The sequence below is a fragment of the Canis lupus genome, chromosome 11, assembly GCF_003254725.2.
Source record: "Canis lupus dingo isolate Sandy chromosome 11, ASM325472v2, whole genome shotgun sequence".
Taxonomy (NCBI): Eukaryota; Metazoa; Chordata; class Mammalia; order Carnivora; family Canidae; genus Canis; species Canis lupus.
The window spans coordinates 44,373,806-44,517,984 of NC_064253.1; the positions used below are offsets into that span (position 1 = coordinate 44,373,806).

Sequence of the window (144,179 nt, forward strand, 5' to 3'; positions counted from 1 at the left end):
GGTGGCTGGCAATCAGAAGAGATACTTAAGTGCAATCTACTGTCACAAGGATCACCATTGTTGTTACTGAGCACCTGTTCTGTGCCGTGCACCAACCCATGCACAGTAGCTGGAGCCGGGAAGAAGACAACAAACAAAAACAATAATTGCAGCTGTAGATAAGGGAGAAAATAAAATAAACAAGTTGCTATGGTACAGGAAATGGTGGTGAGAGGGTCGTCTTAGCTAGAATGCTGGGGAAAATTCTCTCAATGAATTAATATTTTAGATGAGAAGCCAATTGTTCTAACACTAGGAGGAAACTTATTTCAGGGCTAAGAAACAGTAAGTGGAAGACTTCAGGAGCAGAGAGAAAGGAACAGGGCATGTTTTAAGAACATGTGTCTGGGGCTGAGGAAGCCAAAGGGAGAATGAGAACGCCAGGCTAAAGCTAAAGACTCCATCCCAATACTGACGTACCCCAATTAAGTCACATGCCCCTAGGAACTGAGGGGATGACAAGTGGGGCTCCCAATCTCCTTCTCCCATCTCTCCATTTTACATATCTGTGAATGTGACAGCAATATCCATAATACAGGACCGAACTCAGGAGTAATTATTATACTATTAACCTTCTATTTAAGTATCTTAAATAATATACTCCTAAAGGTAAACAGATATTTACAACCATTTTGTGAATATCATATTTCATTCTAATGAGAAGGGGTTAGGAAAAAAACATTTATCTAGCACCTTCTATGCATCAAACACTGGTAATAGATACATTAAAGCATCTCATTCTCACAGCTGCTGTAAGAGGAAACTGTCTCCATTTTGCAAGAGAAGATATGAGCTTAACATCAGAGATGTTAAATACCTTGCCCAAGATGGCCCAGCTAATGGCAGAACTTGGATTTGAACCTGTATCTCTCTGGCTCCACCATTCATTCCAGCAATAGCTACTCATTCAATAATAAGCACTTCTCATGACAGGTTTCGTTTACTCAGGTCACATCCGTTTCCCTTTGACATTTGACATTTTACCTTTCTTGTGACCAGGAGCATCACAGCTGAGAGCTAAGACATCAGCAGAGTCAGCTGGAAAAGGCTGATGCTACGTTCATTTGTTGTAAATAATAAACGATGTCACTAAGAAGATCCATAGGAGCTACTCCATTTGGGACTTCTTTAAGAATAAGCATTTTATGATGAAAAGAGAAGTTTAGAGCTCTTGAACACCTTGCAAATAGAAAACTAATTTGCCTTATCAATTTTGTCCACTGTACTTGATCCTTGGGATAATTTGTGAGCCACTATATCAGCCTCAGTTATATTGTAGTCTTTTATCATATGGATGCAAGATATATTTCTTGCTGTCAAAACTAATCAAAGCATCTAAAGAAACCAAAGCAACCTTATTTACTTCCTCAGAGATCACAGCAAATGTCTTCCTGGGAAATTATATATATATATATATGTTAATTTTTTCTTTGGCTGCACATCAAGGCACTTAAATTAAGAACAATATATCTTCATTTCAAATGTTGGTTGATATCCCTTAAATGTTTGCTTAAAAAAAATAAATTCAAGTCTAAAGCTGGCAAAAATGGGCACTGTATTATTAACAATTTAAATCAAAGTTTAATGCCTTTGTCATCACAAAGACACGGATCCCACATTATAATAACCTTTGGTAAATGAATAGTAAACTAACGGTAGGCTTCCAAGACAGCTAATCCTAAAAGGTATGTTACAGATGAGAGTAGTTAAATATAGCGATTATTGATATATGCTCTCATTCCAATATAGGGGAGGGATAGAGGTTGTTTAATTTTAATGTCCCCAGAGGTTGACTTTGCTCGTAACATTTATAAAATATTGAAAGACAAGAAATGGTACAGATGTGAATTCCGCAGTTGGCTTTTTCCAGTTGCCCTTGAAAGCAGCTGCCATAAATCTTAGATGAAGCCAAATAAGGCTGATGATTCTGATCTTCAATTCATTCTTTTCTATCCTTCAAAAGGTAAATGATCCTGATGGAATTAGAGCTAAGCAGAATGGCTTTCTTCTGTGATGTGCATAGCCAATGATGCGCTCTGCCATCATTAGCAAAGTGGAGCTAGCTCCCTTGTGCGGCTGTGCATGTGCGCTCGAGCTTGAACTGCACGTTGAGTGAAAAAGACACTTAAACACTGAGCTCAGAAACCTTCCATTTCCCTTTCCTGCCGCCTCCCGCCCCCCCTTCCTTTCACTTCTCCCTTCTGTGTCAGCTCAGCAGAAAGCCAGTGCGAGCTGAACGTGTGAGCATCAAACACAAAGCTCTGCCACCAATTCCTGGGTTGGTATTTGAAAAAGTCTCAACAAAAGATTTTTTTTTCTTCAGTCTGACTCTGAAAAGGGGACTATAGAAAAGTTGTAGCAGAAGCAAGATTCCAGGCGGTCGGAGGGTTCCCTGACAAAAAATACTGAGGCCTCTCTGCTAAAACATGGAAATCAGACAAGTCCTCCTCCATCCCTACGGTAAAAACGCAATGTCATTTTCATAAGTCCCACTCAGTCATACAGAAGACATTGTATCCTGTCATTAGGGATGGCAATAAATGTATTTGTGTGGGCTTGCAACTCTGCTCCAGACCGCGAGGCAAACCCAGTTAAAACAACCACAAAGAGAATCATCTATCTTCATAAATTCAGTTGCAAAGAGAAATTCATCATGTTTACTGTCTTTAAGAAAGGAGCGAGTCTTGTAATAAAATGTTCTCTGGTCCAGATTCCTTGTATTTATAGGCTTCTTTTCTTTCTGCCTTTCACAGAGCACGGCAAATTCTAAACCACGGGCTGTACCTTCATTAACATAACGTAATAAGTAAGTTATATGTCTTGAAATGAACGTGCTTAGAGAGGGTGAGGAAGGGGTGTCCCTCCCTTGGTAAGTGACATCCTCCAAAAGCTTCATGTATAAGAAACTGCAGAGCTGAGCATTTTGAACTAAAATGCAAAAGAGACAAAGAGCCTTTGTGAAGATATACCCCACTCTTTCCTCCTTCCCCACTCCAAAATACGTAGAATTGTGGAGGGGATTTGTTCATTCATTCAGCAAACATTTACTGAGCACTATCCTGCCCCAGCCATTGGAAAAATAAGAATATAAAAAGAATGAAATGACTCAGGAACGCTTTTTTGTTGTTGTTTTACTTTGAAACATTTTGGTATTGTAGGCACTCATACATTCTCATGATATGAAACTGATCACTTTTCTAAGAGAAGTGACCCAGAAGGGTCATTTTAGGTCCATTGTGGTCTTTTTCTCCCTTCCTCCCTGGGCCACAGAAAAGTGATAGCAAATGTTGTAAGCTATTGTAGGAGCCAGAGAAGTTCAAGGGCTAGAAGAATGTCTCTGAGCCATAGTGGTCTTTGAGCACTTTTACGGCCCATTTGTCAGAAGCATTGAGAAGTGTCCCTTAGCTTTGTCCTTTAAATTGTGTAATTCCATCAATTCCTGCTAGCACCCTAGAAAATTTATATTACCTTTACTTTATTGCCTAACTTTAAATGATTTTCAAGGAGGAGGAGTATTTTTGAACTCCGCTTCTTTCATGTCTTTTTTTTTTTTTTTTTTGGTGTCGCAGGCTTCAAATGAGGATAAAACTAAGTTTAGAAAGTTAGTAGGACAGAGTAAGGGCTCTAGAGTTCCAACTGCCTGGGTTTGAATTCTGTCTCTATCTCTTACTAGCTCTGAGGCTCTGGAAAAGTTACTTAACCCATGATAACTCACTTTCTTTACCTATAAACAGCAGTGCCAATCCCTACCTCACAAAGTTATGATGAAGATTAAATGAGATAAAACTTGTAAAACACTTGGATACCTAGCATACTGTATACAATAAACCAAAACTGTCATCGCAGGTTCATAAATTTAAATTTCCTTCCCAAAAGCAGAAGGAAAAAGATCTTGGATTATTTGAAAACATTTAGAAAAATGCATGAATACTGGGAACAATGAGATTAAGAACAAATTTGGCAAGTAACTCTCATTTCATTGTATGAAAGAGCTCATGAATATCATTAACCATAATACTCTTCAGCCAAAGCAGAATACTTTTGCGTGTACACCAAAACATAACCACGTAAACTGGGGACACTCCTGCACAAACCAGTCCAGATGGTCACCCTGCCTATACCAAGGCAATGAGCTTGGGTGTCTAAATTGACTCCTGTCTAGTTAAACAATCATACCCCAAAGGAGACGATGTGTAATCCTCTGGTGCTCTGTCCTCCTACCTATCTCTTTAGCATTTTTATCAATGACCTGGGTAAAGATATAGACAGCATATTAATCAAGTTTACAGATAGCACAGACTGGGACAGAATAGCTAATATGAGAGACGTCAGAATGCAGGTTTAAAATGATCTTTAAACTGGAACATGAAAGCAAAACCAAATCAATAGAATTTTAAAGGAATAAATGCAGAGTCCTACTTTTAGATTCAAAACAATCAATTGCACAAACAGGATGCAGAAAAGGCTTGCAACCTCTTATATGAATAATATTTTTTAAATGCCTAGGGGTTTTGAGCAACCACAAGCTTAATAAGAACATTTAAAAGCCTGTTGAGTGAGACAGTTTATTTGCCCTGTTTTGTACCAGGGAGCTATAATAGAACCAATAGACTAAAAATTAAAAAAAATAAAAAAATCAGCAAAGCAAATCAAGACCCTGTGAAGGTGGCTTATGAGATTCTTGCACTGAGGAGACTAGCCCACATGATCCCTAGGGTCCCTTCCAATACAAAGCTCTAACTAATGTCTGCATCTTGATTCACACTCCATCCCTCCTGCCATGCATGCCAAACACGCAGACCTACTAACAGTGGCTAAATTTTAGGAGTTCACAAAGACCGAGCACTAGCATCTTTTCTTCTCACTAGGATGTACCCTCCTTCTGGTGGATATCATTCCCTCCTCTTTGTCCCCAAAGCATTTTGTATTTTCTCTACCTCTTAGTGCTTACCACACAGAATGGTAAAGATGTATTCTCTTTCTGGCCATCTACCACCAAGCTGAGAACTCCCCAAAAGGGAGCCTGGCTCTTGTGGGTACTTATTTGTTTGAAGAATAAATGGTTGGATAAAGAAATAAATGAATGGATGAACATAAATATATACTATCCTGTCTTTCCTAGAGGATATTTCTACCATTGCTGTTAGGAAAAAAAGGCTTTTTCAGAAAAGGAAAGAAAAATGTAGAGTGGACTTAGGCAGACTTCTGCTTAAAATGTCCCCTGAACCTGGTATAATTCAATCTAAGTGTTCTCCTCTATGGAATCAAAAGTTCAATTCTCTCACAAATTACAAACTAATGCAACTATTTCCCCCTCTATATAGAATCTCTTTTACCAAGTGAAACAAACGCATGGTGATAGGAAAGCTAATGTTTCTGTTGTATTGCTTTTTAGAATTTAAAGCAATGATGACCAAACACACACTTCCCTTGGAATATCGGGAAAGGGTCACACATACACCTCCCCAGTGAGTTAGTTATTGTAGTTGTAAAAACCAAACCCTCTGCAACCTACAGTAACACTGATTTAAGGCCCAATTCTCTGAGCATACAATATAAATCCTTCCAGCCAAATGTCCACTGATCTGGAACTAGAATCCACAAGACAATCATCTTCAAAGAATCTTATAGTGCAACTAATGTAATGTAATAAATTTAAAAGACCAGCTTGCTTTTTCCTTCTTCTGCCACAGTGGAAAAAAACAACTGCAATATCACATGAACTGAGAATATTGCAAAATGGAGCTCAATCGGTAATATATGTATTTCTCAAATTCTACTAATTTGGATATCTGAATTTTATTTTTTCTCTTCTCCAGTGGTTTTTCAAGAATGTTACAAAATTATACAAGTTGCTAAGACACCCATATTTATGGCCCTATAATGTACACAACAATATTGATATCTGATCATATCAACCATGTATAACAGCACAATTTCTTGGTTTTGGTTGCCATAAAGCATCTCTTAAACTTTTCATATGCCTCACTGACAAATGATTGATTTGATTCCAGCTGCCTAATTTTAACTGACCATCAATGCAGTCGTTTTTCTACCTAATCTTTCTTTCTTTATCCCTTTCTTTCTTCCTTTCTTCCTTTCTTTCCTTCTTTCCTTTTTAAAAAATTCTAGCCAAGAAGAAGAGAAGGGCTTTAATCCTCCACTTAATCTTTAAATAAAATGTTCAGTGATCTCAGGCAAACAATAAGTCATAAAGTAGACACAGTGATTCAGGCAGTAATCTATGGGCACATAGATCATCCTGCAATGGTGCATTAATCATTACACTTAAAGACAGGGCAAAAGGGATGACGTTTTTTCAATCGTGTCTGTTGCAACAGAGCGACATTCAAGTATTTTTAATCTGGGCCATTTCTGGAAAGAGAAATGACTGTATGTTAATCTAGAAACACTTTCAAACCACACCCTGTACAAAATGAAAGCAGTACTAGAAAGGGAGAAGCATTCCTGCCTTTTTAAAAAATATTTTTTGAAAAAATGGGTAAGAAAATGATAGGAATCATGTCCCTTTACAAAAAGATTCAATCCTAAAAACAAAAACACTCTGTGACAAAACCCAAGGCCAGCCATCTATAAACAATATGATCTTTACCAAGTTACTTAATTTCTCTAGCCCTCAATCTACTTATCCACTAAACATAAATAACCAGATCAACCCCATAGTATGCTAGTGTTACTGGTTATGTATGCAAAGTCCCTAGTAATGTGCACAGCACATACAAAGTACTCAAAATATAATCCCAAATTATTGTTGCTTCAAAAAGCTTTATCTTAGATACACCTTGTGCCTTTGATATGCTTACAAAGGTTTCTGATTCCACAACAGACAACATATACAAGGACAGCTGTAGAACATCAGAAGCCCCTTTCTCTCTGGAAGGATACCTTTGTAATATCCCCTGCTCCCTTCACTAAAGTGCCCTGGTCTTTTCACAATGGAATCTGAGACTGAATGCCAGTACCTGGCACCTGCTCCAATCTGATTGACAGCTGTAAGTCTTCTAGTAAACAAAAAGTAACTCCTCCCCACAAAAACTTCAGGAACAGCTGACCCATGCTATGCCAAACAGGTTGTTTGTTCCAAATATCAAAATGTTGTGAATCATGTAGCCAAATCATTAAATGACCAACTTCTTCGCATTATATGCAGAAGTCCCATAAAAATGTAGACACAGTTTATTGTAAACATTATATTAAAGATATTGAGATTCTTTTAATAGTTCTTTTTGTGTTACAAAATACTTGGTCACTGATTCTAATGTCACCTTAGATTATGTTAGATGTTTTAAAGTTAGTGAATTCATCAACTGTGGGGCTTTAACCACCATTCTGACTCGAATTACAGCTTCTGGAACAATCCCAAACTCTTTACCAAAAGAGTTTACCAAACTCTTTGGTAAAATCAGAAGACCTACATGGCTCCTAATTATTTGGAATCATATTGTATCTCCTAGGTCTGACCTAGAATAATTTTGAGTCATCCAAAACTGAAAACTGGTCAGTCATTGACTTACTGAGGAGCAAGTCATATTATTTGTAAGTTTCAAAGCATAGGAGGAGTGGGAAACACAGCCATCCATATCCAGGCTTTGGAGGACAATCAGCATTTAGTGGTTGACCAAGAGAAGGCTTAGCAGATTCTGAAAATAGTTATCATAGAGAGAAGTGAGAATTGCTGGATTGGGCTAGAGCGAGCAAAAAAAATGCTTGTACTATTGTAATAAAAGAATGGGTGATTCTAGAAAGAAGATCCTACAGTGAAGTGAAATGAAATAATGTATGCAACATGGTTAGCACATACTTGACTCAGTGAGTCCTCAGTAAACAACAGTGGTGATGATGATGATGATGATGATGATGATGATGATGATACTGTGCCTAACACTATAAGGCTCCAAGGACTTCCAAATATAAGGATTCACTGTACATATTTCTCTGTTCCTAGTATCTAGCTCAGTGGCTGGGAGATAGAAGATACTTAATCATTATCTGTTGAGCTGAACTGAACTGAACAGAGAATTGCCACTGACAAGGAATTAAGAAAGGGGAAAGGCCAGAAAAAAAAAAAGTGAAAGAGCTCATGGTTAAAATCAAGGTATGTAAAAAGAAAGCAGAAGAGGAAAATATCAGGTCCCTGTTGAGGAATGTTCTAGATAAACACTGCCCACCAGATAACTCAACATCCTTCCCCTCCTTTGAGTTTCACAGTCCGCAGTGACCTTAAAACATGACATAAAGCATTGTTAAAAACCTGAATCTCTTTCCTTTTCAAAGTGTGAAACAAAATTTCTTCAAGCAGGATGAGTCTTAGTAGCTAAGTAGAAGTTTGGGGCAGGGGGTGCAGGGTGCAGAGGATGGGCATTCAAGAGTGTTCAAAAGAGAATGGCAGTGACAACTAACAAGCAAGGAAAGAAAGGATGCCCTGCCTTAATCAAACCCAGAATAACACTCCCCATCTTTAACAACAGTGATAATCAAGGGACATCTGGGTGGCTAAGGGCGTGATCCTGGGGTCCCGGGATCGAGTCCCCAATCGGGATCCCTGCATGGAGCCTGCTTCTCTTTCTGCCTATGTCTCTTCCTCTCTTTCTGTGTGTCTCTCATGAATAAATAAAAATAAAATCTTAAAAAAGAACAATGACAATCACTAATATTTTTTTAGAGATGATTGTCCCAAGCATATCTCAGCAACCCATTGAGGTAGATGTTATTACCCTCTTTTAAATGAGATAACTAAAGCTTATACTACCTAAATAACTTCTCACACAGCTGGAAAGTAGACTCAAGTCTGCCTAACTTGAGACTAAATCTTAGCCATTACCATAAAGCAGCAATCTGTTATTATTCTGCAACATGGTGTATTCATAAATCCTAATATATGCTTTAATTTCCCCACTGTTTCATAGACATTGCATTTGACCACAAGTTTTTAATCTGGGACCGTGGACTCCAGAAAGCAGTTGCTTTAAGGTGTCCATGAATTCCCTAAAATCAAAAGTAAAATGGCATAAGTATACATTTTCTGGAGAGAAGGTTATTTATGACCAATATTTTTAGAGAACTGCTTTTTAATATATTTTTGTGTTTCTTCAAATTTTTTTATCCAAATATAATTAATATACGTGTCATATTAGTTTCAGGTGTATAGTGTAGTGATTCAACATTTCTATACTTTACTCAGTGCTCATCACAGTAAGTGTACTCTTATTATCTATTTCACAAATCCCCCCCCCCCAGTTCCCCTCTGGCAACCACCAATTTGTTCTCTGTATTTAAAAGTCTGGGTTTTTGTTTGTCTCTGTTTTTTCCTTTGTTTGCTCATTTGCTTTGTTTCTTAAATTCCACATATGAGTGAAATCACATGGTGACAGCAATTCTTAAAGGGTTTGGGGTGCAAAAACATCCTAAGAACCACTGCAATAGACAACCCATTCAAGAACAAAGGAGGCTTATTCCCTATCATTCTGTTAAGATAGTAACTCTTAGGATATAAGTAAGGTTAGATAAACACTAAGGAGGTATAGACAACAGATCAAAATAAATTTAAATCTGTTACCACAGTCTTTATATTCCTGAACTTAAAAGTTCAGGAAAGAATGAGAAAGAGAAAGAAAGAAAACAAAGGTTAAAAAGGTTGTTGTTGTTGTTTTTTTCAAAGAAAAAGAGGTGCTATTCAAGGAAAGCCAACTTTGTTTGCTATTCTTAAATTATTGTGAATATTCTAAGGAAAAGAAACAGTTCCACTTGCTCATTTCAAAGTCCATTCCCATTTATGCTAAGAACTGTTTAACCACTAGACACAGTTAATAAAGATGAGGAATGTTCTAGATAAGCACTGCACCAATAGCTTGAACCCCATCTCTCAGCACAGAGCCAAAAAGGACTCAGCTCACAGTACCTGGTAGACCGCATTGCAGACTCATCACAGAAATCTATGCAGGTTTCTGCTAATGGCATTGATTGTGAGCAATGGAGGGCTGTGGCCAGTGATGGTAACAATCTCCTTCAACACCTGCTCTTGCATCCATGGGATTCAACTACCCTAGTGTCCTAGACATTTTTTTCCTCTCTGGACTTTTTATCATGGCGATGGAATACTCTCCACATTTACCTCTATAGAAAAATTATTTTCTTTTAGGAGAATCAGGAGTTTTCTCTGGAGGCATGTAGTCAGTTGTGTCCTTTTTTTTTAACTAAAAAAAAAAAAAAAGAAGAAGAAGAAGAAGAAGGTTAGGCATAAGCATTTTAGTTCTTATTTTATTCGGGATCAAAAGATCTTTTTCTCTCATTGAAAAAATAAGATAAAGTGGTTTGGCCTTTCCAATCTCATACCAACCCTGAGGTCCTGAGTTCAACCTTTCTCCAAAAAGAAAAATGTCAAGGCTGAAATGCACCCAATTTCACCTAATTTTCTGTGCTTCACTCTTCAAGAAGATGGATTGAGATGGCTCACCTCACAAAATGGGCACAACTTACTTGGGAAAATAAGAAATATAAGACTGGTTTAAGTAAGTGCACCATTCTGAGGCAAGTTTTAGGTGCTCTGTGCAATTCTCATTTTATAGCTCACCAGGGCGGATTGTGTAATTATACAGAGCACCCTTTCTATTGGCAAGACCCATTGATCCTTAAGTGTACGTTTTCTGGCATCCAATAAACTAGGACGATGAGCGAGCAGTGTTTTCTGCTCCTGGAACAGTGAAGGGCTAATTAGTTGCATTTGCAGATTAATGACTTTCAACTAGAAAGGGCGAATGCAACGGGATAAGCCACAACCACAGTGACAGAATGCAAATAAAAGTATTTATAGGGGCAGGAGGAGGGGTGGGGGCCAGGAAGGACCATCGATTGCTTTTATCCTCTGCACCGTGACACATTCCAATGAGGGAGGGCATACTGCCAGCCCAACAGCCTTCACTGAAGCTAAGGCATAAACAGAATCTGTTGATAGATACAAGCAAGGCCAAGAGGAGAGACTGAGAGAGAAATTCTCTGCAGAAAGAGCAACAGGGATCAAGAAAGCTCTCCCTCTCCTTGACCCAGCCAGCCTTTGCCTTCTCTTTGTCAGTGCAGCCTTCAATTTCAACTCGCTCTCCTTCTGCCCTGTCTCTCACCCTCATCTATATAAAGGTTGACGTGATAGCTTGCTAGGAAACTTCCCAGCAAGTATACAAAATAACATGCTTAAATTCTCTGTTTATTCTCATTTCCTGAAATAACATTACGCTTCTGAGTTTGTGTGTCTCGTTATTTTTAATCCCATCTCCCACATAAGTACAAAGGCACTATCTTATTCCTTTGACTTATTAGGTTAGTCAAAGCAAAGATCTTCCCTCCACTCATAAAATAAAAGGGAAGTATGAGGTGGGAGTTGCAGCAGGATATAGATCACTTGTTCCCAGACTTAGGATGTCACCAACTAAAAATATTTTAAATAAAATGGGAGAGATGATGTAGGATTTGAAAATTTTATAGCCCCAAGTAACTCACTAAAACAAATATTTATTTACCATAATAATCACTGTATAAAAGAAAGGGTACTTTAAAATCACAAATAAGGAAAGACAGTCTCAGGAATAAGACAGACCTTTGTTTTAAATGTATTTAACTTGATAAAAAAAAAATCTCACCACTCATTAAATTTCTCATTTGTCCATCTAGTGCTAGAACCAGCCTTCAGACCACAGTATAGAGCCCACTGTTGTTGAACCCTAATTAAATGAGGATTCTCGGGATACTGGACTGGGAATGTAAATGCCATTCATTTGAGCCAGCCTTTCCTCATCCAGACCCCATCTCCAGACAAGGTTATGACCCTCTTATAAATTCTCATTGCAAAGTGCACTTTTCATGCATTTGCACCTATCACAACTGTCATAAACATATTTTTGTTTGTTGTCTATTCCTCTCTTAATTCACTCTCTCTCCAAGAACCAACATAATGCTTACCCATAATAAGCACAAAGTAGACTTTTTAAAAACCAGATGAACTAAAAATCTCATTCTAGTTTCCATACTGTCATTAACCAGACAGGTGACCTTTAGTAAATCATTTAATCAAGCCATTTCTTGCCTTGGTAAACCGGTTTGAGGATCAAATCAGATTTTCATGGCAAAGAGCTATGTTAACTGCAATACTCTGTGTAGCTACAATTTACCAAAAGGAGTAAGAATCTTCTCTTCAGGTTATACTTCTCCACCTAAACACTTTTGTTACTTGTCTTTTGCATAAGTCTTGTCAGTTGAATTTCTCCCTCTGGTTAAAATATCACGCCAATTTAGACCTCAAATTTCTAGAAGAGAGTAAAAAGAACACAAGACTAATCACAATGAGACATCACCTCACACCAGTCAGAATGGCTAATATCAAAAAGACAAGTATTGGGGTGCCTGGGTGGTTTAGCCAGCTAAGCATCTGCCTTCAGCTCAGGTCATGATCCCTGGGATCAACCCCTAATTGGGCTCCCTGCTCAGCAGAGGAGTCTGCTTCTACCTCTGCTCCTGCTCGTGTTCTCTTTCTCAAATAAATAAATAAATAAAATCTTTTAAAAAATAATAAAGACAAGTGTTGGTGAGGATGTAGAGAAAAAGGAACTGTCGTGACTATTGATGGGAATGTAAGTTGGTGCAGCTACTATGGAAAGAAATACAGAGGTTCCTCAAAAAATCAAAAATAAAAATTCCATATGATCCAATAATTCCATTTCTGAGTATTTACCCCTCAAAAATAAAAACACTAATTTGAAAATATAAATGCACCCCTATGCTTATTACAGCATTATTTTAAAAAGCCAAGGTATGAAGCAACCTGAAATGTCCATCTGTAGATGAATAAAGATGTGATATATATATATATACACATATATATGCACACACATATATATGTATATATACACACAATGTATACTATATACACATATATATACACACAATGGAATACCACTTTGTCATAAAAAGGAGTGTAATTTTGCCATTTACAATAACATGGATGGGCCTAAAGGCGAAATAAGTGAAATAAGCCAAAGACAAATATGATGTCGATTATATGTGGAATCTAAAAAAACAAACAGGCAAGCAAAACAGAAACCGACTAATAAATAAGGAGGACAAAATGGTGGTTGCTGTGGTGGGGGTGGTTAGGCAAAATAGATAAAGGGGTTTGAAAGGTACAAGCCTCAGATAAGTCCTCGGGATGAAAAATATTGCACAGGGAATACAATCAATAATATTGTGATAATTTGTATGGTGACAGATGGCAAATATACTTATCATGATGAGCATTTTGTAATGTATAGAATTGTTGAATCACTACATTGTACACCTGAAACTAATATAATATGTCAACTATGCTTCAATTTTTTAAAAAAAATTCAAGATTGGATATAAAGCAACCCAGTTTCCAGTTCCTGCAGATCTACACCAAATAGCCATAACATCCTCTTTGGTTCTCAGCTTTTGATCAATAAAACTGAGGACATAGATCAGTCCCAAAGATCTAGCCCATAGGAATGGTTTCATTGGAACAATTATATAGGAAATAAGCACCACTCAGCAAAGATTTTATTCCTTGCCACTTAATAAACAGTCCTGAGCATTTTCAATTTGTTAGACACTTCTACATAATGTAACTCACTTTAAATTATTCCAAATAAGACCATTTAGCTATAGAAAATGTTATTAAGAGAGAATATTATCCCATTCTTCAAACTACATTTGGCTGTCTTTCTGGAATGGATACCGTGAGCCATCTAGCAAATCATTTTGCTTTGTTTTGTAACATTTCCTCCGACATTGGTATTCCTTACAAAGACTTTTATTTTTTCTAAACTGATGCTATCCATGACAATAGAAAGTTGAAGTTCTTCAAATTTGATTCAACAAATCTTGACTGAGCTCTAGGAAAGAAAAATTACTCCACATCAGTTAAATAGGCAAGGGAGACTTTATTTCAAACTATTTCAATAAGATAGAAATTGAACTCAATTCCTCTGAAAGGTGGGAGGATTTTTGAAACTGGGGTGGCCTAACAGAAAAATGCTAGAGATTTTGGTGTGGTCCACTGATTAGGCCACCTGTGTTTCCTAATCGTTGATCATCAGTGTTCGGTTCCTATCCTCCCACAGACATGGGGTGATAGGGGCCTTATCTTTCCTGATTACATTTCAAAGGGATAGCTCCCAGGTCCTTGAGAAAGACATTCCTGGATTGCAGAAGATTATCTCAAGAGGACAATGAAAGAATTTACACTTGCAAACTTTCTAAAGTAAATGCTCTAAGGAAAAGGAAGTCAGGGGACTATAATCAGAAAGAAATTTATCTAAATTTTAGTTAGGCTGAGAAAAATGTGAAGCCTGACTTTGTCAAGCATTCCCAGGGTTAGATAAGATACTTTCTAAGACACATGGTCTTCTGGGGGGAGTTTTCCTTATGTCTCATCCCAAAAATATTCAGTATAGAGACCTGAATATCTGCTCTTCCTCACAGAGAAGTAAACTACCTTATCATTTATCTACAAGTAAGTAAACTACATCATCATTCATCTGCATGATCCAAATTCTGAAAAGTGTCTATCTAGTAAGCCAAATGGCTCTCTGCTCCAGTTGGCCAATGGTCTACCTCTGGGTCATTCATCTCTCTGGCAATGTGGTCTTTTTTCTGTTCTCAAAGCAACAGAGTGTGATGGTAAGGCTGGAGACAGGATCTCAGGGTTGAATTCAACCAAATTTTTAATCAATAATGATATTTTCTTTTCTTCCTCAAGTATAGGTATAAACCATGTAACTGCTACCCAGTGATATATCCTAACTTCAGGGTTTTCTCCATTCTACTCAAATCCCTCACCATCTATTACTGATCCCCATCCTTTTGAAATATTTGCCCATCAATATTCCATCAAATTTATGAGTAGCATACTGTTGAAGTGTCAGCTTCCTGTGGCGTTTTTATTTCTGTCACTTGCAAATCCAGTTCTCCCTGGTCTCAGACCTCTGAGTCCCCATTCCTTACCCAAGCAGTCTCCTGGCATTTTAAATGCCCCCGTCTCCCTTTCATTACATTTAATCACATGGTAAATTTAAAAGATGAGTCCAGATAAAGAAGGCTCGTTAACTTTAATGGGTCACTTTTTATATTTGGGTGAAAGGCCTTAAACCCTTGTAAATTAGGCTGGGATTTATAAACCATGACAAACGTGATGACAAATACTGATTTCCTAGTAAATTCCTTCAACACACTATATCCCCATGCATGATGAATTGGTAGTGCTCCTTTCTGTTATTATTTACACAAATGACTTTGGCATTGTCTTGATACGTGGGCAATATACTTAAATCCATGACAGATCTCACAGATTAGGGTAGAGCCATATATTTCCCTTTTGAGTTTGACTTCCACTTAAAAAAAAATCTGATTGTACTATATACATGCATGCATGCACAGAGAATTAAAAACATACTTTATACCCTGCTTTAAAAAAAATAAAAGCAGTCCAATTTGAGATAGATTCTGAGTTTCCCACATAACTGCTCAAATTACTGAGACTGTGTGGTTCTATTTCACAAATTATACCTCTGCAGTAAGATTCCTCTTCAAGAAAACTATAGAGATCAATCAGCTCCAGCCATAACACCCTTAATCCCGCTGTTCGACTTTTATAATTTTCTGCCACCGGTGAGTTATTGCTTGACAAGTGTTTAAATATTACACATTGTGAAGTTTAAATAAAGAAATTATTTACACGGGAATATAAAAAAAGTGTATTACCAATTATATAGTTCCCTGAACACTTAATCATGCAGCCGAGTGGAAAACCCTTCAGGAAATCTGTCCTCTACCATTTCACCATAATAAAGGGTGCCTCAAGAAATACTCATTTAATCTCTGCAGTGCATTTCAAGCACCTAATCTCACTTTGCAGTGCACTCTGCCACTTCTTGTCATCCAAACAAAATGCAGGTAAATGATGGAGAAGCTGAGCTTAGACCCTTAAATATTTACTGGCTAGTCTACTCTTAGTAATACATGCTGTAGTGTTAGACTCAATTTCATCCTCGAGTGGTTGGCAGACAATCTGGACAGGCTTACTGAGAAGTGGAGGATCTTTCCTTGCTCTGCCTTTGAGGAGAAGCCATTCCCTTATCTTAAGTGAATTAGTTTAAAAACTTTCCCCGCTAGTCCAGTGTATCAACAAATCAGTCAGGTCCGCTGCACTGACGGCTCACTTAGCCCAGCTCAGGGAGCTAACGGGAGAAGAGTGGGGCGAGGCTGCCCCCGTGCAGCAAGGGTCCCCTCCGCCCCACCAGGCCCTGACAGATGTGAAGCCTCAGCACACAGCTTTCCCTCGTTTCCCAAAGAGAAGTTGATGCAATCGGCTGGAGGGCAAACCAACCCGATGAAGGGGTCATTTTCTTTCACAACGGGGGTCTGAGGCTGTCCTTAAAACAGAACCATTTCTAAGGTCAGGAGGGTCAGAGGCAGAGGGCTCTGACTGCAGGTGGTGGCTGAAGCTTCCCCCACCCCATCTCTGCCCGTTGTCTAGGCTGTTATTATAAGCCAGAAGGAGTTTAAAAGTCCCCGTGAAGTGTGATTCTCATTCTTAAAGGGGAATAAATCTATACATAATAACATGAAAAGATACTGAAAAAATGATATTAGGTAAAAAAAGAAAATCCCTTTTCTACTTTTAAACTATATTATGTGTGTTATGTACACCTATGTGTGTGCATATTTATTTCTATATTTGTATGTACATATGAGTGTGTTTGTCTACACAAAGAAAAACTCTGGATGGGTCCGCTTTCAGCTATTATGAGGGGTTACCTTGAGGAATCGGACTCAGGGAATAAAAAAGAGAAAACCAGGTTTTGCTATGAATTTTTGCACGACTAGAACTGCTGACAACAAACCTATGTTGCCATTATCATTTTTAAGCGTTATTAAGACATGATTCTCCCATTTATTTACTTTGTGATCACACTGGTGACCCTAACTAAGCACTAGGGTTCAGTGGCGCATTATACACAGGAGAGGCAGAGCTGACCCTGCATAAGGACAGCAACCATCCACCACCAGAGTGGCTGTAGAACAGACTGTAGACATTAACAGGAGCCTCCACATGAGATTTTTGAGATCTCGTCTGAATCTTTCCCCGAATGTTCTCCTAGCATTACAAACCCAGCTCTGCACGCTTTACGGCTATGAAATTAAATGCGCTTAGAGCTTGATCTTATCCCTCTCTTTTCAAAGCATCTTTTCTCAAATACAATCCATGTTTTACTTGGTATTAGCTTATTTGTGGCTTTGAGGAAATATTTAAATAGTGTTTTGTTGGGGGGTTTTAAATGTATTTATGGATAAGAAAAGCAGATTAAATACCCCAGTCCCTATTCTGCTTCCAGCGTATAACCCCTCTAGACTTTAGAAAGGCCTGCCCATTGCTTTTTCTGAAAGCAAAGAAAGGCCCATCATTCCATAATTACTCTCTTGTGCAGATTGGCACAATATCAGAGCTAACACAACGGAGTACATAAAAGACCAGGTTATAACATCTCTGCTGTCGTAAATTGAAATAATAAACTTTGGCAAACACAGAGGACAGCAAATTCAATTTGACAGTCCTCTCAAAGCAGACTAAGAACAACAGAGGCAAGCTGACTAAATAGGATTAGGATCTATTTTATTAAATTATTATATCATTGGATAAGGCAATGTGTAATGTGATTCCCCCAAACCATTAATTCGGCGTTCACAAAATAATGGTAAAAATCAAATTATCATTATGTTCTACATTCAAAAATCACTGACTTTCAAGCTGCAAGGGAGTGTTCCAACTTCTCCAGCTTCAAGCACTCTTTGTTTAAATAAACACTTGGGTGAAAGTCCACTGTGTGAAACAGATAGATGGGAGCTTGCTCTCTTAGACACGTGAGGAAGGGCTGTGTGGCTGTGCCCACCAGGGCTACCTCACAGGACTTTTGCCTTCCCAGCCCCCCTGGATGATCCTTTGCAGAATCCTACATCTTTACTATGGAACATCATTTGGAAAAGGACCGATCCAGGCTATCACCTTCATTTAAAAGATACACATGTTAAGTCTTAAGATTTCTAGCTAAAGATAGAGTTAGGGACGGGGGGAAGAAAGAGAAACCACATCCAAGAAAAGATGCCTGTTGGGAAATCAATAGGAAATTCATCTTTTAAAGGCACTAACTGATAATAGTTAACTTTCATTGACCATTTGTTACATGCCAGAAATAGTGCTGAGTGCTTTATGAGTAAGCATTAACACATTTGATTTTTAGAAAATTCCCATGAGGCAGATACTGTTATTATCACCATGAAACAGATGAAGAAGCTTAGGCTCAACAAAGTTTCCTGCTTAACCTAGAGTCACACAGCTAAGAAGTGGCAGAGATCATTCAAACCCAGGCAACCTGGCTGCAATGCCTATGCTTATGCTCTTCCAACTTCTGTCCACGCTCCTTGCCACGATTTTTTTCCACATTACTTCACTGATAAAATCATAGGAAGGCAGCACTTCATTGGCTTTACCACACTCTGGGGACAAAACTATGAATATCTACTGAAACTAACATCCTACACAATACGTATGCAGAGACTGCCAAAGCTGCAATCTCTATTCTAGTCAACCCAGCCATAAGACAGACAACTTCTATTAGAATAAGCTCCTCAAATCCAAATATGTGACCAAATGAGACAGGACTGCAGATACTATGAAAGACAAGAATGAGGCCAGATCAAGCTGAAGAATTTGGGGACAAAACTGGACATGGATAAGTACAAGATGGGAAGAGACAACCAAGGCCCAAGTCACAAATAATCCAGGCAGGCATCAGAGTAGACAAGTTGAGTCAGAAATGAAGTATCATCATTTGGGAAAAAAAAAGGCGGGGGGGTGGGAAATGTTCGTGGAAAGCCTTGGGAAGAGTGTATGTGACTCACAAGGACTCCAAGGCAAGCCTTCCAATGTTCCATTCATCAACACACACCTTAGATGTCTTCTGTGTTGGGTACTGGCCTTTACACTTTTTAAATAATGGAGAGAAAGTACATAAAGACCAAAAAGGCAGAGCAAAGCAGACCAGAAAGAGGAGAAAAGTCCTTTGAAGGAAGATTAAAAGATGCAGTGTAATTTTACCTATATGAGATTATAGGAGGGAAAAAAAGGCAGGGGGAGGGAGAGATCCCAACTGTACAAATACCCTTGCAAGAGAATGCTGATCTCTTGCCTTCCATTTATACAAAATAATTCACTCACTGGTTCACTGAACAGTTATTTATCAAGCACCTCCTGTGTCCTGGGACATGAATGTGGAAAACACATCTAATTCATAGGCTAATGGAGAGTTAGACGTGTAAAATAAATAACTGACATTTCAGTGTGAGGGCTACCATCATAATAGAGGCAGGACACACAGAAAAGGGAGGTATAGTGAAAACACTGGTTTGGGTGGAGGACACAGGGAGAGGGGGTAAATGAGCAGAGCCTCGAAGATTAAGAGATTTTTCAGAAATTCAAGAAGATGAAGAACATCGCAGGCAGAGGGAATAGTATGTGCAAAAGCACAAAAATGAGAAACCAAGGAGCACATTCAGGGAACTAGAATTATTATACCAATACAGGAGAATGGGGTATCAGAGAAAAAAAGCAGCAGACAAGCCTGAGCAGGCTAGGGCCAGACAGTGGAGATGCTTTCACTGCAGCTAATAAGCTGAGTTTATAACCAGCTTCTTCCAGTGTCTCGCTGCAAAATTAAAAGGCTTCCAAATCAATTGGAATGGGCCCCCTGGATGCCATTCTCCACTTCGGACACACTGTCCCTACACTGGGAACTTCAGAGCATCCTCACAAGCCAGCAACTGAAGCACAGTGTCTGGGACTGGGACCCCACACTCTCCTTTCCAGTTCTGCACTTGGGTGCATTTTGACGCCATATCATTGTTTAAAATGTTCAATATCACCCCTACTAACACTGGGACTTTTTCCATAGGCAAAGGGGAGCCACTGAAGAGTTCCAAGCAAAAATGTCACATGATCAGAATGACATCTTTTAAAAAAAGATCCAAAGTATCCGCACCCCTCCCCCCCCACCGCCCCCTGCCCTGGACAAAAAACGAAGCTTCTCTCCATGGAGACATTTAAGAAGACACATAATGTTCTCTAGCTTGTAGGCTGGACAATTTCAATGCTGCTGATCCCATGGATGACTGCATGAAGGGTTTTCATTTTCATTTCATTTGTGAGACTATTGCATTGTCAAACACTGCGGAAACACTGCCTGGGTAAGTCTTCCTCTCACATCTTTAAGAGAGATGAGGAAGGTGGAAGAGTTGGCTGCGGACTGGCCTCTGAGTGACAACCTCCAACGCATAAGCCATAGAGGCATGAGCGTTGCACGTTGACATTCTTTTCCTGCTGGTGTGCCAGGTAACCCCTGGCAGCAGGTAACCCCTGGTAGCAGCCTCTCCTCCCAAGGCTCTCCATGCTGTTGCTCTTTCTTCATCAGAGACAGCTGCAAGACTGAAGCTTGGTGCTGACTTAACATTTCAGGAGTCATGCAAGCCAACAGGCAGGAACCACCAACAGGGAGGAAAGAATTTCAAGGTCACCCAGCAAAACAGGTGAGTGCTGGAGGATCAGAGTCCACATTTCAGCTCTAAATCTCACCACTTAAGTTATATCTTTCCAAATGTACTACATTTCACCTAAACTCAATCATTTCCAAAAAATATTGTAAAAAATAAGAACTCAGGTTTTTCTTTTAAAAAAAAAAAATTTGCATTTCCTGGTCAATCACATTACCCTAGTCTTGAATTTCCCCCTGCTCATTTTTTCTCATCTTTCAATTACCTGCTGATCCACTACTGTGCAAGCGTTTTTCTCCTCATTTACTAAGGATACCACTTTCTTTTTTCTTCTTTTTTTTCTCCTAATGTTCACCTAATTAACAGTCAAGCAGCTTTTCATACAAAATCTCTAAGCTTTAACATTTTCCTTTTGATTAGAAGTTTAAAGAAAGAGCTGTTAAGTTTCAAAAATTCTTTTTCCAAGAGTTTTATCTGCTCAACCATCAGACCATCCATCCTGAATTAGGCCAGTGTTGAGTAGCAGGCTATAAACCTCCCAGAGCCTGGGAGACCTATGGTCCCTGGGATGATCATTGGATGTTTCAGGGGTGGGGTCCTTTAAAGCCATGCCATGGCCATCTGAGCTTGATCACAGGTAACACACTAGAACCATCTTCTGAAAAAGTCCAATTGATTTGATCCCTTTTTATTGTTCTGTCCTCAAGATTTAGAAGAAGCCATGTTTTCAAAATTTTATTAATTCTGTCAATAACCATTTATTGAGCACCTATAGATGCTAGGCACCAAACTAGGTGCTGGAATATTATGGTGAGCAGAAAAAGATGTGGTCCTCCACCTAATGTAGTTTACAGCCTATAACAGTAGTTCTTCACATTGGTTTCAGGTTGGAACCACCCAAGGAGTTTTGACAATTCCCCGTGCCTAGGCAACCCCTGACCAATTAAGTCAAAATTTGCCAAGGTGAGGCCCATACATGAATATGTTGTAAAGGTCTCCAAGTGATCCCAAAGTGTAGCCAAAGTTGACAACAGTCAAATAATCATACAAATAGATGCACAATTATAATATTATTAAATACTGTAAAGAATTAGTCACACTTTACAAGGGCTTCAATGTCTGTCATTCATTTATACGTGTAACCAAGATTTGCTGAGCACCCGCTGTTTGTCAAGAAGCTACAAGGGTCACAGAACTATGGACCATAACCTAAAGAAACACTGGCCATCCCGGTCATCGTTTATGGTAATGGGTCATCCGTGAGTACAAGGGGATTTCTTGTCATTTCCACCAGCTTCAGTGAGTGAACCCAAGTGACTCATACCAGGCAAGCATCTTGACCACAGGGCACAAGGAAAACCAAGAGCATGACCCTCCTAGACACTGGCAGAAGAGCTAAGCAATGCCACTCACTTGAAATTCAGTGCTTTGGCAACCATCTGGAGCAGAGGAAAGTGGTAAAATAATCTGGACTGACAAGAGATGTATGGGAGGAAGAAATAGGAAACCACGTCCACTAGGTCTGTTTGCAGATTTAAAAAGGAAAATAAATTCCATAGGGCTCTAAGCAAGATTGTCTCAGATTTGCCAAAGGATATGTGTAGAGTCCATACATAATGAGTTTCTTTAAATAAACAAACAGCATTCTAGCTTTACAAAAGCTTCTAGATAGAGAGCTTATTTAAAGATAAGAGAAGTGGTGATTCAGCCCCACAACTGCCACCCAGACAGGCCTTCCAGATTTGAATGCCCTCCTGCTCCTACTTGTTTGAAACACTGTCCCTCAAGAGGATGCAATTTTTTCTTGTTTCATTTTGTGATTTTTTTTATCACTGTATCAGATAGAATTATACCTAAGAATGCTCTTATTTGTTCATTATATTCCTCTCTGTTTTTTGATCCTTAGTCTGTCTTTAAGCGGAAAACTTGACTTCCTACAGGTCACTACAGTGATCATCTAATTGGCACAAAGCAGTAATGTTCAATATTAAGGATCAATGATATATGGATATATACATACCTTTAATGGGAAATGATTTTTAAAAATCCTTTGCCATCCATTTTTAATTAGGCAACGACGATATCCTACTTGGTTTCTTTAAACATGCACTTAAAAAATGCTTTAAGAAGCAAATGGGCTGAGAATTTGCCATACTTCTTTAGATCCCAAGAAGAGAGTAGCTACAACAGTATTTGATTCCAAAGGGGAAGAGAGCTTCATTTTTAATAAGTACAGAAGATTTGTATTTAATTTAAACAGAGCACAAAATCCACACTGTGAACTTACTGGCTTTATTCTGATGCCACATCATTTGTCTGTCCTGTGAAGGATTAGACTCTAAGTCTGATTTTTCTATGAAGAACTGGCACAAAATAGAACCCAGAAGCTTTGCATGATCATACTGTTATGCAAGACTCTCCACTCACACAAATCCTCTCTTAATAGAAAATTTAATAAATAAATGTAGAAATGGGGGGAGGACAATAAGATAAATCTGTAAGGTTAAAGACCCAAAGCTCATGCTGTAAGATTCTATAGTAAAGGTAGAACCTTTGATGCAGAGCTTCCTAAGAATTAGCCAAGTCCATAAGGTGATACTTGGCAGAGTTTTCTCAGGCTAAGAAAGCCCTATCTGTTCTGCTAAAGAGCTCAGAGACTTCTCCTGCCACATCTCTTAAAATGTCCCTGCCAACCCCATGCCATCCACCATAACATGTACTCAGCTAGACCCTGAGCCAGATTATATCATTCAAAATAGAGTTTTATTAATTATATGTGGTATGGATAACATTAATCACAAATTCCAAGCAATTTTCCCAAACCTTACTTCTAACAGAGTGCTAATCTAATGATTTTAGGATTGTCATAAAAAAGGCTTTGTTCATCAGGCCATGTTTTGTAGAGCAATATCTGAACAATAAATATGGAATTATTTTAAAACATCGGGCCTAGTTAGGATTTCACAAAAAAAGGTATCTCCAAAGCTGCAAGAAACTGTAAGAAAGCAAACCAATTTAATAGGACAAACTAGAGCTATTACACTAAATCCACAGAAGTTAAAATGCAAATATTATACATAAAATTTTTCTCAGCTTTTCCTCTCTTTTTTTCAGAGGATACCGGTTTCATAACTTGACTTGTGTGTGGCAGATCACCTAACCTTAAATCTAAAGTTCTCCTTTAGCTTTTTTACATATCACGATTTCATTCAGAATACAGGACCAACCTTTCTTAAGACCACTTTGTTCAAAGGACAAGAGGGAGCTCACCAGTCAGCCCAAGCACACAGAACTGCTCAAAAACCAAGTCATTGAAATGAGATTGGGTTTAGGACGCAGTGCCATGAAAACAAACATGACTTCAGCTTTTCCTATTTCCCAGTTGTCTTAATATTTGCCTTGCAGGAAAGCAAACAAAAACAATAAACTTTTAGTGAACTTAATTAAGCAAACCACTACACTGGAAAATTCTGACTCAATGATACTTCCATAAATAATTTTCAGACTAAAACTAAAGCAAAGTAATGTACATTAAGACAGAGGTTGTCTTAATTAAATTTTAAAATAAAGTAAAGACAGAGTGGGATTTCTACAGAAGTTTGGAGTCGAATATGTCAAGCCTATTTATGCAAAGATATATGTGAAAAATCTTAAAACTAAAAGAATCAAAAGAATTCCAGTCAGCATTTCTCAGGCAGAAGAGGTACACATCACAGAAGCGATAACCCTCATCTCTTGGGATCACTGAGAATACTGCCTTCCTCCAAGTAAATTCCACTTTACCAAATCCTAGGAGGGTCTTATATGGCAATAGCAACCTGCTCTAAAGTGATTTTTCACTGAGACAGCTACTTTAGAAAGATCCTATAACACTGACCCTCTCAGCTAGAGAAGTCACCAAGTATAGATGAGGAAGCAGAAAACTTTCCTTTTTTGAGTAGAGTCAAGGTCTAGATATCTGAGTGTCTTAAGATAATAATCAACATATATACTCCAAGCACTTTGGTCTTCTGAGAAACAGTACCTTAAAAGAAAATAAGAAAAGAAAGAGAAAATAAATGTGCTTAGGACTTTGTGCATGAAAGCAAGAGTAGATAGAGCTGAAGAATAACAGCTTCTACATGTCAGGCATTTTGCCCAATATGCTAGATATCTTCTGTTGGCCTCTCCAGGTGTTATTCACCAGCCTGCTTAGTGACCTAGGAGACTAACCCATATGCATTGCATCAGTGGGACCTGTACCCTCTAGCTGGATTTGACCAATGGAATTTAAGATCTGGAGCTGGGGGGGCAGAAGGAGAGTGGGGGGAGAAGGCTTGGGGCAGGATACAAATTAATAAGTAGGAACCAAGTCAGAAAGATGGAAAGAGCTGAGAAAGATAAAGATAGCAAGTCAGAAAGAGGAACTAAATATGATGCTGAGAGTTTCAAGGGGGCAACAAACCTAAGGATAAGAAACCCAGGAGGTAGACTTAGCTCTCCAAAGGAGCCAAGACAGACAGAAGAACTGCTCGATCCATGCTGCACAAGGGGCAGGGCTGTGTGTGTGGATTCATGTGCCTGAATGCCATCTGATAGTTATATTCTCAAAGAATTGGGGTGAGGTATGTCCGTTTTCAATGCAAGGTTTTTATTAGCCTCTGAGAGCTGCTTTATTATTATTATTATTTTTTTTTTTTATGAAAGAGAGAGAGAGAGAGAGGCAGAGGCAGAAGCAGGCTCCATGTAGGGAGCCCAATGTGGGACTCAATCCTGGAACTCCAGGATTACAACCCGAGCCAAAGGCAGATGCTCAACCACTGAGCCACCCAGGCATCCCTGAGAGCTGCTTTAGTTATGACTTTAGAAGCCTTGTTATAGGCTATAGTTGAAGAGAAGTGTTTCTGTATTTCCAGGTGCAAAGAGAGCACAAGAATAAATGCTTCATGAATCCACTGCAATGCGACACTTCAAATATTTCATTTTAATACGATCTATTTAGAGAAAAGATGAGAGAATTGGTAGGTCATTATGTCCAGAAATATTTAAATGTTTTAAGATGAATGGAGATATAAATCCATACTGTATTCCCTGATTTCTTCCATTCACCCAAAACCGTTATTATTCAAAAGCATTCACCAAATTCTACTTCATGAAAGGGAACATCTAGCACAAAGGACTATTACATATTCCCAACATACTCCACCCCCAACAGACTTGATGATAAGCAAGTGTGTTCCTCTCCGGATGTGCATATGAAGTCTAGCAAATAAGAACATAAAACAATGACAGGAAGAAAACAAATCAAAAGCTAAAATTATCGGTGGAGCTGATTAGCATATGTATAAGCGACACTTGTGCAGATGCAGGATGCTTTCTTTAGAAGTAAGTTCTCAGAGCAGTGATCCTTACTCGTTTTTGGAGTTCTGACATCTTATGATCATTTATTTGCCTTTTATGACCATCACCAACCTCCTCCTGAAAGTTTATTTTTAAATAAGAAGGACTAATTTTATTTTCAAGCATTTGCTTTTATTTTTACTCTCTTTGAGAATCACCCTAGAGGATCATACCAGTTATCAGTGGTCAAGAATCCAGAGGCTTCTGTTCTTTGTCTTCTCTCCTTAAGAGAGAGATTTAAAAATATCCACTGTCTTGGGGCACCTGGGTGGCTCAGTTGATTAAGCATCTGCCTTCAGCTCAGGTCATGATCCCAGGTCCTGGGATTGAGCCCCACATAGAGCTCCCTGCTCAGCGGGAAGTCTGCTGCTCCTTCTCCCTCTACCTCTGCTGTGGCTTCCCCTGCTTGTGCACTTGCTCACTCTCTCTTTCTCTCTCTCTCTCTCTCTCTCTCTCTCTCCCAAATAAAAATAAATAGTCTTTTAAAAAATAAATAAAATAAAATATCCACTGTCTCAGCACAGAGTGTAGACAAAAGGAAGAAAGCTGGAGTGGGAATTGTTACTCCAAGAAACCTTCAAAGTCTGGACTGGACATTTTAAAATAAACCTAGAAGAGAAGAGGACAGACACTGGCATATTTTTTCCACATACACTTGCATACCATTCCATTTAGACAAATGTTATGAATATTGAAAATCAGTCTCCACAGAGGTTACTTCAGTGATTTACCTCATTGCAAACTCCATTATGCTAAGCCATTTCCATAGTCCTTATTGATTATTTGTGCGAATGTGAAAGAAAAGCATCCAGATACAGAACCTTTGGTTCTGCAATTGGTTTTAAGGTAAGGTTTAATTCTTCCTATAAGATTGTGCTAGAAGCTTCCTGTACAAGCCAGAATGCAGGGCATGATGCCAAGGAATTCAATTCTTCCAGGAGAAAGCCAGTAATCTTAAACAGGTTCCTTTGGGATTTTTTTGTGGGGGTTTTTTTTTCTTTTTTTTCTTCTTAAGATTTTATTCATTTATTTCAGACAGAGAGAAAGCAAAAGAGAGCACAAGTGGGGGGGGGAGGGGCAGAGGGGGAAGCAGAGTCTCCGCTTAGCAGGGAGTCTGACACGGGACTCCATCCCAGGATGCCCAGATCCTGATCTGAGCCAAAGGCAGATGCTTAGCTGACTGAGCCACCCAGGCACCCCTTAAACAGGTTTCTTTGAATCAGAATTGGAAGGGACTTGTTCTATTACATGGGAATAAGTCATCCATAAATATAACATATGACACAGTTATTTCTTCCAATGAATTTTAAATTCTCATTAATTTTCATGTCCATTTTGCCAGGTGTATAGCCACCAGATATTAACTGCAGTTACCTCACAAAGGTGCCACGAGAAGAAATTTCAAGTCCTAGATCATGAAACAAGCAAAGCACCCATTGCCCTGATGGTCTCTATCCATGCTTTTTAGCCATTTTTTTCTCTCAGTAGCAGACTGATAGGTTCCAAATGAGCCAGGTAAGGGGATGGTGTCAGTGCACAACTGATGAAACCAGCTATGGGATATACCCTGGAGCTGGAGTGGGAGCACAAGAAGCCCATCTGTCTACACAGCAACCCACACATTGGCACATCACAACCTAAAGAATGAGAAACAGGTGTCTACCCATTGCCAAAACCAGGTTATCTGTTTGGTCCATTTTGAAGGAGGAACCTATGAGGGAGAAAAGGCCCTTTGATTTGCCTCGCTGTTGGCACAAACTGGCTACCCAGTCTGGTCCAAATCACTAGCTTTGTCATTCCAAATAAATTTAGATCAATTCTGGTTTTTTATCTACAGAACTATTTATGTACCCAACACTTCCGCTTCTCTCCTAAGGGGGTAAAAAAACACCCAAAACTTCAAATCCTTTAAAAATAAAGTTGGCATTTTAGTCATAGCATAACACAAAAACAGACAAGGCATTATAATACTATTGCGAAGCAAATGCTTAATTTCCATTCAGAGGAAATGTCATCACTGTGTGTCCTATTTCCGGTTGAGGGCTACATGGGTCTAGTCAGAATTATGCCACCAAGACAAAGAGCAAGGAGAAGGGCGGGCCGAAAGACAGGGAAGGAGGCTCAAGCCAAATATAATGAAAAAGGGAATAACCTTACAGCTAAACAGTTTACTTTTCAAAGGCAGCACAAGGGCAAAATGCTTTGTGCAAAGAGAAAATTAGTTTCCAAAGTGTATGCATTCTACAAAGAGCCAAGTTAATTATTCAAAGCAGAGGCCCATGAATTCCCACAATTTAGTCATTCTATTCTGACACATTCAGGCCCAGCGAGCTGCTTCTTATCACTAAGACTTTGATAATTGGCTTAGACATATCAAATAAACTTTCTGGAGAATTCAGTCGTAAGCAGGTATGACATCCTAATAGGGGTTTTATTAGGCCTTTCTCTGTGCAGTAATGTATTAGCAATCACTGTGACATTTTCTGCTCTGGGGGGTTTTGGCCTTGCTCATTTTTTACACTTGCTAGAAAATAAATTTATTCACGGTAGAGATCTAATCCAATACACTACTCTGTTTACCCTGGTTTCTAAAGGAACAGGCCTCTCAGAATTAATGAAAAGTGACATATACATCATAGAAGAAAATGCACTGTCTTCAGCCAGGCATAACTGAATTGCAAGAATCCCTTCTGAGTCTACAAACTTGGGAATTCAGTTAGTCCGGCTTTAGTGTCTGTCCCTTTCCCTGATCACACTTTTGCATCCCATTTCATCCTGGAAAACAAAACACATAACCAATAGCATGGGAGTTTACATTTCTCCTCTTTAGCAGCCATTGTAGTTAAAAAAAAAAATTCCCTGAGGAAATGTCTATTGGATATTATCTAGAATGTTGCAGTTTGCACCTTTGCACTTAATATTCCTGATAACCAAAAAAGAAAAAAAGAAAAAAATTGAAATCTAGCACTGTATATTTACATACTGAAAGTGAAGTTATTATTTCGGTGGAGATCAGTGTGGAGTGAAAATGAGCCTACCTGCCAGCAAGGGATTAGGAGGCGGAACAGAAGGTAACATTCAGCTTCCTTCTACATTCTTTCATTCTTTTCATTTGTATGAGAACATTCCTAATGGGAAGACACATAAAGCACCATCAAAGTATTTGTAATTTGCCCAGAGTGAGGAACATGATGAGATAATATTAAATACTTTTATCACATAACAAAGAAACATCAACAAGAGTCATCTATATGAAATCTCTGTACTCAGGGACGCTGGGTGGTTCAGCGGTTGAGCGTCTGCCTTTGGCCCAGGGTGTGATCCTGAGGTCCCGGGATCGAGTCCCACATCAGGCTCCCTGTAGGGAGCCTGCTTCCCCCTCTGCCTGTGTCTCTACCTCTCTCTCTCCATCTCTCATGAATAAATAAATAAAATCTTAAGAAAAAAACAATCTCTGTACTCCAATTCTAGAAATTTTACCACCGACTTCGCACTTTCCTCATTAATGAGGACAAAGTTAATAATGAAAATGGATACAGACACAGGAAATCTAAGTAACTCATTTTAATCATTGGTCTTCTGTCTCCTCATCTAAGCTCTTACTGGCCTGACATAGGTTCCAATTCAGAAACATTAGCTAGGTCTAGGAATGCCTGGATGGCTCAGTCAGTTAAGTGTCTGCCTTTGGTTCAAGTCATTATCTCTAGTTCCTGGGATCAAGCCCCTCTTCCCTATTCAGGAGCGAGCCTGCTTCTCTCTCTCACTTTGCCCCTCCCCCCTACTTGTGTTCTCTCTCTCCCATATAAATAAGTAGAAAAAAAATTTTTTTAAAGAAACAGTGGCGGGGCAGCCTGGTGGCTCAGCGGTTTAGCACCGCCTTCAGCCCAGGGCGTGATCCTAGAGACCCGGGATCGAGTCCCACGTTGGGCTCCCTGCGTGGAGCCTGCTTCTCCCTCTACCTGTGTCTCTGCCTCTCTCTCTCTCTCTCTCTCTCTCTCTCTCTCTCTGTCTCTCTGTCTTTCATGAATAAATAAATAAAATCTTTCAAAAAAAAAAAAAAAACAATGGCAAGATCTAGTATCTCTCTCAAAATACCTCCTCTACCTTCTGGATGATGTCTGAAATTTCCTAGTTAAGCCTTTAACTGGATGCTTTGTTCAACGTGAAAATTCAAGTATTTCTGTGAAACACTACATTAGTTTGTTCAGTTATTTACATCTTCATCCGCACGGTCCATTCACCCTATCATTCCAAAAGCCTGACTCCGTAGGCCCGGAGGAAGACCCAAGAAATGTTATTTTAAACAAACTTTCTAAATGATTCTGCAGTACACAAAGTTTGAGAAGCACTTCCTTGTTACGAATGAGTTGTGGAACTTTCAGGTGAACAGGATTTGAGAAAAGGAAGTGAACTGAATTCAACTGATGACTTGCCATACATACATCAGGAACTACTCTAGGCAATAAATAACATGCTGTGTCATTTCATCTTTTCCTCTTCTGCAAAGAGGGTTTTATTATTCCCATTTTACAGATGAGAAACTTAATCTCAAAAAAACTTAATAGCCAACCAATTATTAGATGGCTAGGAAGGCTAATATTAGAATCCCTATCTTTAGTAATAGAAACAATGGTTATAATATTCATAGGCTTTCAGAAATGAAAAGAATGGTGATGATGTCATCTTACTGAAGATACATTCTTAGCTAGACACTGTGTTAGGCATTTTCCATATATGGCCTTACTAAAATCTTATAACTATCCTTTGAAATAAACAATATTAATTTCATTTTATATATGAGGAAACCATCTTAAATAATTTCTTTCTGTAACTTGTCAAATATGCTTAGTCATACAGTGTATATACTATGTATAAGTGGTGCAGCTGAATTTTGAATTCCAAGATTGTGTTCCTTCCCACAGACAGTGCTAGGGGCCACAGGAGCCCCTAGCATCTGAGAAGTAAAAATGGTATCTGTGGTAGTCAGAATAATACCCTCTGCCCTGCAAGATGTCTACATACCTACTCTTCAGACCTGAGAATATGTTAGATTTTGTGACAAAGGTCAACTTACAGGTGGAATTGAGGTTGACAATCAGTTGACCTTGAGATAGGAGATGATCCTCAATCATCCAATGGGCCTAATGTAACCACAAGGGTCATTAGTGGAATTGGGAAGCAGAAAAAAAGAGAACCAGAGAGAGGGCAGCATGAGAATGCTGTCTAATGTTATTGGCTTTGAAGATGGCCACAAGCCAAGGAATGCAGCCTCTAGAAGCTGGAGAAGACAAGGAAATTGGTTCTTCTCTAGAGCCCACAGAAGGAATCCAACTCTGTGGACACTTCAGTGTTAGCACAGTGAGACTCATTTCGGATTTCTGACTTCCAGAACCGTAAGATATTAAATTTATATTGTTTTAAGCTGCTAGGTTTGCAGTAATTTGTTACAATAGCCATAGGAAACCAATGCAGAATCCCACCAGATTAGAGAAAGAATGCAGACTTACTTCACCATTACGCAGGGTTGTGTCAAATTTACCTGTGTAACTGGTCATTTGTAGCAGACACCCTTGGTCATTCTCCCCACTTCTCCTTTGCTTTACAGAACCTCAACTGAGGTTGGCTCTCAGGCAGCTGGGTGCTTCAGAAGTAGACACTCCCAAGACTCCGAGGATGCCTCAATTAATCTTAGCTAATTGTGTTAGTTCCCTTTCTCTTACCAGTTAATGGTGTAGAAGAGGGAATTTAACACAATCCTGGGCATGGGTCAGGATGGAAAGTCTGAAAGGGGGCTTCTGGAAAAGTTTTCCTTATTCTTCAACAGATCCATGAGGAAAGACTCTTTCTCTTATGGCCTTTGGATACTGTTCTGTGTTTGAATTTACTGTAGAAAGCTGGTCATACTAGCAGACAAGATTGACAACATAGTAAACACACTGGGAGCAACTGAATAACAAAAAAGTTCTGGGTCCTCGATGATGTCATTGAGTTGCTGAGTTGGCCAACTCTGAATTAGGACATATCTCATTCTAAACTTTTTTATCAGGTAATAAATGGCTTATTGTTTAAGTCATTTGAGTTGGGATTCTCTATTACTTACAATAGAAAGAAACACAAATGACATAATGAAAAGTAAATTAGTCACCAGTCTTTGTGTAAATTACTATGTGTGGTTTGGTCCTTTCCTGTCCTGGCCAACAGTGACTCCATGTTAGTCCCAGTGGATGGGAGCACTACAGCTGGCCTTCTTAAAAGATCAGTGGTGGTAGGATTACTCAATTCCTGGATTAAAGCTTCCTCCCTAAGATTTCTTACCCTTAAGAGTTTGGATTCATTCAGTAATTATGGAAGCACAACTTCATTGCCACTGATGTCTATTAGAAGTAAGAAGGAGGTCTGGGTGCCATTAGATAACATATAATAAAGGAACCAAGAATTTCCAACTCTTACCCACCCTTCTAATTAGGTGTTGAGGTTATGTGTACTCAAGCACCAATGAAAAAGAAAATGCAATACTCCTTTATTCATTAGGCTTAGGCCCCAATCCCCAAAATACAACTCTTTGATAAACTCAGTGGGAACCCCTTGGTTTGAGTGTAAGGGCCTAGAGGAAACCTTCAAAGTCGAATCTCACCTCCAGCCTTCCATCTGGAGAAAAAAAAAAATGAGTGTAGTGCCCCTGGGTACACACAAATGGGAAACAAGAGGTGAACACTGGATGTCCTGAAGTTCTGCTAGCAGCGGAGAGCTTAGCCACCTTGCCAAGGTGCCACATAGGAGACAAAAGCAGAAAAGAGTCACACCTATGTGCTTGATCCTCTAATGTAAAGAGGCCCACTGGCCTAATCCATACATGAAATCTGAACAATAAGATCAGCAATTCCTCTTCCAAAGGAAGGGACAAGCACTGTGGGATCTCACTGTGAAGTGGGATCTGTGAGAATATAAGTGAAGTTCCTTCTCAGAAAGCCTCAGTATTTAATCTTTGACCATCTAAGGCTTTCCTTTCATAAGAAAGTCAATATTAGGGACACCTGGGTGGCTTAGCGGTTGAGCGCCTGCCTTTGGCCCAGGGTGTGATCCTGGAGTCCTGGGATCGAGTCCCACATCGAGCTCCCTGCATAGAGCCTGCTTCTCCTTCTGCCTATGTCTCTGCTTTTCTCTTTTTGTGTCTCTCATGAATAAATAGAATCTTAAAAAAAAAAAAAAGGTCAATATTGCACTACTCTTAACACTTAATGCCAGCTTCCTTCATAACTGACTTTTACTTTCCCCTGTGGCTTGAGCCTCCTCTTATGAATTATTATATTTATTTATTATTTTTAATTTTTCTTAAGAGAGAGTGAGAGAGAGAACACTTAGGCATGTGAGTGGGGTTGGTAGGGGCAGAGGAAGAGAGACTCCCAAGCAGGCTCCATGCCCAGCAGGGAGCCCAACACAGGGCTCACCACCCTGAGATCATGACCTGAGCCAAAATCAAGAGTTGGATGCTTAACTGACTGAGCCACCCAGGTGCTCCGAATTATTATGTTTATAAGCATTCATTTCCCATGGCTCTGCTAAAAAAGTGAAAAATCATAATTACAACCAAATCCAGACAACATGTGGAATAATAACGCAGTTTAAAATCCTTACCAGAGCTCTACCTCATTATACACAGATGGTGTCTATGTGGTGGTTAGCATAGTCATGGGATGAAACAGCTGGTCTTACTGATTTTTTGGCAAAAACTCACTTTAGGGGATTTGGTGGGAACTTTTTGGCCTCCACAAATTCAACTACCCTAGAGTTCACCAGTGTGCAGTTTGAGCTCTATCCTAATCCACAAAAGAGGCCAAGAAAACTCTGTGCTCTGACATCCAATCTCCTCCCTCAGATCTTACCAGCCATGCAAGGCTCTTTTACCAATGTCCACAAAAGCTCATTTTCTCATTCCCACTTTTCTTTTCTTTATAGTTTTTGCAAAGGTGAACAGCTAAAATGAATATTCACCATCTTGGCATGCAAGTCCTTCCTCAATTTTGTTCTAACTTACCTTTCTAGAGTTAGATCATATTTCTGAAGACTCTATTCCAACAAAGTTATTTTTCTTAACATATTCTCCTGTATCCCACAAACAGCTTCTGTGTTCTCACTTCCACGCTTTTCCTCACTCTATTCTTTGTAATGCCTTGCATACTAGCAACGGAAACATCCTTGCAGATGACTCACTCCAAATTATTCATTTTCATCTGAGAAAACTTAGTTCCAGAATTACTGGAACCAAAGAACATAGTGTATCAGGTTAGCCTTTGCTTTTTAACAAATCACCCAAAACTTTGTGAATAATGACTTAGAGTTTTTTTTATGATTATGTGGGTTGGTGGGCAGTTATCTGATGATTATTGCCTAGGTCCATTTTCAGCTGCAAAGTCAGCTAGACTAGAAGGTCTAAGAGGACCTTACATACATGTGGAAGTTGGTATTGTGGGCAGAGGTGTCTTGGTCTCCTCTAATGGCTCATCTCTCTGCAAGCTTCCTTATATGGTGGTCTTAGGGCAGTGGTCCATGAAGACGAAAGGTGGAAGCTACCAGGATTCTTGTGACCTAGACTGCTTTCACTCTCACTACATTCTACTGGCCAATGCAAGTAACAAAGCCAGCCAAGATTCAAGGGTATGGAGAAATAGACTCCAACTATGGGGGAGAGGAGCAGCAAAGTCAAATTGCAAAATGGAATACATACCAGCATGGGAGGAATTATGGCCATTAAAAAATCTTACACACAAAACAATGGAGGGACCAGTTGTCAAGTTGCACTCAGAGTTCCTGGAATTCTGGGCAAGGACTTAAACTTAGAAAGTTTCTACCCTATGGGTTTCTACCCTATGGGAATAGTAGGATGGGATCCAGGGCCTAATATAGATAAATATATCAAGAAGCAGCCAACCAAATCATTACAAAGCTGCCCTGCCATTGCTGAATATGGTGGGTGCACTCTGAAAGGGCAAAACCACAAGATAATGCTATTACCAAGGGAAGGGCAGGGAGTTAGCTATACAGACAGCTCCACCCATGTTGGCAGTCTAAGTAAGAGCAGCCCCTATGCTCCTTAGTCAGGTTATCTGCCTTTTATGCCTCCAAACTCAATTGTCAGTATGCCAAGAGATGATTAGTACCCTAGAGCCTGGACCATACTAATCAGACCCATGAATGGCTCTTGTGTAAAGAAGATTGCCCTAATTTGCAGAGATAAAGAGTCTATTAGAGGGTTTGGCTGCTTGAGTTGCTGCTGTAAAGCAACATGATGATCCAACTCGTATTTAAAAAATGACTGAGTAACAATAGGATTCCAGTGAAGGGAGCCGTAGGGTGGAATGAAAAGATGATGGACTAGGTTTAAACTGCTTCCATGCCAATGACAAGCTCTAGGACCTTTGGCAACCTCTCTTTAGAGAAAATTTCTCTTTCTCAACCCTCAGCTTCCTTATCTGTAAAATAAGTATACTTATACCTGGAAGAGTTGCTATAAAAATTAGAAAAGGTCCTAGGATACAGGAATGTGCAATAAACCTTCCTGGGAATCTCCTATGTTTCTATTCTCCTACTACTACATATTTGTTTGTGAAAGACTTGGAAGCAGAGGCAGAAATGTACTAGATGTGCAAATCGGTCTCATAATTTTCCATGACCTGGATAAAATGTATTCACCCAGGTGTAAGAAACAATTCAGTTAATCTCCCAAGGATGAAGATGTCACTAATGAGGTTTTATTGTATAAAGCTATAACTGCACTCTTAATAACAACCACATTGGAGGCAATTTGCCCATCTTAACACTAACACATTGCAATTAAGAATTTAGATTAATTTCCCACCATGATTCCAGAGAAGGAAGACCAATGCTCTGTCAAATAAAAGAACAATATAAAGCGAGGATGAGATAGAGAAATACCTAATTCTCTTTAAAATAAAAAAGACTTGTCTAAAATAACATTTCAAGTATTACTTTATCTCATTTTTTCTAAAATAATTAATTAGATATTGTATCATCCCTTCTTTATCCTCCTTCAATAGTTGCTCTCACTTATATTCTTGCTGAAATAGCAGACCATGCCAATCATTTGGATGATCACTTCAGCTATCCATCTTACCAATGGCTAACAGAAAATTTGGTCCTTTTCAGTTTGCATTTATCCATTCAAACAAGGAGAGGGCATACACCTCTGTATATACCTTCCTTTCAAGGGAAACTTCCCATAATTCTCAAAATATTGATCATAAATGAGCTCTGCACTGAGACATACTGGAAATTCCCCTGAGCAAGAGATTAACCAAGACCAGGTGACACAGAATGAGGAAAAACTCACCAGCCAGCAAAACTCAGCAGATCACAGAATCAAAAATGAAGAGATTTTGCTCCCTATAGACCCACATCCCTAAGTAGGTCCTTGGCTTAGCCTGCTGAGGCTGCCATAGCAAAATGCCACAACTGGGTGACTTAACAAGAAAATTATTTTCTCGCAGTTCTGCAAGATGCAAGTCCAAGATCAGGGTGCCAGCAGGGTCGGGTTCTGGTGAGGCTTACAGATGGCAATCTTGCTGTGCCCTCACTTCTTGCTGGGTCTTCTAGGGTACCAACCGTATCAGATTAGGGATCCACTTTTTACCTGATTTAAATTTAATTACCTCTTTAAAGACTGTCTCCAAATACAGTCAAATTTGAGGCTGAGGCTCCAACATGAGTTTGGGGAGAGGGGGAAGACACAATTCAGCCCATAGCAATACTCAATAAATATTTAAGTAAGTAATTTACAAGCAATTCAAGGTATGAGCAAAGGCATAGAAGCATAGAATAATGAAACAACAAATAATCCCATTTAACAGAAATACAGGCTACTTGAGGGGAAGAGTGAAAGGACTGGAAGGTTAGGTTGAGACCAGATGGAGAAGGACCTTGAGTATCATGATAAGCACTTTTACTTTACCCTACAGATAACAGATACAGGTTTTAGAGCAGATGAGCCAAGGTTAATGTAGAAAAGGTATCATGGCAAAAGTTTAGAGAACTTTGTAAGGCGGAAATCAAGGAAAGGAAAACTGATTAAACATCACTACAGTGGTCCAGTAAAGAATTACTTGGCATGATTGGTCTTCACAGAAAGTTGTGTCTAAGATGGAAAAGGCAGATTCTTCTCTCCTTGGCAGGTGAGGAAAATGAGCCCCTGCCTCCAAAAGGCTCAGTCTCCACATTAAGAGACAAGTCATGATCACATGGATCAGACTGCAGAACAAGGATGCCTAACTCCCAATCTAATCTCTACAGATAAGTATTTTCCAAGTTAAGGGTAAATTGGGTAATTTACATATGGTTTCCATGTCTCCTAGGAGGGCAATCTTTGCTCTCCTCCAATAAACCCGAAGCTTGTAAAAGAATAAATCTGCTTGGTTTTTCAGGAAAAATGGAAGATGGAGATAAACTCTACATTGTCAGAAACCAGAGAGGAAGTGTCCCATGATGGTTAAGAGGGTGGTTTCCAGTGGGCTAAGCCTTGAGCTACGGTGATTCCATAAGCCTCGTTCTTATCTAGAAGATGGGAGAGTTTTAGAATATACCATGAAAAGTGCTGGTTGCATAGCAAATATCCAGTAAATACAAGCCATAGTAATTAAATGTGTTCTTCTCTGTATCTGATTTTCTTAACTACATATCAAATAGGAAAACATATTTTAATTGTTTAAGTAGCACAAATTTGTTGAGCAGAGTTCCTGCTAATCTCTAGAACTAAATGTGTCTCATAACTGGAAGGAATAAGTCACCTGCCGTGAGGGAGAGGGAAGGAGGCTTAAACAATGAAAAAGGAAAATGTTACTCTGAGCATTTTTGTCTAATTTCAAATATATAGTCAGAGAGGGAAAGAAAATTCTGTCTATCCAAAAAAAAAAAAAAGATCATGTACTAGAAGGTCAAGCTTGTAGATTCAGTTTTTCAATGGTATATGTTTATGCTAATTTATGAAGGTACATTCTGTTGATTACAAATGAAATGATTTTGCTTGGCAGTCAAGTGCAGGAAGACAAATATCAAATCTCAGTAGCTACACTTCCAGCTGTTTCGCAAACAGAGATAAAAGATAATCCCTGACTAAATAGCATCACTTTCAAGATAAAAATCAACTTTCAAGTGCACTGTACTGAATAGGGGAAGCCAGGTTTATTCTAAAAGTTTCCAATAATTGGGGTTGAATAATATTTATTAGAAGAACTTGTGTACTGTGTTGAAATTGACAGGAGTGGTGCTTTTTGGCACAGCATGATGCTAATATCTGTAATTAAGGAAAAGCTTAAAGAGCATCTGCAAAGTGAGTGCTTAGTTTGACAAATCGCTCTGCAAGTAAATTTATTGCACTTCATTATTTGTTTCCAACCAAAGATACTTAAAAAATGTAAAGGTCATGTGACATCATGTCACTTCATAAAGCCCCACCACCACTTTTAGAGTTATCAATATCATCACTATCACTTTCCCCATATCCCCTAACATTCTTACTTCCAACACCAATTCTACTCCCACCTCACCCTCTCAACCCCTACAACCTCACTACTACTTCAACCACTGCAAACATCATCAGCTCTACCACCAGTAAGAAAAGTTCAACCACTAATGTTGCCACCTCCACCACTATCACCATCATCCCTATATCCATCTCCATCCACATTTCCCTCACCATCATTATCACCAACCTCACACACCAACCAGCACACCATGTCCACCATCCCCTCAATGCTACCTGCTGTAGCTAGCACTCTATCTCTCCATACTTCCACCATAGCCATGACCATCACTATCACCACCATAGTTCTTTGCAGACCTCTAGTTGTATGATACGCTACAGACCTTTGTGGGACAAATGGGAATATTGCAATCTAGTCATTAAGCAGTTAATCAACTTACATTCCTATGGTGAGCAGAAACTCAGTTTCTGAGAAGTACTCACAATTTAGGGTAGAGAATAACATGCAAAAAAGCAGGACATTTTTATGTTTATTTTATTTATCTAGCCACTTTACTACTATTTTGATTTTTTTAATGTGTTTTTTTTAAATGTGGCTACCATTTTTTGAAACTCATCCATCCCTCACTGTCACTCCACAATATATTACTGAGAGTGAAGTTCAGAAAGAGTATATGGCTCAAGACTAGGACAAAGCTAGTTTATGCATTTGGCAGTATTTTTAATAAAAGCAGAAAGTTTAATTCTTCAATCAAAAGAGCCACATCAAAATCACAATGTCAAAAATCCCTGGAATGAAAAGGCTTACACTGAAATGCCCACTTTGAAAAAAGCTTTATTCACCTGCAGACAGTTGACAATATATCACAACGATTACCAATAGTCTATTTTCCTGCAAAATACGTTATCCAAATAATTTTTTTATGACAAAGAACACAAACTCATGTATAAAATATTTTCATCTCATTAGGAATTCCCCAACTCCAGCTTGCCCATATGGAAAGGTTTGATTTGACTAATATTTCTCAGGTCAATCATTACACTCATGCATTATAGCCAAAAATACTCTAACTTAAAGAACCAATAACTCAATGTGTTGCATTATAAAAAGATATTACCTGATTTAAGAAAATGGGAGGGGTGGATTTTTGGTCAATGCTAGAGGACAATTATACTGCTATCCTTAATCAGCTTCCCTATTCCCAGTCTGTTCCCTGCCTGTCTGTGTTCTGTGTCTCAGGAAGTTGAAATTTGCTGACTGCATCAGCTGGGCTTTCTGACCAACTGGATTCTAGTTGGGTATAGCCAATATGAGACAGTGGAAAGGGAAGCTGAGCTCTCTCTCCTATTCCTTAACAGCTCCAGTCTCTGTTTCTGTGTCCTTCCAACTATCGCAGCTAAAGCCAGATGGCCTCTCTTCGTGGCTCTCATGGTTACTTGACTAACCACAACACCATTTCCTTCCCTTGTTCTTTAGGGGATTTGACTGGCAACAACTTTCCACTGTTGCTACTGTCTAGGTGTCTCAACTCTTCTAAACCTGAAAATAACCACTCCATTACAATTCCTTCGTTTGAGCCATCTAGGCTGAATTCCATCTCCTGATAGCAACTTGATTAAAACAGCATTGAAGAGAAGGAGATATCCTTATGCTCCTCTTAGAATCACCTTGAGAAGAGGTCATCACCAAAATCTAGCATATAGATCAAACTGAGCTGTTTTCTTAAACAGCTTAAAATTAGCATTAAGGAAAATAGCCAGGCAAGACATTTTTTTCCCAGATATCTCTCTCTCTCTCCACTTTCAGCTCCACCCCTGGCCCTGAATTTATAGAAGACAGAGAAATGGAAACATTACATTCTAATTTGCTCATCTCAAACTACCAGGACAGGAGGCAGAAATTCTGGGTAGGGTTCTTTTTAGGCAGAGAATACTATGTAATTAGAATTATCCTTAAAATATTCCCAAACCTCAGAGCGCCTGGGTGGCTCAATCCGTTAAGCATGTGACTCGATTTTAACTCAGGTCATGATCTCAGAATCTAGGGATCAAGCCCGTCATTGGGGTCCACGCTCATTGGGAAGTCTGCTAAATCTTTAAAAAAAAAGGGGTGGGGGGATCCCTGGGTGGCGCAGCGGTTTGGCGCCTGCCTTTGGCCCAGGGCGCGATCCTGGAGACTCGGGATCGAATCCCACGTCGGGCTCCCGGTGCATGGAGCCTGCTTCTCCCTCTGCCTGTGTCTCTGCCTCTCTCTCTCTCTCTCTCTCTCTGTGTGACTATCATAAACAAAAAAAAATTTTTTTTAAAAGATACTCCCTAACCTGTTGAGTACCTAGGCATGACACTACAGAAGAGGGAGTCTCCTTAATAACCTCTTACATTTTTACAGTACTATAGTTTCCAAAATGCTTTTACATCCTTCATATTATTTGACTTGAATATTGCATAATTAGAGAATCAAACTCTTAACGGTCTGAGTGGAGAATGTAAACCCATGAAGATAAAGAGAACAGTGAAAAATAGCTGTATTGTAAAGAGTAAATAACATTTGGAGAGTAGGTATTCAGGTGTAGAGCAATCTCATCTAACGCAACTGTCTCAATTCTGGTAAAAAAAAAAAAAATTTTTTTGACCATAAAGCAATTTTCTTTTAATCAAAACCTATTTTTTCATTGACTTACATTATAAAACCAAAGATTTGCTCCCCACAGGAAACATTTTAACCCTAAGTCTAAATAAAAATCACATTTAACAATGCAATAAACCCTTCTATAGTCAATTAAGTAAAGTAAAAGCTATAGTTTTCTTTTTTTTTTTTTTTTTTTTTTTTTTTTTTTTTTTTTTTTTTTTTTTTTTTAAATTTTTTTTTCATTTATTTATGATAGTCACACAGAGAGAGAGAGAGGGGCAGAGACACAGGCAGAGGGAGAAGCAGGCTCCATGCACCGGGAGCCCGACGTGGGATTCGATCCCGGGTCTCCAGGATCGCGCCCTGGGCCAAAGGCAGGCGCTAAACCGCTGCGCCACCCAGGGATCCCAAGCTATAGTTTTCTGATGGAACGATTCAAAAAATACGAATAAAGTCTCTGGAACAACATTCTCTTAAGGACAGACCCACCGAGAGGCAAAAATCACCCACCCAGGCTTTACTATAAAGCAGCCTGTGATGTCGTGACGTACAGTAAGAAGGCCGTGGTCTTCCTCCCCTCCCTGGCACAGTCACTGAAACCCTCAGGTTTTCTGCTGGAGGTTGGGGGGGGGGGGGGCTGACCGCCGGCGACCCACCCGTGGGCCCGGCCTCCCAGGGGCTCCTCGCCCCCACCTTCCCACAGTGGGGCCACCTCAAGGACACAGAGCCTCTGGACAGTCCCTGCGGCCTCACCCCTTTAAACTTGGGAGACTCTGGCCAGTGGGTAGGGGTCGTCCCGCTCCGGTGCAGCCCCAAGACTGGCGCCGTAACCCCTCGCTCCTTAAAACCTCTAGCACCCTCCACCTACCTGGAGCGGTGGCCCTTTTTTCTCGGCATCTCCTTGCACCCCCTACCCCCGGCCGGGACCTCCAGTACCAGGCCAGTTTGCAAACAGCAATTTCCTAATCGGTAAGTGGAATATAGGTGAAAGGGGGCGTTTTTTGGTATTCCTAACAAGCCCCTTTCAACCACCACTGAGTTTAGGTTAACGAGGTGACTTTTGGAAACCCCCCTGGGGGGGCGGGGCTAGTTGCCACGGGAACCGACCCGGTGATTAGAAGGTTGGCACTTACGGCCCCGCCCCCACGCGCCCTCGCCCTCCCGCTGGGGCTTAGCTTGCAGGACCCCCGGAGAGGTGCCTCGCAAAACTTTCCTACAAGGCAGCCTGGCATCCATCCCTGGTGACTGCCTCCTTTGGCTTACTTACTTACTTCTCCCAGTCTTCTTTTAAACTGAAATATCCTTCAAAAGGAGAACTTATCCCTTTGAGGCCATGCTCTCCGAATTGTAATCTTTGGGCCATCTACATCAGAATCACCACGGATGCTTATAAGACATGTACCTTCTCACCCCCACCCTAGACCTTCCGAATCAGTATCCCAGAGATTGGTCTGGGAGTCTGAATCTTAACAAGCTCCCAGGGGCAAGTTAACATTTAAAAACTACTATTTGGTGTGGATAAGGTTATCAAACCCTTTGCCTCAGCACTGTTCCAGAAGGATATTATCCTATCCTGTGCATATTTTGTACTCTGGGTGCGCAAGTGTTCTTTATTCTCTGAGATGCTAGAGCCTTAGGAGGATGCGATCACAATATCCTCCAGCTGCAGAGGCTTTACAGTTTGTAAAGCATGTTTTTATGGACTCTCTTTTTTAATCTTCACAGCAGTCCCGTAAGGATTACTTTTATACCAATTTCTTATATGAAAAAAAATGGATTTTCAGAGAAATTAAGTCTCTTTCTCAAGGTTACACAGAGCTGAGATTCAACACCAGATTTTCTAATGCTAATTCTCATGTTTTCAGTCTGGCTTGTATCACTTGAAAAGTTAAATAGCCCTTAAAAGAAAGAAAGGGAAAAAAAAAAAAAAAAGAGGGTAAATGGGACTGAGATTGAAATCTCAAATAATCAAAAGATGAGAGCACAGAATGGGATTAAAAAATTCTTATGTTGGACATTTACAATTCAAAGTAAATTGCCCTGACTCTCCATAGCACGGTCAGACTGTAATACCACAAAAACACTTGACTCTAATCAAAGGCCAACAGAACACTGGTTGTTCTCAGTCATTTGATTTTACACAAAGCTCTAAGGATCTTTTCTCAGTCTAAAGTGGAATTTTATATATTCTGCAATGGACAGAGCACAGTGAAACAGGCCATATTTTGGCTCAGAAAAATATCATCTTTTAATCTAATTTTTATTAAGCAAAATTTTAAGCATGCATAAGGCAGAGAGTATAATGATCCCACACGTACCAATCACCCAGCTTCAACAATTATGGAGATCTTTGCCATTCTTGGGGGAAAAGTAGTTTTAAAAAAGTCCTGACTCATGTAACAATGTATAAATTCAGAGTTCCCCACGGCAAAACTCAAAATATTTTTTAAATAAGGAAGCAAATATGTATATTAACAAATAAACTTATACATACACACATATTTTTAAGGAGAATGAATTGTTTCCCTTGTGGGGATGCATACAAAATGCCTGCTTACAGCTCAAAAATGTGTGCGTTTTCACAATCTGTTTGATGGCAGGCACTAATGGTCAGAAAAAATAAAATTTAGTCCTTGCAGTCTGTCCTGTCTTTAAGCAAAATGCGTTCCATTTACTTGGGAGCTATATAACAGATGTGGATTTAAAAGGAAGAGACCAGTTATAAAGCACTAGGGGGAAGCTGTGCAGATGTCCCTGTTTTTAACTTGCTACTATGTGGGGCCAATTTATCTCACTGCAAGTGATCTAGGACTTCATGAAACAGCTCCAGCTTACAGATCACCAATACCCGTTAAAGCCTTATGTTGTAAAAAGAAAAAGCATTCTTAAGCCTGGTCATTAAGGCACACAGGGTGGTGTCCTGGACACATTAAATCTGATAAATAAGATGGAAGGAGGACAATGTTTGAGGGAACCACCATGCAAGGATACATAATACAAAGGCATGTGTGGACAGGTCTTAGCCCTTTGTGGGAAGGCGATTTCTAAGATCCCCTTGTAGAAAAGAGCATTAGATAGTTCATCATACCAGAAGCCTGAAATAGCTTCATTATTATGAGGGTGAAAAATTGTTCTTGTTGCTTTCCTGGAGCTGTAGCTTTCTATAGATCCAGTAGCTATCATATAGTAAGTGTTTTGTACCAAGCACTCTACTAGATCCTTCAAAGGATACAAAGATTATCTCACTTAATTTATATAACCCTTTGAGATAAGTGTTGCTAATAGATTTCAGAGACCAGGAAGCTGAATTTTAGGTATAAGTAACCTGAGATAGAAAAGTGGCTGATTGAGGATTTGCCCTTGGTTCTTTCTGATTCCAAAGTCTTTTCTGGAGTTCTCATAAATGACAGGAGTTGCAATAATCCTTTTTAGGACAATTGAACAAGATTCCAAAGCAATATACACAAAGAAATCTATTGCAATGTTGTTTATGATATAAAAAATTGGCAACCACCAAAGTGTCCCCTGAGACTAAAAAAACTGATTTTTATAAATCCACATACCGAGATGATGTATATCTGTTTAAAAGGTTCAAGGTGGGGTGCCCATGTGGCTCAGTAGGTTAAGCATGCAACTCTCAAATTCGGCTCAGGTCATGATTTCAGGATTGTGAGATTCAGCCCTATAGGGGACTCCTTGCTCAGCAAGGAGTCTGCTTGAGATTCTCTTTCCCTCTGCCACTTCGCTCACTCATATATGTGTGTGCTCACTCATGTATGTGTGTGCTCACTCATATATGTGTGTGCACTCTCTCACTCTCTGTCTCAAGAAAAAGAAAGAAAGAAGAAAGAAAGAAAGAAAGAAGAAAGAAAGAAAGAAAGAAAGAAAGGAAGGAAGGAAGGAAGGAAGGAAGGAAGGAAGGAAGGAAGGAAGGAAGGAAGGAAGGAAGGAAGGAAGGAAGAGAAAGAAAGAAAGAAAGAAAGAAAGAAAGAAAGAAAGAAGAAAGAAAGAAAGAAAGAAAGAAAAAGAAAAAGAAAGAAAGAAAAGTTTCAAGTAAGGTATATATTGATATATAACTCCTATTTATTTTGAGATGAAAGAAGCAAATTATAGAAGAAAATTATAATAGAAATAAGCATATGTATATGTATATGTTATATGTGTGTGTGTTAGGGGAGAAAGACACAGAGCAAACTCACCAGTGGTTTCATTCTCTTCAAATTGTTAAACAACTATAGTATCATATAAAAAAGATAAAATTTCTCTGTTTGAAACACTAAGTTCCCTGCTCTTTTTCCCTCAAAAGTCAAAGTCCTGCTACAATCCTGCCCAGCTTTTGACAGTGACATCAAGGGATATTTGTTAGAGATGAAAGATTTGTCTTTATTCAGATGTGCAAATCTAATTTGCAAAGTCTTCCCTGACCACTGGAGGCAGAAATAGATGCTTCTTCTTTGGGCTTCTGGGATATCCTGAGTACATTCCTCCTAATAAGTTAGTTATCTCACTGTTGTAAACATTTAGGTTACACCCTCACTTGACTCTGAGATCCTCTGATGAATGAGTGAGGGAAGAAGGGAAAGAAGGAGGAAAGGAAGGAACTAAATAGCCAATGGTTCATGGATGATGTTTAACTTCAAAACGCTGGTGACATTCAAAGTCACCATCACATAACTATAGTATTGTGAATCAATTAATCAAAGCCCAAGCTAAAGGTGCTGCTGTAAAGAGAGAGTCCTGGGTCATGAATCTGGGGATAGGCAATGGATGTAAAACCTGGATTTTCTACCTAGAGGTTTTGTGAGAAAGTCTCTTCATCTGAGTTTTAGATTCACCATCCTTAAAACTGATAGGATAATACTGACGTTTGAGGACAAAATTAGATAAAATATGCAATATGCCTGGCACATAGCAGACATTCAATAAATATTCGCTGTCACCATTATCACACAGCCTATTAAGTCAAGAGTTAGTATGCTATAAGTGGCTTACAGGAGCGTGAAAGTGCAAAATTAAGGATTGTTCGTAAGCTGCTGATAATTCACTTCAGATCTAACACCAGTCAGTGCCTATAACAGTAATGAACCCATATCCTCCAAGTGGTCAGATGGATCTCCTGGGTAATCTGCCTTGAAAGGCGTCTACTAGACTATTTTGGCTCTTGGTCAAGAAAAATGACACTAATGTAGTGTGTGTCCCAAAAACTGAATGTTGATGTCTTTGGTGACCTCTTAGTTTCATGTAATCAAAGAAATTTTCTGATTTACAAAACAAACAAGCAAACAAAAGTGAAAATATTAGGGACTCAGATACAGTACTAATGGAAGAAGAATCTTGAAAAACTTTTCTTGGGGGAGGGAGAGGGGCAAACTGACAGTGTCTATCAACATGTAGTGTATGCATTATACTTTGATTCAGTAATTGTTCATCTAAGAGTTTATCCTATAAAAATACCCACACAAATTTGCAGTTATAAATGAATAGTGTGAAACACTGTTTGTAGGAGTGAAAAACTAGCAACAACCCAAATCAATAGGGAAATGGCTAAATAAATTATGATACATCCCTCCAGTGGTATATACTGCAGCTGTTAGAATGAAATTGATCTCTGTATATTTCCATGATAAAAATGTGCCAGATGTATGAATAAGTGACAAAAGCAAATTGCGGGGCAATAGGAGCCCAATTTTGAAAAAAAAAAAAAAAGGTAATAATAACCTTTGTATTTACATAGAAAAAACCTGGAAAATGTATTCAAAATTATTCTATTTTAGGGTTCTATCAGGTGCTTTCACTTTCTACTCTATGCAGTACCTTATCATTAGATATTATAAATGAACACGCATTAATTATTTTGGTGATTAAAAAACAAAAAATGTTATTTTTAAAATCCCAGTTATTAATGGGAAGGACGGTAAAATACAGAACAAAGAATGAGTTTGTTAAAAATTTTCAACTATCCTTTTTGATGATTCTTGTCCCCAAAGCCCTCTAACCTTGAGCCAGAAAACTGGCCATGCCCTATAACTCTGTTAGCTAACCTGATAGGTCTGGCTGATGGTAAATGGGACAGGAGACTCCCTAGAATGGTCTTTTTTTCTTTCTTTTTTTTTTTTCAAAATGAACAAAAGCCTAATATACAACCTGGCTGTGAAATATGTAATTGGAAAAAGTATTGCCCCTTGGTTAAAAAAGTGACCTCCAATGGGCAATAATTCCTCTAGATTGAACATTTTGTTACAATTGTCCACAGAAACTTAAAGAGGTTATTTCCTTGATCTGCAGGGCATTCATTTTCTACTATAAGCATCCCACAGTGTAATGTATATACCCTACATATAGAAGATTAATAGCATTTCTTTAGTGCTTTTCCCCTGAACTTCTCAATACAAGTGGTGCTCGTGAAAATGATTTGATCTGAATCACTTTTGAGCCACAGCATTCAAGCATTCCTAGCAGTTTTGCCCTCTTATTTCCACCACAATTGCATATTCTTTAAAAAAAAATCATCCAACTCACTTAAAAATGCAAATAAAAAATATTTTCCACCTACCATATTGACAAAGATTGAAGAATGGGCAAAATTCAGGTTTGGTGAGTGCATACTCAGGCACCATCTTGGGAATGTAAATCAGTATACTTTTCCCAGGAGATAGTTTGGTAATGTGTATCAAAATGGAAAATGTATTATGCTGAGTGAAATAAGTCAATCGGAGAAGGACAAACATTATATGGTCTCATTCATTTGGGGAATATAAATAATAATGAAAGGGAATAGAAGGGAAGGGAGAAGAAATGGGTAGGAAATATCAGAAAGGGAGACAGAACATGAAGACTCCTAACTCTGGGAAATGAACTAGGGGTGGTGGAAGGGGAGGAGGGCGGGGGGTGGGGGTGAATGGGTGACGGGCACTGAGGGGGGCACTTGACGGGATGAGCACTGGGTGTTATTCTGTATGTTGGCAAATTGAACACCAATAAAAAATAAATCTATTATTTAAAAAGATGGAAAATGTGAATCCTTTTGACCCAGCTATCTCCCACAGGAGTGAAAAGATGTATGCTTCATGAAAAACTATATATAACTTGTTCTGTTATTAGTACAGAACAGGTTTAAAAACTGGAATAATCAGACAATAGAACATGTGTTCTGAGTCAGTTAACAAAAGGATACTATAGTGGATGGAATAGCATCCTCCAAAAATATAAGTCTACCTCAAACTTCAGAATGTAACGTTATTTGGAAATAGAATATCTGCAGATGTAGTTAAAGGTCTCAATATGAAATTATCCTGAGTTTTTGGGTGGGCTCTAAATCCAGTGACTGGTATCCTTATAAGAAAAGAAGAAGATATTGAGAGATATACAGACACACACACAGGGAAGAAGGCCATGTGGTGACAGAGACAGAGATGGGAGCGTTGTAGGTCTATACTAAAGAATGCCAAGCATTACCAGCTACCACAGGAAGCTAAGAGAGAGAGAAAAAAAAAGAGATGCCTGGATGGCTCAGCGGTTGAGCCTCTGCCTTTGGCTCAGGACGTGAATCGAGTCCCGTGTCCAGCTCCTTGTGAATAGCCTGCTTCTCTCTCTGCCTATGTCTCTGCCTCTCTCTGTGTGTCTCTCATGAATAAGTAAATAAAATCTTTAAAAAATAAAAATAAAAAATAAGAGAGAGGCATAGAACAGATCTTCCTCAAAGTCTCCAGAAGAAACTTGCCCTGTCAACACCTTGATTTCAGACTTCTGGTCTCCTGAATGTGAGAAAATCAATTTCTGTTATTTTAAGCCACTCGGTTTTTGGTCATTTGTTAAGGCAACTCTAGGAAACAAACCCAGATACAATGTTGGGATTGGTTTAAAAATGATCCAGTGATGGGTGGTTGGAGTTGGAGAGAGGTAAAGGTGAGAGAAATTGATAATAATACACGGGACTTATACAATATTCTGAATGCGTTGTATATATTTGAATTTCCCATAATGAAAGGTAAAAAGAAATACTATGTAGATTTACATATTTATTGATGTGGAAAGATATATAAACATATGGCTGAGTACAATAAAATAGGTCACCAAACATGCTGGTATCTTATGATTTATCCTAAAGAGAGATTCCCAGAAGAATGTTTATTAAGATGTTAGTTATTTCTAGGTAGTATTATTTGAGTTGATTTCTTCATGTTTTGAAGAAATCTATTGTTGGGATTTTTTAACATTAAGGATGATTGATTTTTATTTTTAAACATAAGCTATTTTCAACAAAAATAGTAATAGTAATAATAGTAACAGTGTACCCTTAAAATTACACCATAACAAAAATTTCCTTCTTTACCCCATAACAAATATTTCCTTCTTCACGCTCTCCCCTGTTCACCATTATTACAGTGCCTATGATGAATCTGATATTTCTATTTTTATTTTAAAGAAAATGGAGGGTCAGGGAAATAACCATTCCTAATGTCACTAAGAATTTTGGATCAAAATTCCAAATTAAGCCCAGAGTTTGCAAAAAGCAAAGTGTCATTTTCAGCCATTACCTTAGACATTTCCTTCTATCAGCAAGAGGCTCTAGGAAGTTTGACTCCATTCAGACATCACCAGATACTATCCTACCTGATAGGTAGAACATTTACCAGCCCCTGGCTGTAACAGGATCTCAAGACCAGAGTTCCCTCCCCATGTATCAAGAGGTAATCCTTAGCTACACTGACGTTCAAGTTATGCTAGAGAAGTAATGAGATTCAGGAAGAGATTCTCATCCTTCTAAGCTCCCTCTGCTCCAGTCAGCCAAGCCTTGGGAACACAAGGGAAACATCCAAAGGGGGTTAAATTCCAGTGGGTAAAAGAAGTAACTCTAGGATAGAGAGCAAATGCATGGTGTACTTGCTCCCTACTCCCAGGTCTGTGAAAGTCATCATCATTGACCATGGCAGTCGTTCAGACTGGAGACTAGATGACAATTTGGCAGGGGTCTGCTCCCTACAGAGTTGATTCATGACCTGAAAGGTATTTGCCATCTTTAGGTCCTATTCTGGAACAAATTCTGACCAAAGGCCAAAGGAGCAGTTTGCTGGCAAAACACCAAAGGAGAAGTGAGGGAAATCTAAGAAAAAGAATGATAATAGGCATATATTTTATTTAGCACCTACTAAGCACCTACTGTGTGCCATCCCTGGCAATACAAAGAAAACTAAGACACAGTCTCTGGCCTTAAAGAGTTCATAAAAAGAGCGAATTAGTTTAGAAATTAGGAAGTTAGATTTGAGAAAGACCAAAAAAACAAGATGCACAAGATTCTATGGAGGGCTCCTTTTCCTTGGCTAGAGCTACACTCTTCCAAAGGTAAACTCAGAGCTTAGATTTCCAAGAACTACAACCCAGGGGCTGTTGCAGTTAACGTACATGCTTTGTTATTTGCTATACCCCAAAAATGTGAGGAATGCAGGGAATCCAAAGATGCTGACTCTCTCCTAACTATAGAAATAGTCAGCAATGTCATTTGCTGTGCAAGTGTCCAATATTTTCATTTACAAACTCTAATCCTCACAACAGCTCCGCAAGGTAGATATTATTATCCTCATTTTAGTCATGAGAAAATAAAGTTCCAAGAGCCTGAAGTATGAAGACCAGGAAATTGTCTTTATGAGGTAGAAATGGGATTTAAACTTAGGTCTTTCTGAGTCCAGGTGCTAATTACAGCAGGGCAGCCCATCTCTGAAAAGGGAAAAAATATGCATATGAGTTTGTGTGAACAGGTATGCTCACAAGTACACACACATATATATGGTGCATACATGGGCATGTACCCAGTAAAGGCCAAACACCACACAGTTACTGAGGAAGAATCTGCATTTCAACAAATTACCACTGAACAGGAATAGATGCCGTCAACACATTGATTGCAGACATAGAAATTGAAGAAAGCAGCTTCTGATCATAGGAAATGCTCTCCAAAGCGTTTGATTCAATGGACTCAAATCAGGAAATTTCTCATTGTACACCTTCTCCGCTGCTTATACAGCAACCAAGAACCTAATCCTATTATTTGAAGATCTCTGAGAGCAAGCAGTGTATGAAAGAAACCCTTTCAACAGCACAGCAGCAAGCATATTTCTGCCACCTTGGTCATGGTTTTGTCTAAGTTATTGTGAAGCCTAGGAACTGCAAGTGGAAGTGGGAAAGGCAGAGAAGAAACAAAGAGAACTGAATGGAACCAGCAGACTTTGGAGGATGCAAGGTGAGGGACAGGACCCCACTTCGTCAATCCAAAGGCCTCTAAGAGAAAAAAAAAATCTAAGAAAACTAGGCCAGTTTGATTCAAAGGTACTGCAAAATGAAAAACAAAACACTTTGCATCAAATAAGAGCTTTCTTCCCAGAATAAATGCCTCAGATTCGTTAATCACCTAAAATTAAAACACACGGTTCTCATATTTAGTTTTTTTGTATTGCCAACATGTTCCAGTGTTCAAGTCGAAGCCAAAGATTAAACATCCTTATATGTTTGTTGTGATTTTACTGCCAAATGCAAATATCTAAGTGTAAGTAAGTCATTACTCTCCCGCTGTTGTGGTCTGATTAATTCTCACAATATTAGCCAGCAATTCATTTTATCCTTTGGCATCACAAGTCCAGTTGAAGGAGATAAGTGGCTGATAAAAGATCTCTGAGAACAGTTATAAATGATTCACTTTAAAAGAATAATAAAGCAGCCACTGGATAAGCGCAGCTGAGTAAACCTTCCATACATTGCACGAAAGTAATTTAGTTTAAAAAACTTCAGCAAATTATAGTCAATAATCTTCACTGTCACCCTGCTGCTCACAAAACTTTTGAGAAGAAACTTAATGCTGAAATGCAAATATTTAATTAGATTTTAATGGTGAGGTTTATTTTTCCTAAATCTGGTCATCTGTCTCAATTATGTTCTCCATTTTTTACAGTTAACCAAGAATTGTCATCCCCATGGGGCTTTGGGAGATGTTTTCTCTTTCCTAATTCCTGTTTAGCATTTGCTTCTTCACAAGCATAGTTCTCGTGGAAAAGGCTTTGGATTTGTTCTTTTCTCTTTTGGAAAATAGAAACATGGAGGGGTGGGGTGGGAGGAGAAAGCACAAGTTCTGAGCAATGCTTTTAAAGCCAATTGTCCTTCTGTCCTAATAACAGAGAATCTTTAATAGCTAAACAATTAATCGTCTTTTCCTACCTCACCTCACTGCTCAGGGCAATTAATATGCATTTTTATTGTTTAAGACCCAATTAAAGCAGCTCTGTATATATGTGAACATTCTAAAGCTATGTTTTCTTCCAAACCTACTCTCCAGTTTAGATTTTACATTGATTTGCAGAAATTAGTGAAACGTGGCTATTCACGCCCCCTTTCAACAACACCAGTATTACAAATCGGTCCTGAAACACCTCCGAATTGTTCCAGGGGGTGAAATGTTGAGGCTGCGTCTCTGCACCCCTCACCTTTGTTCAGGCATCAAGCCCCGGCCCCTGCCCCAGACCATGCTGGTGCCTGGGCGTGGGGACCTGGGTCGGAGCCCCTCTCCGCTTGGCCGCCAGGGCGACTCCGCCAACAGGGGGCGCTAGGGGCCACCCGGGGAGGAAGGCAGCTGCCCCCAGCCCGGTCCGCGGCCAGTTCTGCGGAGCGCCACCCAGCCCCGGGGCAGCCGCTGCTCCAACACACGCAGGAGCAGCTCGTCTCACTTGGTCACACGCGGCAGCCCCTGGCGGCAGCGCACCCCCCGCAGGCCAGGCCCGCACCTGCCGCTCTTCCTCCAAGCCTCCAGCTCTGATGGGTCCCATCCTCTTTCCGTCGTTCTCCCAGCCCAGGGGCCCCGGGTCGCCGCCTCCTGCAGCTGCTATTTCTCTAAATACCTTACTGTCCACGTTTTGCATTTTCAGTTCTTTAATACCTCTCATACAATATTTTTTAAAATGTATTTATTCATGAGAGACACAGGCAGAGGGAGAAGCAGGCTCCATGCGGGGAGCCCCAAGTGGGACTCGATCCCGGGACCCCGGGATCCCGCCCTGAGCCGAAGGCAGACGCTCAACCATTGAGCGAACCCAGGTGCCCCTTTTCTATAATTTTTAATGTTGACTTCTGAAACTTAATCAGTGTGCTTTCAGGCTCCTGGCGGCACCATACTGGATGTGCCTTGTTTCTTTTCATTTTTTTTTTATTTTTTTACTTTTTATTGGTGTCCAATTTACCACCATACAGAATAACACCCAGTGCTCATCCCATCAAGTGCCCCCCTCAGTGCCCGCCACCCAGTCACCCACACCCCCCGCCCTCCTCCCCTTCCACCACCCCCAGCTCATCTCCCAGAGTTAGGAGTCTTTATGTTCTGTCTCCCTTTCTGATATTTCCCACTCATTTTTTCTCCTTTCCCCTTTATTCCCTTTCACTATTATTTATATTCCCCAAATGAATGAGAACATACACTGTTTGTCCTTCTCCGATTGACTTACTTCACTCAGCATAATACCCTCCAGTTCCATCCACGTCGAAGCAAATGGTGGGTATTTGTCGTGTCTAATGCCTTGTTTCTTTTCAAATCAGAGAGACCACTTAAATGACCTGTAGGACATTGGCACGTTACTTAAACTCTCCCTAAGTCTTCCTCATTATTCAAAATGGGTGTAATATCCTAGAATTGTTAGGATTCAGGAGATAATTCATGCCAAGTGACATACATAAGAAGGGGCAAAAAAGGCAATTCCCTACCTCCTCCCCCTCCACTTCTACAGTTTCAGGTTCTCCCATTTCCAACAGATAAAAATTATGCTCTTTCCTCCCTGAGAATAAATTCATTCTTTATCCCTCTTGACAACTTATATTGTGCAATTGTATTTCTCAAATCACCCCTGTTAGCTCCTCCACAATGCCTTAATTCCAGGTGCAATCATCACAATAACTCCCCCGATCCTGTCAATACTTTTTTATGTTAACCATATTCTTTTCCACTGTCTTCTGTCAGCCTGTCTTCGAGTTATTTTGCCAATGCTCCTGACATTTTTCTTTCAGACACTCCTGCATCTCTTGTTCTCTCCCTATATGGTTTCTGGAGCTGTCCTTTTCCTTGTCTTAGTCTGCCATGCAACCTCCCTTTGCCCCTCAGACCCCACACTTATCCCCTTGCTCCCTAGAAACTTGACATGTTGGTAAAATAACTGCACCTCAGGTCATACTTATCTTTTATCAATATGAAATTCCTCTTTGCCCATCACTTTTCCTTTGTGAAGCTTTTAGACTATGATTCATAACAGGCTCTCGATAAATATCCACTGAGTGAAAAAATTAATGAAATCTCCATGTATCCCAATCATCAATGTTTTATGTTCTAAACCCTCTCCAAATGCCTTGGCTTTTACCTTTTGAAAGCTGCTATTTTCTCACTCAGAGCAAGGAAGAATAAACATGGGTCACATTCCCCATTCTGTTCTACTCTCCATTAATATTATAACACAAAAACAAAACTTCAAAGATGCAAAGGGATATGAGATATTTCAAGATCTGAGGCAGTGTGTCCTTATGTCTGATCTTCTTTCACTCAAAAAACAGTATTTTTTGTATAATCTATTGTTTGGTAAGGCATTTAGGCACAGTCTCTGCATGGACAAGCCATATTTGGTTATTGATATCTAATGATAGCTTCTGTAGCCATGTGCTTGTGTTTATATATATAAAATATTTGGTGAGTTCATTTTTCAAAAATCTATTTATTTACTTATATCTACCTTGTTGTAGGTTGTAACACAAGGAGACACTGATGAAATGGACACACTTTCCTTAAGACTATTTTTTAAGGACATGTGAGTGGCTTAGTCAGTTGAGTGTCCAATGCTTGATTTCAGATCAGGTCATGATCTCAGGGTCCTAGAGTCAAGCCCCATGTCAGGCTCCATGGTCAGTATGGAATCTGCTAGAGAATCTCTCTCTCTCTCTCTCCCTCTGCCCTTCCCAACACCCTCCCCTACAAAAGCACATAGGTCTGTGCATTCTCTCTCTCTTTCTTTCAAATAAACAAATTAAATCTTCAAATATATATATATATATATATATATATATATTTAAATTGTTCAATGTGACAGATCTCTTTTCCTATGGTTAGTTAGGTCACACTGAACCTAAAGATTCACAGTTTAATATCTCCATATTAATATTCCTACTAAAATGTTATGGCACCTTTGGTTCCTAGTTTGCACCCTCACTGTCTCATCTTAAAATAGAATCCTCATATCATGGATTTATTATCCGGTTTTTCCACAGAACTCTATTTTTAAATCTTTAGCAATGAATTCCCCAGAGACTTAATGAATTGGGTGTTGATTTTGTTTCAAGACCCAACTGAGACAATGGAAACCATTTGTGTAATGGCCTTCCTACACCACCATTCTAAGAAAATGAAAGTGGCAGGGGGGCAGGGGGAGGGCCTGGATGGTGCAGTCAGTTGGGCATTCAACTCTTGATTTTGGCTCAGGTCATGATCTCAGGATTGTGAGATCGAGCCTCAAGTGGGCTTCTGCTCAGCATGGAATCTTCTTAAGATTCTCTCTTTCTCTGACCTGTTGTTCTTGCTTGCTCTCTCTCTCTCTCTCTCAGATAAATAAATCTTAAAAAAAGAAAGAAAATGGAACCAAGGCTGAGAGGGCTGATACAAGTTGGCCAATTTACAAAGCAGGAATGGCAAAATTGAGAAGTTTAGTTCCCCTGAAAGACAAGCCAATGTTCTTTCTCTTCACCTTCCTCCTGTAACTTCTTTGGAAATCTCCAAGGCTTCTTTCAAATCTTGAATATCTGGAGGGAACTATTTTATTATTTCTAATCTCTCTTCATTCCACTTTGTTGTATAATTTTTCTATATTTCTTTCTACCTCATAATTTAAATATACCCATGACTCTCAGCACCACACTGCCCACCACTGTCACTATGCACAGCCTTCTTAATTGAGAGGGAACCTGAGGCAAAGCAAAAAAACTAAGATGTTAAAAACATGTAAGCCTGGGACTTCCAGTTTCAAGATGATATGGACTGGGCACATTTCCCTTTATGTATCAAAAGAATAAATGTTTTTAAAATAAACACAACAGGGTGCCTGGGTGACTCAGGCAGTTAAGCCTGTACCTTTGGCTCTGGTCATGATCTCAAGGTCCTGGGATCAAGCCCTGCATCAGAGCCCTGAGTCAGGCTCTGTGCTCAGCAGGGAGTCTGTTTCTCCCTTTCACTCTCCCTCTTGCTCTCTCTCTCTCAAATAAATAAATAAAATCTTTTAAAGAAAGAAAATAAACATAGAATGGATATATATAGATGGCTAGAAATGAAAAGAGGAACTTTCAACAGACCACAAACAATGTAGGAAATCCTTCAAATATATAAAGTTTCTTCGAAGCTACAGAGCAATTCTGTATGCCCACTACAATACTTCATTAATTACCTCGTGACTAAACCACACCACTCTCCATTATATTATTTGACCTTTAGCTTGGAGCTAAAAGGAATGAGAAAGGAAATAATATTTATACATTTTTTCATTTAATCCTCAAAATAACTATAAATTTGGTGTTATTGTTCCTACTTTGCAGATGAGGAAATTGCATTCCAGAGAAGTTAGAGTCCTCAGAGCTAATAAGTGACAGAATGGAAATGGGAACACAGGTGTTTCTGGCTCTAAAGCCTGAGTAATTTCCATTACACCAAGTCATCCCCCCACATAATGGGAAGACAAGCACTTTTTACACACTACCATACAGCAGGCATGGGACCAGGTGCAAAATTATTAATGCACTATGCAGGTGGTTTGGTTTGAGTCAGGAATTTCCAGGAAGAATTTGAGTAAGACAAAGATGGCTAATCTGGTTTATAGTAAGAAACCCTGAAGAATGTAGGGGACATATCAATTCCTTGGGTCACAGAAGTCACAAGAGCCATTCAAGAATGGAAGTCATCTCATCACCACTTACTATAGTCACCACCCACAGTCTCTCTTCTAGTCCCAGCTTGGACCTAGAGTGCACATTTATCAGATGACCAATCAGAGATTAGAACGGTGAGCTATGGCTCTGGGACTGAATCAAGATCAAGTCCAAGTCCATGGTCTTGCTCTCATTAGCACATGCCCTAACACTATGGGTGCTCTCAGACATAAACTACATTTTATTTCCTTGAAGACTTAAAATCATCACTGAGGTAACTCTGACAAGTCCCACGAGAAAAGCAAACCAAGAGGCACCAATGCCAGTCATTCTCCCACCTCCTGGAAATCTCAGCAGCCTTCACAGAGGTTGATCATGTGTGCCTCAGTCTCTGACTTCGAGCTCAGAGATCTCACAGGTGGATCCTCAGGAACTCCTGGCAGACTTCAATAAACATTTTTCCCTGTTGTGATTCATCCCATTAGTTTGACTTTCTGCTGTAGCAACAGATTCTTATTTTAAAATACTCTTCTCAGAGAAAGAGTTCAACAACATGGAAAAAAAGAAGGAAGAAATGAACTAACATTTATTAAATGTCTACTAAGGACTGGACTGTGCAAGATGAAGTGCTTTCATTATTTTATCTCATTTAATTGCTACAAAACCCCCATAAGGTAAGGTGAGTGTCTCATTTTTGGCAGGTGGTGAAACTGAAGACATGTGAAGCTAAGAAACCTACTCAAGTTAATGGTAAGGTTGTGAACCTGAGATTCAGACATGGGTCTATTTGACAATGAAATCCATGTTCGGGCAGCCCGGGTGGCTCAGGGGTTTAGCATCACCTTCAGCCCAGGGTGTGATTCTGGAGACCCGGGATCGAGTCCCACGTCGTACTCCCTGCATGGAGCCTGCTTCTCCCTCTGCCTGTGTCTCTGCCTCTCTCTCTCTGTGTCTTTCATGAATAAATAAATAAATAATCTTAAAAAAAAAGAAATCCATGCTCTTTTCATTAAATTACCTTCTATAAAAGAGAAAAACTGTGAATGTAATCTATACAACAGCCTATCCTTAATATCCATGGACTTGTATGTAAAAGAAAATACTGTTAGGTAACCATCCTTACACTTTTGCTAACTTCTGTTTAGAAATAATTTGATATAAAATATCATTTGCCTCTTTTTTGATGGGGGGGATAGTCTGTCTAAATACAGAAAATATTGCACCATTACCTAGTAAATTGTTTTTTTTACATGCCACAGTTTATCATCTGCAGATACTGTCAGAGCCTGATGTTTGAGTCATTATGCTTATGGGATTTAATTTTTAATGATGCAAAAATTATGCACAATATACCATCATTTCTCTCCCAAACCCAGAATCTGATAGCTAATAATTGCTCCTTACTTAGTTTGCTGACGCTCCGTGATATTAATTAGAATGCAACTGGATTCAGAAAAGTGACTCTCTGAAAATGGCCTTTATGGATTCTGTGCTCATTTTCTTCCAATAACTTCAAGATTAAAGTTGTTGGGTACACACATCAACAATTTTTTCCCTGACAGATTCTTCTACAAGCAAGTTATAAGGTCTGGAAAAAGCTAGTTGGTGACCTTTCCACTTCTTGCGACTGCAAAGAACTCTACGGTTGTATTAGCATAATACTAGCTGGTTAGTTTCATAAAAAATAAAAATAAAAAAAAGACCCTGCTGAATGGAAATGATTTTAATATTGAGGAATTGGTACAATAATAATACATGAAAATCTATTTTAACTTTGAAGAATATTTTCCCTGTAACAAATTGCAACTCCTGTCTCCCATTTGTAGGCTGCCCCTCTCTACCACATATCATGGACAGGAGTGCCACTCTTGGACCCAGGAAGAGGTGCATGCTCTGGATCCCGGGCTTAAAAGACACCACTCTAGGGACACCTGGGTGGCTCAGCGTTTGAGCACCTGCCTTTGGCCCAGGGTGTGATCCTGGAATCCTGGGATCGAGTCCCACATCAGGCTCCCTGCATGGAGCCTGCTTCTCTCCCTGCCTGTGTCTCTGCATATCTCTCTCTCTGTGTGTGTGTGTGTGTGTGTGTGTGTGTGTGTCTGATGAATAAATACATAAAATTTTTTAAAAAGACACCACTCTAGGGGCCCCTGGGTGTTCAGTCTATTAAGTGTCTGCATTCAGCTCAGGTCATGATCCCAGGTCTTAGGATCGAGCCCCACATCAAGCTCCCTGCTCAGCGAAGAGACCACTTCTCCTTCTCCCTCTTCTACTCTTCCTCCTTGCATGCATGCATGCTCTCTCTCTCTCTCTCTCTCAATACTAAATAAGCTCTGAAAAGAAAAGAAAAAAAGGCACCACTCCAGAATCCTTCTTCAGCCACTCCCCTTCCCATGAGCTAAGAAATCTACATGGCCAAGAAGACATGCCTATCAAAAAACAATACCTTCCCTCTTACTACACCACCAGAATGCACAGGTCTAGGCCTAAGGGGTGAATGCAGAGAAGGTACTTATTTGTGGAGCTTGGGGAAGAGCTTGCACAGATAGCCTGGGATGTACTCGTGAGTGCCTCTGAGGCCTCTTACAATATAGGAATATGTGAAGGAGGGAAGGAGGTGGACTGCCTTCCAAAAATTGGGCCTGCCCTCCTTGTACTAACCCATTCTACAGTGGAGTTCCATGGAGTCCAAGAAGTCTGAATGCAAACCTGTCTTCCATGTCATTATGAAGGCATTTGCTAACTAGGCTTACAACTTTAAATATTTAGACATATGATATCTAGGCCTCTATTTATACTTGGTCCCGAGCCTCACAAAAATCTGGGAAAGCCTGCCAGACAAAAGAAAAAGACAAGAATAGAAGGAAAAATTTATTCTCTCACAGTTCATCATCACTTTTTCTGCTAGTAAATCTTCAAATAAACAACTTGCATTCTCTAAATGTCTCCATCAAATAAATGATTTCCTAAAGGTGAAAATTATTTCATTTGCTGACTACATTTCAAAATTTGCTTAGAGCAAGTAAACATTAAATTACCCATTCCACATCTACCCACAGAGTATGGTAAGAGGGCTTGATGAACCATACCGAAGATCTCCCCAGAGCCCCTTAGGTAGTTATACATTCCATCACATTCCATTCCAGGACCATGGTGCACTGGTCACACCAGCAACTGCTTCTGCTACGAACAGCTATGTGAGCCACATTATCTTTGTGGTATTGAAGTCCAGGTGAATAAGAGAGTGAAATCACAGCCCTGAAACCACATTTCCTGGAAGTTCATTTCTCAAGGTACATTTTTTAGTATTTTTGAGAGGCAATTTAGACATACAGAAGGCCATGAATTTTCAAATTGGATAGATAGAGAGTTGAGATTTAGCTCTGAGTCATTAGAACCTTATTTGTCATGTACACCAACTTTCTGAACCTCAGATTCCTCACCTGTAAAATAATATGACCTAGTTCATCAGGCTATCTTACAGGTCAAATGAAAAAATGGGTAACACGCCCACTGAAATCTTTGGCACATAGCAAGTGCACAATAAATGTTGGTTCTCACTTTTCCCTTTTTTCTCTTCTACAGCTGAGTTTGATTCTTATCTGGATTTGCTATCTTTGACAAACAAATTGAATTTAGTTCTTCAATCTGCAAGTAATATTTGGCTCCTGAATATCTCTGTCCTCTGACCTATTTTGGATCTCATTACTTTATTTCAATCCCCTCTCTGTGTCTCATATCCACCCTCCCACAAGAGTCGCAAAGCAAGGGAGGAAGAATGAAGAATGGGAGGAAGGTCACTCATCCTTCATCACTGCCATGTCCAAATTGCTATCAAGAGTTCTTGACGACCCCTCACATCAACATGAGTGTCCACCCTCCTCGAATTTGGTACATGCTTGCAAATTCACATATGACAGGAGCTCTATAAATTTCATTCTTCCTATAACCAAGATAATTTGCATAACAATTACAGCTACCAGGAGACATTTGACTCTGCAACATGCACCATTTGCAAATCCCTGCAATGGAGAATCACTTTTGCACTTGATGGAAAGGAGAAGGTGGGGGAGTTGGTCATTTACCATAATGACTTTTTCATGATAAGCAGCCGGCATCTGTGATTATTTCCAAAGGCAGTGAATAGGTTCAAAGTCTTACATTATTGGACTTTAATTAGGAGTCTAGTTTGCATACATTTTAAATGTTAATCACTGTTCAGTGAGCCGGTGAACTCAGATAGGTCACCCACAACCTACTCTCTCCATAAAGAACATATTCTATTTTTCCTTTTGTTGAGATGTAAAGTACTGTGGGGCAGTGGCACAAGATTCTGTTTCTCAAAAGAAAATGGCAAAGGACAGGAAGAGTTCAGAATGATGACTGAGGTTAGCAAATCTCACCACTTTCAGCTACAGTCTTATAACTTCCTCCTTCCTCCCCAAAATGTGGAACAATCCATACTGCCTATAAGTTTTGTTGATTTTGAACACTATTTGGGGACCTCTGGACATAATTTCAGGCACAGTGGCACATATGGAAACAGAGTCAAATATTTTTGGCCGAAAATTAGTCTGAACTGTATTTGAGCAAGTCATCTGAACTGGGAACCCTAAACCTAGCTCAATTTGCCAATTTCATCTCCTGGCAAAATGATACTAATGCAACAATTGTATTTTCTTGGATAAAACAGTCCATTATTATAAAATTATCTCCTTCATATTTTTCTGGTATTAAAATGTCTCTTTTATAAGATTTGTTTTTAGTAGGTAATAGTCATGTTTATTTGTATTTTAATGTGTCCTTGCTTAGTAAATTTAAAAGTTGGTAGGTCTCTTGAATTAAAAAAGAAGGAGGAGGAAGAGGAGGAAGAAGAGGAGGGAGAGAAGAAGAAGAAGAAGAAGAAGAAGAAGAAGAAGAAGAAGAAGAAGAAGAAGAAGAAGAAGAAGGAGGAGGAGGAGGAGGAGGAGGAGGAGGAGGAGGAGGAGGAGGAGGAAGAAGAGGAGGAAGAGGAAGAAGAGGAGGAAGAAGAGGAGGAAGAGGGGGAAGAGGGGGAAGGGGAGGGGGAGGAGGAGGAGAAAGAAGAAGAAGAAAAATCCCTGGTGGATGGACGAAATTCTCAAACCTGCAGAATGCTGAATTAGCTGTACCCCAATTTCCAAGATTCACCAGGTTAGAAACCATGTTGCACAGGTCTGCTAAAGACCGATATCCTGACTCTACTATTTTGACTCTACTATTTTGAGATCTTTCTTTTCCATCCAAGACAACGTTTAAAAACCAATATTTCTCCATTTCCTGCTTCTCCTTTTTAATGAGAAAGGACAAACACTTGAAAACAAAAATGTACGCAAGGTGCTTGAAGATAGAAATTATTTCCTTAAAGTGCTTTAATCATGCTGTTGAAAACCACTTCCTCCAGTGGCCTAATCACATAAATCATAATAGAAGGTTAAAGACGAAGTTCAACTGTACCAATTGCCTGAGATAGTTTCTCAGAAATGGATTACTTGCTATTAAAAGGTAAAGTCATTCTGCTACATATTAGTATGTTCAGAGGGTTTCTACATTGTAGCTATACATTTCTTCTTGATGGTGAACATGGATGTTTGGTTTGGAGATATTGGGAAGGAAAAATTTTTCCTTACCCTTCATGATTGTTTGGTTTAATAATCAGATTAACATAAGACAGATTAACAGGAGAAAAACAAATTTAATTTTGTATGTATGGGAACCCCACATAAATGAGAGATTCAAAAACAGGAGGATCAAAGGAGGTATATATGCAATCCTGAGCTAAGGAATGAGATAGAGACCCAGGACCTCAAAAAAAGAGGAAGGCAATTCACAGAATGATCAGAGGAACAAATATTTGATAACTACATGTCTGTCTGTCCATGCAGATCACTCAGATAAAATTTATCTCCAATAATAACTTTTACTCTATGTTACTTTTCAAGTAGTACCCAAAATTACAGCTAATTTATTACATTTTTATTACAAATCAGGATATGAAGTTAAAACTATATAAACCAATCCATCTATTTGTCTTAGATTTATTATATATCCCATAATCTCCTCTGTGACTATATATCTTTCAGTTTACAAGGCTCTGAACCTCCTCTCCACATAAGAATCTTTACTTGTTTTCCAAGGCATGTTTCATCATCCTCATTTTGGAGAGAAAGCACATAAAGCAGAGTTTCTTTAATTTCCTCAAAGCTCTCTCACTCAATAGGCAATGAATATTCATATCATACGATCCATCAATCCCACTTCTGGGTATATATTCAAAGGAAATGAAAACAGAATATTGAGATATCTGCACTCTCATGTTCACTGCAACACTATTCACAATAGCCAAGATATGGAAGCAATCTAAGTGTCTGTCAATAGATGAATGGAAAAAGTAGGTGTGATATATATAGATAGATATAGATATGGATATGGATATAGATATAGATATAGATAGATATAGATATAGATATAGATATATAATGGGATATTATTCAGCCATGAGAAAGGATATCCTGCCATTTATGACAACCTGAATGGACCTTGAGAACATTATGCTAAGTGACATAAGACAAAGACAAATACTGTATAGTATCATTTACATGTAGAATCAAACTCATACATAGAGTCAAGCCCATAGAAACAGAGTAGAGGGGGACCTGGGTGGCTCAGTTGGTTAAGTATTTGCCTTCGGCTCAGGTCATGATCTCTGGGTCCTGGGTTTGAGCCCCACATCAGCTTCCTGCTCAGAAGGAAAGTCTATTTCTCTCTCCCTTTCTCTTTCCCTTGGCCCCTCCCCACCACTCATTCTCTCTCTCTCTCTCTCTCTCTCTCTCTCTCTCTCATAAATAAATAAATAAATAAAATCTTTAAAAAGAAAAAGAGATGAAACATAGAGTAAAAAAGTGGTTGCCAGGGGCTGGGAATGGGGATATAGGAAGAGGTTGGTGAAAGGGTAAAAGCTTTCAGTTATAAGATGAATAAAATCTTTGAAGATCTAATGGATAGCATGATGACAATAGTTCATAACATTGTATCATATAATTGAAATTTTCTATGAAACTAAAACTTAAATGTTCTCACATACAAACTAAATATGTGAGGAAATGGATGTGTTGATTAGCTAGATGAGAGGAATCTTTTCTTGATGTATATGTATCTCAAATCATGATGAGGTACACTTTACATATCTAACAATTTTGTCAATTATACTTCAATAAAGCTGAAAAAAATACCTACTCTGCGTGAACCACCATTGTAAATGATGATAAGATGCAAAAGGGACAGAACATTGCCCTCAAATGGCTTAGAATCTATCAGCCAATCTAACTAGACAATCTGATTTCTAGCTGACTTTAATTCTCCTACAAAGAGAGGAAATTAACCACATTGTTTTAAAAAGGGATTCTTAATCTTATAAAAAATTTGCTATACATTTCCTAAATGACAATAGACATTTAAAAAATGAGTTGATGTGCATACAACTATTGGAAAACCATATCTGTTACTCTCACAATATTGGAAACAGTTTAGTAGTTATTTTCTGTTTTCCAACAGTAAGAAGTAATTTTTATTACATAAATTCTTGAGTATAAAACAGTAGGAAATAATTTCTTATTACATAAATTCTTGAGTGTTTTTTGTTTTTAGATAAAAAGTGGTCTTGAAAGCAGGCTATGTATTTACTGTGAACTTTTTAAAACAGTATCACGAATAATATTCACTTTTTTCCTTTTCCACAGACTCTTTTTTTAATATGGCTTTAAAATATTTGCCAAAATGCATTTGCTTTATAGACTATCAATTTAATATGACCATTTCCATATAAGCTGTAAAAACTACAACACTATTATCATAATCAATATGATATCAAGAAACAAAAACGAGATCTAATTACACTTTACTGTAGTCATATATCCACTTAATAACATTCATAAGTTACTAGTTACATAATTAAATGCCAGAGGTGTTATCAAAGATACATTTTAAGGTCTAATTAACTGATAATAATTATGGTTCAATGCTAAGTCTACATGGTAATTAGTGAGACATTAGCAGAGAAAGTCTGCTAATCTGAAAATTATGAAGCTATTTCTCACCTGTTGCATCATGGATGGAGCTCTGCCACCACAGAAATGGCTTCAGATTCTCAGGTTGGATTCAGAAAGATAAGATGTGATTTCACGTGCTGCTGGAATAAAATAATGTTTATTGTTCCTGGACTCTTCTCTTTTTATTTTTAGTTGTGATAACATACACATGAAATTTACCATGTGAACCATTTTTAAGTATACAGTGCGATGGTGTCAAGCATACTCATTGTTGTGCAACCAGTCTCCAGAATTTCTTCACCTTGCAAAGAAGAACGTCTGTCTTCATTAAACAACAATTATTTATTCCTCCTGCCCCCAGCCGCTGGCCAATCATTCTACTTCCTGTCTCTGTGGTTTCCACTTGTCTACTTATCCTATATGAGTAGAACTGCATAGTATTTGTGTTGTGTTCCTAGTTTATTTCACTTAGCATAATGTTCCCAAGGTTCATCCATGTTGTAGGGTGTATCAGAATTTCCTTCCTTTATATGGCTGAAAAAATATTCCATTGTAGGCATGTTCCCCATTTTCTTTATCTCTTTATCTGTCAATGGACACTTGAGTTGTTTCCACCTTTCGGTTATGTGAATACTACTCTACAAACATGTACTTCTCTGTTGATTTGTTGTAAACAGACACATTTTCTGGGTCAAAAACTTGAGCCTTACTTCAACTTCTGATTGCTTCCATTGCACTGGCAATGCACACCCCTGTGATTACAAACCAGCCTTCTCCTTGAGATTGACGAGCTTTCTCCTAGGAGACAGATGGGGAAAGATCAAATGTTTACTATGTCCAGTCCATATCAGGCTCTGGAGGTGGCCTTTTGCTTCTATTTCTAAAAAATCTTTCAAATAGATATTGACCTCTCCATTTTACAGATGCAGAAACTGAGGCTTAGAGTTTAATAATTTGCTCAAGATCTCAAAGTAGGAGGGAAGGAAAACTTTTCCTCTATTCTCTGAGGTTCAATGTATGAAGGACTACAAATTAAACATAAGATACACTGACAAGAACAAGCACACAACTTTTATTGATATGTACGTGCACAGGACTCTACAGAAGTGAAACTCAAAGAAGTGGTCAGCCTCTGGGGAAGGAAGGGGGCTTCAAGAGACATAAATTGTGGGGAAGTGATGAGGAAATATATGGAGGAAATAAAGGAAGATAAAGGTTTTTTTAGTAAGGTCTGGTGACACAAGCTTGTCTCGGCGTTGACTCTCCACCTCGGGTCATAAGAGTGCCCTCCTCTTCCTGGTAGAAGGCGGACACTCTCACAAAGGGAAATCTATATCCTGCTTTTAGACAACTTAAGGAGAGGGTAGAGAACCCTTCCTGCATCTGCCGATTCTCGACAACTCAAAATAACCTTCATGCAAAAGTGACATATTTGGGGGTGATATGTTGTAAGTCTCTTCAGTAGTAAACAGTGAAATGAGATTAGAATCCAAATCTTTTGGACTCTAAATCCCATGCATCTTCCCACTACATAAATAGTAAATAGAAACAGCATTTGTAGATACAAATTATATCATTTGTGGGGGCAGGGGTGTCATTCTGCATGCCAGATGTGGCTTCCTCTCACTGCACTGCCACTCCCTCTCACTGAATCACCCCATGCCTAGCCCCTTTGTTGGCACAGTGGGATGCTGAGGTACAAGATGAGGTGTTTCCTATAAGAAACTTACAGCCTACCTGGGAAGAAACAAAAAAATTTCAAGGGGAGGTTCCCTAGGTGGCTAAGTCAGTTAAGCATCCAAGTCTTGATATGGGCTCAGGTCGTGATCTCAGGTTCCTATGCTGAAGCCCCACATCAAGCTCCCCATTCAAGCACAAAGTCTACTTAAGATTCCCTCTCCCTCTTCCTCTGCCCCCATCCCCACTTCTGCATTCTCACGCATGCACATTCTCTCTCAAATAAAATCTTTAAAAAAAATTTCAAGGGAGTGAGTCTCTACAGACACATAGAAAGTCAATGAGGATATATGAATTATGATCCCTGCGCTGTCCACCACGGGTTCTCTGTTAGACACTTCATCCCTCAACCTCTGTGGAAAATGAGGGCACTGGATTAGATTTCTTTCAAACTAAATTTCTGATACGTCATTACATACATACAAACAAATGAATATTATCATGTGACCAAAGGCAAGTTGCATCAGCCCTTGATGCCTTAGTGACCTCATTTGTAAAATAGAATACCTGCCTTCCAAGACTTGGTGGAAATTGGATGCAATATTTCTAAAAATGCCAAGAATATTCTTTGTATAATTAGTGGCAGCTGGTCTTACTATATAGGTCTGCATGGTATATTGAACAAATCAACAACAAAGATAGTGATGTAGCAAAGTACCTAAGGTGTAATTTGGGGACTTCTGTTTCCCCTCATGGACAAAAATAACCCATAAGTAGGCACAGTTTGGTTTACCATTCTGACTCCTTTTGTGAGAATTAGATAGTGAGCCACTCTTAAGATTCTGTTTTCCATCTGCCAGGGAAATATCTAAGGATTTCACAGATGCCTATAAGTAGCAGGGGTAACAGAGTTTTATACAATTGTAAAGTGGAAAAAGATCTTGAAAATCATGGAGTTCTATGGTCCCCAAGCCTAGCTGGTCACCAGAATTACTCCGGGTACTTATAAAAATACAACTTGCTAGCCCAGTTCTTGAAAGATTCTTATTTGATAGGCAGTTCTCCAACTAAATTTGGGCTCTACCCTCTTACATCTTGCTTCTATCTCATGGTAGGCTACAGCTATACTTTAAAAAGTAGCTTTCTGAGCATTTCCACTTCTAAGTATATACCCCAAAAAAAGTGAAAGCAGTCACCTGAACAGATATTTGTGCATTCATGTTCATAGCAGCATCATTCGCAATAGCCAAAGGGTGGAAGCAACTCGAGTGTCCGTCGACAGACGAAGGGATAAACCAAATGGAGTATATACTACAATGGAATATGATTCAGCCTTAAAATGGATGGAAATTCTGACACATACTAAAAACATGGATGAGCCTTGAGGATGTTAAAATAAGTGAAGTAAACTAGTCACGAAAAATATTGTGAAGTTTCAATTATATGAGTCATCTAGAATATTCAGAGTCATAGAAACAGAAAATAGAATGCCAGGGACTTAGGAAGAGGAATGGAAAATTATTCCTTAATGAATATGAAGTTTCAGTTGAGAAAGATGAACAAGTTCTGGATATTGATGATTGTGATGGTCGCACAACAAAGTTAATGTACTTAATACACTAAACTATACACTTAAAAAATGATTAAGATGGTAAATTTTAGGGGTACGAATTTGCTGTGGTAGAGCATGTGGCTCTTGATCTCTGGATTGTGAGTTGAAGCCCCATGTTGGGTATAGATATTCCCTAAATAAATAAACTTTTTTAAAAAAAGAAAGATGGTAAATTTTATGTTATAGATATCTTACCACAAAGAAAAATAAAAATAAATTAAAGCAGTAAAACAACAAAAAAGTTCATCAGTGAGCAGTTCGGCCTTGTAGTGAACTCTTTTCTTTATACCTAATATTCTGAAGCTATTTTGTTTTGCTTTGCTTTTTTTGTTCTCATCGATATATATCTATCATAGAAAAATGTAAAAGTAAATAATAAAAAAGAAATGAAAACTAAAAATGACCTATAATCCTACCACTTACCTGCAGAAACACTAAGTGTGCATGTATGGGTGCACATGCACACTCACCCACACACGCACACGCACACACTTCTTAGGGTGGCACTCTGCTATTGTATTGTCATCTGCCTTTTCCCCTTCACTATGTTTTATCTTAGGTGATGACTCCTCTAAATGTTTGTGGTTGGGGAGAGCATTGAAGCCAGATTCCAACATTCACCATCCCCCATGCAGACCTGCAGTTCCTGCTGAGCTTCTCCAAAGGGCTTGACCCCTAAAGGGTAAACCAAGGTCTGCTGATGCAAGGGGCCAGGCAAAGCAAGCAAAAGCAGCTTCCTGCAGCATGTCTCCTGCCACACCCCCACCCTCCTCCACCCTCCCAGTCATCCCTCCAAACACAGAGCACTGAAACCCCAGGCCTTTGGAGCATGCCCGCCCTGCCAAGAATTAGGCACCGTGCCATCCCAGCAGATGGACTGCAGAATAGGTAGTCAATGTGGATTTCCGTGGACAAATAGGAGTATCAAGTGTGGATGTTGATAACAGGACTCCTAGGTAGAAATTTATCCTTCAACACTCAAATCAAGACAGACAGAGTCAGAATTCTAGCTGAGGGACAGATTCACCGGGACCCAAGAGGAACAGCTGTCAAGTCCTGGGGAAAGCGCTCCTGTGGAGAGGGGACAGAGACAGTGAGGCCGAGGAGCTCTCTGGTGGGCTCCCCTCACATTCTACAGAATCTTTCTTCCAGCCAAAACCAGCTTGCAGGCCCAGCCGGTGGGTTAAGCGTGTCATTAGAATGCAGAGCCGCACTTCGCAGGCTCTCCAGATACATAAAGAGTCCATAACATTTGGGCTGCAGCCCCGACTCATTATTTGCTATGAAAGTTGATGCAGTCACAAAATTAAATGGGAAAAGCGCATTAGGAAAGGTTGGAAACCCACTTAACTCATGCCTGACAACAGCAGAAGACCACAAGGCAGCTGCCAGCTTAGTACTTCTCCCCACTTGAAGTCACGACTAGTCCTTCTGGGAAAGTTCCACACAGATAGAAGCCTCTCACACGTCCTCTGGCCTGCCACCTGCGGCCTGGGATCCCCCGACAGAGGTAAGCTAGCCATGCCTGTGGCCATACACAGCTGCCCCTTTACGAAAGTCACAGGCTGATTTCTACAGGCTCCCATGAGTCATTTTAAGTAAAGCCCAAAAATCCTCATTGAGCCACAGATACTGTCTCCCTACAAGATTTTTTTTTTTTTTTTTTTTTACAAAATCATGGTTCAGCCAACTATGGTTCCCAGGCCAAATTCAGCCCCATCCCATCTGACTTTTAAATAAAGTTTTATTGGAATACAGCCACATTCTCATTCACATATTGTCTATGACTACTTTCACACAATCTGACAGAGCCAAAAGGCTGCAACAGAGTCTCTGTGTCCAATTAAACTGTAAACGTTCACTAATCTGGCCCTTTACAGGAAAGGTTTGCCAACTCCTCCACTAAACCATTGTTTGTATCAACTGTTATTTGTTATTGTTATGTAAGAATTACTTGCATCTTGCAGAAAAGACCGGAAAGCAGTGGTTATTTGGGGGATGGAAGAATTATGGATAATTATTTTTCCTTTCTTTTAGATATGTGTATTTTCTGCAAATGCTATGTGTTTTCTGTAAACACAAAACAAGGAGAGAAACTTTTTTAAGAGAAAAATGAATGGATGCTCTTACTATGGAGAAAACAATCTGAGAGACCAGTTGTAGTTATACACGTAATATTAAAACCAGACCCAATTTTCTATTTTCTTCCATGGAGAGAGGTGAATTTTTTATACCAAATATAGGTTGTGTATCAATGCAGGTCATCAAGAAGCAGTATCCAAGATGTGGGTCATGCTTAGGAGAGAAAATAAAGAAAGGCTCGGTGAGATTTGTTCTACAGGTCTGACCCTAAGTAGAAGAGGAAAAGGAAGAAAGGAGGAATGGATGGAAGCATTTGGGAATGCAGTGCAGTTCTAGGAGTTCAGCAAGGTGGAGGGGGAACTTCTTGAGCCAGTTACTTATGAGCAGAGCCATCACATTTCCCAGTGATGAGCATGATTTGTTTCCTAGCCATTTACAGTCACTGACTGGGAACAGGAGGCAGGGTGGCTGAGCAGGGGATAGCGTGGCCACGAGAAAATGTAGGGATGGATTTCCAAGGCCAGAAGAGGGGGCCTTGAATCATTGCACACCTTACACTCAGAGATAGATGTGTCATCATGGTCACCCTAAAGAAAACTGTAAAGAACACATGCACAAAAGTGGTGATGCTATAAGTCATTTTATTTTTTTAATTATTTTTCTTTAAGTAGGCTCCATGCCTAGGTGCCCCAAGATAGATCATTAAAAAAAAAAAAAAAAAAAAAAAAAACAACCCAGTTCGGCATATAAATGAGGTTCCAAAGAGACACTTTCTTTTTGGAAACAGAATGAGAGCTCACTAATTCAACCTCCTTATTTTATAGGTATGAAGAAGGTATTTCAAATAGTTCACCCTATAGAAAATGGCCCAATGTCCTACTTCTCAGTAGATTATATCTTATATTCTATGTATCACTGATTTTAGAGCTTGGGATATTCTTGTATGGCTAAATCCATGAACAGAGACAAGGAGGTTCAGAGTGAAAAGTGGCCCTCAAATGTTGGGACCACTCTTTAGGCATGGGCCCAGATTCATCAAGATAAGGTGTTCAAGCAGAAATCAGATGCAATCCCCTCCTTTATTTCTGAGAGTTGCATGCAGTATCAGATGAAAGCTTGATTTTAAAGCTATTTAGTCTAAACCTTTCAGTTTACCAGATAAAGTCACTGAAGCCAAGGAAGTAATGAAGTAGCATGTATTGAGCAACTACTATATAAAGTAGTGTTACTAGCAGTATCATGAGTCCACCAGTAGAAGTTAGTTCTAGCAGCCGAATGAAGGCTGGTTTGGGGAGTAGAGAGATCAGTTAAGTGGTTACAATAATCATCCAGGCAATGATAGCAGGAACCGGGAGTGAGGGGAGACGTGTCTCCTTATCAAACAAGAGAGTGCAGAATTCAGGAATTAGGGAATCTGGCAAAGGAAGAAAAAGGTGTTTCCAGATTGAAGGAGTCAGAGGAAGGTGAGGCCTTTAATCAAGAGGATCAGTAAGAACTGAGTAGATGAGGACAGAAAATGAGAGAACAGTAACTAATGAGCAAACCTGGACTTCATGGTTTGTGAGGCTATGGGAACGTTGGTGTGGAGCCATGTGGTGAGTGCGTGAAAATTCAAGTCAGATCCCATTAGCAGAGACAGGGCTAGAGATAACAGGCTTCAAAGTTATGAATACAGATGTGACCACAGAAGCTGGACAGGGAAGGGAGCCTGGGGAACAACAATGTTCACAGGGCAGATGGAGGCACGGGAGCCAGCAGAGCACAGAGGGGAGAAAGACAAGGAAAGAACCGATTTCCTGCCTCATGCTGAAGAAGCCAGAAGAGAAGAGAGCTTCTAGATTGCTATAATTGGGCAATAGTGCTAATGCTACAGAGACCTCAAGTCTGAGGAATAATTTGGAGAGAAGTTGGAGGCAGCTCCAAACCCAGGCCAGAAGAGCAAAAGTCATACCCCGAGCTTGAAGCAAGTAGGTTGTGAGGAAGCAGAGCCCAGCAGTGAAGGGTCGGGGAGTGGTGGAATACCCATGGGAGAGATGAAGGCTACAGCTGGCCAACCTTGAGTTTTTCTCAATGGATTCTACTGTTTTCAGGTGCTCAGATTCTTGGGTCTCATCCCCTTAGTTCTGCATTCACTCTCATTACTGACACTTAAATTTGCCTAATCTGGTCTCTAGGTAACTGTACCCCATAGAATTCAACTGCATTAAGGATTAAATAGGATTTTGTGAGCAAGCCTCAGCACAACTATTTGTAATAACCTGCTCCAAAGGAAGCTAAACTATTCAGGACGTGGTCTGGCTCTGTCTATGTTCACAAAGGCTTAATTTTTGTCTTTTCTGAGCCTATGCCTTAGAGGAAGGAAGGGATTGCAGTTAAAAGGCTTGTGCCATGAGAAAAAAATATTTTAAAATTTCTTAGTAAATTGATCCATAAGTATAGTCAGTCATATCTTAAAACTCTGATGTGTGTATGTATGGGGGGGAAGGTCTGTGTGTGGGTTGTACGTGTCTCTCTCTGTCTCTGTCTCTCTGTCTCTTTCACACCCAGGAAAACACATAGCAGATGTTATAAAAGTTACACGAGTTTTTCTGGCTCTTGGATCATCATTTTAAGTAGTAATAATATGGTTTCCAAAACATTTTTGTGTTGGCTGTGTAACAAATCTTAACTGTAAAGATGTTAAGCAGTAACCATTATATTACAAATAAAACTTACACCTGTCTCTGTCTAAAATGTTACAGTTTATTATTATTGTTGTTGTTCTAAGAAAAGGAAAAGGCAACCCTATAGGTATAACCCTTCACAAAAGAAAAATATCATGCTGGCAACTCATTATTCCAGGTTGTTATTATGTTAGATGGTAGCTTCTAGGTACAAGGCACATACCTATAATGATCACATTAGGCAGAACCTCATTAATAATAGATGAGATCTGATTATATCCATTCCTGATGTTAGTTTAATAACCTGTGGCATTTTTGCAACAACAAATAATAATTTGAACTTTTTTGCTTTCTTAAAAAAAAAAATCATTCTTGGCACATCTTAGTACCAAGCTGGAGAAAATAGGCTGCTTTTGATTCAAGGAATAATCCCTGAGATGGGACTTTGTGGGGACTTTCAACAATAAAAATTGACATTTCAAAGAAATAATAACAATAATAATAATTTTAGACTGAATTTCTGACCCCTAGAGATTTGGGGAGAAGGGACTTGATCATTTTTCACTGTTGTCTGTCATGATTTCTTTTTTTGAGATTTGTTTTTTATTTTAGAGAGGGAGGGATTGAGAGCATGAGCGGGGTCGGGATGGGGGGGATGAAGATGGAGAAAGAATCTAGAGCAGACTCCTCACTGAGTGTGGAGCTGGATGTGGGGCTCGATCCCACAACCCCAAATTATGACCTGAGCCAAAATCAAGAGTCAGATGGTCAACTGACTAAGCCATGCAGACACCCTATGATTTTGTTTTTCTAAAATAAAATACATCAGCTCCTGTGTTCTCACCAGACCCAAGTGCCTTGTATTTCCAGGACACTTGATCCGGTACAGTTAAACTATGTAAGAACTGAACAGATATTCTTATAAAGTACTTAGTTTGTTATTTCACATTACCAGAAACTTTGTTGCTTTTTTTTTTTTTTCTTGCTCAGTCTTTGCTTAATCCTTCACCTTTTAATAAACCCTGGCTGTTCAGCTGAATGACAACATCGCATTTAAAGATGTCCGTACGTTTCCTTAGATGGCAAAAAGGACTTTGCAGGTATGAATAAGGATCTTGAGATGGGGAGATAATGGCAGATTATCCAGGCACGTCTCCTTCTATGGAGAGAAGGTGAAGGCAATGCCAAGTGCAGACTGAAACCATGGGCTTTGAAGACAGAGAAGGAGCCACGAGCCAAGGAATATAGGCAGCCACAAAAAGCTGAAAGAAGCAAAGAAATGGATTCTTCCTTCATATCCTCCAAAGAAACAGCCCTTCCCACACCTTGAGTCTAGACTCATTTCAAGACTGTTCATCTCTAGAACAGTAAGAGAATATATTTGTGTTGTTTTAAGCTGCTAAATTTGTCACTTGTTACAGCAGCAGCTGGAAACCAATACAGCCCTTAACTGCTTTCCTCTCCAAAAAGAAAGCAAGAAGGACAGATTGTATGGAACAAAGGAAAAGGAAAAGGAAACTCTATAATCAATATTATTATCATCTATGTTTGCTCAAACTAGGAAATATGTGTTCTGTAAACTATAATGTTCCTATTGAAAGATAATGCTTGCCTACACAGAAAGTTGGAAAATACAAAGAGGAAAAATAAACAGCCATTGGTGACATTCCATCCTTTTTCATGTATATTTATATACATAAACTATTATGTATATTTTTATATACTTGAGCTTCTATTATCAGAATGTGGGAAATAACCAAGAGAGACGGGTTTCTGTTGCTCACTTTGTAAATGAGGAATTTGAGGACCAGAGAGGTTATTCAGACTGGTGGCCCAGTCACACTACTCATGAAAGACAGAGTCTGGATTCCAACAGAGATCTTGGTTATCAACACACCTCTGTGAAGTTCCAAAGTGGGAGTAAAACTACAGGTGGGCAGAGGGGGGAATCCATCAATTTTGATGGAGACTTTTAAAATCCTCTACTGCTGGGATCCCTGGGTGGCTCAGGGCATGATTGGTGGGGGAGGGGTCCTGGGATCGTCCCACATCAGGCTCCCTCCATGGAGCCTGCTTCTCCCTCTCCCTGTGTCTCTGCCTCTCTCTGTGTCTCTCATGAATAAATAAATAAAATCTTTTAAAAAAATCCACTACTGCTCAAGGTAACCCACAAGAGAACCAGAAGCTTGGAATGTGGTGCTGAGGAACCTCCCCTGGAGAGCCAGTCTTCCTTTTTCCTAAGTTGACTCTCCTAACAAGCCAACGAGGCTGGGAAAACATTAGTTAGATGTAACTGATACTGAGATGAGATGCACAAATTAAGTTAAAACCCCCTTTCATAACAGCAGGCAAACTGCTCTCATCCATAGAGCAGAAGGGAAATAGAGTATTTTTCTTTTAGAGATAAGGGAGAGCAGTAGAGGGGGAGAGAGAAAGAATCTTAAGCAGACTCCCTGCTGAGCACAAAGCCAGAGGCAGGGCTTAATCTCACAGCCCTGCAATCATGACCCGTGGCCTGAGCCAAAAGCAAGAATCAGACGGTTGACTGAGTTGCCCAGCTTGCTTTCTTTCTTTCTTTCTTCCTTTTCCTTCCTTCCTTCCTTCCTTCCTTCCTTCCTTCCTTCCTTCCTTCCTTCCTTCCTTCCTCCTTTCTTTTCTTCCTGCCTTCCTTTCTCTTGAAATCCTCCAGATAAAGCCTTTCACATTCATGCATTTTATCTACTGTGTAAACAATACTGTACTACTCTGTTTTGTTCCACCTAAATTACTTGCTTTGTCTTTTCAAAAAGAACTTAGAAATGAAGAAAGAGGGGAGAGGAGGAAAGAGAAAGGGAGAAAGGGAGGGAGAAAGAGAGAAAGAAGACTTGTTGAGCTGTATGCAATGAGAAACATTGATTAACATGCTCTCACAATTTTTGCATATCGGCTTCATCCATAGGCTCCTTTTTTATTATTATTCATTAAACATTTCTATTTGTGCCAAGCAATTGGGAATTGCTTGCATTTAACAGTTTTATGCCTCGTGCAGTCAGTGATGTAGAGAAAGTAATGTAAATGAAAATAAATTGGATATTATGCCCAGCAAGAAAGCACCCCAGTCTGTATCCCGCCTCTAATGCACTGCCTAAGCCACAGTGCAGAACTTCTAATGCACTGTAATTTCCTCTTCGTAAGGTGCAAAATACAGCCCCCACTAATGGTCAATTTGAAGCCTGTTTCATAAACGGAGAGAATATCTGCCTCCCGTGAGCTCCTTGGAAAGCTGGTGTCCTCTATGGGTTCTGGCCATGACATTCATCCTGAAGGCAATTTGGAGAGAGAGACAATAGCCAATAAAGCTAAATCATTCCAGAGACATCAGAGAGCCCTCCTCTGTGCCTGGGTGGTGGAGCTGGGCTGTAGCCAATGCTGTTCTATCGACTTAGAGTGCAGTTGTTCCTCTTTCAAGGTCATTTCCCCAGTAAAGCAGAGTAAGGGAAATAGGATTGGAACTGAGATGAGATCCCTGACCCCTTTCATACAGAGTCTATAGCCACAGAAATGTGCTGCTCACTCTCTTTATTCCATGTATCTGTGGCTCACAGTCCCAGGGCTTGGCTGTTCCAGAGCAATCTAACTACATGGTTCTAGTCCATGAGAGGATTTGTTCATTCTTATGTTAGGATCTGAACCCAGTGATGATATGGTGGAAATGGTAGAAGCAGGCTTGGGATGAACACTTCCCACACACCAAACACTACTGCAAAAGCCATATATTTTCTCTCTCATTTAATTCTCAAATCAACCCTAAGAGTTAGAAACTATTGTTACCTCCATTCCCTACATGAGAAAACTGAGGCATAGAGAGAATACATAACTTCTTTGAGACAAGAGTAGCTCTTACAAGGAGGAGTCAGGATTTGAACCCCAGTTATCTGCCTCCAGAGTCTTTAGCCAACATCCCTTCTGCCTCTTACCCATCTATTTTTGCTAATTCTCACAGCAACCCCCAGGACTGGTAACACCATCTAGATTATACAGAGTGAGGACAACTGACCTTGCCCAAGCTCACTCAGCTTCTCATATTTGTTTCTAATTCCACAGGGCACTGGTTTTGCAGACATTTTTCTTCTGCTGAAGTCTTCCTAGAGGCGAAAATTTATAGGAAGCTTGGGGCCAAATAAAACTTTTCCGTTCGGAGCAAGAGAAGGGGGAGCCCTGCCACTCTCTGCACCCCCACTTGCAACAGAGGACCAACATCCTCTTTGTTCCTGTCACAGCACTTATCATAATTTATAATTATTTTATGTCACAATGTGATACTTATTCACTGACTATTGGCATAAGAAGCCTGTAAGGGCTGTGAGGACAAAAACTAAGTCTATCGTACCTGCCATTGTAGCACCCGGCCACGCTCCAGGCGCATGGCAAGCATTCAGTAAATAACTACTGAGGGGCGCCTAGGCAATGCAGTCAGTTAAACATCTGACTCTTGGTTTCATCTCAGGTCGTGATCTCAGGGTCTTGGGATCAAGCCTTGCATCAGGCTCTGAGTTGGGTGTGTAGTCTGCTGGAGATCCTCTCTCCCTCTCCCTCTGCTCCTCCCCCTGCTCATGCTCCCTCTCTCTTTCTCTCTAAATAAATAAATAAAATAGTTAAAATAACTAGCTAAATAATTAATTACTGAAATGTACTAGTAAGGTAATATTTTTTTCCCCAAATCTTATTGCAGAGTAAATCAAGACAAGACAGGACTTCCAAAAACTGGAGAGCAGAGGGAAATGTTAAATGAGGTTTTCGACTGATTGAGGCTTTCGTTGACATCTGCTATATATCACTTTGTGGGGACCCTGGGCCTAAACTATTGTTGCTGCCACTGTCCAGAGAAATTGAGTCAGTGAAGCCACCATGTGGCTCAGTTCTCAGCCCAGTGGACCCCCAATGAGCGGGAAGAGAGGATGAGCCCAGTGAGCATCTTTTAGGGAGGTCGACAGCTACACTGATGCACAGAGGGGTTTTTTTCTTATTTCAGTGTGAGATGTCTACCCACACCGTACCTGATGAATTCCCAGAGTAGCATCTACTGAAACATTTCAGTGTTCCAAAGGTTTTTATCAGGAAGTTCTGCTAGAAACATAAAGCAACCATTAAAGTAGAACTCAATAAATGTGGCTAGGTCAGATAAAGATGTAAAGTATTCACAAAGTGAAAGGAAATCTAGAGAAATATTTTTAGCAAGTTTGATAGACAGTATTAAAAAATCACCCCGATTAACGGGAAAAAGGCGCAAGACTCCCTAGACAATTCTGCAAAGGAATAAAAAGACAATTTTCCAAAGAAGGAATATAAATGGCAAATAAATATAAAACTCTTCAACTGCACTCCAAAGCAAAAGAACTGTGACTTAAAACCACAAGGCAATGTCATTTTTTAAAAGTCAGGTTTATTGAAGTATAATTTATGTACAGTAAAATTCACCCTTTTCAAGTGTATAGTTCAGTGAGTTTTGACAAATATATACAGTCATGAAAGCACCAGCAAAATCGAGATATAGAACATTTCCATCACCCCCAAGAAATTCCCTCAGATCTCTCTCCTGTCAATCCTTCTCACACACAAACCCTGTCCAACATTTTTCCCCCCGATAGTTTTTCCTTCTCTGGGATGTCACATAAATAGAACCATACAGTAAGTGGCCTTTTGAGTCTGGCTCAATGTCTTCTTCAGTCTATCACATTTGTAAAGGTGTGAAAGGTAATAATACTGCTGGTGAGCGTGCTCCAATACAGCTAGCATGTGTATAAATTGGTATAAGTCTCTTGGACATAAACTGGCAATATGTATCAAGAGTCTAAAAATATCGATGCACTTTGATCACTAATTTCATTTCTTTCTTACTTGCATGAAACTGCTTCCAGTGTTGAGACACTGGCAAATGTCCAGATTTGTTTTACAACTTGATTTTATAGCAAAGAAAGACAATTCCAATCCCATGCATCAGGAACTGCTTTTTGGTTGGCCTTTCTCCATGGAGTAGGATCTTCACAGATACCCACCAGAATGTACTCGAGCTTCTAGGTCAACAGAAACATTATGGAAAACTTTGGAGGCAGAAAAACAGCAAATATTTTTGCCAACAAAGAAATTTAGCTCATTATCATCCCTTCATTTTTCCCTTGTCCTTTGCATTACCTACCAGGAGCTTTTCTAGAGCACACACAACATATACATTCTAGCCATCTTCTGAAAGAGGAAAATAAGAGAAGAAAATTTTCTTTTAGATAAAATTGTCCTTATTTTGCTTCAGAAACACTCGTCATGAGCAGAATGGTGTCCCTGGCTAGATCACTGGCCTGAGCAGCATAAACTGACCACGCAAGTTGAATGAAGGCAGATAGCAAACACCAATGTTAACTCTCAACCATCCCAAAGAGAGAGCTGAAGAGAAACTCGAGTCAAGGAAAGGAGAGGCACAATGCATATCCTTATCACCCAGGAACGAATTAGATCCATGTAACTGCTTTCAGTGGGAGATAGAACAGCTTTCTCTCTTTCAATATGCATAGTCAACATACATGATCTTCAGGATTCCTGACCTTTCCTTCAAGAATCCCAGTTATTTGGGCGCCTGGGTGGCTCAGCCATTGAGCATCTGCCTTCGGCTTAGGGCATGATCCTAGGGTCCTGGGATCAGGTCCCATATCGGGCTCCCTGCTTCTCCCTCTCTCTCTCTCTCTCTGTGTGTGTCTCTCATGAATAAATAAAATAAAATCTTTAAAAAAAATCCCAATTACTTCAGCAGTAATTTCCAAACAGCTTCTGTCAACACTTTGATCCCAGTTTAGGGAAACACTGCTATCTAATTTAGAATCCTGGTCCTTCTCATCTTCACATTTTTCTAATGAGCATAATTCACAGAGGCTTACTTATAAATGAGTATGGAAAGTCACAATGGACTGACAAAGCCAGCAACATCCCTACAAGTGGCCAAGCTCAGCAGAAGCTCTGACCTGTCATCTCTAGTCACCTCTTCCTCCTAATGAGAGCACAGGAGGTAGAAAATGTAATACATGCTGGGAAACACTAGTCACAAGAGAGGTTGTGACACATCTGTCCTTAGAGATGGTGAGAATATAAAGAGGCCCATCCATCTTGGATTGAGATGGTGAGAATATAAAGAGGCCCATCCATCTTGGATTGCTTTGATGCTTTCCTGTTTTAACCATGAGGCTGGTTTTGAGACTTTGCTCACTTCTATGATTTTACAGAAGGTAAGTTGGGTTATTCTGAAGAAATTGTCCTAAGTAACCAACTAGACAATGTGTCACATTAATGTATGGAATTATTCAGTCCTAGAGACAATTGCCCATGTAGAATAGGAAGACCGTGAAGTGAAAAACACAGCATCCATTCATGAATCTCTTTTCCCTAATTCCTAGGACCCACTGGACCTTCAGGATGAATATTTCCCATTTCAACTCAGCCAACCTACCTTGGCCCTGAAAAGAACCAATAAATCCACCTATAATTTATTTAAAAACCTTCACAGCACTCCATTCAACCAGTTCATACAACACGTTCTCTTAAAAAATGGTCCCATCACTGGGAATGAGAAAATACAAGTGAGGGCCACACTAGGTTTAGAGTGACCACATTTAAAGGTTTGTGGACTGGAATTCCAAGTGCTTCTTGTCTAGATGCTGACAGGGCAAATACTCTGCATTTAGCCACAACTGATGGAGTATGTGTCCACAAACATTTCTTAAAGAAATGATGAACAGAATTTCATCCACAATTTTCCCTTCATTCAAGGAGCCCTCAACTTCTAGAGTAAAATTAAAAGCAATAAACACTCAGATTTTCTTTATAATTACAGTATTTTGTTAGCAATAACGAAATACTTTTTTTTCCGTTTGCATCTTGAGTCCCTTTAGAAAGAAATGTTTCATGAGCACATGATGTGGAAATGACCCTACTGTTAATGTATTGTTTCTATTCCGTGTGTAATATATTTTTACCCATGGTGAACAAAAGAAGAAATGATGCACAGGTCTCCTTAAGGGGAGTAGGAAAGAGGGAGACACTGAGAACACACAATTTTACTGTAAAAAAAAAATTCTCAACTAGTACCTGTAGATAGCTGGGAAGAATTTCTATAACAAGATGGGGAAAAAGTTGGAACCTTCATTCACTGAACTCTTCTAAACTTCTCAGGGTTGCCAATGACAGAAGCAGAGGGGGCTCTCAGATTCAAAGTCAATGCACTATCTACTAGGCACTGTGCTAGATGTGATCACTTCCATCATAGCCACAGGCAAAGGGCCTACACCTTTGTAGAAAGATTTGGCTGCCCTTTGCTAACCAGAGAATGCAACAGGACCTAAAGAAAGAGACTATCAGGATTGAGAGGCCAAGTGTCAGAGACCAGGGAAGCCAACGGTACAGCTAGCATTGACTGCTACTTTAGAGCAATTGATAGAGCACTGATATTCAGAAGAATTTCCAAAGGCTACAGAAATCCAAAGAGATGAAATGAAAGCTCAAGTTCAAGAAGAGTTTTCATGGTCACCAAGGTCTTCTCCCAAGACACCTCCTTACCATAATATTCCTTGCCTTGACCGTATTGCTGTGGTCCCTTGCAGGACAAAGTCGGAAATTAAAATTTGTCAGGATCCTAAGAATGAATCCACATCTCATGTTAAACAAGCTAAAGAAAATAGTATGTCAAACTGAAATACCAGTTTATTTTTTTTCAGTGAGAAATCAAAGAGAGTGTATAAGGTCCATGCAATCATTGTTTTCTGGCTCTGTACAGAGATATTTATGAATAATCTATTAAAATGTACCTAAAAACAAATAATAGTGGGGCACCTGAGTGGCTCAGTTGGTTAAGAATCTGACTTTTGGTTTCAGCTCAGGTCATGATCTCAAGGTCATAAGATTGAGCCTTGTGTTGGGCTCTGTGCTGGGTGTGGAGCCTGCTTAGAATTCTCTCTTTCCCTCTCTCTCTGCCTTCCTTGCCAAACTCCTCCACTCAAGCTCTCTCTCTTCCTCCCCCACCGCCAAAGAAACAAGTAATATAAAACCCAGCTCACGTTTGGTTAAGCAATAAATAGAGTTTATTGACTCAAGAGCTCAGAAAGTCTGTGGTAGGGAGTATTGCAGGTAAGGCCTGATCCAGCAGTTTTAGACTATCACCAAGGATTAAATTTCTTTCCATCTATTCATTCTATTTTTCATCATATTGGCACACTCTTAGGATTACTTCTTTTCATGGCTACAAAATGATTGCTTGCAGCAATAAAATGTATGCACATTTTTAACAATTCAACTTCAGTAAAAGAAAGATGGCTTCTCTCTGTCCAGCTAACAAACAAAGTCCTAGACTTCACTTTGATTGGGTCAACTTAACCCTGGATTAATCACTGTAGCCAGAGGATTGGTTTAGGCCTAAGTCAGTGTCTACCCCTGAGCCAATCACTATGACAGAGAGTATGGGCTTAGAAGAATTGGTTTATGGTTGATCTCTGGAGTTAAAGGATAGCAATACCACCCAAACTGTGATACAATGGTGTACAGGATATATGGAATGAGATGGTTGCTTGGGGGGCAACTTATTGTATCTGTCTACTGTAAGAAGCCATACCATAATTAAAGGGTTGCTTTGTGACATGGAATCAGAATGAAGAAAAACAGAGATACACAAGTGCTTAATGGTATCAAGGTAAGTAGTAAGATTCACCCAACTTTCTACATGGATTTCCATTTTTTTTAAATTAAAGTTTGTTGGTTTTTAATTTTGTTTTTTGTTTTTTTGTAATCAATGTGGGGCTCAAACTCATGACCCTGAGATTAAGAGTCACATGCTCCACTGACTGAGCCAGCAAGGTGCCCCTTCACATGGATTTCCTTACTAAGGGTTCTAGAACATCTTCTGACTAACTTATGATTCTATCAAAGAGTGAATGGAATACAGAGACAAATAGTATGTGATTCCACAGACATGAGGTACCTAGAGTAGTCAAATTTATAGCCACAGAAAGTAGAATGGTGGTTGCCAGTGTCTGAGGAGAGGGAATGGGGAGTTATTCTTTAGTGGGTATATAGACTCTTGGTTTTCCAAGACAAAAAAATAATTCTGGAGATGGATGGTGGTGATGATTGCACAACAGTATGAATGTCCTTAACACCACTGAACCATACATTTAAAAATGGGAAAGATGTAAATTTTATGTTATGTGTATTTTACCACATTTTTTTTAAAAAAAGGAATAAATGGATCCATCAGATGAGTTTCAAGCATATCTCGCAGATCTTGGGGTTGAATTTAGGTATCACCACTCTAAAGTGTTATGTGCTTGTTTTTAAATCAAACTATGAAAAAAAAAAACAAGTAGTATTTTCCTGTTGCAAAAGAGATGGGGTCAAACACCACAATGACACCTAATGATGAAAATGTCAACATTTGGGCTCAAAAAACAGGATGGAGGCAGTCTCCTAGTCTCCGGCCATCCCAAGAGCTAAGCTAAGTGTGTCCAGCTTCGACTGGTTTGGCTGGAGACAATTTCAGTCATGTTCTAGGAGAAGGACCCCTCCACCCCACCCTGCAGAGCTCCGGTCACCTCACACAGTAATAGCCAGAAGGTGATGGAGATCACCTGACCCAGGTACTCTGAAAACAAAGCCCAACCTTGCCAGTGTGAAAATCATTCTATTCTCAGTGGCTATCTTCTGCGTAGTTTGGGTTATGAGCATTGGTGCCAACCCATAGAACTGCTGGCTCTCCCTGCAGGACCAGCCCATTACTGGGCCACCTGAGAGAAAGCTGCTGGAGGCATCCAGGAGGGAAACTGGCTTGTTTCAAGGAGAGAAAAACCAGTTTCTCTCCTCGTAATCTTACATCCCAGTGCTTAGAGAAGTTCACTCTACTCCCCAGGTATCTACTGAAAACCCTGATTTTATTTCAGAAACAATAGGGCAGAGGAAAACAGATCATTGGTGGCTAAAGCAGCACCTCCAGGGGCCTGGAAAGAGAGCTGGTGGCAGGAGAGCAGGGAGAGGGGGAAGGAAGTAAAAGGAGTGAGAGTGCCTGCTAAGGTTTAAAAGCCACACAAAACTGCAGCCGGGCTGCAGTCGCCTTAACATGAGCAATGGTGTTCTGCAGAGCTCTTTTCTTTTCTTTTCTTTTCTTTTCTTTTCTTTTCTTTTCTTTTCTTTTCTTTTCTTTTCTTTTCTTTCTTTTCTTTTCTTTCTTTTTCTTTTCTTTTTTTAAGATTTTTTATTCATTTGAGAGAGAGACAGAGAGAGCCCAAGCAGGGGGGAGGGCAGAAGGAGAGGGAGAAGCAGACTCCCTGCTGAGAAGGGAGCCAGACTTAGGACTCAAGCCCAGAACCCGAAGATCACCACCTACCAGACCCAGAGTGAAGCAGATGCTCAACCTCTGAGACCCCCAGGCGCCCCTGCAGAGCTCTTTATCACACTTACTTTGATTTCTTTACATCATGTGATTCCTGCATATCCAATCACAGAACTCTTAAAAACTCCATGCGGGTGCTCAGCTGATGTGGTCCAACAGCAACCACAGACACTCCCTTCAAAGAATATTTCTAACTAAAGGATAAATTTACAACTAAAGGGTAAATGTTTCACTGGCTTAGTAGTTTCTATAGAATTAAAGACCACTGGGCAGACGGGGTGGCTCGGCGGTTTAGCGCCACCTTCAGCCCAAGGCCTAATCCTGGAGACCAGGGATGGAGTCCTACGTCAGGCTCCCTGCATGGAGCCTGCTTCTGCCTCTGCCTGTGTCTCTGCCTCTGTGTGTGTGTGTGTGTGTGTGTGTGTGTGTGTGTGTGTGTGTGTGTGTGTCTCATAAATAAATAAATAAAATCTAAAAAAAAAACAAAACAGAACAAACGCTGGCTGTCGGTGGATTAGTATTTCCTAAAGGAGGGAGTAAGACATCAGCTAGTGATGAATTTGTGTTTTATTCAGGTTTCATAGTGAGTGAGAAGCTTAACACACCTATTATTAGGGTGGTTATATATTATTATTTGTGATGTGGTAAACAGTATTTTGGGAATACATTAAGTATAGGACATTGTGGTAAAATCTATATGTACATCAGCTCTAACCCTTAAAACACCATAAGGTCAGTATCATTCAATTTATGGGCAAACATATCAAACTTGTAACTTGTCCAAGATCACATATTTAAGAAACACTAGATCTGTGATTCAAATGAAGACTGAGTCAAAAAAAAACCCCTCATATTTGTAATTATTGTGGTTAAACAGTCTTTATTGGACCAATGAAGCTTTGGTGGGCATTCTACACTTTGAATACCTCTCTCAGAGGCATCTAGACAAGCTGGATGTTGGAAAAACAGAATTTATCCTTTAGGCAAAATAGACACCAAAACTTAAAGTTGCATAGTGTCCCCTGTGAATGGTGATAGCCTGTCTCATCAGGAGAGGAAATGGATGTATTCCTGAATAATAAGTGAGTTTCTCTGCTTTCAATCTTGCTTGTGAAGCCTACTTCAAAGGACTGTTGCTGGCCTAGCATCAAGATTATGCAGCCAGGTTGGGGGCTGGGGGCGGAGGGCACCTGGGTGGCTCAGTCAGTTAACCATCCAACTTCTGCTCAGGTCTTGATCTTGGCAGGGTCCTGGGATGGATGGAGCCCCCCATTTGGCTCTGTGCTCAGCAGGGCGTCTACTTCACCCTCTCCCTTCACCACTCCCCCTGCTTGTGCTCTCTCTCTGTCTCAGACAAATAAATAAAAATATTTTTAAAAATATTAAGCAGGGATTAGCAGACCCAGGTTCAAATTCAACTTCTACCACCTCATAGCTGGTCAACCTTGGTCAAGGCACGTAATTCCTAGAGCCTCAGTTTTCTTATCTATAAAATGGGCATCATAATGTCAAATTATTAGCCTCCTTTTGATGTTATTTTTTGAATAAGCATGCCATTGCACTTTTAATTCTCATTTTTCTACTGACTAATGATGTTGAGTATCTTTTCATGTGCATATTTGCCACCATGTATCTGCTTTGGAAATTATCTATTGAAATCTTTTACTCATTTTTAAAAATTAGGTTGTTGGTCTTCTTAGAATTAAGTTTTGAGAATTTTCTAAAAATAAATTCTGGATGAATACCAAGTAGAAGTGAGGATATGCAACAATTAGAACTCTCATATATTGCTGGTGGGAATGTAAAATGCTACAGTCTCTTTGGAAAACTGCTTGGCTGGTTCTGAAAAAAAATTAATTATACACCTACAAGATGACCCAGCCATTCTAGTCCTAGGTTTTTAACCAAGAAAAATGCAAGCATATGTCTAAACAAAGCCTTGTGCATGAATTTTCATAGCAGGTTTATTGGTAATAGCCCCAAACCAGAAGCAACCTAAAAGTCCAGGAAGAATTGAAAGAATAAACTGTGGTGTATCCATACCATGGAATATTACACATTCATAAAAAGGAGTGAAGTACTGATACATGCTACAACATGAATGAATCTCAAAATCATAATGCCAAGTGCAAAAAGCCAGACAAAAAAGAGTACATATTACATTTATACCCATTTATACCCAATTCTAGAAAATGCAAATTAATCTATAGTAAGAGGCAGATCAGTGATTGCCTGGGAACACTAGTAGAGGGGCATGGAGAGGTAGGAGGGAGGGAATACAAGAGAGCACAAAGAAACTTTCAGCAATGATGAATATAGTCATTATTTTCATCAGTCATTGTTTTCCAGATTAATATATATATAACACAAATATAATTGTATATAATTTTATGTATATTTCAAAATGCATCAATTTGTACATTCTAAATATGTGTAGTTTATTATATGACAATTACATCTCATTAAAGCCTTAAAAATTTCTTAGCTCCCAATATTCCCCTTGCCTTGTTGCCCCTGATACAGAGGAGAAGCCTCCAGCAACCATGTATATACCACACAACCCATCTTCCTAGCCAGAGCTGGTCCATCTGATGCTGCAGGTCACTAAAAATGAGAAATTCAAATGTCAGTGTCCTGGAGAAGAGGTCCATAATTTTCTTTTTCTGACGTCCCCGGAGTTGCCTGGATCTAGTTGATCCAAAGACTGGTTATTTTAACTTATAGATTTCAGGATCTGAGTGTCCCATCAATATATTCCTCTCATGCTAGCTAGCTGGAGTTGGGTTTCTGTTTTCGGCAATCCTGGGGAAGAAATGAAATTGACAATTTACTCATGGCATTGAGATTTCTGACACGTTGAATCACAAATGGCCACACTCCTATTTTAAAAATAGGGTGTTCAACTGGCTCCATGAGTCATTCATCCATCCCTTCATTTAACACACTTTTATTTGATGGCACACTATGTGCCAGGTGCCCAGTACCAAACATTTTCACATCTTCTTCAAATTATATAACAGCCTGTATAACAATCTCATCTTTACAGTTGAGAAGGGTTTAGAGGGTCTCAGTTACTTGCTTAAAGTCAAAGAATTCTTAGTAAGCATTGGATCCTATCAATTTGAGCCCAGGCCTAACTTCAGAGGCTACACTCTGCCATCTTCGCTACCCATGCTCTGTTGCCTGCTTGTAGTAAGCCCCAACATCAACAGTGTGCTAAGCGTCCAGCCACTGTGGCTACGGAATGCAGGAGCCAGGGGCCCGAGATGCTCCCCTCATACTTTCATGGCCAACAACAGTATCAGTGGATGGCAGCTCCGGGCCTTGCACCTGTGGACCTTAGTGTCTTGGGAACAGATGAATTATCTATTCTAAAAGGTAGGAACAATCAGAGGATCCCTTTTCCCCCTGTGTTGCTCTGTTACCTAATAATGAATCTCTCAGTAACAAATGAGCAGCTAAATCCTGAAAATAAAAATGGTCATCCGCAACTATAGGAAATGTCCAAGGAATGGCATCTTTAGCCACAAATCAAAAGATAACGGGGCTAGGATATTCTTCCTGAGAACCCTTGGGAACTTTGCACACTTATAAAAAGCTCAGGTTTGAAGTTACATTTTTATACCATTGCTGGAAACACCCCTAATAATTTCAGGAGCACAGGTTCAAGTGAGAGCCAGAGACCTCATGACACTGTTCTTTTCCTCAGGGAAGTAAGTCTACCAGAGTAGAAGATTTTCATTTTCCATTTTAGAGATTTCAGTATAGTTTAAATGTGTAGCTCTTGAATTTAAAAATATAATAAAAGATGTCTCAATAAAAAAATAATAAAAGGGGAAAATCCATAGATCTTCACCTTATATAGTCTTCCTTGTCATCAACCTGCAGAAATATGAAAGCTGCCCAGGGCTCATGTGTACTGAATATCATCACAGTGACATTCGTAAGAGGGAAAATGGATAGGAGTATTCAATAATCTGGTAATGTTAACATAGCTTTTGTTATCATATCCATATGGTAAAAATTATATACACATTAAGCATATTTTCAAACACTAATAACATAGGGTAATATTTATGATTTGTTAAATTATAAAAATAAGAGTACAAAAACAGGTATGCAGTTTGATCCTGACATGCATGGTGTGTGTTTACGTGAGTGTCTCAGGAAGAAATACACCAAAATATTAACAGCAGTCATATCTGAGTATGGGTAAAATGCTTTCCTTCCTACTTTTATATAGTATCATTATTAAAATACATATATGCTAAATGTAATGTGGTATTGTCAGCAGATTGGATCCTGGAACAGAAAAAGTATATTAATGGAAAAACGTGTGAAATCTGAGTAGTCTGTACCTTAGTGAATAGTTACATACCAGTGGCAATATCCTACTTCGATGACTGTACCATTGTTAAGTAAGATGTTAACACTATGGAGAGCTAAATATATCTCTGTGCTATCATTGCAACTCTTTTATAAATATAAAACTATTTTTCAAAGTAAAAAGCTTTTAAAAATACATATATGGCAAGACAAGAGGAACAACAGTGACAGATAAGCCATTTGTCTTTATTTGTTAGGACTGCATAATTTAGTATGCATAAAGTGTTTTATTTTTCAGATGTATCTTGTTTTGCCACCTAGATTGTAACTTTTTACAGCCAGTGCTACCCTGGGCTCCTCTGTATCTATCCCCCAGATAGCACTTAGACCAGCGCTGGGCTAAGGATGAGCAACCAAGATCAACAGGTTCATCGATTAGTTAACTTGTTCTGAGAAAAAAAGGCACTAAAAGGGACACCCTAAAATTCACTGTTACGCTGCTTTTTCTCATTTTTGCAAGTGCTGATAGCTCAGTTCCAAGTGCATTTTTGATGAACAACAGAAAATATTAATAAACTAGTTAGTTCAACTCCTATGAAATTGCATTTTTAAATAAAAATGTCTCATATCTGCATTCATATAGTTCAACTTAAATAATAAGTATTTTACATTAGTCACTGAGGGAGGCCATCAAGGCAATATCTTACAAGCCACAGTGTACATTTTAATGCAATTATCATTTCCATGAGTTCCTCTCCTACAGGGCTTGCTATTTTGCACTCTCAACTCATGCATTTTCTTCTTCCCCAGAGGTTACATGAGCAATAAAATTCTCCCCAGTGGTTTGGGATTAATTTCTAAAATACCATTCCAGGGGCACCTGGGAGGCTCAGTCAGTTAAGCTTCTGCCTTTGTCTAAGGTCATGATTCCAGGGTCCTGGGATCAAGCCCTATAGTGGGCTCACTGGTCAGCAGGGAGTCTGCTTCTCCCTCTCGCCCCGCCCCTCTCTCCTGCTCTTGCTCTCTCTAAAATTAAATAAATAAATAAATAAATAAATAAATAAAATCTTTAAAAAAACCCCACCAATTCAAAAATCACATCATGACACACTGATATGTCTTGATCAGTTGTGAAATAGGTAGCAGCAAGTAACTCATTACTATTTTTTTCAAACCTCCAAATTTATAACTGGTTTATCTTTTGCTTTTTAATGTATATCAGAACAGATTTGAGCTAATCCTTCTAGTAGCCTTACATTCATACTCACTCACTCACTTGCATCCCCAAATGGTTTCTTGAGTCGGGGAGAAAGAAGTGCAGGAAGAGCCAGGGCTCTGGGAGCCATGCACAATGCTGGCTTGTTCACATGGCACAGGTCAATAGAGCATCAGCCTGTGTGCAGCTGCAGACAAAAGGAGGTTGAGAACTGCTGTTATAAAGGCTTAGCAACTGCTGTATGTTCTGAATTCAGAACCCTGGAGTCTTAAACTATTTCACCACATACAAGATGCTTATTTAGCAGGTATATGTAACCTGACATCCGTACGGATATCTCTTGTGCTATGGCCATATTCACTGAAAGTGATGCTTTTTAAACTTTTTTAAAATTAGATATTTTTTTTCCAAACACACTCTTACAATTTATTCATTTATACAAAAATTCTCCCTGAGTGTCTACTGTGTGCCAAGAAGAGAGCTATATTACAGTAATTAATAAAACGGATGCTATCCCCACTCACAAGAAATTAGTTGTGGAGACAAACAATAAATCAGGCAGAGACTTAAATAAAGAATTATAGAGTGCCAAGTGTCTTGAAAAAAAATGAATGGGATACTGGGAAAGGAGGGAGTCTAATCAGAGAGGGCAATCAGAGAGAAGGTTTCTCTGAAGCTTTAAGTTTAGGCTAAGCCCTAAAGGCTGGGGAGAGGTCGGCCAGGCAAAGAACAGGGAGATGGTGCATGAGGCCAACAGCTCTTGAGGTTGACAAGTGAAAATGTGCCCTGCTGCTGATCTGCAGGCCATACAATTTCTCCCCAGTAATACTCAGCAGCTCAGGTAAACAATACAGGGGGCCTATGTTGGATTGACACAGAATTGGAAATTCTGGGCATTGGGTGTCACTGAGCGTCTAGGAGATGGGAGAGATGAAGGTACTTTAGAAATATGAAAATGTTAACATTCTGCAAGAGATTGGAGAGACCCAATATTTACCAATGCTGACAGTTTTTTGTTTTTCCTCCTCTGCCATCCTTGCAGAGATCTGAATGCCTCTGATCCATCATAGGGACTCGGAAATGTCGAGCAGATTTCGCTAAAATCTGGAGGTGCCTGGAATAGAAGTGCAAGTTCACATCATCAGGATTATATCATTTCTTAGAAGACAGCCATCATCTATATATCAACAAATGGAGCCTAAGGCAGCAGTTTCTCCAGTACTTTTCTATGATTCCATCCCCAACTTGGGGAATATTGTAAAATCCGTGATAACTTGCCATGTCCCACATATTATCCACCATTAACATAAATCAAGGTTTCGTGTTTGTAATTTATGTCTCAGCACTTAGAGAATACCTTGCTAGTTATTTTACATAGATAAATCAAATCAAAACTTTGTTAATAAAATATTAGAAATGTCATAAGACCTCTGATTTATTTAAAGATGTCTAACATTCTCGATCTCCATTTATTTCAAGTTTTAAGAAGAAAAATGGTTAGCTGGATCATCCTGCTCTTATTTTTATTCCTTAATTTAGGAGATTACATCTCAGCTCCAAAACCATTTTTAATAATGAGATATGCAATTTTTAACTGTTGATGTTTTTAAAAGAATAAACATGATTAAGATTAATTTATGTAGTCCCAGATATACTCGAATAATGGATTAGTCTGTAGAGCACATTTGATTCATGTCTGATAGTCAAGCTTTTATTTTAGTTGACTCCAAAATTTACTCCTTTGTTTGCTTAAAAGCCAGAACTGCTTATGCAATAGAAGGAAATGAGTATAGACTGAACACTTCTGGGGAGTACCCAATTCCCCAGATTACCAATTGTATATATTCACAGGGAATGATGAGGATACAGCAAGTTAACATTGTAAACAAAGAGCAAAAGGTATCCATGGATTATAGAAAGGTTCTTTTCAAGATAAGAATTAAATAAATGAGAAAAAATAAGAGGGCAGCAAAAATCTTTTGGGTAATGGACAGATTTTTGGCATAGATTGTGGTGATGGCTTTACAGTGTATACTCCTCTCCAAACTCAAGCTGTGTACAGTATGTATGTACAGTTTTCGTATGTCAATTATACCTCAGTAAAGTGGTTTTTACCAACACAAGCAAACAGAAGAATTAAATAAATAGAAGATACTGAAAGAAAAAGACAAAATTTGGATAAGCTCACAGAAGAAGAATGGAAGGGTTGCTTTTCTTTTCTAGCAAAGAGTTAAGTCCATACCAGATCTCAAGGCAGAAACTGATTGTCCATTTTTGGTACTTGTCCACTAATGCTAAGGATTTATCCAGAGTGTAAAAATATAGGAGGTTGGAATAGTCAGGCAAACCAGGCGGACGATCTCACTTTGCCTAATGACCTAAAGGGAAAGCCACACATGCCTTACAGTTTTCTGGGACCAGGAAGATAGGAGAGACTCACTCTGCCTCTCCCAATTCCTGGACAATTCTGGGAATCTCAAGTCTTGGACATCTCTTTGTTCTGTCTGGTGGGACTTTGGGTATCATGTGTGGCCCTGAAGAGGCCCTGAAATGCTGTATCTAAAATACAAGGTGGGATGTGTCCTAGGAAGAAAAGAAAGTGTCCTACTCTCCTGCTCTAGCCAGGGCTCCCTCGTGGTGCCCAGAGATTCAGTATGATGGAAGCAGACCCATTAGAACTTAGTGGTTCATGATAATGGCCTTAATACTCTAAGAAAGAGAAACCTCAAACTACCCTAAGCTTAAATAGTGTAGAAGCATAAAAACAGATGTAGGTCTCAGGCCTTCTCTGACATGTGAAGTCATCAATATAACAGTCGTGCCCCATATACTTGAACTTAACCTTTGAACCAGAACATTCAATGTCTACAATTGAGGCATGCTTCCTCAATTCTCAATTATTTCTCTTTCAAATCCAGGCTTTCTTGGGCCACTAACTGCTTTCAAAAGTATTTCAGGCAATTCCTAGTTTTCTAATAAGGTTGACTGGGCTACAAGGAAATTGGTTAATGTTAACACTGGGTCCAGTAGGTGGGACAGAAGAGGCTGGGATTAGCAGGGATCTAGTTACATGTGCCTGACGTGAATGGGCTTGTATATTAATAAATTGCCTATACAAGAGGCTTTGGGGCAGAACAAGAAAGAAAAGAAGCTTGTGACCTGGTAAAATGTTCTAAGAAGTTTGACCTCAAAGTGAAATGGACAGCACTTACAAAATATTTTTCTTAAGAAATTGAACCACCATCTTATTGAAAGCACTCACATCTATCAGTTAAAACAAATAGAATAGATAAGGATAGCAGTTGAGGCTACCTTGAAGAAACCACTAATCTTAGAATGTTGGACCTTCTACAGAAATTCTGACATAGCTTCTCCAACAAATTGATGGCATTAAAAAATGAGTGAGAGTGTGTGTGTGTGTGTGTGTGTGTGTACCATTTAGAATAAATGAAACTTTAATGATGTTAACAACCAATTGCAACATGTAGACTGTATTTGGATCCTACCTTGCACAAACTTAATGTGAAAAGTCACTCTGGAGATAATCAGGGAAATTTAAACACAGACTATTAGATGACACTGGGGAAAGTCCTTATCAGTTACAAGTCTATCCTGAAGTGCAATGACAAGATACTTGGAAATTTTCTTTAATGTTCTCCAAAAAAAAAAAAAAAAAAATGGTGTTGTAGCTGAGACAACATGAGCAAAATGTTAATTTTTGTTGAAGCAGAGTGACAGGTAGACGCAGGTCCCTTCTAATCTCTTGTGAATATTTCACAATTTCCATGATAAAAAAGGTTTTAAAAGCCAATGTATTACCATTAATCTTAAAAAGTACATAAATATCATTATTATAACATAATTTATCACAGCACAAAATGGAAATAACCTCAAAGTTCTGCAGCAGGAAAAAGATCTTTAAAAGTATGATAAACCAATCTGACAAAAATTATGCACCATTAAGATGACAATAGAGAAAAGAGCAACAAAGAAAGTGCTTATGGAATTATTTTTAGAATAAGGACTATATCCATATTATGATCTTAACTCTTTAAAATATGTGTAAAGATACACAGAGCAGAAGACTATGAAAGAAAAAATAAAATAGCAAGTTGATGTATTATAAAATGCAGTGGAACGTCTTTCTCTTTGGTGAGACAACACTGTTTCTGAAACACATAAAGAGCTGACATGAACAAAACAACAAAAATTGACCTGGGCCTCCATATGCTGAAATGTAACATAGTGCAGCAGAAACAGCACCAGCTTTGGAGTTGGGCAATGTGGGCAAGTTATTTAAACAATCTGAGACTCAGTTTCCTCATCTCTAAAATTAATATAAAATATCTACCCTTGGGGACACTGCAAGGATCAGCAGTGTAAGTAAATATCTATCACCTGCAGTAAACTTTCTGTGATCAGAACTATTTACTAACTGTCATATTAAGTGAGGTGGATTCTGGAAAAGAGAAGAAAAGGAGGTGTGCTGATGGTGAAGCAACTGGAGACGTTTATGGCAAAACAGTTTTTTTTTAAAGATTTTATTTATTTGTTCATGAGAGACAGAGAGAGAGAAGCAGAGAACAAAGGCAGAGGGAGAAGCAGGCTCCACACAGGGAGCCTGATTTGGGACTTGATCCGGGGATTCTGGGTCACACCGTGAGTTGGAGGCAGATGCTCAACGGCTGAGCTACTCAGGCGTCCCAATGGCAATACAGCTTTAGCACAAAATTGAAGACAGGGCATTTTGCCATGAGGCCCTAAAATCCCACCTGGGCCAGTTGCAGTGTAAGGACTAGCTGGAGAGGTGCTAAGACCTGTCTGGTGCAATGAGGTAGAGGCAGGCAGTGGGGAGGCAATGAGGTTACCCTACAGGAGGATGGGAGGGCTATGTAATATGATGTTCAACTATTCAGCAGCTCCAGGGCAAAACTTACAAGTCTAAAGGAAGGGGGAAGAAGAGCATGACTAGAGGAAACTAAGAAAAAGAACCTAGAGGACCCAAAATCTGCATAAGGTACAAAAAATGGGTAGGTACCCTTATATAGGGCTAGAGCCAGGCCTCCTTGGCAGTGACAGACGACCCCTAATGGCAATTGTTATGATGGATAATAGGTTTCCAGAGCGTGAATGACCTGAAATTCATGTAAGACTATTTTGTCCTTTCTCTCTGTTCTACAAGATGAGAATATTAAGGCCAGAAGGGGGAGCTTCCACAGACTGTGGCTAGGCTCTGTGGCAAAATTCTGCCTAGAACTCTGCCAATGAACTTGCTATACCTCACTATGCCATCTTCCAAGATGGTTTGCCCCATAATCACCAAGTCAATTATTTTTACCCATATTTCATAAATATATGTTGCTCTCCCTGTCTCAGAACAAACAATAAAACATAAGCTCTCATTCATTTCACAAATCTCTTTTACATCAAATGCTCCCTGCTAACTTTGAATTATTTTGTTGTATATAACAAAAGAGAATGTACTGAACATTTGTTCAGTAAATGTTCCATCAGCACTACTATGGCCAGGCCTATAAAAATGAGTGCCTCAGGGGTGCCTGGGTGGCTCAGTAGTTGACCGTCTGCCTTTGGCTCAGGTCATGATCTCGAGGTCCTAGGATGGAGTCCTGCATCAGGCTCCCCGTAGGGAGCCTGCTTTTCCTTCTGCCTATGTCTGTGTCTCTCATGAATAAACGAATAAAATCTTAAAAAAAAAAAAAAAAAAAAGTGGTTCAGGCCGGTGGTCAAGGAGCCAACAGGCCAGGGAAGAAGACAAGTTTGCCAACAAATAAGCTTAATCCTACAAGTACACTTTGTAATGCTCAATACACTGTGGAATGAAAGAGAATAGAACTCATCAGACCTCGAGAGAGAGAGAGGCAGAAGGAAAAGAAAACCTCCCTGATGGCTGATCCTGGAGGAAACCCCGAGACAGAAGAGTGGATCAACAAGTAGGGACAAGAAGATGGCTGTTTCCAGTAGGTGCCCAGCACAATAGCACGGGGAAAGGACTGAAATCACGAGAATTACCAGAAAACATGGCAAGTAAACACAGGGGTGGGAGCCGGGTTGGGCTTGTGCAGAGAAAAATCCATCAGGCAACCCGGCAGCAGAGACAAGGCCAAAGTAAAAACCGACTTCTTTTAAGTCATAAGGAAATATTTTTTTTTTTTTAAGATTTTATTTATTTATTCATGATAGACAGAGAGAGAGAGAGAGAAGCAGGCTCTATGCCAAGAGCCCGATGCGGGACTTGATCCGGAGCCTCCGGGATCGCGCCCCGGGCCAAGGGCAGGCGCTAAACCGCTGAGCCACCCAGGGATCCCCCATAAGGAAATATTTTTAAAAAGAGAGTGAAGAAATGTATATCTCGTCTCTGAGCTCTTAACTATAATCAAGCGATTAAAAGGGAATCATTAAAAAAAAAAAAAAAAGGCGAATCATTACCAGTGGAAGTATAAGGAAACTCCAAGAACAGAACTAATACTGGCCTTGTACAGATCCTGGCAGCTGCTACCAAACCTATGTCTGATGGTGTTAGTCCTGGGGTGAGCATACCAGTTCCTGGCAAAACACTGCTTTTTCTCTCCTTTTTCTCTGGAATCCTGCCTCTTTTATTTTGGCTTCTACTTTCTTGCGGTAGAAACCAGTTGTGGTATTTAGATTAGAAATACCAAGTGAAAAATACTCAGTCTTTGTGATGTGGTCTCCGGTCCTGTAGAGCCTCTAACAAATGATCCTTCAAACCCGTCCAGTAATGAAGTGCTGACTGACAGCCTTCGAGAAGCAGACCCTCCTTCTCTACAGAACCACCTCTGTGGGTGTCAAATTATAGGAACATATTATTACAAGAGGGAACTATCATTACAGCTTCAAATCCAAAGTCGACTCTGAGGAAACGTTTATGAGTGCTGCAAAACATGTTGTGAGCCACATAGGAAGGTCAAGGAAAGGTCGTTGTAGAAAGGGGCCCCTTGGAAGCAAAAAGAGTGGGAAGCCAGTGTTGCTTGTGGACCTCCTTTGAGTGAGGCACCACCATAAGTCCTTTACATGTGTTATTTAACGGTTTTCTTCCCTTCTCTCCTTATTTCACTCAGATTTATTCTTCCAAGTATCTCACAGTAGTTTGCACACATTATATCATTTCTACTAAGGAGGATCTTGGATCTTGATTCGAGCAAGGAGACTGTCAGTGCCAGAATCAGAGGAAAAACCTACTTCTTCAGACTCCCAGGATATATATTCTTTGTAAGAGTTCCTACTATTTTTTCAGAGGACACGACATTGAAGGATACACACTGACACGAACATTAGTATTTCTTAAAACACATAGTGGGCATAAAGAATGCTAAATACTCTGTGGGGTTTGCCCTGTGCCAGCACATCCCTCTGTTCAAAATTAGTACATTTTCTGAAACTGGGTGCTGATCTGTGAATGAACCCAGGAAGAAGAAAGTCGTACGAGGACTTCACTCTCCTGCCTGACAGACTCTCTCAAGATGGCCGTGCACCCCTGACCACTGATTGACATTCTTCCCTGCTGCATGCTTGCCTGTGCTTCTTAGACTATTAAAATATTAATGGGGTCTTGGTATCTGTCATTATTAATTTTAGAGAGTAACAAGGACATGCTATGCCCTAGTATTGATAGATTTGTAGAATATGTTAATCCGTAGCACTCATTACTCAGCTAAGTTTACTTTTTTCAGATGGTTTTTCTCCACTAATCATTTCCAATATTTAACAATTTGTCATCTCCAACTATGCACGCTCGTTTCTTAGAAGTATTCATATATGTATTTTTATAATGTCTTTATAGCAACAATTTATTAAACAATTGTTGTGCACCATCACGTAATGACAAAATCTTCTGACAAATACCTAGAGAATTCAGCTAAAAAATGAGGAGATTATTAAATCTGGCAGAAAATAATATGTTCCTGCTATCGAAATAGAAAAGCTAAGGCAAAAAGTTAAATGACTTTCTAACAACTAAGATGCATGAAGATCTAATCTTTTCTCATTCCTGAAGCTTGAGATTTAGATTTGGGGTGTGCATTTAACAAAGGCAGACTCAGGTACTTCCCTTAGAAAATATGACTCAAATATAATTGCAGAAGTAACTGAGAAGTATCTTTTTCTTGTCACCCAAAACCTTCAACACAAATTATGTACAGAGGAAAAGAACAAATCACTCAGTCCTTAAGAAGTAATCCCAAATTCTGTCTTCAGGAAATGATTCTTATCCCACTTTACAGTCAATGCCATCACACATACATCTTTTTATTCTCCTCGATCTATTCCCACTATCTTTTCTACTGATCAGTACTTTACCTGCCCCAAAATGGGATGATGGTGGCAAAATGCATAAACCACAGTCTTAAGTTAGAAAATTATGCATCATACCCCATTACATACAGCATAATCTCTACCTAAACACTTGAGATGAATCAATGCTCATGCCATCCTTCAGATAACTGTGTTACTACTTACTTACTGTACTGTTTTCCCCCTCCAGGAAGAAGACTGAGGAAAGGGTGAGGAATGCAAATGGAACCAGAAAATAATTTGACTGGTTGCATGATCATCTTTACTATTTATTAAATACCTCTTAATGGAGCTTCAAGAAGAAGCAGAAATGTTTTCAATTTAGAGGCTGAAATAGCCCCAATTGTGCTTTATCTAAGGCCATCTCTAATCACAAATCAGATAGTGATACATCTCTTTTTAATGTGACTAGCATGGCTTTTCATGGCCCAGACTCACCAAATGACAAGTTAAAACAATAGGCTGCTTTGCTTGTTCCTCTCAGTCCACAACTAAAATGCAAAACAAAGCAAAAAATAAAAGCAAAAAAACAAAACAAATAAACAAACCTCTGGGGGAGGTGTTTTCAATTTTCAGTATTGTGCAGTTCACGCTTCAGTTGATAATCCAGATCTCTTCTAATGACCTTGAAGGAGTTTACAGTTTTTCAATTGTAAATGTAAATCTCAGCCCATCTCCCAAAAGCATTCAATAATGAATAATTCTGTATAAGAAAACATTATACAAAATGGGATGCTCTGAAAAGAGGGGGTTGTAACTAACCCATGATTCCCCACCAACTCCTTACTTCCACTCAGGTCATCAGAACTCTTAAAAATTAGTTCCCTTTTTGGTATTTATAATATATTGAAAACTTCTTGGTGAATGAAGCTCCCTTGTGGGTTAATTCATCATTCTTAAATCAGCGATTAGTCCTTATTAACTGTAAAGGTGGAAAGTATAGTAGAAAAGATAAGAGAATGTTGACACCATAAACATCCAGAAAGTTATTACATTTCTACTTCATCCCTGACACAGCACTTACTCCTTTTTCTCTCAAGTCTAACGTGGGTATGGCAGGGTGTGGGCGTGTGTGAAAAAAGGGATAACTCCCTTTTTTGCTCCATCTTGGATTAAACTACTAACACTCTTCAAAGTCAACCTTTTTGGCCAGACACTGGCTCTCTTTGTCCCAGCCTTACGAACACTGCCACGATAAAACTAGTGGGTAATACTATGGACTGACTTGTGTCCCCCACCTCCCGGTTCCTATGTAACCCACAATGTGATGGTGTTTGGAGATAGGGCCTTTGGGAGGTTATACATGTTTAAACAAGGTCATAGGGAGGGGCTTGTGGGATAAGTGTCATTATAAGAAGGCACAGCAGAAAGCGTGTTCTCTTCCTCTCTTTCCAAAGAAAAGGTCATATGAGCACATGCTGAGATGGCCACTGTCTGCAAACCAGGTAGAGAATTCTCACCAGAACCCAACCACCCTGGCACCCTGGTCTTAGACTTATAGCCTTCAGAACTGTGAGAAAATAAATTTCTGTTCTTTAGGTCACCCAGTCTACAGTATTTTGTTATCACAGTCTGAGCTGACTAAACCAGCCAAAGAGACAGAGATATTTTGGGAAGAGTGATTTCCAAAAAATAGAGTTGCTCTAAACTCAATGGACATTTATTTCACCTCCTTCATGTCCATACTTATGAAATTTTCATTTAAACACACACTTTTTGAGGTGCCTGGGTGGCTCAGTCACTTAAGTTATTGCCTTTTGCTCAGGTCATGATCTCAGGATCCTGGGATAGAGCCCCACATCACATGGGGTTCCCTGCTCAGAGGGGAGTCTGCTTCTTCCTCTCCCTCTCCCCCACTACTTGTGCTCTCTCTCCCTCCCCTCTCTCTCTCTCACACACATACACACACTCTCAACAAATAAATAAATAATTAAAATAAACACACACCTTTGACTGGTGCCCAGGGCTGCCACTCTAGAAAAGCAAACAAAAGCATCAGAATTGGGGAACAAGAGAGTGAATACAGCTCTTCTCAGAAGATGAGGCAAGTCCATTTTCTACACATGGTATCCTACTCCAATTGCAGCAGATAAGAGCAAAGGCGCTTTGTGATCCCTCTGTGAAGGAGCCGGAACCCTGCCATGGAAGGGGTCAACATCAGGGCAGAGTGTGGGCCAGGTTATGTTTGCTAAACGGTCCTTCTGTACCTGGGCCCTGCCCACGCCTTGTATCTTGCACTCCCCATTTCCTCAGTGGTATCTGATAAACTCAAGGGAGTTCACTGAAGATGACTGGCCTCCAACAAAGAATAACTTAAAAGGAGAGGAAAAGTCCTAAGCCCCACTGTACAGACCACAGATTTGTTCAGTTCTGACTTGCGAATCTGAAGCTTTCTATATGACTCCATATGGTTGTGTTATATTAGGGCTCACACAAGGCTAAGATACACAGCTAGGTTTACCAGCTGCCAGTGGCCAAAAGTGAGGAAGTTCTCAGAGACAAATCAGTTTCTAATAAACTGTTTTCCCCTGCTTTAAAAAAAAAAAAAAAAAAGAATAAAATGTCAATGCCATGCAGGCAAGTACGGAGAGGGAAATGAAAGCTCTGTCTATCACTGCAGGCTTTATTTTTATTTTTAATAAAACTGATTTGGATCAATTTGAGATAACTGCTGGGAGATGCAAGGCTTTACTTTCGGCTACGTCATTTGTTTTTGTTTCTGATCTGGGCTCAAAAGGAAGATTGCCAGTGTTTTTCCAGTGGCACAAAGCAGTTCCAGAAGAGTTAAAATAAGAAACCCTACCTGCTTAATCTGGCAGAAAACACATGAGAGGAGCAATCAGTTCTGGGAAGAGTTGCTCTGAATGAGGTATGCCTGGCTGCTTTAGGCCATGCTGTTTGTCAGTCTTTCAAAATTCGAGTCATTACCAGATGCTGATCTACTATAATATTGTGATATTTTATCTGATTACACTTCCCTGATTGTGCCTTATCTGCTATCTGCCTTCCCATTCTTCCATGTATATTAAATGCAGGTGCTTTTATTATTCTGAGAGCTAGAAAGTGTTGACTGCTCTGAATATAAATGGGGATATTATATCATTAACTTGCTCCGAAAGCAGGGCCATTCACTGTGTAAATCACATGCAAGGTACCTAGTGGAGACACAATAAACCATAATGTCTTGAGAAAGAAAGCAATGAGGAATGGATAAGGAGATAAAAATTTAAGGCATTGTTAAAGAAGGGTAATCTTCAAAATCCTATTTGGTTCTTTCAAACTAGCATTTGTTGATAATATAACCTTTATATTAGAAACTTTTCTAAGTTTGTATAAAAAAAGTTTGGGGGGAGGCATGATAATATGTAATGTTATCACTCATAGGATTGCATAAAAACACGATCACTAACATTCTATGGCTTATCTAAGGTAGAAGAACAATTCTAATCTTTTAGAAAAGTACACTATGCTTTGGCAAATATAGTCTTATCCTATCTAGGTGTATAACTTAAACAAGGTGAACCAATGGCCAAATGCTTTATGCATTTCCAGACATTAAAAGGTGAATAGTGTAAAATCTGGCTGCAAATTTCAAAGGAAGTAATATGCAGTGAATTAAGTCAGAACCGTGACAATGTGCTCCTGCCCAACAGTCTGGGGTTATATGCTCTGCTTAGTTCCCACTATGTTGGCCTCACTAAAAGTTAATCCACAGTTATTTAAGTGGAAAGTTTCAGAAAATCCATTTCTGGAGCAAATGTTATGTGTTATGTGAGAGTTGAAATGAGCCACTACCCCGTGTTGGATAGAATATCAGATGGCCTGTTCACTTATCACTGTGTCAGAGTCCTCTACCAATGTAACAGCTGGGAGCCAAGCCTGCAAAGGAACACACGTGACTCTCTGCCTCAAGCAGTGTGGCCAGAGTCATCTCCTGACTCTCAGATCTCAACGTGTGCAACAGAAGAAAACAAGTATGGAGACAACTGGGAACATGTGGATAAGGTTCTCTCTCCCATGTAATCAAGGAGGATATGGTTTCTGCTCCTCTTCTTCTTGGATTGCATACATAGGGTGTAGGACTACTACTCCTCTCTCCCCACCATTCACCATTATGTACAAATGCATAAATAGTCAATTTCTTTTAGCTCACCAAACATATGTTTAGAACACCTCCTTAATTCAAGGCCGCTCTATAATCAGAGAAGCCATTCTTCTTAAATTATATGTTTGAAAACAAAACAAGAAGGGATGCCTAGCTGGCTCAGTTGGTAGACCATGGGACTCTTGATCTCAGGGTTGTGGGTTCAAGTCCCATGCTGGGTGTAGAGATAGCTTAAAAATAAAATTTTATTAAAAAAAAGAAAACATGAACATGGAAGATGGTCTGATCTTTTCAGTAATTCCACATTTGTGCCTATTTTCTCAGGAAAGCCATTGTAATAGGTTTCTCATAACATGATTCAGCTTCATTTATTTGTTTATGTATAAAAGTAACATTAACTGGATATTATTTTTTAGAAGATCTAGTCTTGAAAACTTGTGAAAAGGCAAAATAAATATCTCAAACATAAAAGGTGAAACCCTAAGGCTTTCTAAAAAGAATGTATAGGAGGGGATCCTGGTGGCGCAGCAGTTTGGCGCCTGCCTTTGGCCCAGGACGCGATCCTGGAGACCCGGGATCAAATCCCACATCGGGCTCCTGGTGCATGGAGCCTGCTTCTCCCTCTGCCTATGTCTCTGCCTCTCTCTCTCTGTGACTATCATAAAGTAAAAAAAAAAAAAAAAAAGAATGTATAGAATATATTCATGACTTAAAGATAGCCAAGATTTCTTAGGTCATAGAAAGCAATAATCATAAAAAAATTAGGCTTCATCAAAAAATTAAAAACTTCTACTCATCAAAAGACACCATTAGGAAAATAAACAGGCGAGCTGTAGACCTGAAGGAAGCATTGGCAAAATCTGCATCTGACAAAAGGACTATTATCCAGGATCTACAAAGAACTGTAACAATTTAACAAGAGAAAGACAAACACACGAATTAAAAATGGTAAAGGACTTAAAGAGTCAAAAAGTATATATACATGAATGGCCAACAAGCACATGAAAAAAATACTCAATGTCATTTGTCATCAAGGAAATGCTAATTAAAACCAGAAGGAGATGCCACTATACCCACCCCCCATATGGCTATAAAGAGACTGACTCTGCCAAACAAGGATGAGGTAACAGATCTGGCACAACATGGTTGATGGCAGGGTAAGATGACACAACCACACTGGGACAAGGCCTGGAGGTTTCTTCTACCTTATGGCCAGCTGTCCCCCACACCAGTATTTATCCATAAAAGAAAACACATCCACAAGACTTGTGATGTTCATAGATGCTTTATTCCTATAGCTCAAGCTAGAAACAGCCCCAGTGTCCATCAATTGGGGAAGAGATAACGTGGTGAGCAATGCAACTAGCAACAGAAAAGAATGAGTGTTCATGTTGTCTATGGATCTAAAACTCAGTTGGGCATCAGAATTACCTAGGAGTTTCCTAAAAAATACAGGTTTCTTGGCTACACTTCAGGGATTCTGATTCAGTGATTCAGTAGTTTTCAAAAAGGTTCTCACATAATTTCAGAGCAAACCTACGTTTGACATTCCATAATCCTGTTCATATCTTTCAACTACTTCAAACAGATATTCCAAAAAGATGGCAAGGGAATATCTTTTATTCTGCTTCTTTTTTTAAAAGATTTTATTTATTCATTCATGAGAGACACAGAGAGAGAGAGAGGCAGAGACACAAGCAGGCTCCATGCAGGGAGCCGATGAGGGACTCTATCCCGGGACTCCAGGATCATGCCCTAGGCCGACGGCAGGTGCTAAACCGCTGAGCCACCCAGAGATCCCCTTATTCCGCTTCTTTTACACACCAGGTTTTGTTCATGTTATCCCATTTAGGTTGCATAACAACTCCTCCAGGTGAGTATTATAAACTCTACTTTACAGTTTGGAAAATCAAGACCAGGCAACAGTAAGTGACTTTGTCCAAATTCGTTATAGTTTACAGGAGAGGAACCAAGATTTAAAGGCAGACAGATCTACAAAGCTGTCACACTACCACAAACCTTTTCACAAAAAATAAGGGGAAAAGTTTCTGGGAAATTTTGTGATGGCGAGAAAGAGAGACAGAGACAGAGATGGAGACAGAGACAGAGAGAGCTCTAGATCTTTGTTCCCTGATACTTTCTACACCTAGACTGGTGTACTTCATGATTTCAGATCTTCAGAGTTCTCCAAATGAATGTTCCAAACTGAATACTGCTTTTTCCTCTTACAAAAAAATAATAGTCTTCAGTACTTGACTGTTAAAACACATCTTAGGCACACTGTCACCTGCCTAGACAAAGAATTTCTGGTCAAGATCAACCGTTGCTACTGCCATCCTGGACTGCTGAAGTGACTGTTGGGGCTTTAGTTCTCTCGTGCTGCCTTTATTTATTTATTTATTTATTTATTTATTTATTTATTTATTTATAGATTTTATTTATCTATTCATGAGAGACACAGAGAGGCAGAGACACAGGCAGAGGGAGAAGCAGGCTCCATGCAGGGAGCCTGACGTGGGACTCAATCCCGGGTCTCCAGGATCACACCCTGCACTGAAGGCAGAGCTAAACCGCTGGGCCACCCGGGCTGCCTGCCAAGCACTGTTTTAAGAACTTAACATGTATTAGCTTATTTAAACTAACAACTCTTTGAGGTAAATACTACTATTATTCCTCATTTTACAGCTGAGAGAACCGAGGCACAGAAAAATTTTAGTCCAAATATCACAAAAATAGCACAGCCAGGATTAGATTATAACTCAAGCAGTCAGAACACAATCAGTACTTGGTTATTAGTATTTGGTTTCTCATTGCTCAGAATTAATATTCTGAGAAAAAAACCCTGGTATCTGAGGGTCTTTCTGGAATGTATTTTAATGACCTAACAAGAGGTGGCAAACTCACTCCTTTTTGCATGTTTGTCAGAATCACTAATGGATCACGGCTCTCCAGGTTTGCATCTCAGAATCCATTTTAATGTGCTCAGAGCAGGCCTTACCATTATTTGGAATTGACATGTGAGAAACTTGCCATCCTTCCCATAAAAATTAATAAGTGACTAAAAAGAGACCTGTAGCCATCAATTCCCTGCCCTTGCTTTACTTCCCAATTAAGCGAGAAGATCCACTTGGAATTCTCTCAAGATAGTCTTTGGTTACTGACCTCTATGCTGTTGGACCAGAACAGCTAGAAAACACTGCCTCTGTCAATGATTGAAGGTCCTCTTACCCCTTTTTGAAGCTACTCAAGTACAGAAACATTGCTCCCTTGATATCCGTAGAGAGGCCCTATGGGCATCAGGTACAAATGGACAAAATCATCAATGGCCCATGGGTACCATGCTTTCCAGGGTGTTTTTCTAGTAAGCAGACAAAATCTCCTATCACTACCAAGGTATTTAGTTTGTTTTATTTTCTATCATTGGCTCATAGCTCTATTACACATTGGAACCTATCCATGGTCTCAGAGCCAGGAAAACATTTGTATGGTTTGTGAAAGAGTCTCTGGTTCCAGAATGAACTCTGTCACTCCATAATTTAAGGAAGCTGAAAAGAGTTCCTGCTCTAAAATTAAATCCTCTTGGGATATCCAAAATTCCAGTTATCAGCCATTCATAATAGAAAATCAGAACCCAAAGGCAGGAGCCTGGCTTTGGCATCTCAGATGAACCTTGCTCTGCTATTTTCCTGTGACTATGGGCACGGCATCTATTACGTGGGATAACGATCGCTTCTCATAAGCTGGCTTTCATGAGGGAAGGCAATGTATATAAAGTTCTTGCACAGTGCTTCACACACAGTAGGTAACCTTTATTGCTAGCATTGTCATTTCCCTTGGTTGTCTGTTAAAATGACACTGCTTATGTGAGCAACACACAAAGTCCCTACTACCTTTGTGTAAATGAGTTTCTTCCCTCTACGGAGCCAGTAGAGATAGTGCAAGTCCCTTCAGCAGAAAGGACACATTGGAAGAGGCAGGGTTGCCTGGAAGGCACCTGGCTTATTTCCAAGGTCATTCATCCCCAAATTAGTTAACAATCCCCAGACAATAGCTTTGTCTCTATGAAGTGACCTACTGGAATAAAACCCCTTTTAAAAAATACCTCCATTTGTTCTAATGTAAAAAAGCTATGAGAAGCATTACAATGAAGCAAACACTGTATAAAGACTATGTAAAATGTGACATAATTTTTTAAACGTTTTTTCAATTTCTAAGCACCCAGCCTGCCCACACCTACCATACACCTGAGGTGATAGCTGATGGCACCTCAGGGCACATTTCCAGACATCTCCTGCCACCCCTTTCCTTGTCTGCAGATGGATAAAGGACTGCTTGGGTTCATATCTCATTTGAACATTCAAATCACATTCGCTTACTTTTAGATCATCTCCTTGTTCATTTATAGAGTCGAGAGTGTTGGCAGGTTCACAACAGGGAAGCAGGGGTTACTAAGCAACATACCTATCAGACAGCTACAAGTTTATCCTCCCTGGGCTCAGGTACTAAAGAAAGGTAGCAAGGGCTGGAAGTGTCTTTGGCTTCCAAGGTTGTGCTTCTATAAAAGTTAATTGACATTTGAGGGGCACATAGGTGGCTCAGTTGGTTAAGTGTCTGCCTTTAGCTCAGGTCATGATCTCACGGTCCTGGGATCAAGTCCTGCATCAGGCTCCCTGCTCGGCGAGGAGCCTGCTTCTCCCTCTTCTCCTCCCCGCATGCTCACGTGCTCTTGCTCTTTCAAATAAATAAGTAAAATCTTAGAAAAAAAAAGGAGTTAATTGACATTTGACAAAATGATAGATACAACGTATAACTAGTCTCACAAATATGCCAAAAGTAAAACAAGTTGGCAGCACAAATACTTTATTGGAAGGTTTTTGCTGAACACTGATGAAATCTCTCTTCCCATGACATCAGGGTCAAATCAACTCACTGACCAGTCATGGCAGATGCCCATAATATCAAGTTAAGGAGTAGAGTTTCTAAAAGCAGCATGTGGGGGGTCTCCCACTGAGATAAAATCGTGCCTCCATACACCAATGCACAGTTGCTGACTCGTTAGTCTTTGTTGGTTTCTATAAAAATTACTTGATCTCTGGGGACTCAGTGAAATCCAAGGCTCTGGATCAGAAAGTGCATAGAACATTCTTAAAAGTCAAAAGAAGTTGAGTAGCTATTTGCTTATAGACCAACTCATCCATCTAGAGATTGATCTCTGCCAAATTCTCCGTGATTCTGTTACTCTATTATTTATGAGGAGCTGTGGCATCGTGTTTCAGAAATTACCAACCAGTCAGCACTGATGGGTATGTATTTTTCTTGCTCACTCAGTGGCAAGACACATATATAATAAATTCTTAGGAACTTTATCTCTTTCAGTTAGAGTCCAAGTAATTGCTGACTCAATGATTTGCCACAAAACCTATCCCTGGATAAAAGGGAAGACCATCCCCTACAGAAAACAGGTATTTCAATGCTTGAGCATTTCCAGCAAGAACAAAGAGGAATCAATGAGAAGCAAAACAGGAAACTATGTTCCACAACTGAGAAATTTCTAAATATTTTATACCATTTTAAATTTGTTCCCAATGAAAGATAGCAACAGATTAATTGCCCACATGCCATTTGATAAAAAAAAAAATTTAAACAAACTTATTTTACTTTTATGGCTTCAGATAGGAGTTATTAACCACCTGCCTTTGTATTATTTAAACATCATACAAATAAACATTGTTTTACAACCAGAAAGCAATGATTCATAGAATTGTACATTTATTCCCCAATAATTCTTCTTTGCCACTTTAATAAGGGCCTAAAGTTACCATCATTTCAACTCTTTTTAAAATTCATTACCTGCAATATTAAGAAAAACAGATGAAAATACAGTATTTCATTATAAATGAAGAAGGTCTTAAAGAGTTTTTTTAAAATTTACTAGCAGCATCCATCACTGCCTTTTGAGGAAACAGTTACAAGGGAAAGATGACAATCTAAATCACAGTTGACACTGTAAAGGGAAATAAGGGTGGCGTGAACAGCTACCAGTTGCCAGTTCTACGAACCAAGCTCTCACCCAGGCAAGTATCCTCTTGCAGAAGAACAGAACGTGGATAAACAAATTAACATTTCACTTCTCTACTTCTTCAAAGCACAGAGATGAGGATGTCTCCAGAGCCAGACAATATACTATATAAGATATATAGAAAGACAATTCTTTCCTATTTAGGCAGGGAAGAGAGAAAAGAAGAATAAGTGGAGGTGGAGAGGCTTAGATCTCCTGAACAGAGTATGTTTTGAACCAAACTTACTAAGATTAGAAAAAACACAAAAGTCAAAATAAACCAGCCAAAGGAAAGTCTGCAGTGAAGACAAACTCTAATGTACACTTTAAACCAGAGATGAGGAAGCAACAGAGGGAGAGAACTCTGGGGAGCTGCCAACCGCCCCTGGAGTCTTCAGCCGAGGAGTGAACAAGGCAGGCATGTGAGACAACTACCATGGCCAGGAAAGAATCACTGGGCAGGAAAGAATCACCGTAAGGACAGGAGGTGACAGTGCCTAGCACCCACATGAGGCTAGGAGTAGTACCTATTCACAACAACTAGAATGGAAAACTTCATGATTTTCAGGTCATCAAGCACACCAAAGAAGTTTTATCTGTTTTGGGGACTAATCAGCCCTACAATGAGCATGTTCCATTGGGATCTAATAAATCTTGAAAGCCAAAATGGAAAGGGTCAAACTGGTTGCAAGTGACTTAACTCTGTCTCAGTAAAAAAGGCTCAAAACTATTTATACGAATAAAAATATCCAGCCTTGGGGCAACTGGGTGGCTCAGTAGGTTAAGTGTCTGCCTTTGGCTCAGGTCATGATCCCTGGATCCCAGGATTGAGCCCCACATTGCATCCAGCTCCCTGTTCAGCAGGGAATCTGCTTCTCCCTCTCCCTCAGCCCCTCCCCTTTGCTTGTGGTCTTTGGCTCTCTCTGTCAAATAAATAAATAAAATTTTATAAAAAAAAAAAATCTGACCCCAAGAAAGCAGAATTCACAATGTGTCTGGCATTCAAACAAAAACTGCTAGGCCTATAAAAAAACCTGAAAAATACAAACCCATCATTAGGGAAAAAAACTCATCAAGTGAGACCCAGAACTGACAGAGAATGAGTAGACAGGGACTTTAAAAAATTAGTATAACTATTTTCTGTATGTTCAAAATGTTAGGCAAAGACATGAAAGACAAAATGATGCAAATCAAACTTCTTAAATTGAAAAATATGATGTATAATATGAGAAATATATTAGGTGGGATTAACAGCAGGTTAGATTTTGGAGAATAAAGGAACAATAAGCTTGAAAAAGAAAAAAGAGAATTAAAAAAAGTGAATAGAGGCTTGGTGAGCTAGGGTAAAAACTCGAAGTACACGGTTATGTGTAACTAGAATCCTCAAAGGAAGAAAAGAATAAAAAATACTTGAACAAATGATGGCTTACAATTTTCTAAATCTATAAACTCACAAATCTAATAACATGAACCCCACACACAAGAAAACATGAAGAAAACTACATTAAGCCACATAGTAGTTCAAAACTAGTAATAAAAGCAGAGAAAGAACTTATAGAGGAGCAGTAATGATAGGAGATACTAGAGCGGAAAACAAGCAAATAATGCAGTGAAGCAACATACTTAAAATAGTCAAAGAAAAAAGCCAAACAATAACAAGTGTTGGGAAGGTAACTAGAAACCTCATACATTGCTCGTAGGAATGCCAAATGGTGCAGTCATCTGGAAAAAAGTTTGCAAGTTCCTCAAAAAGTTGAACATAAAATTCCCATATGACCTTGTAATTCCATTCCTGATATATATCCAAGAGAAATGAAAACATATGTCCACACAAAAACTTATACATCAATGTTTATAGCAACATTATTCACAATATCCCAAAGCAGAAACAACCCAACTGTCAACCAGTTGAAGAACAGATAAATAAAGTGTGATGTATCCATACAAAAAAAAAAAATTATTTGTCTATAAAAAGGAAATAAATACTGACCTATGCTACAACATGGATGAATCTTGAAAACAAAGAAGCTAGATACAAAATTTATCTATTGTATGATTCCATTTATATGAAATGTCTAGAATAGACAAATACCTAAACAAAAAGTGTATTAGTGGTTGCCAGGGGCCAAGGAAAGGTGGGCATGGGGAGTACTGCTAATGGGTATGAAGTTTCTTTCTTTCTTTTTTTTTTTTTTTTAAGTTTCTTTTTGAAGCTATGAAAATGTTCTGGAAATAAGATAGAGTTGATGGATGTATAATTCTTAAAACTTCTGAATTTTATACTTTAAAAGGGCAAGCTTTAGGGTGCCTGGGTGGTTGAGTGTCCAATTCCTAATTTCAGCTCAGGTCATGATCTCAGGGTCATGGGATTGAGCCCTGCATCAGGCTCTGCCCTGTGTGTGGAGCTTGCCTAAGGTTCTTTCTCCCTACTCTCTGCCCCTCCCACTAGAGCACTCTCTCTCTCTAAAAAAAATTAAAATAACAAAATATAAAATATAAAAATAACAAAAATAAAAAGGGCGAGCTTTATAGAGTATGTGAATGATATTATCAACAAAGCTGTCAAAATAAATGCCAGATATTCTGTGGAAGATACCTAAAAGGTGAGAATGCTGCAAATGATATGCTATGTACAAATATGATTAAAAATAAATTATAAACAAACTTTTAAAAATGTAAATGGTCAAAATAACCTAATTAAGAAGTAGAGACTACAACATTGGAAAAAGACCCAACCATGTGCTGCCTCCAATTGGAATATAAGGAACTACTAGATTAAAAGGCTGGGAAAGATACACAATACTAACACTAATCAAAAGAAAGCAGAAGTAGTTATATTGCTAACAGAAAAAATAGCTTTCAGAGCAAAGAACATTATCAGGGACAATAATGTTATTTCACAATGATAAAGAGATGAATTTTTAAAGAGGATGTAATAATCCCAAACATTTATCTACCTAATTAACAGAGCTTCAAAATATTTAAAGCAAAAATTACAGAATTACAAGGAGAAATAGACAAATCCACAGTACTGTTGGAGATTTTAATATCCCTCTGTGGTAGACAGAATTTTACGTGCATCCACAAGAATCCCATCCCATGCTATACATGCCCTATATAATCCCTGGCAAAGACTTGTAAATAAAATGCAATTTCACTCCCATGATTAAGTTATGTTATACAGCAACAGTGATGGTATTTTAGAGAGGTAATTAAGGTCACTTATCAATTAACTTTGAGTTTATTAGAGGAGAGATTATCCTGGGTGGGTGTGACCTAATCAGGTGGGACCTTCAAAGTAGAGCCTAAAGATTAGGGATGGAAATCAGAGATCTCTACGCTACTGGATTTAAAAACAAACAAACAAAAAAGGCTACCATAAGCTTTACAGCTGCAAGGAAATGAATTTTGTCAACAATTACATGAGCTGGAACAGTACCCCAAGCCTCAGATGACACCACATCTGCAGCTGACACTTTGATGGCTATCTCCTAAAACCCTGAGCAAAGAATCCAGGTAAGCTATCTCCATATTTCTGACTCACGGAAAACTGTGAGGTAATAAATGCCCAATTTCTTTTTTTTTTTAATTTTTTTTTTATTTATTTATGATAGTCACAGAGAGAGAGAGAGAGAGAGAGGCAGAGACACAGGCAGATGGAGAAGCAGGCTCCACGCACCGGGAGCCCGACGTGGGATTCGATCCCGGGTCTCCAGGATCGCGCCCTGGGCCAAAGGCAGGCGCCAAACCGCTGTGCCACCCAGGGATCCCTAAATGCCCAATTTCTAATTTGTTATGCAGCACTACAACACTAATGCGCCCTCCCTCAACAAGTAAAGAAGATATAGGTGAAAAATCAGTAAGAATATAGAAGGTTTAGCACCAGGTGTTGTATTGTGATTCACTAAATTCTACATCTGCAACTAATATTACACTGTATGGTAACTAATTGGAATTTAAATTAAAACTTGGGGAAAAAAAGATTATAGAAAGTTTGAACAACACTATTAACTAACTTGGCCTAATTGACATTTATACAACAAGCAGAAAATGCATTTAAACTGTGCAAGGAATACTTATCAACATAGACCATATATTAGGCCATAATACAAACCTCAATAAGTATCACAGGATTCAAATCACACAAAATATGTCCAATGACCACAACAGAATGAAGTCAAAAATCAATAATAGAAAGATCTTTAGAAAATCCTCAATATTAGCAAACTAAGTCACACATTTCTAAATAACCCATGAATCAAAGAAAAAATTAAGAGGGAAATAAACCTACCAGAATATTGTTAATCATCACAAAGACTGAGCATTATTAGCATCACAAAGTTTTAAGTAAATGAACAACCAAATGTAAACTTAATTATCGTATTTAAATACTTTAAAATGCAACTACTATAGAAAACAAAGAGCTTCTATTGCAGAAATAGAAACAGGATTGTTGTACTATCAAATATTTTTCCTATAAGCTGACAAAAAAAACCTGTCTCTTAGCCTGATGGCAATGAAAGACAGAAGATGAATCATTGCTTGCGGAAACCAATTTATTTAGTCACTTCGAACGGCTGTTATTTATTACTTGTCAGCACATGCTGTTAGTTCAATTAAATATAAAATCTGAAGTTCTCTTTTCTTCCCCACCCCTTTCTTTAAAAAAAAGAAAGAAAGAAAGAAATGACACAAATTTAAAACATTAAAAGAACATTTCAAGTTTATTGTGTTTCTATCATTTTACTTAGGCTTTGTTTATTAAACATTCTGTAACAAAGCTTATTCATCTCTTTGGCTAAATTTAAAATTTTACAGGGACTAGATACGAAAATATAATTTGGAAGCTCTCCTTTCAGGATATTACAAACACAAAATTTTAAAACAAGGCACTCAGAGAAAGTATTCATCACAACACTGCACTGAATTGTGAGGAAGCTCAAGACGGTGAACTCCCAGCTAATAAAAATTTAGATTTTTTTTTTGACTGAGGTGTAAATGAACTGTTTCAGATAAGTTATAATATTCATACTTGTTACGTACAAAGCATATGTCACTTTCACCGTACCACCAGAGTCTCATCATTTAACTGCATTCAACCATAAAAAAAAAAAAATCTTGTTCATATTAAGTACCAGACATACAGGGGCACATGTTGCCATGGGGGCGGGGGGGAATGCTATTTGGAGAGTCTGTCAAGACAGTAATATTAGGCAAAGTATGTTAAGTAAGTGTGCCGCCTACCCCCGTCAAGCATAAAAGCCTGTTATCCCTAATTATGTTCCTCATTGAGTTTATATCTTTAAAGTGTCAAACACAGCCCACTAGTTCTGGGGCTAATTTCAGCTTTCAGTGATAAACATATCTTATGCTTCAAATGACATTAACTGGCCATCCACCACAAAGTACACAAGTACATTTTCTTTATTCTATTGTTTCAGTGAACAGAAATTATATATTTTCCAGCAATCTTAAAAAGTCTGACTACAGAGAGGACTCATAGCAAATGTATGTGGATATTATAGGGTATTTTCAACTATTGCCTGAAGATGACACCTCATTTATCCAGGAAATCAAGGAAAGAAGTTGCCTATCTAGTGTTCTTGCACCAAAATATTTTTATACATTTTTACAAAAAAACCTTATTTGCACATAATTGCACAGGAACCCTACATCTTGCAGACTCAGAGTCATTAGAAACATTGATTATCATATAATGCAATACTTACACAAAAGCTGAGTGGGTGACTATCTGCTCCGCACTAAATGGTCTCCAAAGACCACATACCCACAGTTTTCCCTTCCTTCGTTGTCACTTTCCCCCTGTTTTTATGTGCTTCCTCTCCACACCGTCTAGCACTTACCTCTACCTTCTCGGAGCTCGACAATCAGCAACCATAGCTGATACACAATACTAGGATGCTGACACTTTGTGATTTCTTGATTATTATGCATTAGATCTTGATATCTGAAGGATATCAAACTTAAGGCTTTCATATCTGTGTAAATGCTTTTCCTCCAGATTGTGTGCCTTTTACCTTTTAACTCCTTATGCTCCCGCCAACACTGAATATCTCCTGTAGTCTGTGTATGTGCGTGTTTACTGCTAATTTGATCAACAAATGGTTTTAAATATTGGAGAACAAAGCAAAACAGCTAACAGATTACATCTAGAAAGATTTATGGGATCTGAAAATAAACCAGAGTATTATAAGTTACATCTAGATAGTGGAATTCCTCTCTATACTTTCCTCTTTTGCATAAGATATTTGCAATAAATCTACAAATGTAATAAACTTGAAAATGAGAAATAAGAAATTAGGAAAAAAACCTTTGAACTTAAAATCTCCTGGTCTTCAGGTACTTTCTTTTTTTTTAAGATTTTATTTTTAAGTAATCTCTACACCCAGTATGGGGCTGGAACTTACAACCTCAAGATCAAGAGTCATATGCTCTACGACTCATAGCTGGCTCTATGACTGACCCAGCTAGGCATCTCAAGTGTTATGTACTTTTGATGATTTAAACAGTTGTGAGAGAAAAGCAGGAGGAAGAAAATATTTGAATGACATATGCATTGAAATTATTGTGGGAAATGGGGAAAGGAAGTGGCATGACCAAAAACTTTAATCTCTTACTGTAACAGAGAAACAATAAAAAAATAAATTTTGACAATATGTAATAAACATTAAATTTCTTGGTATTTTTTAAAAGATTATTTTTAAATTATTTTTTAAAGATTTTTAGAATTTATTTATTCATGAGAGACACACAGAGAGAGGCAGAGACATAGACAGAGGGAGAAGCAGGCTCCATGCAGGAAGCCCGATGTGGGATTCGATCCCAGGACTCCAGGATCATGCCCTGAGCCAAAGGCAGATGCTCAACAACGCTGAGTCACCCAGACATCCCCCCAAAAAAGATTATTTATTTTAGAGAGCAAGAGAGCACACATGCATGCACATGAGTGGGGAGGGAGGCACTGAGGGAGAAGGAGAGAGAGAATCCTTAAGCAGACTCCCCACTAAGTGTGGAGCCTGATGTGGGGCTCAATCCCAGGACCCTAAGATCATGACCTGAGCTGAAACCAAGAGTCAGGTTCTTATTCAACAGATCCACCCAAGTGCCTCTAAACTTCTTGGTATTTGAACTAGATCTTTAATATCCCATCCAATTGGAAATTGTTTCTCTGGTTTTCTACAATTATAAAACTCTCAATTATCTACTTTAAAAATGAAAGTCAGGTTGTTAAAGTTTTTTTGACATGTATTTTTATTTTTTAAAGTGTATAGGTTGAGTATACAACAAAGAAAAAAGCTCTTGTCTCAAATAAGGAAGAAAGTGGAGGATAGGAAATAGCAGAAGAGCAAAGGAAAGAGTTAACAGTGAAGTGGAAGAGCAAAGAGGAAAAAAAAAGACAAAAAAGAGATCAAATAAGAAGGTTGGTCAGGTAGGTTGGTTCAAGGCAGGCACATCAACCAGGCTAATGTGGGTAACTGCATCACCTTACTTCCTCTCCTTAAGCTGGTCAATTTCATTTTTCTACCAACCAAAACTCTGTTTTCTGCTACCGTCTAGCTATGAAAGGCACACAATTTCATAATGAAATGTGCTTAAGATCGAAAACTCACAAATGTTTAAATACTTCAAGGAGGAGCCACAATTCAAAGGTTCCTGAATTTCAAATTAATGCACCTAATAAAGGTTCATTTTGGGTATTAAAAAAATAACTATCAATGAAATTCCTTCACTAAAGGCTGGCAGGCTTTTCTTTTAAAAAATAAATTAATATTAATATAGAAGGAGAAATATGAAAATCAAGTTCTTGGTTGTCTTATGTTGATAATATAAACGTGTTCTACAAGTGGAATTGATTTCACTTACTCAACATGGAAAATACTAAGTTATATGAGACTGATTCTTGCTGTAAGTTAAAATTCACATTAAGTTTCAACTAATGAGTCTACAGATTAGGTGGAAAAGGATATCTTAGGGTATATTTAAAAGAGAATACCACAGTGCCTGTGCAGCTTAGTTGGTTGAGCAACTGACTCTTGATTTAGGTTCAGGTCATGATCTTAGGTCTGAGATCCTGGCCCCACACTCAGCAAGGAGTCTGCTTGAGATTCACTTTCTCCCTCTTGCTCTCCCTCGGCAATTCCTACACTCTCTCAAATAAATAAATCTTTTTTAAAAAGAGAATAGCTGGTAGTAGTAATATACTTAAAAAAAAAAAACAGGGGTAATTATTTGTCCTCCAGTTTCAACTGTGCTGTATATAGTGGTCATCTCGGTTCCTTCTCCTGTGACTACAGCAGCAGTCTGATTAACTAGTGTGAAGCAAAAACCTTTTTCCAGGCTTCAGGATGCAAAAGTATTCCATTTACATATTTTAATGTTAATGGCAAGAAAGAACTATAAAACATGAAACTTGACCAGAAAAGAAAATGTGGTATTTTAACGTTTAAGTTTGGCTATAAATAAGTGTAACACACTTTTTTCTCTTTTTACATACTGCAGATTTGTCCTAGAGATAAACATGAAGGTTGAGATAATCATGAATAAGCCAAAAGGTTTCATAATCAGATTTTAATTAGGTATCTTAGTGTTCTTGATATTATACTGTCCTCTTCCATATTTCCTAATAGAAAAAAATCCCATAATAAATAAGCTATTTATCACACAAGTGTTCAAGACCGAAATTGTTTTATGGCTATCAATTACATCAAGCAATTGTTTTCACTAAGAACAGAGAGAAAAACTTTATAGGAAAGTGGGTACTGATACTTTGTGAATCTTGTCTCAGGCAGTGTTTCTCGTTTGCTTTTTGTTTATTTCTGACAAAATATGTTATGACAGACTGATAAACATGATAGGCAATAATACCAAATTTCCATTAATCTGGTGATTCTAAATATCATACTTATAGATAGAATCTTATTAAAAATCTTACATCAAATGTATTTGGAAGGGGAAAAAAATCAGTTGCCAAAATTCTTCTCTTCTGGACTTTGAGAAAATATGTTCCAGATAGAGAAAATATATTAAAACTGAAGAGTAATGAATAAATATAAATTGTTCAAAGAAGAAAATTTTTTTTTTTTAAAGTGACACAGTGAATTCAATTCTATTCCTCAAATTTTAAAACACTGACATATTGGTCCTTTGACTCTATCACGTTATCTTTTTACTTTCATATAACTGACTTTCAATCTTAACAGATTAAAAAATCTTTCAATTGACAATAACTATCAATTTTAAAAATATACCTAATAAAGCCAAATTCCTTTGCTATTGAGGAATAATATTAACTTATTTTTCCTTTGGCCTAACAATTGTTTCTACCCAGTAAGATAAACAGGCTTTCGTTTTAGAATAACTAAAAACTTAATAATAAAGACTTGTCAAACTTAATTCATTTTCTAAAGTTTTTATTCACTGTATTGTACACCTGAAACTAATATGACACATACGTTAACTAATTGGAATTTAAATAAAAGCTCTCATATCACTTTATATTTTAAAAAAAGATGTCAAAGTTTACCACATAATTTTAAGAATACTTCATAAATAATTCAGTAAGCTATTTTACCTATAAATTACTTCTCCTTAATATGAAATATAGTTTCTAAATCTCTTCAAGTCCCTACATAATACCAGGCTGACCAATAGAAAGAAAACCAAAAGCCATGGAAAACAAAAGTATAGGTTATAGGTATCCTTACACCACCAAAATACAAGCAGGTTAGAACAAACCACTAACAAGTCATAAAACCATAATATCAATATTGCACTTCTGTGGGAGAAAGAAAAGGGAAGCCCTTTGGGAACCTAACAGATTTGATAAGAGGAGAAACTCAAAATAAGTAGAAATCATGGCAAATCAACTGGAGACAGCAACTGAAACTGGAAGGTGAAAATACCAGATGAATGTAAGGTATAAGGTCTAAAGAACCTAGGAAAATCTCACCCCTAAAAACTCTTAAAACTAATCAGCCAGGACTCCCTTCTAGGACAGAGATCCACACTAAGGAGAATGAATCAACTGATCGTGCAATCAAAATGAGCAGGACAGAGAAAAATAACAGATGGAAAGAGAAGTCCAGATAATGTGGAGGAGGGGAACAGAGCCAGAAAATCTCAGAAAGCAAGCCACCATAATTTGAACATTAGGGAATAAGAAAAGTCAAGGGGCCATGAATTTGGAAAGCTAATCTGAATCAGGTTCCTTCTGAAAAATGAGCTTCACATAAACAATGGGAGACAAGAATATCAACATCAAATCCTATGCAATACTGTTAAAAATTAAAAGAGAATAAGGAGCAGAGTAACACCCTTATAGACAATAAGAGTTCACCAGAAAGACAGACACACAGAATGTCTCAAAACTATTACTTGTATTTAAAATGACAGTCATGTGAAAAAAAGATAAAAGCCATAAAAAAATAACCATGAATCAGAATTAGATATAAGATGACAGAATTCAGGGAAGAATTAGAAATTAAAAAAAAACATTTTGGACATGAAAACTAAACTAGAAGCATAGGAGTGAATAAACACAACAGATAATGCCTTAAATAGGTGGAAAGGGAAAATTTTTTTAACTCAAAATGAAAAACAACTTATAAAAAGTGAAATATATTGAAGATAGACAAGAAGACCCAATGCAAATAATAGGAAATTCAGAAGAAAACCAAAGAAAAGCAAGGCAAAAGAACAAATATAACAATAATTCAAGTAAATGTTCTTCAAATTAAAAAAAAAGTGGGGGGAGGCACCTAGGTTGTTCAGTCCGCTAAGCGTCCAACTTGTTTTTGGCTCAGGTCATGATCTCAGGGTTGTTGGATCGAACTCTGCATCAGGCTCCACACACAGCAGGGAGTCTACTCAAGATACTCTCCCTTTCCCTCTGCTCCTCCCTCCCTACTCCTCTTTCAAATAAATAAATCTTTAAAAAAAAAAAAAAGAAGAAAGAAAAAAAGGGATGTGAAATTACATAATGGAAGAGTGCATTACATGTCTGAGAACATGAACACTGAATAATACCAACACATATTCTGGTAAAAAAGAAAGAAGTAAATATGGCCACTTTAAGCAACAATGCTCTTGCTAGCCTCAGGTTATCACTGACTTATTTTAAAGATTTTATTTATTTGAGAGAGAGAAAGAGCACAGGAGAGAGCACAGAGGGAGAAGGAGAAAGCAGGCTCCCTGCTTAGCAGAGAGCCTGACTTGGGGCTCGATTCCAGGACCCTGAAATAATGACCAGAGTGGAAGGCAGACACCTAGCCAACTGAGCCACTCAGGCACCCCAGTTACCATTGATTCTAATCAGCTGTCATTCTTGTCTATTCTCTTTCTTTCACCTTTCCACTTGTAATTAAGATTCTACATTAATCTAAACATGGATTTTAGAAAAAAAAATTTACAACTGACAAAAATAAAAACAGATTAAAAAACCAAGTATATCTGCTTAAAAACATATTATTCCTCCTTTATGAAAGTCCAGTAAAATGACAAGAAATTAAAAGCACTAACCTATTCAGATACACAGTAGCAGAGAAGACAGTGATGGGTCAAGAATATTTGGGAAGCTGAAATACAAATAAATGAGTATGACCAATTTAGCCAGTGAAGGTTGCAACCTAAGGGCCAATAGAATGATGAAACTAAGAAGCCACTTGATTCTAAACACAAAAACAAGCTCAGTAACAAAGACCCAAAGACAGAGATCAGTGGATGAAACACAAAAGTTAGTCTCCTTGGGGTGTCCAGGAGTCTGTCAGTTCGGCATCTGACTTGGTTTCTGCCCAGGTCATGATCTCATGGGTCAAGGATTTGAGCTTCGCCATCAGGCTCCACACTCAGTGGGGAATTTGCTTTAAGATTCTCTTCCTCTGGGCAGCCCGGGTGGCTCAGCAGTTTAGTGCTGCCTTTGGCCCAGGGCCTGATCCTGGAGACCTGGGATTGAGTCCCAGGTCGGGCTCCCTGCATGGAGCCTGCTTCTCCCTCTGCCTGTGTCTCTGCCTCTCTCTCTCTGTGGATCTCATGAATAAATAAATAAAATCTTTAAAAAAAAAATTCTCTCCCTCTGCTCCTCCTCCCACTCACATGCTCTGTCTCTAAAATAAGCAAATAAATCTTTAAAAAAAGAAAAGAAAGTTGGTCTCCTCACAAAAGGCAACCATTTGTTCACTAACTTTCCAGAAGATCTGAACAAAGTTGAAGCATGATATTATAAACTCAGGCACACCAAGTGGTTAAGAACAGAGTTAGCCTATAGAAATTGGGGGATTAAGTACAAAGTCTTTTTTTTTTTTTAGATTTTATTTATTTATTCATGAGAAAGAGAGAGAGAGAGAGAGAGAGAGAGGCAGAGACACAGGCAGAGGGAGAAGCAGGCTCCATGCAGGGAGCCTGACGTGGGACTCGATCCCAGGTCTCCAGGATCACACCCTGGGCTGAAGGTGGCACTAAACCGCTGAGCTACCCGGGCTGCCCTAAGTAAGAAGTCTTGAGAGTGAACTGTGGATATCCTTAGTCAACAGAGAAATGTGAATTACACCCATTAAAGAGCCTCATTCATAAACAGAACTTCCCATCAACTTTTTAGGGTCTTACTCTAATATATGAATCAGCCAAATACTACCAAAGATTTAAGGAAATCTATGAAAACGTTAGAGAACAAATGAAAAACATGAACTTGAAGAAAATAGAAGACAAGAGGCAGAAGGAAACTTGAAAACAATCACTAAAATTAACATCCTCAGAGAGGTAAAATGTTACATTTTACCTCCAAGGGCCAGCGGGCAAGGGCCAAGCAAGGCCTGGCCAATTTAGCCAATTTAAGGAAAACAATGAGCTCTTTTTAGATTCAGGTACGTTATTACATAAACAGTGAGAAAACAGTAGTCAAAGGTGCCAAGTCCTCATGGCCCTTGTGTGGGGAGACACAGAAGTAAAAGGGACGAGATGGAAGAGGACTGATGGAACACCCTATTCCTGAAGAGCTAATGCTATGCTGAAGCTAAACAATTTTATAGCACGCAGCTGTGCCCTAAGTGGGGCATGGTAACAAGTCTCAAGTCTCGGATTTCAGGGAGGAGGATGGAAACCAGGGAGGAGAATGGGAAAACTGCTTAAGGACATCCTCCTGCAAGACAGGGAGCCTTCCTGTCTTTCAGAAAGGCAAATAAAATGTTTGGTTTTTTTTTTTAAGATATTATTTATTTATTCATGAGAGAGAGAGAGAGGCAGAGACACAGGCAGAGGGAGAAGCAGGCTCCATGCAGGGAGCCCGACATGGGACTCGATCCCAGGTCTCCAGGATCACACCCTAGGCTAAAGGCAGGTGCTAAACTGCTGAGCCACTCGGGCTGCCCAAATAAAATGTTCTTGTGAGACTCTTCACAAGACTACCTGTCTGGCCATGTTCCTAGGAGGCTTGCAGGTTGTTACACCAAGACATAGGCTGGTCAAAGGTTTGAGCTCTGCTTGTAGGATACATACAGGGTCACCTGGACACAAGGGTGGAGCCACTGCCCTACAGACACAAGAGCAGAATGCTAGTTTTAAAATGGAATATTTAGGGATGCCTGGGTGGCTCAGCAGTTGAGCATCTGTCTTCAGCTCAGGGCATGATCCGGGCGGGGTTCCAGGATCGAGTCCTGCATCAGGCTCTTTGTGGGGAGCCTGCTTCTCCCTCTTCCTGTCTCTGCCTCTTTCTCTAGGTCTCTCATAAATAAATAAATAAATAAATAAATAAATAAATAAATAAATAAATAAATAAATAAAAATATCTTTAAATAAAGGGGAATACTCAGAGAATAAAAAACAGGATCTTTGAGATAAAATATGATAGAATCTTTTAAAAAAATAAGTGGAGAAACTGGAAGAGAATACTGAGAAAATATATGAGAAAGTAGAAGAAAAAGATGAAAAACACAAAAGAAATAAAAAATGAAATAATCAGGCTAGGTACCAGTATCTTAATAAAAGGAGTTCCAAAAATAGAGATTAGAAAAAAATATAGGGAAAGAAGTTATCCAAGAAGTGATATCTAAATATTTCCCAGAACCGAATGACATTGAATTTCCCCATTACAAAAGTTCACCAGTGATTGACTCAAATAGATGAAAAAGAATCCATTCTCTGACACAGCATCAAGAAATTTCAGAATACTGGGAACAGGAATCCTGAAGCTTCTGAAAAGAAATAAACAGAGGAGAGTATGAAGAATCAAAAAGACAAATGACTTCTCAACAGCTTCAGTGGAAGCTGGAAGGGAGGAGTAATGCTGTAAAGTTCGGGACAATGATTCCAGGCCTAGACATCAACATACGTAATCTTCCAGTTGAGCGAATGGATAGAACTGAGCCATGCAGAGTTATACCAATGAATCAAAACAATTTATTGTTCATGTATTCTTTCACAGGAAGCTGTTGGAAGAGGTACACCACCAAAATGAGGGAATAAACTCATTTAAGACAGAAGATTCAGGAAACTGGAATACTCAACATGAGAGAGGTGAAGAGCAACAAACCCAGATTATTATAGCAGAGATTTCCAGGAGACAATGTCTTTAGAGGGGAAAAAAAATTTAGATTACATGATGTCTTTGAACCCACTAAGAGACTTCTATTCCTGGAGGACAGTTAGGGTCTAAGTTAATGTGTGCTACACAGAACACTGAGCAAATGAAACAGTAAAGCAATTACATTATTAACTCCAAAAAACTTAAAACAGGAATTGGACACCCCCCAAAAAAATGTAATTACAGATACCACACAACCCAGTTGTGAATAGTATTTACATAGTCAAAATAGTATAAATATTGAATGTTATCCAAAAGTGTGATGTGATTGCACTGTACTGGGATGATGGAGAAGGAAGCTATGTGTTTAGGGAAGAGGCAAAAGGAATACATCTTCATCTTCATCTCCAAGATAGATCAATAAAGCCTAAAAGTGAAATATCAAGAAATAGCCTAATAATCATGTTACTTAGAATCATGTTATAGAGATAAGTCATATTACAGAGATAAATAGAAAAATCACTAAAAGATTTGAAAGTGGTTATCTCTTTAGCAAGAGCAGGTATAAAAAGAATAGGGGGGATCCCTGGGTGGCGCAGCGGTTTGGCGCCTGCCTTTGGCCCAGGGCGCGATCCTGGAGACCCGGGATCGAATCCCACGTCGGGCTCCCAGTGCATGGAGCCTGCTTCTCCCTCTGCCTGTGTCTCTGCCTCTCTCTCTCTCTCTCTCTCTGTGACTATCATAAATAAATAAAAATTAAAAAAAAAAAAAAAGAATAGGGAAAGAGATGCCTGGGTGGCTCAGCCATTGAACACCTGCCTTTGGCTCAGGGCCTGATCCTGGATTCCTGGGATCAAGTCCCACATCGGACTCCTTGCAAGAAGCCTGCTTCTCCTCTCTCTGCCTGTGTCTCTGCCTCTCTTTTTGTGTCTCTCATGAATACATAAAATCTTTAAAAAATAAAAGGAACAGAGGAGAGTTCTGTTTTTCATTTTAAGTCTTGGGGGAAAAACTTTATTAACTTAAAATTATTTACTTATTATCATGAAATTAAATAAAACAATAAATGAAAGATAAGTTACATTTATGGGCTAATGCAAATAATTCTATACAGTATACTTACCAAATGATCCTGACAATAAAGACTCTAACAGGCAAAACTCAAAAACTGGATTGTAGTTCATATCCAGCAACACTGGAGTACAAAAAAATGATTAAACAGACTACTTCATTTTTGAATCAGGGGAAAGGGGAAGGGGAAGAGGTAAGAAATAAGCTTACCAAATTGTATAGTATTCCATAGTAAAATCACAGAGTATTATAGTAGAAAGAAATCTTCTATATTGGCTAACAATTTATTTCCCTCATTTTACAGTTACTTGTCCAGGGTTACACAGATGGTTTGTGCAGAATCAGACCCTCTGCTCTTTTTTTTTTTTTTTATTTAAATTTATTTATTTATGATAGTAACAGAGGGAGAGAGAGAGGCAGAGACACAGGCAGAGAGAAGCAGGCCCCATGCACCGAGAGCCCGACGTGGGATTCGATCCCGGGTCTCCAGGATCGCGCCCTGGGCCAAAGGCAGGCGCCAAACCGCTGCGCCACCCAGGGATCCCAAAGGATAATCTTTCAACAGACCCTCTGCTCTTAACTCTCACATGCTTTTCATTTCATCACAATGCATTTTTAAATAATGATTATGAAATAAATATATTTGCGTTCCTAGTGACATATTCATTAGTACTTTTTTTGTTTTAAAAACGGAGTCTACTTGAAAGAAAATATATAGAGAGAGGTGATTGTAGATCCAACAAAGGTATCACATAGCCAGGCTACATATGTCATTATGCCTTGTTTCATTGACTGGAAATGTTCAAGAAAGGCATTTGATAGGGAGAAGAGTAACATTAGAACAAGCAAATAGGGGCACTGGGTGGCTCAGTGGTTGAGCATCTGCCTTTGGCTCGGGGCGTGATCCCCAGGTCCTGGGATTGAGTCCCACATCAGGCTCCCCCAGGGAGCCTACTTCTCCCTCTATGTCTCTGCCTCTCTCTGTGTCCCTCATGAATAAATAAATAAAATCTTAAAAAAAAAAAATAACTTGCCCCTCACCACACACACACAAAAAAGTAAAAACCTAAGTTTTAAGTTAAAGCACATTGGTGTTTTACTTAAGCATTAAACAAGTACAATAAAGGAAAAATATCTGTAACTGAACTCTTTTCCTACTTCTCATAGGATGGAATGGAAGGAACTGAGAATTTTTGAAATTTTTAGGCTGTCAACTTTATTTGGCCCAAGCTGTAGGTTCATTCCTTCTTTACGTACCTTGAAATGTGTATTTTCCTGCAATTTGTATTACTGTTCAAATGATTCAGAACACCCTTACTCAAATAGCTAGTCATGCTCTAGAATCTATAATTTGCTGAAAGTGGGTTTTGGCAACAATTTCATAAGGAAAAAATACAGTGCCTGATAGTTTAAAAGAACTGATTCAACAAAAGGATTAGGGGAGGGGTTCAGTAGATTTTTGATAAATAGTACGTTACACTGGCTACTTGGTGTAATAGGTTTTTAAGATATATCTGAGTGTGTGAATTAGCAGGAATATCAAAAAGTGGCCCAAAGCTAATGCAGAGGACCCATTATTATCAGTTACTACCTATCATTCAAGTTTGGGTCAAGTTCCTCATCAAATATCAGGAGGAACTTCAATTTGGATAAAAAATAAGGCTGTCAAAATATTTTTTGCTCTTCTAATTTACTAATTACACATTACATAAAAATTCTCCTTACCTTGGCAAAAGGGAGGAGCATAAAAAGTAGTAGCACCAAATCGTCATTATTACTCAGTCTATTCTGTGCTAAAATCTATACTATAACATTCCTGAGTTTGAGATTCTGAATAAGACTAAACACCTCAGAGGTATCTAACAAACACCTGTAAGCTGTTGATTTAAATGGCATTAGATCAATATATAGTATTTTCCTATTAGGCTTTCCTAAAATATACATATTCCTATTCTCTAAAGCTATTCATTTTTCAAAAAGCTCTTGTGTCTTTCAATATTGGAAAAAAAAAAAAGAGTAAAAGGAAGAGCTGATTTTCCAAGATAGGAAACTAAGTGGCTTCTAATTTGTTCAGCTCATTCTACGTCACACATACTACTCTAGTCAAATGGCCTCTAGACCATTCTGCAACTGAACAGAGCAGACACAATGCTTCATGAAAGTGGTAACTGGGCAGCTACAAAGCACTCAGATCCTTGTTTACTACTGTATATTTAATCACACAAATATCACCCACTGCATTTTATAATTAGTAAGCAGCAATAGTTTGTTCCATACTACTTTGTTATTATTTTAACTTTTGGTTGGAATAAAAAATTATTTTGCCATAATCAATGCTTTTTCATCCTGAAGCAGTAACTATGAGAATTCACTATTCAAATCATACCTGCATTTATCAGCCTAAGAGAAGTACTTCAAATGATATAGGCCTGTGCTACATTAGGAAGGTTCCAGGGGAAAAAAAAAAAAAAAGATAGGATTATTTAAAAGCAGGTTCAGAAACAAAAAAATAAATTTGTAACTTTGCAACTCTAATGTTTCATAAGTACTTTCTACTTCCACATGAAACTCTAAAAGTTATATACAATTAAGCCAGCTAATAAAACACAATCCTAGCAAGTTTCATGTATGAGGAAAATTTTCATACATTAGTAGAGCATGGTTTACAAATAAAATATACTATATTTGTTAGCAAGTATAAAAATGGTGGTTTCAGATTTATATTTTAGGAAAAAAATTACTTTATTTTAAGAGTCTCTACCTAAATTTATTTCAGTATCAAACAACTACAATTAGTGATGGGGCAAAAATCATCCATTACTGTGCAAGATGTTAATTTATTTACAAAAACTATACAAAATTAGATTAATTATAACATTGACTTATCAAAGCTTCCTGAAATTAATTTTGCTTTTGGAAATGTATCAAAAGTCTTCAGATCCAGAATGATAGTCTTTATTATTTTTAATTCATGGAATTATAGCACATCAGATCTTCAAGCAAAACATGAAATAAAAGCCTGTACAATAAAGTATTATTTTCCTGATAGCTTGGAATGTAAATTAAAATATGTTCCCTTTTTACTGAAGAAAAGAACTTGAACGAAGTGTCCAATAATATCAAATACCTATTAGAATGGCTTGTCTGCTAGAATTAAAATAGGGCGATTACTTCTACATTTTTAAAAATGGCCTTAAATTAAGTCCTTTTTTTCCTTTATAAAAAAACGTTTTTCTCAGCCATTTCAGACCTAAGTCTTACCACAAAAAATGTTATCAGTTTTTACTAGTAAATCCACACCCACAGAAGGGGTCCTTAAGACAGACTTATTTTAGAAGTGAATATAAGCATGACTAAATTTCTTAAATTGTTAACAAATCTAGGAGCAATAATTTAATATTCTACCACAAAATATAGGTAGCCTTAGGAGCAACATGCTTGGTCAATCTTTCTTAAGCTTTTAGGCTGGATGCCAAAACATTTAAAAATGAAGGAAAAAAATTACAGTGACTCTTTGCTAATGGCTTTTCAGATATTAATTAGCAGATATAGCTAAATGCTCAACTAACAAAGTATCCAGGTTATCCAATGATATTTGCCATGTTCATAAAGCAGTAACATATATATATAAAAGTAACAACAACCAAAAAAACCACAGGTATTTTAGGGTTAAGATGAGTTTATCTAATAAGGATTACATGAGAAATATCACATGAGACCCAAAATAAACTTCATATACAAAATTATATGATGTGACTTTGCTCAAACACACCTAGAATTCAGATTCAAGTCAAATAACTAGGCTGGCTTTTTTATATCACCAGCTTTCATTAGGGCTTTAATAGCTCTTGCCCTCATCTCAAGTTCTAGCAGCTCCAGCTGTTGTGCGGAAGGCTGAACATCTTCTGGTGGAGGAACAGTCAGGGTGGCTGCTTTGGGTTCCTTTGGGCTAGACTCTGCCAGTCCCAGAATCTCATTCACACTTTTCTCAATGTCTTTCTCCAGGTCATCTATCTGACCAGCTTCACTTTGGACTGTATTTTCTGGGACCTCAGGAGCAGCAGCTTCTTCGTTGCATGGGCCTTCTATGTCGCTGTCATAAGCATCTGCATTTATACTGAGTACATCACTATCTTCCCCTTTGCCTGTAACAAACAAAAAAGGGGAAAGAACCATGTAACCTAAATGCCCTGGTCAAAATTTCCTTTCTATTTGTGATTAAAAGGCTACTTTGATCCCACCTCCCACCATGGAGTCCCAAACACATTCCATAATCTCTATCCCATCCTCTTTTCCCCTGACTCCTCAACTCTGAAAACAGATATAATTTAATATAAATTTTAATGTATTTTTCATTCCAATTTAGTAGAACATGGAAGCACTGGAAGATTTATACCACCATATGGAGTTCCATGATCTCTTTTCCTAATTATATTTATTATTATTTTTCCCAACACTTTATACCACAGGGAAGCTTCTACAATACAAAATGAAAGCTGATGTTAGAACCCCTGAGTAAAGCACTGCTTATTAATGAAAAAGTAAAATTCCATTCTAGGAGTTGTTTAAAATACTTTGCTTTTAATAAACTACAAAAAAGGAAAAAATATCATTGGCAAGCTGGACACCATGTGCACTGCAATTATCCTAAATCTTTTCATATGCTTTTTCAAACACTTTGTTCTAAATCAATAAATTAAAGGAGAATGCCTAAGGCCATTTTCTAAGATGAAATAAGTTTTCATCAAGAGGATTTTAATTAATAAAGTTAGTACACTATAATTTTTAAAAATGCATTTGTTATAAAACTTCTATAACTGATGCTAAAACCTTGAATCTAGACATAAATTTACAGCCCTCAATTACCCTGGCTTTGGACATTAAGTCCAGCTGTCATTTAAACTTTGAGCGCTCATTTATATCTCCAATTTATTTATCTTTTAAATCTCTAACATGTTTTAAGTCATGATCCCCCAAATGTTAGCTTTGCTAGTCTTATACAAGAAAAAACTTACTGACATATGGAAAATTCTCATCATACAATGTTTAGGGAAGGTAATAAACAATTCTACTCCACTGGTTTTGTAATAACAATTTACTGACCCTGACTGATCCTCCTACATCCTAATAATTAAAAAACTACTCCCTATATCATAATTAATATGGAAAAATGAATCAATAAATTATATTTGTGCCTACAAAGAGAACTTGTAAAAAAAAAAAAGTTGCAATTTTAATTATTTGATGCCAAAGAAGATTTTACATATCTCCCCCAAAGCGACAAATATCTCCAAATAGCCTTAAAAAAAAAAAAAAAGGAATATAGCCCTTTGCATAAAGGAATAATGCTTTATAGAAGTATTGGCAATTTGAGACAAAAACAAATTAAGAAGTGAAGAGCTAAGTTGTTCAGTCTCAAAAAGTTCATTTTCATGCTTAGCAGTCTTTAATCTAAAATTCTAAATCTGTAGTCTCTGATCCTAGGGGAAATCTGTAGTCTGTTCAAAAGATTTTAAAACATAACTTTTTGAAAAACAGTGACTTGTTTTTCAAACTAGGAGTCACTGCCTGATAATGAATTAAGAGCAGAAGAATATAATGGTGGGTGGGGAGGAAGGAGGTCTGAAAGTTGGAATACCTGAGTTCTAAATCTTACTTTGCTATTAAGTAGGTGATTTTGGGCAAATCACTTACCATCCCAACTTTCTCTGCTATAAAAGTTAAGGCAAATTGTCCTAGGACATCTCTAAAATACAAGCCTAGTAATACAGTAAGTCTATATAAAATGGCAGTACTTTATTTTCCTTTTCTCCCAAGATATGGTTACCACTTACCTTTCACTTAAAACATTTATCACTTGGATAATAATCCAAAAGAATTTCCTATTGACAGTAGTAGCCAGTGAAAGGTAAGTAACATGTCAATAAATTATGCTCTACTTAATTTTTTTTCACCCAACATTTTTTTTTAATATTTTATTTTAAGCAATTTCTATGCCCAACATGGGGTTCAAACTCACAACTCTGAGATCAAGAGTCATATGCTCTACTGAGCCAGCCAGGCACCTCCCACCTTCTTGACAATAGATATTCTAGAAAAAAGAAGTACATTTACAATGTCCAGACAATATAACTGAAGCTCACTTATTATCTTGGGTCCAGGGTTCAATGTGTAATGATATAATTATGGAATCCCTTATATGCTAAATCACAAATTTTGAAGTAGCTGTACTTTTATGAAATTAATTTGCTTTGAATTTATCTGTAGGTACATAAATAACAGCAAATCTTAGAGGTATTTTCATTAAGGGGAGAATCCACATTAGTCCATCCTTTAGACACACATGGCAAATCTTCTAGCTAAATATCACTGTCAGATATCAGTCTATATTTCTTACCAAAAGACTATAAGAATATATGAGTGTGTATAAATATTTTTTAATGGGATGTATATTATGTTCATCTTATTTTTGCGTGTTTTTCCAAATACTTCAAACGGCTAAGAACCACTGAGCTATGTACACTCTCAACTAATTCAGGTAATTTTTTAAGCCTCTTTATATAAGCTTAAGAAGCAACCACAGCTAAAGAGGTCTGCTCTGAGTTTATAATAATAAAATCCTTATTTTATAAAGTTACTGGCACTAGAGATTCAGGATCAAAATGTTTATATACACTCTCCATGGTTTTTTTTTTCATTTATATATTCTATGGGTTTCAAAGTTATTAGTGGGCAGAAGGTAGGCTTTACTTTATTTCTTTAGTTTAAACAGCTATGCATATCCTATAACTGAAGAAATGGTGCTCCATAAATTTGGTGTTCTGTTTACATTTAAAATTATTCAAAGTTGGGGTGCTTGGTTGGCTCTGTCAGTAGAGCACACAACCCTTATCTCGGAGTTGTAAATTCGAGCCCCATGTTGGATGTAGAGATTACTTAAAAATAAGCTCTTAGGGACACCTGGGTGGTTTAGTGGTTGAGCGTCTGCCTTCAGCTCAGGGCATGATCCTGGGGTCCCGGGATCAAGTCCCACATCGGGCTCCCTGCATGGATCCTGCTTCTTCCTCTGCCTGTGTCCCTGCCTCTCTCTGTGTCTCTCATAAATAAATAAAACATTAATTAATAAACAAACTCTGAAAAAAAATTATTTTTTTCCTTTATGGATTCTCTGTAACACAGTACCAGTGAATGCATTCACAGATTCCATTTGCCTATGATACCTGCACATAGATGCCAAAGCTTTGTACAATTTGTATCTGAAGTAACTTAGCATAAGCACTTCATTTCACAATGTGAAAACAAGTCAAGTGACTTGTACAATGTAACAGGACAAATTATTTGAAATGTGATCTAGGATCATACTTCAAGTCTTTTCACTATTCCTTAATTTTCATCATTTTATTGACTTGTTTTTTTAAAGCATCATTGGCAAATACATGACTACACTTCCAAAGATAATTTATTTACCTCATCCTTAGTATTAGGAATTATAAAATTTTTTCTTATCAATTATAATCTTCAAGGTAGAAGAGGTAAAACTTGTACATTCTTTTAGAAAGAATATCAAAATGCCTCATTCAAAATCCTTAAAATATCAGTCTTGTCATATTCTGTCCTTCCATACCCCCATTCTGCATGCATGTATGCATGTGTGTGCACATGTGTCTTAGGTTTGTTTTTTGTTAAAATTAAAACTTTAAGGGTATGTGTGTGCGCATTATCTTAGGTTTGCTATTTGTTAAAAATAAAAGTTTTAAATACCCAATTGGAAGTACACAAATGTACAAGAATTATTAATCACAAAGATTTTGAGGGATAAAATTTTAAAAGAATTTTTAAGTTATGCTAGCATATTTAAACCTCAATAGAGCCTACATTCTACTTGCTAATAATTCAACTTAGAATAGTTTTAATGCATAAAATGGAAGCATATCTAATGAGTCACTGCATGCTTGTGAAACTTAATAGTAAATTATTAAATTAATCTAGGAGACAAACCCTAGAACATGGAATAATTAAATATCTGTCTGAATTCCTCTGGAAGATGGCAAATTGAGCACACCTATCTAATTCCCTTCCCTACCAAGAACCCACTGAGTGACAGAAGACAGATACTTAAAAATACAATAATAGCATAAAAACTGTAAAATAATTGAGGATAAAACTAACAACAGTCCCACCTAAGTAAAACACAAAATGGAGAATCCATAAAGGGGGAAAAAAATTCAACAAATTTACCTAAATAAATAGTAAGACCTCGGGGGTGGAGGGCAAAATCAAAGGTACTCTACAAGAAAATATTAATGAAATACATTTTTTCATGGCAAATATAAGAATACAATGTCTAGGTATCATTAAGAAACAACTAAAGACATGGGCAAAGGGTAGAAAAAAGTCAAGCATTTCACAAAATATGAAATACAAACCATCAGAAAATATATTTAAAAATGCTCAATGTAATTTCTAATCAAGAAATGCAAATTAAAAGAACAAGATATTATTAATTCATTAGTAAAAAGAGGAATTTTATACATCTGGAAAAATTTAATAAATTCATAAGATGGAAAAATGATCAAGACATGATTAAGTCAACAAAGTAAGCTAATGAGTGATAATCATATTTATGTTAAAAATAACATGTAAATTATTAATAGAGATTACTTCTAGGGAGGGAAGTTAAAGTTGTAGGGGAAGAGAAGAAAATGAATTTTTCAATTTTGCTCTATGAACATATGTATTTCTTCAACCATTTCCAAGAATATAACCTTGTGAAAAGTTAAAAAAGAAGAAATGAAACCATAATACTAGATAACAAAAAAGGATATCATCTAAAAAGACATTTTGCAAGAGTTTTACAAAATGTAAGCAGGCAGGATAAAATTAAAAGAAAAAATAAAAGCAAAGCAAAACCATAGCCAAAGACATCACAGATAAGTATAATTCTTAGTCTTAGAACCAAGGAAGAGTTGGCTGTGAAACACACAATAAGATAATTAAATTAAATTGATTCAGAATGGTTGGGCCAACTGAACCCTTCCTTCTTTCCCTCCCTCTCCATGCCATAGGCTCAAGTACTCTACTGGGAGGCCACTTCATCCACTTAAATTAAAGAGCTCTCCTAGAAAAACATATCTAAACAGTTACTGATGAAACCCAAACCAGCTTCCAGAAAAAAACCAGCTACAATAAATGAAGAACCAAGACAAACAAAGGATGAATAAAGAAAATTTAGGGACCAAAGATAATAATCCAATGGGGGAGAAGGAAGGGTGGAGGAGTCTATTTAATATTTATAGAGAGACAGAAGTGGACCCTACAGCCATAAAGTAAGTACAGGGTGTAGTGAAAGAAGACCTGAGAATAAGAAATGTTAGAATTTAAAATATAGTTATCAAAAGCAAACATTCAGTGGTTGCTGGAAGACACTGGAAAAAATGGGGGGGAGGATGCTCTAAACATAGAAAAGAAATAAAAATATGTTTAAAATATGCTATAAAAGAGATGAAGATGAATGACCTATGAGTCCAAAAACCTAATATAATTAATTTAGCAAACATTACTGAGCACCTACTATGTAGAAGACACTGTTTTAAAAGTTAAGGAAACATCAGTGAATTAAAAAAAAAAAAAAGTCTCTGCATTATATTTAAGTCATGGGAAACTCTATAAAGTCGTATCAGGTTTTATAAAGAAAAATAAAGCCAAGATAAGAAGACAGTAGTAGGATGCTTTCAGAGAGTGATCAATGTGATTTGGTAAGGTAATATTTGAGCAGAGAATTGACTAAAGTGATAAAGTCAAAAGACAAAAAAAGAGACAGTGGAGAGGGAAAATAAAGAAATATGAGAAAAAAAAGTGATCTGAGGTGAAGAAGTTCTTCACACTGAAAAGGCTTGCCAACTGCAGTGTATCATATCTAAGATACATCCTGTAAAAAATCAGAACTCAAGGGTAAAAAGAAATTACTAAAAATCCCCAGAGGAAAAAGCTAGATTACCAACAACAGCTAGACTCAAGAAATCAAGAGCTTTCCTATCAGCCACTGTGGACAAGATATCACAATGGCTATGAACATGATCACAAAAAGAGAAGTTGTGGTATATTATGTGCCTCAAGGACACGACATTGCTTCTAAAATATTGTCAAAAAATTGAACATGAATCTGATCAAGCCTCTATATCTAACTACCAATTTAAAGAAAAATAATATTAAGTAACACAATGGGATGCAATCAGCAAAATTTAAACTGAGCAACTCTGACAACCTGGTTTCTTCAAGAAATAAACTGCACAGAGAGGGAGGTAAAGGAGGGTGGGATGGGAAGGACAAGCATACACATTAAAAAGAAACTCAGTATCAACCAATTATAATGTAGGGAACTTATCTGGATCTCCATTCATACGAATATAGTTTACAAAATATTCTAAGACGGGGTGCCTGGGTGGCTCAGTAAGTTAAGCATTTGACTCTTGATTTCAGCTCAGGTCATGATCTCAGAGTCCTGAGGTGGATGAAGACCCATGTCAAGCTACATGCTAGGCATGGAGCCTACATGGGATCCTCTCCCTCTGTCCCTCCCCCCGCCCATCCCTCTCTCTCTTAAAAAAAAAAAAAAAAAAAAAAGTTAAAAAAAAAATATATAAAAAGATACCCAAAGAAATTTGAGCCTGGATACCTAAGGATTAAAAATATTAAAAAAAAAATTAAAAAAAAAATTAATAAATAAATAAAAATATTCTGTAACCTTTAATGATGGATTTCAACAATAATTAGTAGCTACTAAAGTAGGTGGTAGGGTGGCAACTTATACCAATCAATTTTAATATCACAATACTAACCAATGAATAGTAGGTTAAATGTGAAAACTCTGAATATCTAATATTAAGAAATGTTAACTTTTTAAGGCATTATGATCATGCTTAAAAAGAGATCTCTAATCTTTGAGATACAAACACTGAGATATTTACAAACCAACTGAAAAGATGTTTAGAATATGCTTTAAAATAATCTAGCAATATGAAGCAGGCAGTGGTATGGATGAAAAAATTAGTCACAGGTGGATAACTGAAGTAGGAGAGAGTACATGGAAGTTAATGCTATTTTTTTCTTATTTTTGCTTAAAAATTTCCAAGATAAAAAGTTCTTTTTTAAGTTGATTGTTATTCAGAAACCCTAAATAAGTAACATTTTTGAAAATATCTAAAAATATATATATCTTGGAGGGGAATACAAGAAAATCAAAATCCTATATTCCTACTAGGCAATCATATAGCTGGTTATCAAAAGAGTTAAAGTCGTTTGTTTTCTCTTTTAGTTTTTCTCCTCTAATTTTAAGTTAATCACATTCAGTGGTTATGCCATTTAGAATAGCACATTTTACCATCCTCCCCTCTAGGTCCTTCCCTGTAGAATCTTAACTCTCCAAGGCTTCTAGTGTTATCAACCTGCTAGAATCTCATTAGTAACAAAGTCCATAGCTTATTGGACAGCAATGCTATGCTTCCATGGATTTCTTTTCTGAGACAACAAAAAAGTTTGGTTTTACTAAATTTTAACTTACAAGGAACACAACTTTACTGTATTCTAGTAGAAAGTCAACTTGCAACAGTTCTAGTGAGTTCTAGCTTTTTCAAGAAACCAAAACTTTATTTTCTGAAAAAGAAACAATTGGGGCAGCCCAGTGGCTCAGTGGTTTAGCACTGCCTTCAGCCCAGGGCCTGGATCCTGGAGACCAGAAATGAGTCCCACATCGGGTTCCCTGCATGGAGCCTGCTTTTCCCTCTGCCTGTGTCTCTGCCTCTCTCTCTCTCTCTCTCTCTCTCTCTCTCTCTCTCTGTGTGTGTGTGTGTGTGTCTCTCATGAATAAATAAAATCTTAAAAAAAAAAAAAGAAACAATTGGGTTTTTTTTTAGTATATAAAAATAATTTTTGTAGAGGACTTTATTTATTTATTTATTTATTTATTTATTTATTTATTTATTTATTTATTTTTTGTAGAGGACTTTAATCTTCCTCTCAGCAAAACAGGCAGAACTTGGGTTATTCCTTCATGCAGTGTTTTAAACTACTGATATAAATTTAAGTGTATCATGTTAACCACCATATTCAAAATTTAATCATGACACTGTTACTAAGATACAGAAGAAAATGTAAACAACTTAATACAGAACAACTATCTAGAATTCTACCAAACCCACACTGAACTTCTGGATAACTAAGTGCCCTCTAGCCTATAAACCTAACTTTTGTAAATGATAAATTCAGAAATTACTCCAAGAATCAATAAATATTCATTCAATGTCTATTAATGCCACAATAATGCTAGAGAGGCCACAGAAGAGACAGGCCTTACAAAATGCTACAGGTAAGGTAAACTCAGTATTTGTAGCATGATTAAGGCATAGATTTTGCCTTTGTGGTATTTATGTTTGCTTAAAATATGGACAGGATACCTTCAAGTACTAAACTGTACAAATATAAAGTATGCCAGAATTTCAGAGTGTTTAAGACAATAGGGAAAAGTCAAGATCTTCATAAATATGTGATATGAAGTAGGTCTTAGAATCTATTAGGTGATATTGACAGAAGAAACAACTCCAAGTGTAAGGGACAGAATGGAAAGACAGGTGCTAGAGATAAAGTTAGTTCAGAAATATGTGAGCCTAACAGAATAAAATACACAAGTGAGAATATATAAAAGGCTAGTATCCAATATTACTGCCTCTGAAGACATCACCATTCTAGGAGAAAAAGCACAACAGTGACCTCTTGCCAGTCTTTACAAAGGATCAGATAAGTAATTAAATAGGCAACAGCAGTAGGAACTAGGTGATATTTAGTAAGAGAAGTGGAAAAGTACAAGTAGGTAGGGAAGGCCACAGTTGATCTGGAGATGTCGCATCTTAAAGAACAACTAGTTGACCTAAATAAGAGTACATCACTGGTGTATGAGTTTCTCAGATTTGGACAAATTGAATGACAAGCACTAAAACCTGTACTCACAAACAACAGATTCACATTTATATTCTGAGATATGCTGCAAACTAGACACATGATAAAGCATCAGTTTTTTTTTTAAATTTTATTTATTTATTCATGAGAGACACAGAGAGGGGCAGAGACATAGGCAGAGGGAGAATCAGGCTCCCTATGGGAAGCCCAATGCGAGACATGATTCCAGCACCTTGAGATCACAACATGAGCCAAAGGCAGACACTTAACCACTAAGCCACCCAAGTGCCTGAGCATCATAGTTCTATGTTCAAGAAAAGGTAACTTCTACAAAACTATAATACAGTATATCTGACACCAATGCTCAGCAAAATTCTAGGTTTATTAAGAGGTTAATGAATTCTGAAAAAAAGTAGTGCTAAATAGTTTAGACAGAGAAGGTAACATTTGACCAGGATCAAAATGACATGTGGAAGACTCATGGTTATCTTGGGGAGGAGCATAAAGGCAGAGTGAACAGCAAAAGCAAAGTCCCTGACAAAACAGTACTTGTAGTGCCAGAGGAAACTGAAAAGGGAGGAGGAGAATGAGTAAGGGGGAGCGTGACAGGCCATATCACATATGGCTTGTACTGGCCACAGGAAGGAAGGATTTCAGATTTTGTTGGAGATAGGAAGATATGGGAAGGCTTTGATAAGAACAGTGACATGACCATTTTGAGTTTTTAATTTTTATAGTCATTCAGAAATGGAAGAGACTACAGGGGAGCACAGGTAGAAATAGAGGAATCAGAATGTTGAAAGAATCAACACCACAAAAATATGTCTAAGAAGAGGTGAGAAATGGTTGGATTCTGAATATTGTAAAAGTAGAGCTGGACATGATTTGTTGACAGAGATGAAAGAAAGCACTCAAGAATGAAACAGAGATTCTTGAACTAGACACTCAAAGGAATGTAGCTGTTATTCATTGAGATGGAGAAGACTGTAGGAGAAGCAAGATTTGGAGGGGGAGTGGTATTGTTTTCTTCTTTGTTGCTTTGGGTGGGGGGAGAGAGGTCAGGGAACAATCTAGAATTTTCTCTGGAACATATTAACTTTAAGATACTTACTGAATATCTAATAAGTAAGCTAGATATAAAAGGCTGGGAAGAAGTATGAATTGGAGAAATAAATTTGTAGCTGCCAATCTTAGAATTACATAAGATGTAGGAAAATGAAAAAGTCCAGAGGCACCGAGGTGACTCAGTCTTTGGCTCAGATCATGATCTCAGGGTCCTGGGATTGAGCACCATGTCAGGCTCTGTGCTCAGGGGGGAGTCTGCTTGTCCCTCTGCCCCTCCCCCGTGGCTTGAGCTTTCTCTCTAACAAAAATCCTTTAAGAATTTTTTAAAAAGTGTTTTTAAAAACAAAAGTCCAAAGAGAAGGTGGTGGGACACTAACCCTTTAGAAGTCAGGTAGAGGAGAACATGACAAAAAGCAGACTGAGAAGAGAGTATCAGGGAAGGAGGAATAATCAATAGGTATCACATATGGCTGATAGGTCAAGATAAGGACTCAGCAATACCAGTCAAATAGCTGCTGGCAATAATAGTTCACTAGAGAGAGGGGCAATCTTTGGAACAGAAAAAACACCTGTAGGTACCAAAAGAGAATGTGTTCACTACACAAATAGAGGGGCTGGTCTCAGGAACAAAAAGAGTTCACCCATTTTAAGAGAAGAGATGGGGACTATATAATTTATTTTCAGACACAGGTACATAGAAAAAATTAATTTACACCTTTGTTTTCCTTTATTAGAGAAGTTCTCTCCAAGCCAGGCCATATTTTATCTTTCTGGTGCCTAACACAAAACCATAATTTGTTTGTTGGAAGAAGGGATCAGCTTCAAAATCTGAACAAACATCATTTACAAAAAATATTTTAAAAAATAAAGAAAAAAGAAAAAAGAAAAAAATATTAAGTTCATTTTCTATAACCCAAAGGACACATAAGGGCAAATGAGCAGGAGTTACATAATAGCAGCCTATATTTCAACATAGAGACCCTTTTACCAATTAGAGACAGCAAGGATGATATTGAGGGGATGTAGCAGAAAATTCTAATGATAATAATAATAATGGCAGAAATATTTATAACAAGAGTTGATATTTCCTAAGCATCTACTATGTACTGATCACTTCTCTAAAGCACTTAACATGTCTTAACTCATTTAATCCTTCTGCCAACATATTGGAATAGGCACTCATCTTTATTATCTCCATTTTACAAATGATGAAACTGAGGAACAGAGTTCAAGTAACTTGCCCTATTGTTCACAAAACTGAAGTGGCAGAACCAAACTCCAAACCCAAATATATTTCAAAAAAATCTATGCCATTTAAATATTCGATAGTGCCTCCCAGATCTTAACAGAATCAGAATGCCCACTGAAGCATCACAAATGAAAATGCTCGTTCAGACTGAATTTATCTTCTTCTTGTAGGTCCCTTAAGCGCACCTGAATAAATAAAATATGTAGGAGACATAGAGCTAAAAAAATGTATTAAATATGAAAAAATTATTAAGAGAAGGAAAAGACAAGACACAGACTGGGAGACAATATTCACAAAACACACCTGGTTAAAGGACTGGTATCTGAAATATATAAAGAACTCATAAAACTCAACAATTAGTAAACAAACAACCCAAATAAAAAAACGGGCAAAAGATGTAAAGAGACAAGTCACCAAAGAAGATGCATAGATGGCAAAGAAGTACCTGAAAAGATGCTCAACATCATATGTCATTAAGGTATTGCAAAGTAAAACAAAAAGATACCACTTACACCCCTATTAGAATAGTCAAAATCCAAATCACTGACAGCACCAAATGCTAGCAAGGACGTGGAACAAAGCAAAGTCTTATTCACTGATGGCAGGATACAAAATGGTACAGCATTTTGAAGGGCAGCATGGCAATTTCTTATAAAACTGAACTTGGTGTTTACCCAGAGCTGAACTTGTATCCATACAAAAACCTGTATACAAATGATTATAGCAGCTTCACTCATGATTGCCAAAATATGAAAGCAACAAAGATGCCCTTTAATAGGTGAATGGATAAGCAAACTGCAATAAATCCATACAATGGAAGATCATTCAGCAATAAAAAGAAATGAGCTATCAAGCCACAAAAAGACATGGAAGAATGTCAAATGCATACTGTTCAGTGAAAGGAATTAACCTGAAAAGACCATATACTACATATGATATCTCAACTAAAACTTCTAAGTAAATTATAGACTGTGGTATAGGACATGCAAAAAGTTCAGAAACTGGCAACATATAATTGCAAGCCTAATGTTTACTATCTTTCCTTTGGTAGGAATATTTCTATATAAGGAGGCACTTTTGCTAATCCTTTGAACAAGAACATAATTACTAAAAAGCAGAGTGGATCCAAAGGGGATTCAAACATCTGTCAAAGGTTTGAACTGTGTAACCTCCAAAGCAGCTGCCCTAAGACTATGTCTAGGATCCTTTGAAATACATCACAAGATAGAATGGGTAGAATTTAAAGAAACATGGAAACGAACATTTTCTTCATATACTAAATCAAACTCTTCAAAATGTGATTTTTAATAACACACACACACAAACCATTATGCACCCAAAAACCTTGCCAGTTGACTTTTTTTTTTTTAATCCAGAGAAGTTGCACAATTAAATGTAACACAGGGATCTTCAAAAGGAAAAAAGAAACAGTATGGGCTAATCTGCCACACAAAACGTAATTCTCACCCTTTTGTGAAACTACTACACAGAAGGGGACAGATGAAAAGGCGGGAAGATCCTGTTTGGTGTCACTGCTAGTAATAACTTGTGAAAAAGCTCAAAGGAATTGAGAAGAGAAATGTAAATTCTTAAATCGCACTGACGGTTATACCATAAATCTCTTTTTACTTCACCAACTGCTGAACTGGACGTCATTTCCCCAGAATGAGTTTCTAAAAATCCTTTTAAAGGGAATATAAGGGAAGGAGAAGGAATGTGTGGGAAATATCAGAAAGGGAGACAGAACGTAAAGACTGCTAACTCTGGGAAACGAACTAGGGGTGGTAGGAGGGGAGGAGGGCGGGGGGTGGGAGTGATTGGGTGACGGGCACTGGGGGTTATTCTGTATGTTGGTAAATTGAACACCAATAAAAAATAAATTAAAAAAATAAAAAAATAAAAATAAAAATAAAAATCCTTTTAAGAAGTTAATTCATGTTAAGAAGCTGCATTTTATGAATACTTATTGGTTAGAGCCAGTCAAGGAAATAATCAAGGACTAACAAAAAAGAAATTAGACTAAAAACTTGGAGAACAAATCAGTTGTCCATCTGCTTCTCTGCTTCCAGCTCCAAACGGCCTGAAACACTTTTTATCAGTCTTCCCACACTCACACACACTCATGCCTGCAATTTAGGTCTTCAAAGGAAGACACAGCACAGAGCTCACTTGCCAATCCAGAGGCTTTGACAGCAACACATACATATAAAACTCCTCCAAATGCTGCTTAATTAACTGATGATCTTCATTCTCTCTTCACAAAGCAACAGAAGTCTCTAAGGGCATTCTGATTATCTTTAATACTATCTTCTCATTATCTTTTTAACTTCTTATAACTTATATATATTCCTTCAGCTATGGTTATGAAATTCTTTCCAGCAAAACTCAATTTTAACTGCAAATTCATTTCTTCATTCTAGTCTACTTACTCACCTTTGCTCTTCCTGATGCAGGACTATGTTAGAACAACAGCAGTAACAATAATAGCAATAAGAGCAAAGATCAGTTGAACTTTTCCATTTATCCCTCACCTTAAGGATTCAAATGGCCTCATACGGTTTTATATTTAATACCTTTGCTAAATATTGGGAAAAATCTCTTCCATCACATCTAATTTTTACAAGTAATAAGTGAGTAAGCTGTGACCATCATCAATTCTTTGATAGTCTAAAAGGAGTCTCACAATTTCATTACTTATATAAACACATCAGTGAAAATGTTTTTAAGTACCTGCTCCAGTATATATTTTTACTTACTTATAAAATTAGATTATAATAAATTAGTATGTACTAATATAATGATATATGGAATCAGAAATTTTTAAATGGAGAGAAAAACATATATGCTTATATGTATTTATTCACTTCAGAAGTACTGGTATTAAATGTAGTTATCCAAAGGGGCACCTGCACCCCAATGTTTATAGCAGCAATGTCCACAATAGCCAAACTATGGAAAGAGCCCAGACATCCAAAAACAGATGAATGGATAAAAAAGATGTGGTGTGTGTATATTTTTATATATGTATATATATACATATATATATATATAAATATATACAATGGACTACAACTCAGCCATCAAAAAAAATCTTGCCATTTGCAACAACATGGATGGAACTAGAAGATATTATGCTAAGTGAAATAAGCTGATCAGAGAAAGACAATTTTCATATGATCTCACTCGTGGAATTTAAGAAACAAAACAGAGGAGCATAGGGGAAGGCAGGAAAAAATAAATAAGACGAAATCAGAGAGGAAGACAAACCATAAGAGACTCCTAATCATAGGAAACAAACTGAGGGTTGCTGGAGGGGAGGACAGTAGGGGAGACGGGTAACTGGGTGATGGGCATTAAGGAGGGCACGTGATGTAATGAGCACTGAGTGTTATATAAGACTGATAAATCACTGACCTTGACCTCTGAAACCAATAATACATTATGTTAATTGAATTTAAATAAAATTTAAAAAATATATATTTTAAAAAGTACTGGTATTCTTTTTCCTGCAATCTCTGAAGTGTATAATTACACTTTGGTGACCACAGTCTAGAAGGCTGAAAAAAGCCCAAAGAAAATATCTAAACTTCCACCACACAGTTCAACCACTAATAAACATTTTTCCCCTAAAGTCTACCTTTCAACTTTTTGAAGCTCTTGTTAACACAAGAATTCTTAAAGCTGTCCATCATACACTAATTCATGAACTGCAAGGTCAAAATTTAATTACATGAGGCAACTACATTAGTTTTTAAAAACACAACAACAGTGGGAGAATTTGAGCCTAACCACACAAAATTTGGTGTGTATATTTGCATGTCTTTCTCTAACAGGAAGAATAATTTCCTAATAGAATAAAAAATATAGAGAAAGAAAAAGTACAGACACTGCACTAGGCACTGGTCTTTACAAAATCTAACCAGAAAGAAACTTCAAGATTAAGGCTAAAGATCCAACCACTGCTTCAATCTGCTCTACAACAGAGCCACCAAGTGGTAGTTTATGTAACTTGTGTTCAAACACTCATCAGCAATGAGGAAGACCGCCTATGCATTTTCTGATACTTTTATTTGAGATAAGTAAGTTGAACCTAAATCTATCTAATGATAAGTCGACCTACTGGCCGACTTATTTTTATTTTCACAGGCAATATAGAAGAAGCCTAATCACTCTTCCACTTGACAGCCCTTCAAATATTTTAAAATGAGTGTTAAAAACCTCACCTCCTCTTCAACCTAAATATCCAAATTTGACTTAGCTATTTCTCATGTATAGTTAAAAATATTTCTCATGACCACTTCCAAGAAGAAATGCAAAATTGGGAGCTAAATTCTTACGTTACAAAGGAGAATAATTTACAAAATTATACATAGACCTGGTTGTAAAGCTTAAAGCAATAATTTAAATATAGACCATTATTTTAATACTACTGAAGGTCTTAAGCAAATTTATTTATTTATAGATATATATATAAGAGAATATTAGCAGAGATTTTATTATTTTAAAAATATTTTCTACAAATTAAATACCTCCAACAAATATCAGTTTTCATTTTTTTTTAAATAGTTGTGCTATTTAGACCAATTTAGAAAATTAACATAAATTTCAGGGGCACCTGGGTGGCTCAGTTGGTTGAGCCACTGACTCTTGATTTTAGCTTTGGCCAATGATCTTGGGGTTGGGGCATCTT

The 144,179-nt window shown here is 38.4% G+C and overlaps 1 protein-coding gene, 3 long non-coding RNA genes and 1 other non-coding gene across 6 annotated transcripts in view; 2 read left to right on the forward strand and 3 right to left on the reverse strand.

Annotated features, from left to right (window-relative positions):
- Positions 1-9,429: 9,429 nt before the first annotated feature.
- On the reverse strand, positions 9,430-77,406 carry LOC112650429 (uncharacterized). Its single transcript, XR_003130163.3, has 4 exons — positions 77,229-77,406; positions 65,207-65,295; positions 12,219-12,353; positions 9,430-10,253 (listed from the first exon to the last, which is right to left on the reverse strand). It is a non-coding gene; the product is annotated as an uncharacterized LOC112650429 (long non-coding RNA).
- A 9,127-nt stretch (positions 77,407-86,533) lies between these two features.
- LOC112649815 (uncharacterized) lies at positions 86,534-100,964 on the reverse strand. Its single transcript, XR_007414048.1, has 4 exons — positions 99,006-100,964; positions 91,127-91,243; positions 90,182-90,316; positions 86,534-87,389 (listed from the first exon to the last, which is right to left on the reverse strand). It is a non-coding gene; the product is annotated as an uncharacterized LOC112649815 (long non-coding RNA).
- Positions 100,965-102,710: 1,746 nt separating this feature from the next.
- Positions 102,711-102,783, forward strand: TRNAK-CUU (transfer RNA lysine (anticodon CUU)). Its single transcript has one exon. It is a non-coding gene; the product is annotated as a tRNA-Lys (tRNA).
- Positions 102,784-127,041: 24,258 nt separating this feature from the next.
- The window catches only part of CAAP1 (caspase activity and apoptosis inhibitor 1), a 48,811-nt gene continuing 31,673 nt past the window's right edge, over positions 127,042-144,179 (reverse strand). For both annotated transcript variants that reach the window (XM_025432288.3, XM_025432287.3), the window contains exon 6: positions 127,042-128,369. In XM_025432288.3, coding sequence (XP_025288073.1) covers positions 128,023-128,369 — 347 coding nt within the window. In that variant the 3' untranslated portion in view covers positions 127,042-128,022. The remainder of the gene's footprint in view (positions 128,370-144,179) is intronic.
- Positions 136,382-144,179, forward strand: part of LOC112649814 (uncharacterized) — a 23,787-nt gene continuing 15,989 nt past the window's right edge. The window contains exon 1 of the long non-coding RNA XR_003129736.2: positions 136,382-136,588. This is a non-coding gene — a long non-coding RNA (uncharacterized LOC112649814). The remainder of the gene's footprint in view (positions 136,589-144,179) is intronic.